General features: G+C 47.6%; 1 protein-coding gene across 2 annotated transcripts; it reads right to left on the bottom strand.

The window, feature by feature from the left end:
- Window positions 1–43,657: 43,657 nt before the first annotated feature.
- On the bottom strand, window positions 43,658–112,497 carry LOC140420913 (sodium- and chloride-dependent neutral and basic amino acid transporter B(0+)-like). Of its 2 annotated transcripts, XM_072505059.1 has the most exons (14): window positions 112,089–112,497; window positions 111,677–111,830; window positions 104,926–105,057; window positions 101,696–101,863; window positions 91,181–91,319; window positions 74,364–74,496; window positions 71,901–72,041; window positions 70,127–70,355; window positions 68,247–68,372; window positions 66,747–66,865; window positions 48,950–49,049; window positions 48,533–48,642; window positions 48,259–48,429; window positions 43,658–44,054 (listed from the first exon to the last, which is right to left on the bottom strand). In XM_072505059.1, exons 1-14 carry the CDS (start codon window positions 112,155–112,157, stop codon window positions 43,908–43,910), a joined length of 1,938 nt encoding a protein of 645 aa, XP_072361160.1. In that variant the 5' UTR covers window positions 112,158–112,497; the 3' UTR covers window positions 43,658–43,907. The 2 variants fall into 2 exon arrangements, with proteins under 2 accessions (XP_072361160.1, XP_072361161.1); XM_072505060.1 differs by lacking the exon at window positions 68,247–68,372.
- Window positions 112,498–144,179: the final 31,682 nt, after the last annotated feature.

The following is a 144,179-nucleotide window of genomic DNA, read 5'->3' as shown; positions in this document are numbered from 1 at the left end:
TACTCTGTTTGATTCTTTCAAACTCCATGTCTGTTTGACCAAATTCTTTCCTTAAATTTCTAAACCTTTGTCTGTTGGCCTCAGGCACTAGTTCATATGCACCTTCAGATGGATTTTTTCACTTCCTCATACATCTCAGATATCTCCCCCGGTAGTGATGCAAACACTTCATTAGCCCTACATATCAGCTTTGTTTGAATCAGTAATACCCACATGTCCTGTGGCCATTTCATTTGTTTAGTTACTTTCTCAAATGAAATGAAAAAGGCTTCTACCTCCTTCTCATCAAACTTTGGCAATGCTTGGACATATTTAAATAAATTCCCACCAAGCCTTCGACTTTGACGCTTTCTCACTATCCTCATCACTGTCATCCAACTGTACATTTCCCTTTATGTCTGCCAATTTTAACTGACTTTCATGCTTCATGGCCATTTTCTGAAGTTCAAACTCTCTCTCTTTATCTTTTTCCGTGATCTGTATCTCCTTTTTCTTTCTTTTTGTTCTGCTAAGGCTATTCTTTCTGTTTTCCTTTCTTCCCTCTCTTTTTCCTCTCTCTCTCTTTCTCTTTCTTTTTCCTCTCTCTCTCTTTCGTATTCAAGCTGCTTTAATTCTTTCTCATGTTCCATTTGTTTAATTTGTAACTGAAATTTTGCCATTTCCGATGAGTCAAACTGTATCTCAGGCAACTTTAAATGCTTAGCTACCGCCATAATGACCTCACCTTTTCGCATTTTGTCAGGTAATGTTGACTGCAATGATTTTTGCCAAATCTAACAGTCTGCTTTTAGTCTCTGTCCGTAAGGTACTGCGTGTGACCGTCTCCAACCACAAAACCTTCTGAGCCTCTGAAAGAGTCATTGTCCACAACATACTCCCTACTTAAACTAAATTACCACACCTGAAAAGCACCCACAATGTGCTCATCCCTCACTGTCTTTAAGTTCGCAAAGCCAGTCCAATAGATAGACTTTTATCATGGATGAGCCCCCATTTGTTATGGGACAGGGTTTAGAGAACCCCAAAGTGTATCACATGACACTTGTCTGACTGGTTCATTTTACATTTTTAATTCTATCAATTTACTGAGACTACGTGGGCTGGATTCTCCGCTGCCTGCTGCTGGTAGTGGAGTTCCTGATGCAACGGAGAATCCAACATTGGGGTAAAAAACAATGGATGGGATTTTCCAGTTGGCGACGCCGAAATTGCATTCGGCGATTGGCCGGAAAATCCCCTTTTGTGGAAAAATCCGCCCCTCAAAAATGGAGTACTCTTTGAGCATGCAGCATGCCGTCTAGACGGCCTCAGGACGTCACATGAGGCCCTCCCCTGATGCGCCGGCCCCGATAGGCTTAGTATTCAATGACAAGGAACACTTGGGGTTTTTTTTCGTGGACCACGCCACAGTCGGGGGTCGGGGGGGGGGGGAGCAATTCCGCTAGCAGAGGGCCTTCATTGGGAGCTGAGGGGACTAGTGGGGGGTGGTCCGGGGGTTGCGAGTCTGGTTACAGGGGGATAGATTTTGGCAGACTGGGTCCGCACGGCCGGCGCATGTTGCCACAGACCCAGCAATTCTCCAGCCGTATCCGCAGGTAATGTCAGGGGCTCTACGCTGCACAACTGCTAACCCCCCACCAGACAGAGGATCAGTGCAGCTTTTGCACCAATTTTTCGGGTATAAAATGCCACTGTTCCCACGCTGGTGTCAGAACTTAGTCTGAAAATCGGAGAATCCAGCACAATTCTCTGGTTGCCCTCCTGACGGCGGTAACGAGGTTCACACCCATCGGGAGGATGGCACTGGATCTCCACGTCTCCGTGATTTTCCAGTCTCTGGGCCAGGATTCAAGGGGGCATGGATTGTTGCAAGGATTTCCCAAGGTGGCCCTGAAGCAGTGGACCTTGTGGTGGGATAAGGTTGTGTGTATTTAAGGTAGGTATCGCTAAAGCCTATTGGAGAGCCTCCCTCCCCTCCCCAACAATGCAAATTCTTCCCACCCCAGACCCCTACCAGATTCCCCCCCACCAGAGACCCCCCCAAACAGAGACCCCCACCAGAGACCCTCCCCAGATACCCCAGGCTACTTGAGATCCTTTCATGTGTGAATGGAGATGAAAATATACAATGCAGACATCTGGCTTTGAGAAGCACATCAATTACTGGCTTGTAAAGCGATTTATCTTTGAAGTGAATAGAAGCCGTGCAGATCTGAGGTGGTTTGAAACCTTGTGATGTGGTTTAAGCTTTACATTAAGTTACTGCTGCTGTATTTGAGACATCTGTCTGAGGCAGCAGGTGTAAGAGACAGGTGGGTGAAAAAGCAGATTTATTTTTACTGTTTCTGCTTGGACTGCTCTTAGCTTCCAGGTAGGGATGACTGTGCGGAGGGGGGGGGTTCTCTGCTATGAGAGGTGGAGGGGAGGGTTCTCTGTTATGGGGGAATTCATTGATATGGGCAGTCTCAGCTGGGGGGTGGGGGGGGGGGAGGTTTGCTGATATAGGTCTCTGATGGGGTCTATGGTTATAGGTCTCTGATGGGGATCTCTCCCAGTGCCAGCGTAAAACAGAAGGAATTCAGCATCAGCCGTAGAACATAGTCTCTTGAACGTCAAATCTAGCCCTCTATTTCAGGTATCGTCACAGCCAATGTAAAAAAGGCAACTGTTATTAGTTCACCTGCATCGGTGGGGCTTATGATGTGTCACAGTCGCGTAATACAGAATTTTTCAAACTGTGTTTGGAATGGCCTCAGAAGCAGAGGTGCTGGTGGGTAGAGGGTGGGTGGTCATTGGGCAGTGAGGTGGATGTTCTCAATGACAGACAGCATAACAGGAACACATTGCCATTAATATTGCAGGGGGGTAAAACCAATTAATTAACCAATTGAGAAAAGCATAAAGTGTTAATACTTATGCCAATTAGACAATAAGGTTTTAGATGGCGGCACAGTGATTAGCACTGTTGCTTCATAGAACCAGGGACCCGGGTTCAATTCCCGCCTTGAGTCACTGTCTATGTGGAGTTTTTACTTCTCCCCGTGCGTGCATGGGTTTCCTCCCACAGTCCAAAGAAGTGCAAGTTAGGTGGATTGGCCATGCTAAATTACCCCTTATTATCCAACTGGTTAGGTGGGATTACTGGGTTAAGGGGATAGGTTGGGTGCGTGGATCTAGGCAGGGTGCTCTTTCAGATGGTTGGTGCAGATTTGAAGGGCCAAATGGTCTCCTTCTGCACTGTAGGGATTCTATGATTGATGATGAAACAATGTCATCAGGGTTCAGCTGACCAGGAGGCTTGAAGAGAACATGACAGAGAGAATTCTGTGCCAGAGAACAATATATTTACCATGAGGTTTTGGTTGTAACTAGTTTTCAATAAACAATTTCTAGAAAGAATAAATCCTAATTGTGGTTAGCACAATTGCTTCACAGCTCCAGGGTCCCAGGTTTGGGTCACTGTCTGTGCGGAGTCTGCACGTTCTCCTCGTGTATGCGTGGGTTTCCTCCGGGTGCTCTGGTTTCCTCCCACAGTCCAACGATGTGCAGGTTAGGTGGATTGGCCAAGCTAAATTGCCCTTAGTGTCCAAAATTTCCCTTCGTGTTGGGTGGGGTTACTGAGTTATGGGGCTAGGGTGGAGCTGTGGCCTTGGGTGGGGTGCTCTTTCCAAGAGCCGGTGCAGACTCAATGGACCGAATGGCCTCGTTCTGCCCTGTAAATTCTATGATTCTATGATTCTAATTATCTTCAAGAGTAAGTAAAACCTCAGTGAACCCAAAAACCAAATAAGTTAAGGGTAAAAAAACAAAATAATGGAGACCGCGCCAACCAAGATGGCAGCCAAATATTGAGAACAATCCTGAAGAGGGTATTTGAATTTCAGCAGCCGTGCATGGGAAGCACCGATCTTCAGAGTCACCTGGAAAAAGGAAGGAACAAAAAAGTGGAGCTCAGTGCTGGTTTCATCCAGTAGTCATTGTGGGAGTTGTTAGACGTTTTAGATGCTGTGGTATGAAGAGTCAAAAGTTCTGTTTCTTTTTCACCAACACACTTTTATTTCTTCCAACAGACACTGCACAAAACTCTAATTACACATCACCAGACACAGAGGCCACCTGAAGCCCCTTTACATATCAGTGTCAATTATTAACATAATTGGACACTTAAAATAAATGAGCAGCTAATTGCAATGTCTCTCAACCCATTACTTAACAGTCTCCCCTTTCTTGGCGAAAACAAAAAAATTTCAAGAAACTCAAAAAAACACACGTGATTTTCCCCCCTCTTTTTTTCAGTTTTTGTTTGGAAGAGAAAAAAAAACAGTCAGAGAAACAAGCGCCTTCATTAACAATATCCAAAAGTTTCTGTGAACTAGCCCCTGTTTTCGTAAAACAGTCTGACAGTTGATAGCTCCTGTCGACCCATTTAATTTTTGTTATTTCCCCTCTGTCCAACATCTGCTTCAAACTTGCGATGTCTATCCGTAACCTCTTTTCATTGACACTTTTTGTAGAGTGCACATTATCCCACAGGGAATTATTGTCAATGTGACAGTCAATAGGTATATTACCCAAATCCCCTAATTTCTGTCAATATCTGACTTATATAAAAGGCCATATCCACCGCCTCTACAAGGCGTAATGTCTCAGCAGCCAAAGTGCTTTTTACCACTCTCCTTATTTTCTTTGCTTCCCACACAAGAGGGCAACATTTACTATTGTTCCCCAAAAGGAAAATTATAAAACCTCCTGCGCTTGAAACCCCATCACATAAATTTGCATAGGACGCATCACTATAAACTATGAGTTTCAAGTGCCTACGGTTACCTAAAACCGGGAACTTCAAAACACACTGCTGCATTTTTAGTTTGGCCAACGCTTTATTTGCTCTTATTATGTCTTCCACTTTGGATCATTCATTTTTGTACTCAACTCTAAGAGAACAAAACTCACGTACGGTCTAGTCTGTCTACCTAACCAGTTCAGTTGCCCAATTAAACTTTGCAGTTGTTCTTTTTCTATCTTTGAAACCATTGCGTCTTTTTGTGAAACCCGGTCACGACTAATTGCGATTGGGCTGATGCTTTCCAAATAAGATTGCTGACGTAAAGTTGCCCCTAACTTAGTCTGTCCGATTTCAAGTTCAATATATTTAAATGCACCGGAAGCCTGACTTCCAATCCTGAATTCTTTCCTCAAACCAGAGATTACAGTAGCTTTAAAATCACTAGTCCCACCCCACAAAAGAATCATCGACATGCATCATAAAGAAGCCAGAAAGATTTCCTTTATCGTGCTAGTAAAACATTGCAGGATCTGCTTTCAACTGGCAACAGCCTCACTTTAAAAAAACTGACCTTACCGAAAAATACCAGACTCGAGATGCATCATTTAATGCATATACACATTTGTTCAACTTCCAGAGTACCCCTTCTGTGTGAGCTGCTTCTTTAGGAGGACGGAGAAAAATGTCTCTCTGGAGCTGATGCCCCTGCAAAAAGGAAGCTTTTATATCTGTAGATTTGCATTACCATGCCTTTGTGGCTAATAGAGCCAAGAAGATCTTTAAAATAACCTGTCCTGCTGTAGGTGAATCTACCCTTAAATCCTGACCTTCTAAGTTTTCTTCAAATCCCCTTGCCACAAGCCTGGCCTTTGCCTTATAAGTTCCATCCGGAAGAATCTTTTCCGTGCAAATCCATCTGTGGGATAGAGCTTTTTGTCCCCTTTCCGGTACTTCCGTGTATACCCCAAATTCACTCCAACCAAGCAATTCTTGCTGTTTAGCATCTTTGATAACTTTTTCATCTAATTTATTTGAAGCCACCAAAACCTCACATGCATGTGGGCTTCTACTCCTATTAGTATTCATAGTCTTACTCATGTTCCGAGATCTTGATAAACTACGTCCCCTCTCCCGCCTGGTATCTCGTTCTGTACTGCTACTGCTTGATCTTTCCCTTCTGTTGTGGGATGTCCTTTCAATAGATCTTGACCTTTTCCTGCGGACCTGTTCACTATCCAATGTACTATCTGAACTGGCACTGCGTTTCTGTTCCCTCCATTTTTGAACATTGTTTTCCCAATCCATTGTCTTGACTCCCTCCCCTGAATGCTGTACATTCACCAATGTTTGTACTTTCCAGTGGCCTTCCCTGCTCTACTAATAACAGTTGCATCCTTCCATTGATTAGACCCTTCAGGCAAGTATGTTACTTTTGTACCAACTTTTGGCAGTTGCCCTTTGGGAAAAATGGCCTGTTCTAATTCATCAGAAGTGTTGTGTTCCTCTACAGAAACCGTTAACTGGTCCTCATAGTTCTGTAACACGTGTGTACCAGATGACACTGTTTCCTTGTCATGTCTGTCTGCTCTGTCTAAATTTTAAAAATTGTAATCGGTACCCATTATCCTTGATGAATGTACCCTAACAGTTTGATTACCATGTATCAAAATAATTGTTTTGCCCTCTATGCCTATGATCTTCCTTGGGCCTTACCATTCATGAGAATTGTCTCTCTGATAGTATACCATGTCTTCTTGCTGAAAAACAGCATCTGATGACCGTACATTATGTCTTCAAGCTCTACAAATTCTTTCAGCGACTTCTGCTTCCAAAAAAGCATTTCTACAGCTATGTAATGCAGTTAAATGCTCAGCAAAACCAGAGCTAATTGTCGTCCCCTCCCAAGCTGGAGGTTGGTCATCCAAAATTGACTGAATTTTAGGATTTCTACCAAACACTAATTGATAAGGACTATAGCAATGGATCTGCAATGGATTCTTTGCATGTACCGCACATGCTGAAGCTGAATTTAGCCTGCAGTTTGGTCGATCTGCCAAAATTTTCCGAAGCATGTCATCGATGACAGCATGATTTCTTTCACAGACACCATTACTAAATGGGCTTTCTGCAGCCGTATTCATAACTCTGATATTCATGTTTTCACACATATCCCAAAACTCATCATTAGCAAATTCTCCCCCATTGTCCATAAGGAATTTTGTCGATCCATTTTTCCACAATTTGATCCAGAATTTCTCTCTTTTCTTTACTTCGTACAATCGTTGATTGGCTAAATCTGTTTGCCAAATCTACAAAATGCAAAATAAATATATTATTTGCTTTATCCAAGATCTTAAGGTCCATGGCCACAATGTCATTAAAATCCCTGGCCAAAGGTAGGGTTACTAACGGTCGTGCTGGTGTCCTTCTTTACTTCCTACAAACTTCACAACGTTCACTAACCTGTTCTATCAGTTCAGTACAGTCGTCATCCCTTACCTCTGCATTGTTTAATAAAATTTTCAGCCTCCGAGGAGACGGATGTGCAAATTGCTTGTGCAATTTTACTACAACAAGCTTTTTATCAGCTAAAGTCCCATTTTCAACTGCCATTAACACATCCTTAACCAGTCTACTTGAAATATTATTTGTCAATAATGGAATACAATAGTGTCCCGACTGTCTAATTTTTAAGTCTTATCCTGTTCCATATCCAGTTTCATGTGTGCTTTCTTCATCGATGGTCTGCTCAGAAGCAAAGGTATCTCACTTGATACAACATCCGTGCTAATGAAATGATTCACTCCGGCAATATTGCAAGGGATCACCACTCTTTTCAGTGACTTCAGAGTATTATCATCCCCAAACCTGCAACTTGTGGAACTTTCCTTAACCTTGTTACGATTTTCAGCATTCAAGGAGTCCAGGTAACATTTTAACCAGTCAATCCCACACACAGTAGATGTGCAGCCACTGTCCAATACAGCACAGTTGAAGGATTCTGCAACCAACACCCTCATTACCAGTGTAAAACTGCTTGTTAATAGGATAATGCCTTCTTTCTGGTCACTATCTTTTTCCTCTTCTGATTCTTCCGTGTCATGTGTCGCTTCAAACACTCTATCATAACGAGTTGGACAGTTGAAAGCATAATAGTATTGAGAGTCACATCGAAAACATCGATTTATCATGCCCCGTGCATTTCTGGGGTTCATCTTCCTATTGTAGGTTCTAACTGGGTTTCTGTCTTCATAATTCCCTTGTCTCGGTCTCCTTCTGTAGTCTTGAGCCCTGTTCGTAGCCATACGATTTCGCCATCCTGTTAGTAGTGTATCTTCCATTTTTTGCCTTATTGCAGGCTGACTTATTTGGGTCATCAGAGCCATCGGAATTAAATGTTTCCCCAGAATCTTTTGTAAAGCTTTTGTCATCTGTTCGAATAAGGTATCCCTATATGTAAACTGAACTCCTGTCAAAACCAGGAGCCTATCCATGTTGCTCACTTCAGCACAGTCAAGTAATTTAAAGGCCAACACAGACTGTGGAAATTCCAGGTTGTGTTTCTGCAGCCTTTTATATAGTCTGCCAAATTGCATTATATAGTCTTCCATGGAGAAATCCTCCCATTTTCTGGACCTTATCAAAATCCGACCATGCTTCATACACACTTAACAAGTCATCTTTCTTATAGATCTTATCCATATAATGTAATAAAGTCACCAGACCTTCTTCTGAGTCTAACTCTTCCACTTCCAACTCAGAAAGCACTTTGTTTTGGATTTTACTGCCATATGGTAGAGAAAGAGCCAATGCCATACCTTGTTTTCTCTTTCCCAAAGCAGTTACCTTAGTCCACATAACTACTGCACTACTGTACGATTCCCTTTCAAAATATAAGGGGGATAGTCATATCCAGCCATCTTTATCCTGGGTTCAGCCATATATCCCTTTTTTTTTTCTCACTCACTCCTTGGTTTGATCTGGAAAGTTGTATCTTTCAACCCTTCACATTTACACAGCAACCATCCTCTGCTACCAATTGTTAGACATTTTAGATGCTGTGGTATGAAGAGTCAAACGTTCTGTTCCTTTTTCACCAACACACTTTTATTTCTTCCAACATACTCTGCACAAAACTCTAATTACATATCATCAGACACAGAGGCCACCTGAATCCCTTTTACATATCAGTGTCAATTATTGGACACTTTACATAAATGAGACAACTAATTGCAATGTCTCTTGGGCAGCACGGTAGCATTGTGGATAGCACAATTGCACCACAGCTCCAGGGTCCCAGGTTCGATTCCGGTTTGGGTCACTGTCTGTGCAGCTTCTGCACATCCTCCCCGTGTGTGCGCAGGTTTCCTCCGGGTACTCCGGTTTCCTCCCACAGTCCAAAGATGTGCGGGTTAGGTGGATTGGCCATGATAAATTGCCCTTAGTGTCCAAAATGTCCCTTAGTGTTGGGTGGGGTTACTGGGTTATGGGGATAGAGTGACCTTGGGTAGGGTGCTCTTTCCACGAGCCGGTGCAGACTCAATGGGCCGAATGGCCTCCACCTGCACTGTAAATTCTATGAAACCCATTACTTAACAGGAGTAAGAATGGTATACCAGGCAGGGATGGAGTAGCATGGGCACTGGAAGACTAAAGTAAGAGGAAGGGAAAATATGTCAGGGCTGAGGGGTGCGCTGCCAGTGTCCCATCTGAACAGAGGCACTTGAGCACGGAAAATGGTGGGGGATTGGTGGTGGGGCTGCTTTTACAGGCTTGGTACAACACAGAAGGTGACCATTGAGTCCATTGTGGCCATGCTGGCTCTCTGCAAGAGCAATTCACTTGGTGCTACACCCCTGCATTTTCTCTACACATTTTTCCTTTGTTGATAACATCCAATTCTCTTTTGAAATAGACAAGTTGCAAAAAAGAGGTTTTGGATTGGGGGGAGAGTAATAATCCCAGAGAACCACGGATGACCGGAGATATTCAGAATACAATAAGAAGGAAAAGAGAGACTTTTAACAAGTACAAGGGGAGCAAATCAGCGGAGGCATTCGTGGAGTACAGAAAGTGCAGGATGAAGCTTAAGGAAGAAATTAGAAGAGCAAAGAGCACTGGCTGGCAAAAGTTGGGAAAATCCCAAGATTTAAATCCCAAAGCATATCAGTGGGAAGACGATAACCAGGGAAAGTGTAAGGCCCATTCAGGACCATAGGGGCAATCTGTGGGTAGAGCCTGAGGACTTTGGTAGGATATTGAACATGTACTTCACAACTATATATCTAATTCTTGATATTACCACCAATGGGAACAATTTCTCCCGACGTATTCTGTCCAAACCTCTCATGATTTTGAATACTTCAATCAAATTTCCTCTCAACCTTCTCGTCTACAAAGACAATATCGCCAGTTTCACAACTCTGTCTACAGAAGAAAAGTTCCTCATTCCTGGAACAATTCTCGTAAATCTTTCCTGCACCGTCTCTAATGTTTTCATATATTTCCGAAAGTGTACTGTCCAGAAGTAGATGCAGTACTCTAGTTGAGGACGAACCAGTATTTTATAGAGCTTCCCCATATTCTTTTTTATTCATTAACAGGATATGGGTATTGCTGGTTAGGCCAGCATTTATTGCCCACCCCTAGTTGCTTCCAGAAGGTGGTGGTGAGTTGCCTTCTTCAACCGGAGTATCTTAGGTGCAGGTACACCCAAAGTGCTATAAGGGAGGAAATTCCTGAATTTTGACCCAACGGCATTTGAAGAAAAAGCAATATATTTCCAAATCAGGATGGTGAGTGACTTGGAGGGGAACCTCCAGATAGTGATTTTCCTGAATGATGTCAAGCTTCTTGAGTGTCCTGCCCCCAGTAAGAATTTGTGCACATATATTCTTAGGTTCCTATGTTTCTGCACACCCTGTAGAATTGTTTCCTTTATTTTATGATAACTCTTCAGATAATTCTTACCAAAATGAATCACTTCACATTTCTCTGCATTAAATTTTATCTGCCACTTGTCTGTACATTCTACAAACCTGTCTCTGACCTAATTAAAATTTGCCTCATGGTGCACAATGCACGTTTCATGTCACCTGCAAATATTGAAATTGTGTCTGTACACCAAAGTCTTGGTCATTAACATACATCAAGAAGAGTAGGGTCCCAAACACTGAGCCCTGGGAAACCCCACGATAAGCCTTCCTATAGTCTAAAGTTCATCACCACTCTCTGCTTTCTCTCGCTCACAAATACTGCTTTTTTTTTGTTGCTGCTGTCCTTTTTTATTCCATGAGCTCTAACCCTGGTCATGGGCTGGATTCTCTGTTTTTGGGACTAAGTCCCTGTCGTGTTAGGTACACTTGTCTAACACTGGCTGCAACTGGATGCAGCTTAGATCAGAAAGATACTCCAGACCTTGAACTTAGTTCGATCTGGTTTACTGAACTAATAGCACAGTTAGCACAGTTCACTGTGAGTTTGACTCTCTGCTAACTAAAGTGTGGTTACTCTGTCTGACTGAACCAGACTAGCCCTTAGCCACGTGGTGGATGTGTGAGATTGTAACAACACCCTTGACTGACTCTCTAGGTGTTCATCAGTGGAAAAGAGGCGGAGTGTGAGTGTTTCGTGTCTTTTATAGTCAGGTCTCACCCCTGAGTGTCCTGCCTGGTTATTGGTCATGTCCTGTTCTCTGTGTCCATTAGCTGCTTGTCTGTATATCATTATGTATGTGTGTGCCTGCATATCATCACAGTCCCCATGCCGTCGGTAAAACTGTGCTCATTTACGCCAGGGAAACTGGCGTCAAAAGGCCACAGATTCCCCGTTTTGCTGGGGGCGAGCAGGCAGCTGCCATAAAGCTCTCAGTTCTAGCTGCCGATATGGCCCCCCCCGTACTTCCGGGTCAGACCCACGCATGCGCACGGTGGTGGCCTGCAACAGCCGCACCGTGCTCCAAGGCAGAATCAGCCTGCGGACCTGGCCGGCAAAATAGGGCCTCGCGTCAGCCACTTGCGCGCCTAGGACCGCACGCACCCCCAGCCCCGAATGAAGCTCCCCTGCCCCCAGATCGGCCTTACCCCGACTGTTCCGGCCCTGGACTGAGTCTGCAGTGCCCCGCAAGGATTCAGGATGGTGAGACCATGAGAGGTCCACGCCATCGTGAATTTGGCTGGTTGGCAATGGAGCATCGCAGTGGGGCCTCAGGCAATGGCCTTTGGCGGTGGATATTCGGCGTGGTATACCAGTGGAGTACGACGATATTTGGGGGGGGGTGGAGAAATTGAAAACCGGCGCCACTTCCGATTTCGGCGCTAAAACGGATTTTCCGCCCCATCACCGAACGCGATTTCGGCGGCGGGGAGTGGATAATCTATCCCCATATGTCTGTTGTGATGATTTTGGGAGGTCCTTGAAAGCCACGGCAATGGGATTACCCTTACATACCCTCTCTATCACCTTTTCAAAAAAATTCAAGCAACTTTGTTCAACACAATTTGCTCTGAAAAAAAAACATGCGCTGGCTTTCTTTAATTAAAACACATATGTCCAAGTGAGAAGGGGCAGGATTGTTGACACCAACGCAGACTTTGTGGACTTGCACAACAGAAAAACTGGCACCACACCTGGACCTGTTCCGCTACTGTTAAGGAGCTAGCACCGGCGCCACATGGAACACAATTGATTCCGATGAGAAACGGTGCTGGATACGCCGGTTTCGCGATTCATACTCAGGAGACTGACAAGATGCAGCGACATATACACACTTCACTCCCCACACACACCATCCCAGCCAACAAGATGGCAGCAAGGAGAGCAGCTCCACGATTTATGGTCGCCGTGCTGGAGACCCTCTTGGATGCAGTGGAGGAGCGGAGGATGACCCTGTACCCAGGCCCGGGAAGGAGGTTGCCAGCTGCCGCCATTCACCATGCCTTGGCGCAGGTGGGCAACCTGCAGGTGGCAGAGTCCGTGAGCGCCGTGGGCAACACCGTCCTGACCGGCCAGCAGTGATTGATTGATATTTATTGTCACATGTAACGAAGTACAGTGAAAATATTTTTTTACGGCCAAGGAAACGTACACAGTACGTACGTACATAGACAAAAGAATAATCGACAGAGTACATTGACAAATGGTACATCAACAAATAGTGATTGGTTACGGTGCGGAACAAGGGCCAAACAAGAGCAGCATAGGGTGTTGTGAATAGTGTTACAGGGAACAGATCAGTCCAAGGGAGAGTCATTGAGGAGTCAAGTAGCTGTGGGAAAGAAGCTGTTCCTACGTCTGAATGTGCGGGTCATCAGATTTCTGTATCTTCTGCCTGATGAAAGGTCTGGAAGAGGGCAAAGCCTGGGTGTGAGGGGTCTCTGACAATGCTGTCTGCTTTCCTGAGGTAAAATAACCTATAGACAGAATCAATGGGAGGGTGGCAAGCTTGTGTGATGGGTTGGACTGAGTTCACCACACTCTGCACTTTCTTGCGAAGTTGGGCCGAGCAGTTGCCATACCAAGCTGTAATGCAGCCGGATAGGATGCTCTCTATCGCATATCTGTCAAAGTTTGTGAGAGTTGATGCAGGCATGCCAAATTTCTTTAGCTTCCGTAGAAGTAGAGACATTGTTGGGCTTTCTTAACTGTTGCATCAACGTGAGTGGACCTCCTGGTTGGAGACTGTTGGTGATGGTGACCCCCAAGCTAACAACCATCTCTACTTTGAAGCCATTGATGTAAACAGGGGGTCGGGGGTGGGGGGGGGTCGTATTATGCTTCCTGAAGTTGATGATCAGTTCCTTGGTCTTTCCAACATTTAGTGAGAAGTTTTCGGTATACCATGCAACCAAGTGATCGATCTCCCTACTGTAATCTGATTCATCGTTGTCTGAGATACGACTCACCACATTTGCATCATCTGCAAACTTATTGAAGTGATTGAATTGGAGTTGAATCTTGCTGCACAGTTGTGTGTGTATAGGGAGTACAGTCGAGGACTGAGCACACATCCTTGCGGGGCCCCGGTGTTGAGGACTATTGTGGAGGAGGGGCTGTTATCTATTTTGACAGATTGCAGTCTGTTGTGCCAGCAGGTGGTTTGGAGCACCCGATGTGGATTGTCGGAGGGCAGGCTGATCCCAGGCACAAGCTGCCGTCCAGACAGGTCTCGAGCTTCTGGGACAAATAGTCCCATCCATAGTGGACATGCAGTCGCAGAACCAGGGACTATATGGGGGGTTGTCGTTGAGCATCCAGTACCTGCAGGTGCAGTTGAAGGACTCGAACTGCGTGCAGCAGCAGGAGGTGGTGCCAACAATGCGTGCCACCCACGTCAACACCGCATGGGTGGTCATGGTGGAGGCATTGGGGGCAATGTTTTTGGCTATGGATCAGCATCTCCAAGGCCTGGGCCAATCTGTGCAGGTGCTGGCCAAAGCCCAGGATGGGGTTGCCACCTCACAGGCGACCATGTCCCAGAGCCACCTGGAAATCGCAGTGGCACTCCTGAGTGTGGCCCAGCCACAGCAGGCCATGGCTGGGAACGTCGGCAGCATTGCTCAGGTCCTGACGAACAAATGCTTCCCATTTCAACTTGAAGTTATGCCAGTCAGCCAGTCAGTGTGCAGAGGGAGGTGGCCCAGTCCCAGAGGGAGATGGCGCCGTCACTGGCTGATGTGACACAAACCCAGAAGGAGGTGTCACAGTCGCAGCGTGACGTGGCACAGTCCAAGGCAGAGATGGTCCACTCCCTGCACTCCATGGCCTCCAGCATGCAGACCCTGGTCGAGACAAGAGCAGGCCTCAGAGGATAGCTGCCCTTGCACCTCGGGGTCCATCGGGCACTCCGAGGGAGGTTGAGGTGACGGGGCCCGTGACGGTGACATCCACAAGGGACGTGCCGAAACACCGTCACACCTTGGACTATCCCTCCACCTCCACGCCCCTCCTGTCCCTGCCGCATCTGGTGGGCAGTTGGCAGAACAGTGTGTCACCATGCCAGCTGGGCCTATCCAGGCCCGATTGCCCCAGAAGACAGGGACCTAGGTCACGGGGCAGGATTCACAGCTGGCCGCCTCCACTCCTGCTGTACCATCTGGGATCTACCTAGACGTAACGTTAGGGTCCGAAAGGCCAGAAGGTTAGACACCAGTTAATTTGGCACGGGTGCAGGGCACAGTTTAATTATAGAGGCTAGGGCACAAATCTGTATATATTCGTTCACGTTAAACACCTGCTCCCACCATTACAACCTGCCTCGGAGCTCTGTCTGAGGGGTGTGAGAGGTGGGCTGGTCTGGGCTGGCCACAGAGGAGCGTTACCGGTGGATTTTGGGGGCGGGGAAATGGGTGCCCCGACCTCCCTACCGCCTCACCAACGCCACCCCAGGGATCCGATGGGACCATATGATGGAATGGCCAGCTCACACGCACGGATCACCCAAGTGGACGGTGGTAAATGCTACCATGGGCAGGTGTCAGACGTTGTCAAACGATGCGGAGCACCAGAGCTCATCGCAAAGCGGGTTGCCATCATCCTCCATCCCATGGACAAGACCCGCTGTTACTGGCAACTCAGGGCCACAGCCGTAGTAGAGACGGTTGCAGTTGTGGGGGGGGGGGGGGGTGGCAGGAGGCAGAGGGGTGTAAATGAGGGACTGTGGTTTTGGGGTGCAGTGTCCGTGCCGCTGGCCAGTCCCCCCTTTCACCCGCCCGAGGTCGGTAAACCTGAAGGCGATCAGGGCATCCCTTGTGCGTTGACCGTGGCGCACATGTCATGTGGCCTCCCGTGCCACCTGGGCCCCTTGTCCTGCTCCCCTCCCTCGCAACCTCCTTGTCGGACGCGTCCTGCCATTCCTCCTCCTCCAACACATTGCCCCTCTGCAGTGCGATATTGTGGAGGACGCAGCAGGCCGCCACAATTCGGGTGTCTCTCTCAGCATCATACTGGAGGGTCCCTCCAGAGCAGTTCAGGCACCTGAATCATGTTCAGGAGGCTGATGCACCAGTCGATTATGTTCCTGGTTGCAGAGGGTGAAAGGCCGAGATGTTAGCGTGGTGCATACCCCATGCCTAACCAGGTCCATCGGCAAGGTGGCCCCAGTTGGCACTTCAGGCTCTGACCCCACATCTCCCCCCCCCCACCACCACCACCACCACCACCACCGCCACCACCATCCATCTCCGTCTGTGTGGCCCCTGCAAACTCTGCAGAAACAGGGCCAGGGTGGGTGATCAGTGGGGTGCGCAGCAAGATGGTTGTCTTGCAGGCCGTGATTATGGCGGTCCATACCTGGACACTGCCACAGTCCCGTGGCCTGAAACCACCCCCCCCCCCCCCACCTCCCCCCCCCACCCTGGCACTGACGGGGCTCCCATCCCACCCCCTACCACCACCCACCCCAGCCAGCACGGCCAGGGGACGGGCTGGCAGCCTGCAGTCACTTCTCTCCGGGTCTTACCTCCTCTCTTTCTCCATCATCAGCTATGAGGCAGTTTCTCAATGTTTTAAATCACAAGTGCTGTTGGGAAATCGGCCCATCGGAGGAGGAGAATTGTGGAGGCCCCGGAGAATACTGAGTCGGGCCCGCTAATGAGATGCAAACGGTGTTTACTGTTTGTGTGTTCCAGAACGCATTGGCGCCGCTATCGAGGTGCTGGAGACTTGCGAGGGTGAGGAGGTGAGGGCTGTTGGGGTGGGGGGGTTAAGTGGTGTGGGAGGTTAGGGTGGGCCCACAACCAGGCAGAGGGTCCACTTCGTGGCACGACGCCGACCTCCGCATGGCATCAGTGGCCAGGGCACACGGCCAGTGGGTGAGTGCAGCCATGTAGGTCAGGGTGGAGGTGTGACCGTCCCCCTCAGAGGGGCTGTGGGTCACATGTGTGGCTTAGTGCCAGGGGCACAGTGTTGAGGACTCACACTGGCCGCCCTGAGGAGGTCATGCAGTTTTTTCCTGCACTGGTCTGCAGTCCTGGACACCGCCCCGATAGCGTGGAAGACATCTGCCACCTCTGCCCAGGCACAGCGAATGATGGCACCTGCTGACCTCCATCCCGGCTGGGGTACAGCACCAGCCTCGTCTCCTCCACGGAGTCCAGGAGGGCCTCGAGCTCGCCCTCACGGAATCGCGGTGTTGTTCTCCGTGCGACAATCTTGCCTGCTGTGTGTGTGTGGGGGGGACAGTGATTAAGTGAAGCCACGGCGTCACATCAATGAGGAAACCGGCGAATCGGCCGCTGTTCCGTCCGGCGTTTCACGATACGCCATTGCTCGCCCCTTGGGAGCGGTTGAATCGCTCCACCTGTGGACCCGATGACACCGTTGTGAAGCTCTCGTGTTTTAACAATGGCGTCAAACTTAGCCTCAGGAAGGGAGAATTCAGCCCCATCTGTCTACTGATGTGCAATGCAGAGAACATAGAACTGTACAGCACAGTACAGGCCCTTCAGCCCACGATGTCGTGCTGAACTAATCTGAAACTAAGGTCAAATCAACCTACTCCCAATCTTCTAGTGCACTCCATATGTCTATCCAGTAACCGCTTGAAAGTTCCTAAAGTGTCCGACTCCACTACCATAGCTAGGAGTGCGTTCCACTCCCCAGCCACTCTCTGAGAACCTATCTCTGACATCCCTCCTATATCTTCCACCATGAACCTTATAGTTGTGCCCTCTTGTAACAGCTACATCCACCCGGGGAAAAAGCCACTGAGCGTCTACTCTATCAATCCCTCTCATCATCTTATACACCTCAATTAAGTCACCTCTCATCCTCCTTCGCTCCAATGAGAAAAGCCCTAGCTCCCTCAACCTTTCCTCATAAGCCCTACCCTCCAATCCAGGCAGCATCCTGGTAAATCTCCTTTGCACCCTTTCCAATGCTTCCACATCCTTCCTATAATGAGGTGACCAGAACTGCACACAATACTCCAAATGTGGTCTAACCAAGGTCTTGTACAGTTGCAGCATAACCTCACGGCTCTTAAACTCAATCCCCCTGTTAATAAATGCGAACATACTATCGGCTTTCTTCACAGCTCTATCCACTTGGGTGGCAACTTTCAGAGATAGATGGACATGAACTCCGAGATCTCTCTGCTCCTCCACATTCTTCAGAACGCTGTCGTTAACCCTGTAATCTGCATTCAAATTTGTCCGACCAAAATGAATCACCTCACACTTATCAGGGTTAAACTCCATCTGCCACTTTTCAGCACAGCTCTGCATCCTATCAATGTCTCTTTGCAGCCTACAACTGCCCCCCACATTATCCACTACTCCACCAATTTTGTTGTGCTCAGCAAATTTACTAGCCCAACCTTCAACTCCATCATCCAAGTCATTGATAAAAATCACAAATAGCAGAGGACCCAGCACTAATTCCTGTGGTACACTGCTGGTGACTGGGTTCCAGGATGAAAATTTACCATCTACCACCACCCTCTATCTTCTATGTGATAGCCAGTTACTGATCCAATCGGCCAAATTTCCCTCTATGCCATAGAACATAGAACAGTACAGCACAGAACAGGCCCTTCAGCCCTCGATGTTGTGCCGAGCTTTGTCCGAAACCAAGATCAAGCTATCCCACTCCCTGTCATTCTAGTGTGCTCCATGTGCCTATCCAATAACCGCTTGAAAGTCCGACTCCTCTATCAGAGCAGGCAGTCCAGTCCACACTCTAACCACTCTCTGAGTAAAGAACGTACCTCGGACATCCCTCCTATATCCCCCACCCCGAACCTTATAGCTATGCCCCCGTGTGACAGCTACATCCACCCGAGGAAATAGTCTCAGAACGTTCACTCTATCTATCCCCCTCATCATCTTATAAACCTCTATTAAGTCACCTCTCATCCTCCTTCACTCCAATGAGAAAGGGCCTAGCTCCCACAACCTTTACTCATAAGACCTACCCTCCAATCCAGGCAATAACCTGGTAAATCTCCTCTGCACCCTTTCCAATGCTTCCACATTCTTCCTATAATGAGGTGACCAGAACTGCAATACTCCAAATGTGGTCTCACCAGGGTCCTGCATAATTGCAGCATAACCTCACAGCTCTTAAACTGAAGCCCCCTGTTAATAAACGCTAACACACTGTAAGCCTTCTTCACGGCTCTATCCACTTGAGTGGCATCCTTCGGAGATCTGTGGACATGAACCCCAAGACCTTTCTGTTCCTCCACATTACTCAGAACCCTGCCATTGACCCTGTCAGCTGCATTCAAATTTGTCCTACCAAAATGAATCACCTCGCACTTATGAGGGTTAAACTCCATCTGCCATTTTTCGGCCCAGCTCTGCATCCTATCAATGTCTCTTTGCAGCCTACAACAGCCCACCACATTATCCACTACTCCAACAATCTTGGTGTCATCAGCAAATTTACTGACCCACCCTTCAGCCCCCTCCTCCAAGTCATTTATAAAAATCACAAATAGCAGAGGACTCAGCACTGCTCCCTGTGGTACACCACTGGTAACTGGTCTCCAGTCTGAAAATTTTCCATCCACCACCACCCTCTGTCTTCTATGTGATAGCCAGTTACTTATCCAATTGGCCAAAATTCCCTCTATCCCACACCTCCTTACTTTCTTCATGAGCCGACCATGGGGAACCTTATCAAACGCCTTACTGAAATCCATATATATGACATCAACTGCTCTACCTTCATCTATACACTTAGTTACCTCCTCAAAGAATTGAATCAAATTTGTGAGGCAAGACTTACCCTTCACAAATCCGTGTTGACTATCCCGGATTAAGCTGCATCTTTCCAAATGATCATAAATCCTATCCCTCAGGACCCTTTCTAACACATCTTCCTTCCGAATATCTACCTCCTCCAGCCTACCAGCCTGTATCGCACTATCCTCCTCAACAACATGGCCCCTCTCCTTTGTGAACACTGAAGAAAAGTATTCATTTAGGGCCTCTCCTATATCTTCAGACTCCATGCACACGTTCCCACTACTGTCCTTGACCGGCCCTAACTTCACCTTGGTCATTCTTTTATTCCTCACATAAGTGTAAAAAGCCTTGGGGTTTTCCTTGATCCTACCCGCCAAGGACTTCTCATGCCCCCTCCTGGCTCTCCTAAGCCCTTTCTTGAGCTCCCCCTCAGCTATCTTGTATCCCTCAAGTGCCCGAACTGAACCTTGTTTTTTCATCCTTACATAAGCACCCTTCTTCCTCTTGACATTCAACCTCTTTTATAAACCATGGTTCCCTCTCAACCATTTCCCTGCCTGACAGGGACATACATATCAAGGACTCGCAGTATTTGCTCCTTGAACAAGCTCCACATCTCCAACTATAGTCTCCAAGAACTAATGCTCTCCTGCTCTCCCCGCTTCCCTTCTCAGACACAGGGACAGACTCAGTGCCAAAGACCTGGTCACCGTGGCTTACCTCTGGTAGGTTCCCCCCAACAGTATCCAAAATGGTATACCTGTTATTGAGGGGAACAGCCACAGGGGATCCCTGTACTGACTGCTTCTTCCCCCTCCTTTTAAACGTCACCCAGCTATCTTCATTCTTATGAGTAACTACATCCCTGTAGCTTCTATCTATAACCGATTCTGCCTCCCGAATGATCTTCAGTTCATCCAGCTCCAGCTCCAGTTCCCTAACACAGTCTTTGAGGAGCTGGATATGGGTGTACATCCCGCAGGTGAACTCAGCAGGGTCACTGACGGTGTCCCTCTGCCCTCTCTGCCATCCCTTCCATTTATCCACTTGACAATTTCAGAGAGAGAAAAAAAGCTTACCTGATTTTCACATTCCCTGCAGGTTAGAGGTGGTGGAAGGGTGGAGAGAGGAAAAGGAAAGAAAAGCTTACCTCACCAACTCACCACACAGTCTTTTTTTTTTGGTTAGAGAAGGAGGATGGGTGGGAGACACTATCTGTGCAGTGTCTCGGGTTTAGCAACTGCCTGAAATATATTAGTTCTAGAAACTCACCCAACAGCAGCTTTCCACAATTCACTTCACTTCACAATCAGCGTCGCCGCTCTGCCGCCCTCTGCAGGATAAAATATGTCCCACTCCAGGCATCTATCTAGTGGATACCAGCATTCTGCCCACACAGACAAAACGCTACAGTGATTGGCAAGAGGTGACAGGACCATGAGATCTGGTAGTACTGATCTTTGGACTGGCACGTAGGCGCAGAGTTTGATTTAGTCATGTCTCGCTTGGAATAGGAACAGGAGAGAGTTTCAGCAGCTTTCTTCAGGATCCAGTCTGCTCATCCCACATGTGAAAATTGCTGGAAAATGTGCCCTCCAAATCATCTGTTCCATCTACAGCCTAGTTGGAAAACCACACCCAGCAGGCTCATCTACCTCCAGTCGGAAAATCAAAGTTAAACTGAATTCCGTATTCTGAAATGTACAAAGCCTCATAGATAATGAGCTAAATCCAACGATGAGCTGCTTGAATTATAACAATGGTTCCTGCAAAATCTCCAAAGTCCATTCTAATGGAATGGAGGGAAACTGGAAAGAGCTGAAGACAGCTATCATCTGTCGGCATGGTTGCACAGTGGTTAGCACTGTAGCTTCACAGCGCCAGGGTCCCAGGTTCGATGTCCAGCTTGAATCAGTTTGTGCGGAGTCTGCATGTTCTCCCTGTGTCTGTGTAGGTTTCCTCCGGGTGCTCTGTTTCCTCTCACAAGTCCCGAAAGATATGCTGTTAGATGAATTGGACATTCTGAATTCTCCCTCACTGTACCCGAACAGGTGCCAGAGTGTGGCGGCTAGGGGTTTTTCTTGGAGAAGAAGAGATCACCCATCATCTGCATCAGTTGAGGACACCAGAGTTTCGACTGCCAAAGCAAGTCTCCTTTGCCCAGCTCATGGAAGACTTCTGAACAAGAGGAGGACAAAGGAAGCGCTTCAAAGACACCCTGAAGGCTTACCTCAAGAAATGCAACATAAACGTCAACACCTCAGTGAGTCTTGCTCAGATGAAAATTTCCCTATTAATAATAATCGCTTATTAACACAAGTCGGCTTCAATGAAGTTACTGCGAAAAGCCCCTAGTCGCCACATTCCGGCGCCTGTTCGGGGAACCGGTACGGGAATTGAACCCGCGCTGCTGGCTTTGGTCTGCATTACAAGCCAGCTGTTTATCCCACTGTGCTAAACTGTCCATCTTGTCCTTGTACCACCCTTTTATTATTTATTGACCTGAAGAAGCCTTTTGGATTTTGCCCTCTGCACAACAGTTCTTGATTCACCACATGATAAGTTCAAGGCTGGTTACTGAGTGATAAGCATTATTCAATCAGCACATGGCTCATGACTTTGCCCCGAGACCTGTAGAACAAAGAACAAAGAAAAGTACAGCACAGGAACAGGCCCTTCAGCCCTCCAAGCCTGTGCCGACCATGCTCCCGCCGAAACTAAAATCTTCTACACTTCTGGGGTCCGTATCCCTCTATTCCCATCCTATTCATGTATTTGTCAAGATGCCCCTTAAACATCACTATCGTCCCTGCTTCCACTACCTCCTCCGGCAGCGAGTTCCAGGCATCAAATACCCTCTGTGTTAAAAAACTTGCCTCGTACATCTCCTCTAAACCTTGCCCCTCACACCTTAAACCTATGCCTCCTAGTAATTGACGCCTCTACCCTGGGAAAAATTCTCCGACTATCCACCCTGTCTATGCCCCTCATAATTTTGTAGACCTCTATCAGGTCGCCCCTCAACCCCTGTCGGTCCAGTGAGAACATACCGAGTTTATTCAACCTCTCATAGCTAATGCCCTCTATACCAGGCAACATCCTGGTAAATCTCTTCTGCACCCTCTCTAAAGACTCCACATCCTTCTGGTAGTGTGGCGACCAGAATTGAACATAGAACATAGAACATAGAACGATACAGCGCAGTACAGGCCCTTCGGCCCACGATGTTGCACCGAAACAAAAGCCATCTAACCTACACTATGCCATTATCATCCATATGCTTATTCAATAAACTTTTAAATGCCCTCAATGTTGGCGAGTTCACTGCTGTTGCAGGTAGGGCATTCCACGGCCTCACCACTCTTTGCGTAAAGAACCTACCTCTGACCTCTGTCCTCTATCTATTACCCCTCAGTTTAAAGCTATGTCCCCTCGTGCTAGCCATTTCCATCCGCGGGAGAAGGCTCTCACTGTCCACCCTATCTAACCCCCTGATCATTTTGTATGCCTCTATGAAGTCTCCTCTTAACCTTCTTCTCTCTAACGAAAACAACCTCAAAACTACACTCCAAGTGTGGCCTAACTAAGGGTCTATATAGCTGCAACATGACTTGCCAATTTTTATACTCAATGCCCCGGCCAATGAAGGCAAGCATGCTGTATGCCTTCTTGACGACCTTCTCCACCTAGGTCTCTGACTGTCAATACTCTTGAGGGTTCCAACATTCCCTGTATATTCCCTACCTGCATTAGACCTTCCAAAATGCATTACCTGTCATTTGTCCGGATAAAACTCCATTTGCCATATCTCCGCCCAAGTCTCCAAACGATCTAAATCCTGCTGTATCCTCTGACAGTCCTCATTGCTATCCGCAATTCCACCAACCTTTGTGTCGCCGGCAAACTTACTAATCAGACCAGTTACATTTTCCTCCAAATCATTTATATATACTACGAACAGTAAAGATCCCAGCACTGATCCCTGCAGAACACCACTAGTCACAGCCCTTCAATCAGAAAAGCACCCTTCCATTGCAGCTCTCTGCCTTCAATGACTTGGCTATTCTGTATCCATCTTGCCAGCTTACCTCTGATCCTGTGTGACTTCACCTTTTGCACCAGTCTGCCATGAGGGACCTTTTCAAAGGCCTTACTGAAGTCCATATAGACAACATCCACTGCCCTACCTTCATCAATCATCTTTGTGACTTCCTCGAAAAACTCTATCAAGTTAGTGAGACACGACCTCCCCTTCACAAAACCGTGCTGCCTCTCGCTAATACGTCCATTTGCTTCCAAATGGGAGTAGATCCTGTCTCGAAGAATTCTCGACAGTATTTTCCCTTCCACTCATGCAAGGCTCGCCAGCCTGTGGTTCCCTGGATTATACTTGCTACCCTTCTTAAACAAAGGAACAACATTGGCTATTCTCCAGTTCTCCGGGACATCGCCTGAAGACAGTGAGGATCCAAAGATTTCTGTCAAGGCCTCAGCAATTTCCTCTCTTGTCTCCTTCAGTATTCTGGGGTAGATCCCATCGGGCCCTGGGGACTTATCTACCTTAATGCTTTTCAAGACGCCCAACACCTCGTCCTTTTGGATCTCAATATGACCCAAGCTGTCTACACACCCTTCTCCAGACTCAACATCTACCAATTCCTTCTCTTTGGTGAATACTGATGCAAAGTATTCATTTAGTACCTCACCCATTTCCTCTGGCTCCACACACAGATTCCCTCCCCTGTCTTTCAGTGGGCCAACCCTCTCCCTGGCTACCCTCTTTCTTTTTATGTACGTATAAAAAGCCTTGGGATTTTCCTTAACCCTATTTGCCACTGAATTTTCGTGACCTCTTTTAGCCCCCCTGACTCCTTGCTTAGGTTCCTTCCTACTTTCCTTATATTCCACACAGGCTTCGTCTGTTCCCAGCTTTCTAGCCCAGACAAATGCCTCCTTTTTCTTTTTGACGAGGCCTGCAATATCGTTTTTTTGTGCAAGGTTCCCGTAATTTGCAGTATTTATTTTTCTTCCTCACAGGAACATGCCAGTCCTGAATTCCTTTCAACTGACATTTGAAAGCCTCCCACATGTCAGATGTTCATTTACCCTCAAACATCCGATCCAATTTGCATTCTTCAGTTCCCCCTAATATTGTTCTAATTCCCCCAATTTAGCACATTCACCCTAGGACCACTCTTATCCTTGTCCACCAGCACTTTAATACTTACTGAATTGTGGTCACTGTTCCTGAAATGTTCCCCTACTGAAATTTCTACCACTTGGTCGCACTCATTCCCCAATATCAGGTCCAGTACAGCCCCTTCCCTCGTTGGACTATCTACATATTGTTTTAAGAAGCCCTCCTGGATGCTCATTACAAACTCTGCCTCGTCCAAGCCCCAAGCACTAAGTGAGTCCCAGTCAATATTGGGGAAGTTAAAGTCTCCCATCACAACAACCCTGTTGCTTTTACTCCTTTCCAAAATCTGTCTAGTTATCTGCTCCTCTATCTCCCGCTGGCTGTTGGGAGGCCTGTAGTAAACCCCCAACATTGTGACTGCACCCTTCTTATTCCTGATCTCTACCCATATAGCCTCGCTGCCCTCTGAGGTATCCTCCCGCAGTGATATTCTCCCTAGCCAGTAGCACAACTCCTCCACCCCTTTTACATCCCCCTCTATCCCGCCTGAAACATCTAAATCCTGGAAAGTTCAGCTGCCAATCCTGTCCTTCCCTCAACCCGGTCTCTGTAAGGGCAACAATATCATAGTTCCAAGTACTAATCCAAGCTCTAAGTTCATCTGCATTACCTGTTATACTTCTTACTTTAAAACATATGCACTTCAGGCCACCAGTTCCGCTGTTTTCATTAACATCTCTCTGTCTGCTCTTCCTCAGAGCCATTGTGGCCCTCTTCCCTATTTCTCCCTCAATTGTTTAACCTTCTTAGCTAATGCTCCGGTACCCACCCCGCTGCCATACTAGTTTAAACCCTCCTGTGTGACACTAGCAAACCTCGCGGCCAGGATATTTATGCCTTTCCAGTTTAGATGCAACCTGTCCTTCTTATACAGGTCACACCTGCCTCGGAAGAGCTCCCAGTTGTCCAGATAACTGAAACCCTCCCTCCTACACCAGCTGTTTAGCCACATGTTTAGCTGCTCTATCTTCCTATTTCGAGCCTCACTGGCACGTGGCACAGGGAGTAATCCTGACAACCCTAGTGGTCCTGTCTTTTTCCTTTCTGCCTAGCTGCCTGAACCCCTGCTGCAGGACCTCATTCCCCTTCCTGCCTATGTTGTTCGTACCAATATGTACCACAACTCCTGCCTGTTTGCGATCCCCCTTCAGGATGCCCGCTACGCATTCTGAGACATCCTGGACCCTGGAACCAGGGAGGCAACATACCATCCTAGAGTCTCTTTCCCATCCACAGAAGTGCCTATCTGTGCCCCTGACTATATGTCCCCTATGACTATTGCGGTTCTGAGCTTTGCCCCTCCCTTCTGAACATGAGAGCCAGCCGTGGTGCCACTGCTCTGGCTGCTGCTGTTTTGCCCTGATAGGCTATTCCCCCTGACAGTATCCAAAGGGGTATACCTGTTCGAGAGGGGGACAACCACAGGGGATTCCTGCTCTGACTGCCTGCCCCTTCTGGTGGTCAGCCATCTCTCTATCAGCACCTTGGGTGTGACTGCATCTCTATAACTCCTACCTATGATGCTTTCCGCCACCTGCATGCTCCTATGTGCATCCAATTGCTGCTCCAACCAAACTACGTGGCCTGTGAGAAGCTGCCATTGGTTACACTTGCTGCAGATGTAGCCGATCGGAACGCTGGAAGCATCACAGATCTGCCACATCTCACAGTTGGGAGCCCTGCACCCCTTGAGTGACATTTAAGCACGAGTTAATTAATTCAAAATAAACACCTGAATTATTGTTAGATTGAGTTACAATTAACTATATGGCCCTGATGCTAGATTTTTACTGTAAAATTAAATGCTAAATACCGATCTCTGCCCTGAGGTTTAGTTACACCACTATCTAGTTAATCAATTAGATTTGTTTTGCAATATTATTATTTTTTTCAAATTTAACAGTTTCCCAACCAGCCAATCAGGTCACAGCTTTACTGTGATGTCACTTCAGTTTTTCCCCCCACACAATTTGAAAAGGTAATTAAAATCACTTACCTTCCCAGGATGCCATCTGTTCTCTCACTGCAGCTTAACAGTTACAAGCCAGAAGAGGGAAAACAAAATGGTATGGAAAAAGCACCTTCATGTGGCTCCTTCACGTGCCCAGCTTACTGGGTGTGCGCTTGATGCCTGTCTCTTATATTGAACTCAGCGAAACCAGGGTGACTGGTTAAGCTTCAAACAGAAGAATACAATGCACACCCTTGTGCTACTAAGCAGGCTTCAGATGACTGACAGATAACTGCCCTACAGCAATTAGGATGGGGGCAGCTTCAGCCAAGCAGACACTAAGTTACACACTGCACTTTTTACTGAAAAACAGCAAAAATAGATTTATCACTTACATTTCCTGATTACCTCACTACACCAAATTACCATATTCAAATTCCCACTCTGGCTGTGCCTCACTCAGGGTGTGTCTCCTTCACGTGCGCAGCTTACTGAGTGTGTGCTTGATGCCTGTCTGTTATATAGAACTCAGCTAAACCAGGGGACTCACACTACTTAAGCTTCAAACAAAAGAATACAATGTACACCCTTTTGCCACTAAGCAGGCTTCAGGTGACTGACAGATAACTGCCTCTCAGCAATTAGGGTGGAGCAGCTTCAGCCAATCAGACACTAAGCTACACACTGCACTTTTAACTGAAAAACAGCAAAATTAGATTGACCACTGACTTTCCTGATAACCTCAATGCACCAAATTACCAAGTTCCAATTCCTACTCTGGCTGTGTCTCACTCAGGATGTGTCAGTATGTAGATATGTGAACAGCACAAATATAATCAGGTGAGAAGCACAAGAAAGAGGAGGGAGAGGAGGAAGAAGATGGAAGTGCAACGTGAATTGGAGGAACAAGAAGAGAAATGATGGATACAACACAGGTTGTATTTACCCAACCGCTATTGGATGAGATAATTAATTAGGAATCTCAACCACGCCTTTCCATTTGCCAACTGTTCCACATTCCTGGGCTGGGATTCACCGATATCACGGCCACGGCGCACTGCTCCGGCGCAGAAAGCCGGCCCTACACGGCCAGCGCGGGTCCACGCATGTGTGCCAAGGCCATCTCTGCGCCGGCGCATGGGCAACCTGGCGGAGTCCGACAGGTGCCCGTTGCGGAGGAGCATAGGACCCCCCCCCCGGAATGAGCACACCCGCCAATCGATAGCCTCTAATTATGGGCCTGGCCACCGTGGAGACCCCCCCCCCCCCGCCAGAGTCGGATCCCCCTGCCCCCCCACCAGGACGGCCCCCGCAGCCAAAACACCGAGGTCCCGCCGGGTGGGACCATATGTAAACCACGCCGGTGGGACCCGCCGGAACTCGGTGGGCAATCGGCCCATCGAGCGCAGAGGATCTGCAGCGGGCGCAGTTGCTGCCAATTTTCCGGCGGCCAGAGAATCGGCGGCCCGGTGTCGGAGTGGCTTGGTGGGATTCTCGTGCCCTCCCGGCGCGGGCTCGGAGTATCCCGGCCCTTACCTTTCCTCCATTAATAACCATCACATCACCTTCTTATGTTGTGTACAACACAATAATAAAATGCACTGAAACTGTGCATTTCATACCAAATTTATAAATTCATTCATGAATTGAGGTCAGGATAGGAGGGAATGTGAGAAGTGTGTGTTTACCCCTGTGAATACTTTCCAATCAGAAGAGTTTATAGGATGAGGGAGCAAGAGGATGACAGGAGGGGGATTGAGCATGGAACCTCCTGTGGCAGCTCCAATGGCATGGGCCTGATTGGAAAAATGGTCTTTCTCTGCACTGTAAATTCTTCATATTACCTTTTCACACAAACATCCCTCTCTCTTGCAATCTGTCTCATCTCCAACCTCCTCACCTATTTATTCTCTTTTATTTTTTTAAAGATTCCTTGTCACTATGTCCTCCTTTCTGCTTCCTCACTTCACTTGTAACTTTCACCAACCCCATTACATTCAACTCACCCCAGGCACTAGTTATACTCCTCGTTACTGGGCCTGTGATTGTTTCTGATTTGTTATGCTCTAGGTGTAGCATAAGCAGCTTCCTTGTGGTGCACTTGACAAAGGAAGGTTCAGACGTGGAGATAACCTCAACACGTTTATTAAACTATTTACACTTCTATTACTCGGGTTCGACACTACTGCTGATCCTACTATAGCTACCCAGACTGAATAATCAGTTGCTGCAATCCACGTGGTGGGAGTGATATTGAATCAACCCTGTGTCTGTACTCACTGACTGTCTCCACTGGAAAGAGGCAGATCATGTGTGTGGTGTCCTTTATATATGGGTTGGTATAATGCCCTTCTGTGGTCGTGCCACCTCTGTGTCGTGAATGTCCATTGGTCGTGTCCTATCTAACTGATCTATTGGTTGAGTGTGTGTGTGTGTGTGTGTGTGTGTGATGTCTCTTGTGCTCCCTCTAGTGTCCAGCTAGCCTGCATGTATTTGCATTGATGCACATCACCACATCCCCCCTTTTTATATGTTACATATTTTCTGTACACTTTAAGAAAATTGAACAAAAAACAGGGAGATAAGTTAAGGTATATACAAGTCATGGGAACAGTGATTAAACAATAAGTCCAAATCATTTGTGTGAGTCCAAAAACCATCAATAATCATGGTCAAATGTCTCTCTTGGTGATGAATGCCATCAACGTCCCTGTGCCACAGGAACCAAGAAGTGGTCAAATCACTTTGCTGTCTGATTTGGAGTCCCTTTCTTTTTCGATGTTTGTGATGGTGCTATTGGATGGCATCTTGTAGCTGATAAGGTGTCGATGTTGAAGAGGGACCATCAACAGTATCATTCGAGGTCATGGATGTGCCATATGTTGAAGTTGGATAAGACCGTACATACAGGTTCTGGCCACATGCTGTGCAGGAAGGGTGATCCTGCTGAGAACCGTTGAAGCTTGTCAACTTGGAAACAGAATGCCCAATTCACCTAACAAGCATGTGTTTCGGACCTGTGGGAGGAAACCGGAGCACCCGGAGGAAACCCACGCAGACAAGGAGAGAACGTACAGACTCCGCACAATGTTGCAGATTGTGATGGAATAAACGTCTGCTGTTACTCACATCGAGTGCCTCATTGATGTCCAGTTTTATGCTGCCTTGTCAGTTCTCAGGCAAACTTAATTAACTCAGTACCACACAGCATGAAGGAGGATGCATGAAGGCAGAACTTTGTGCCATGAGGCCCAAGTGGTGCGAACTCCTACCAATGCTATTATTGGTAGATGCAGCTTGACAGGTAAAGTCGCCAAAGTCCCAGATGACCACAGGCTGCTTTCCCCTTTGAGGGGGGAGTTGACTGGTGGTGATTTAACCTGAGGATCACCACACCTCAGGCAAGGGGTAAGGTTGAGAAGGCAAGGAGCTTCATCAATAACCTCAACTGGTACAGGAATTAAACCTCCACGTCTGGCCTTGCTCAGCATCACAAACCATCTGTCCAGCCAAGTTAGCAAAACCTGCTCACTGCTAAACCTCCGACCCCCCCCCCCCCACTGCACCGTCCCACTTGACAGGTAGATAGGTGAGGAAAAAGTCAAGTAAAGTTTTCACTTGGCTGGTTCTCTCATCATATGCTGCAGGCCAAGTTTGGCCTGTGTTCTCCAAGGTCCAGCCAGTTCAATCAATAGAAGTGCTACTGGTCAGCCCTTGGTGAGTGACATTGAAATCCCCAACAGTGCTCATTCTGATAGATATCTTCAGTAGTAATTTCAAGCGATGTTCCAAATATAGAAGTACCAATTCATCAATTGAGGGAGTGGGGGAGTTGAGAATCAGCAGCAAGTATGTTTGACCTGAGGCCATAGCTCTTTATTGATTCCAAAGTCAATGTTGAGGACTTCCAGACCCACTTCCAGTATATTACTGTGCTGCAACTTCAGTTGGATCTGTCCTGCTGGTAGAACAGGATAAACCCTATGATGGTGATGGAGGTGCCTGGGATATTGTTTGTATGGTATCATGTGTGTGGTCATTTCAGGCTGTTGCTTGACTAGCCTGTGGGACAGTTCTGCCAAATTTTCCACAAATTCCAACATGCTGATGAGGGGGACTTTGCAGAGTCAACACGATGTGACTGTTTTATTTCGGGTTTTTTACCCATACTTTCATATTTTTATTAAAAACAGTAACCATTACATATGTACAAGGCCTAATAGTACAAAGACTAATTTTACGTTGGAGAAACTGGGTACCCTCCCCTCCGTACCAGCGTATGGGGAGGGGGAAGGGGGGGAGGGGAGAGAGTGGAAAGGAGGGTGGTGGGGAGAGAGGGGGGAGTTGGTGGAGGGGGCCCAAGAGGGCATTGCCTGACATTGTTACCCCTGAAGACTAGGCTGATACCAGGAGTCCATCCAATTTTGCTTTATTTGAGCTTTTCCTGGTTTGATGCAGCTGAATAGTCTCGCGGCAGTTAAAAATCAATCACATTGCAATTCATGTGGATGAGGAGCGCACTGGGAGTGCATCATGATTGTACTCGGAGCAGGCTGTGAGTTGAACCTGAGTGTGCTGGGAGTGCATTGAGAGTGTGCTGAAAGAGCGTACAGGAAAATACAACAGGCATTGTCAAACCCGGGGGCGCGACCCGTGGTTGGGTCGCAGGCGGGTGTCGGGAGTGTCGCGGAGTCGTCCGTCGCGGCGCTCCCGATCATGCAAATCTTCACGCAAAAGCAGCACCAGCCAGCTGTTAAAACACCGGCTGCAAACGGCCTTCAAAATGGCCACAAACATGTAAAAAAAAAATGCGGTTGCATTGCGCATGCGTGCCCGAGCATCGACGCGCATGCGCAGACTTATGCATGCGCAGTGCCGTCGCTTTTATAAAGAAACGGTCGCAACTTTTGTATTACAAGTTCCGGGGGTTGTATTCATTTTATTTTTATTTTTTTTCATTTATTTTATTCATTATATATTTTTTTACAAGTTCAGGAGGGTTTTGTTTGATAAAATTTTACCGGGAAAAAATGCAGAACTTTGGACAGATGGAGACTCTGGAAGGCTTCACCTTCATCTAACAGGTTCCATTGGCGGAGCGTGTACGAGGGCCAAAGGGACCCAAAACCATTTTCTCCATTTTTGTCAGCAGCAAACAAGGTAAGAGTAAATGGTGGGTCGCGCAGGACAGCCGGCGTGGGTCGCGAATGTCGTCCGGTGGGGGTCGTGAAGGTCGGCTGGGTTGGTTCCCGAAGGTTGGCCGGTTGGTAAAAATGGGTTCCCGGAAAAAATGTTTGAAGAACACTGGTCTACAAGATGTCAAAAAAGAATATACTAGTTGGCCACAGGAGTGTGCTGTAAGTGTAGATCCAACATTCTCATTCTGGAGAGAATTTATTGAAATTTGAATAGCTCATGTATTGTGGAATGCCTGAAAACGAATACATTGAACCAGGAATGACACTAAGCCAAAGCAAATAGGAATAACCGTATCTTTTATTGACAGACTTTAATGTGCTCAAATTAAAGTTTTGTATTGTCTTTAGAAATTCCAGTTTTACCAGAAAACAGCTATCAACAGGAGGTACAGATCTTATGACACAGGGAGTGTCATAAATACTGAACTTTGCAAGATGCTTATGTTGTGAAATGTACCTAAAAATCCAAAGTGAAATTAATTTTTAAGTAAAATTCAGGGACAAGACATGAAAGTGATTCCTGGATATGCTATGAAACTTATGGAAAGTGCTCATGTGAACCAGGGTGCGAGGAAAATGTCAGTTCACGAAAGAAAAGCGATCTCAAGTTAAAGCTGGTGTACAGCTGTAGCTGGGTGGAAATAAAGACACTCTCAAAGACGTTAGCTTGTAGCAGAAGATGCAAGCCTTTTCCAGAAAAAGGGATTTTCTATTTAGTAGAAAAGGGGATAGGGAGAAGAATTATCACTCAAAAATAGGTAGCTTTACCAGAGCCAATTAAACTGTTTATTTGGTTCATCAAAGGGGACAGATAAAGGAGGCTCTGGGAATCTGTGCTGTTCGGACTGAGGTTCCTGGAGAAAAAAAGGATGCCTTGCTGATGATCACATTTGGAAAACCTGGATGGAGTGAGACAGTTGGCAAGTTTGTTGGAACATTTGACATGGTGTATTGAGGAGTGGTGGAACTCTACTGGAAGACTGGAAGGAACGTTAGGACTTTTATTGATGCCATATGTTTATAAATTAAATTTATTGTATTGATTGAAGTATTATTTGCCTGTTAGTTGGTGTTTGAATTATGTTGACTCCAGTTTGATTGTACGGGTTTTTTGTTATTAGCAAGTACAATCTGTCCATTGGATCATTTCTGTTGGGGGCACATCCAGGATCGATATACTGAGATGGTAAAGTGGGTTCACTGGAATTTTCCAGAATTTAGGCATACAAGATGCACGCTTACTTTTGCTGCATTTAGTGGGAAATCAATATCACTATTTAGTATTGCTCAGGCCCTTTTGAAGGGAACGTTTTAAGTGTTTTAAAACAGTGCATGAAATATAATTTGTTGGCTGCAGCAGAGGGATTTAGATTTGGATTTGTTTGTTTATTGTCATATGTACCGAGGCACAGTGAAAAGTATTTTTCTGCTGGCAGCTCAACAGATCATTAAGTACATGAAAATGAAATTTAAAAAAATACATAATAGGACAACACAAGGTAACTATATAAATACCGGCATTGGTGACTCATACAGGGGTGTAGTGTTAATGAGGTCAGTCCATAAGAGGGTTCTTTAGAAGTCTGGTAACAGCAGCGATGAAGCTGTTTTTGAGTCTGTTTGTGCGCGTTCTCAGACTTTTGTATCTCCTGCCGGTGCAAGAAGTTGGAAGAGTGAGTAAGCAGGATGGGAGGGGTCTTTGATTATGCTGCCCGCTTTCCCCAGACAGTGGGAGGTGTAGATGGAGTCAATGGATGGGAGGGACTTATGTGTTCATGACTCTCTGAAGTTTCTTGCGGTCTTGGGCCGAGCAGTTGCCCTACCAGGCTGTGATGCAGCCAAATAGGTCGCTTTCTATGGTGCATCTGTAAAAGTTGGTAAGAGTTAATGTGGACATGCCGAATTTCCTTCGTTTCCTGAGGAAATATAGGTGCTGTTGTGCTTTCTTGGTTGTAGCGTCGACGTGGGTGGACCAGGACAGATTTGTGGAGATGTGTACCCCAAGCAATTTGAAGCTGCTCACCATCTCCTCCTCGGCCCCGTTGATGCTGACAGGGGTGTGTACAGTACTTTGCTTCCTGAAGTCAATGACCAGCTCTTTACTTTTGCTGCCTGTGGTACCCTCAATAACGACGCTTAGAGTGTAAACAGTAAAGAAGGCTTTAATAAACTAAGAACTAGACGAGAGCCGAGACGTGTGCTAACTGCTGCACTGCCCACAAGGCGGCCCCTTACATACGGCTCCCAGATGGGCGGGGCCAGAGGCAGAGTTCCCCAGGGTTCCAAGCCCGGTCTTAAAGGGGACATCATCTTACATGATGACAACGGTACAGTGTTACAGTAACCGTTTATCACACTGCAGTTGAGGATTAGGGGTCAATTGGGGGGAGCTTATTAAGAAATTAGAACACACTACAGTGTGTTTGGCAGCACTACTGTATGTAACATGCATTCCTCAATGCAGTTGCGGCATAGGCTTTCTGCACCTTGATGAAGAAGGCTCAAAGTCGTCCAGAGGTATTGAAGGGTTTATTGAGTCACAGAATTTAACAACTGCGTGAGTTCTTACTTTAAGATCAATACCAGTAGAAAAGTTACAACGTTTATATACAGTAGCTAAGTCTGACTACACTAGTAGCCCTGAGCTAGATCTATGCTCGTGCTCTTGTCACAGTCTAATCACCAAGAGAGGCAGAGAGCCGCTTGCGCCTGGCTTTTATACCCGCCAGTGCTGCCCCCTAGTGATCTTTCAATTTCCCATTAACCCCTTATGTACATACCCATGTAAAGATCACTACATCCCCTTTTTTCTTTTTTACATAGTATCAGTGTTGTTACTAGAATGGAAAAAACATAGTTTATATCGTGTGCAAATGCATTACAGAAATCAATCATTGCATCAGTCCAATGTTCACAGGTTCAGACGGTTGGGTGTGTATCTGATTCGAGTTGATCTCCTAAGTGGGCATCGAGACACTGAGGTTTTAATGTCCGTCTGTTCACCGGCTGATGGTATCAAGTATTGCCGAGTAAGTGAGTCCTGTAGATTTAACGTCGGAAAGACAGGTTCAGGAAGTGGAACCTTTAGCAGGTCTCGTCGATTGCGTCTGAACAGCACACCTTCATTGGACTTTACAATGTATGATCGTGGCGCTGCTTGTCGTAGCACTGTTGCCACGTTGGACCATCCTCCGCCTGGGTGTCGCAGTCGAACTATGTAATTGACCGCTAATGGTTGCAGCGATTTTGCATGCCGGTCATAGTGCTGCTTTTGTTTGTGACGTTGGTGTCGTATCTTGTCAAGCACTTGTGAGTGATCCGGACTGCTGAAGTGTAACGCTGGTAGCATTGTTCTCACATCTCGATTGAAGAGCATTTGAGCTGGTGATAGCCCTGAGCTCAACGGTCATGATCTGTATGATAATAGAACCAAGTGTAAGGTGGAATCCTAGTCAGTGGCCTTGCTTATGAGTTGTTTGATAATGTGTACACCTTTCTCTACTTTGCCGTTGGATTGGGGAAAGTGTGGACTCGATGTCACGTGTTTAAAGTTGTATTTCTTGGAGAATTCTGTCCACTCCCAGCTCGCAAAGCAAGGACCATTATCGGACATGACTGTGGAATACCATGCCTCGAGAATGTTTCCTTGCAGGCTTTGATAACTGATGCGGATGTGAGATCCGGGAGTTTCATTACTTCCAGAAAGTTGGATTAATAGTGAATGATAAGAACCCATGGAGTGAAACAAATTTATGCCAACTTTGTTCCACGGTGACGTAGCCATCTCATGCTGCTGGAGTGGCTCCTTGCATTGTGCCAGTTGATGTTTTTGACACATGTCACATGTGAGTATCATGTTTGTAATGTCCTCATTTATCCCATGCTAGTACACGGATTGCCTTGCTCTTTTGTATTTTTTGATTCCGAGCTGTCCTTCGTGAATCCTGCGGAGCATGTCTGACCTGAGCGTTAGTGGAATGACGATTCTGTAATTTCTCAATATTAATCCGTCCGCCACTGACAGTTCAGTTTTGAAATTGCGGGCACCGTCCTTTTGGCCAGCCATGCTGAAGGTTGTGCATGACCTGGAGCAAGGTCGCATCTTCTTGTGTCGCCAGATAAATTTGCTGCAGCTTCTCGTCAGATGCCGAGAGAGTCTCTCTGCACAACTGTGCTTGAGCTTCTACATCGTCAATGGACGCAGGAGGTGAGCTGTCAGTGTCAATGGCTTGGGACAGTGTGTCAGCTATGATGAGGTCCTTCGCAGGAGTGTAGACCAGTGTGAAGTCATACCTCCTCAGCTTCATCATCACGCGTTGTAGGCGCGGCGTCATATCATTGAGATTTTTTTCAGTTATGTTGACCAGCTGTCTATGATCAGTCTCAACTAGTAACGTGGGAAGGCCGTACACATAGTGATGAAATTTTGTTATACCTGTGATCAGCCCCAGGCACTCCTTCACTATCTGTGCATACCTGCACTCTGTGGCGATCATCGCTCTAGACGCGTATGCAACTGGGACCGATGGTCATCCTGTTAGAGGAATACCGCGCCAATTCCATATTGACTGGCGTCGGTGGAGATCTTTGTGGGTTTTGTTGGGTCGAAGAATGTCAGAGTTGGAGCTGCCATCAATTGGTGCTTTAGATCCACCCACTCTTCTTGGTGGAGTGGAGTCCAGTCAAACTCTGTGTTCTTCCTTATCACGTTTCGTAATGCTGATTCCCTTGTTGATAAGTTTGGTATAAACTTGCCTCGGAATTTGATGAATCCAAGAAACCTGAGCACAGCTTTCTTGTTTCTTGGCTGCTGCATGTTCTGGATTGCCGCGATCTTTTCATTATCTGGCCTCAATCCTTGTGCTGATATAGTGTCACCCAGGAAGGTCAGAGATGAGCGTCAAAAGGTGCACTTGGATTGGTTGAGTTTCAACCCAAATTGGTGAATTCTTGTCTTAATCGAGCAGTGTGGTCTTCTTCTGTCGTTGACCATATGATGATGTCATCGACATATCGTCTGACACCTTCAAGCCCTCCGTCATCTGCTCCATGATTCTGTGAAAGATTTTGGATGCGGAGATGGTCCCGAAAGGCATGCGATTATAGCAGTATCGTCCAAACGGCGTGTTGAACGTACACGAGTCTGCTGGAATCGTCGAGCTGCATCTGCCAGAAGCCTTGGGAAGCATCAAGTTTGGGGAAGATGCGAGCGTTTGCCATTTCACATGTTATCTCCTCGTGCTTGGGGATGGGGTAGTGTTCTCTGCGAATGTTTTTGTTCAGATCTTTGGGATTTAAACAGATTCTGAAGTCACTTGATGGCTTCTTGACACACACCAGCGAGCAGAGCCAGTCAGTCGGTTGTGTAACCTTTGATATTATGCCTTGAGATTGTAGGCGTAGGAGCTCTGATTTTAGCCTGTCCCGCAAGGGAGCTGGTACCCTCCTAGGTTGATGAATGACAGGTTTTGCATCATCCTTGAGCATGATTTTGTATTTGTAAGGTAACGTACCCATGCCACGAAAGACGTCAGGATACTCGCTGAGCAACAGCTGGATGTCATCATCCAGTCATGATGAGTCATTCGTGTGCATGAATATTCTCTGGACCAGCCGCAAGTCCTTGCAGCCTTGAGCACCTAACAGTGATGTCTTTTTGTTATCCATGATCTCGAATAGGAGTCCTTTCGTGACCCTCTTATTGACTACTTGTAGGTGGCATGATCCTCTTGACGTGATCTGGTTGCCATTGTAGTCTTTTAACTTGCATGCAGCAGGTATCATCTCATTTGTCCCTGGGATGGATGCGAGATCTATGCTTGTCATCAAGTTTGCGGACGCTCCCGTGTCAAGCTTGAACGTGATTGGGAAGTTGTTCACTTGCACCGTGATTCACTTTTGGAGTCAATGGCATTAACGTATTGAGGATTCGTGGTCGGCGCTTGAAGCTCCTCTGCCGAATCTATTATTCCAACAAAGTATGTGTTCTCCCAGGAGTGGAAATCTTTGTGGTCAGAAAAATTTTCTTCGGGTGTTTGGTTTTCCATTGTACCCACTGTGCGAACCTTGAAGTTTGCATGTTTCTGTGTTGGAGAGTGATATTTTGCTGCTGACTTACACTGGGAGGTGAAATGATTCAGTTTGGAGTACTTTAAACATCTTTTCCCTTGTGCGGGACATTTCCCTTTTAAGTTGGCGTTGCCACAGCGGTAGTAATTCATTCGTGATGTAGGAAGCGATTGCACATGCGCGAATTGCTCCTCTGGCTGAGTTCGGTATTTTGCGTTGTGCGCATGCGCAACTTGCGCATGCGCAGAACGGGATCTCGCCGGGTCGAGTCTCTCTTGACTGTGCGCATAAACGTGCATATTTTAATTGGAGCCGGCGGCCGGAAGAAGATGCCTGTGAGGAGAGGACACCATTTTAACTTCTTCCACCTCGTGGAGGAATTTCTCCCCGTTTTTTTTCTGAAGAAACTGAAGGTACTGCTATTTCTTTTGTTCTTGCGCTGAGCACTTTGCTTTGGTGGTTTTTAGAGTTAGATCTATTTGTTGCATTAGTGATTCCCTTAAGTGTTCACCAGAGAGTCGATAGATTAATTGATCTCTGATGATGGAATCTGTTTAAATCAGCATAGTTACAGCCTTGTGCTATTAATCTGAGATCTGTGACAAAATCAGAGATTGTCTCGCCGTTTTTTTGGAACCTGTTGCGTTGGTTAAATCTTTCCAGGATTTCATTTGACTGTTTTACAGTGTTCTTCAAATTGTGAGTATCACTTGAAATTTAGTTTTGTCTTCATTGTCAATGTAAGTGAAAGAGTTATAAATGTCTATAGCTTGCTGGCCTGCACTTGCTAGTAGCAGCGCAATCTTTCTCTCGTCGGAGGCTGTGTTTAAGTCAGTAGCTGCCATGTATATTTGGAACTGTTGTTTAAACATTTTCCAGTTACTATTTAAGTTACCGATAGTTTTCAGCTGCTGTGGAGCTTATACGTGTTCCATCGCGTCGGTTGGTTGTCTAGGATCCAAATGCTGCGAAGTCTTCCACAGTCGGGCGGTCGGTACTTTAATTTCTGTTCATTTTCTTTCTTTTCTCGCACCTAATCTAGCTAGTATTTTTTGTTTAAAGCCAGCCTGGTACCATCTTTTGTTACCTTACTGTAGTGCGTTTGGTAGCATTACTGTATGTAACATGCATTACTCAATCCAGCATAGACTTTCTGCACCTTGATGAAGAAGGCTCGAAGTCGTCCAGAGGTATTGAAAGGTTTATTGAGTAACAGAATTTAACAACTGCGTGAGTTCTTACTTTAAGATCAATACCAGTAGAAAGGTTACAACGTTTATATACAGTAGCTATGTCTGACCACACTAGTAGCCCTGAGCTAGATCTATGCTTCTGCACTCGTCACATTCTAATCACCAAGAGAGGCAGAGAGCCGCTTGCATCTGGCTGTTATACCCGCCAGTGCTGCCCCCGAGTGATCTTTCAATTTCCCATTAACCCCTTATGTACATCCCCATGTAAAGATCACTACAAGATCTTCATGTGAAACTTAAGGAGAGAAAGGAATTTCCTGGAAGTCATCAAGTGGAACCGGCAACAAATTGGAATAGAAAAAGGGAGGATCAAGTTGGAAAGAGAAGAAAGAGATAGAGACAGAGATTTTGAACGAGAAAAGGTAAAACTTGGATTCAAAAGGGAAAGGGAAAAATTAGAAAGGGAAAACCTTGAATTCCAAAGAGAAACGGTAATGAGAACATTTGAATTGAACAAAAAAGATAAGTTGACATGAACAAGGAATGATGATCAAAGTTGAGGTTGACCTTCAGTCAATTCCTTGTACTTATGACTTTGTAAAACGTATTTGCTTGGTATCTAAATTTAGCGAGGAAGGAGTGGAAATGTATGTTGTGTCATTTGAGAAAGTTGCCAAAGTGCTGAAGTGGCCTAAAGAAGGTTGGACTGTGATCCTACAGAATGCTTTCAGAGGAAAAGCTTTGCAGATGTACCCGTCTGTTTTAGAAGTGCATTCGGGTGACTATGACAGTGTAAAGGATGTTGTTCTCATTGCCTACGAGTTTGTGTCAGATGCCAATAGATAGAAATTTGAATCTAAAATAGAGACAGTTGTTTGAGGCATTTGCCAGAGAGAACTAGAAATGCTCCTGCTAGAAAGCGAAAATAAAATGTCAGATCATGGAAAAGAACTTAAAGCTAAATAATATTTTGAATTTAATCCAGATGATGTGAATTAAGGCGTTATGAAGGACAATTCCAATATTTGTTTGGTCGAAACATTTTTCATGACATAAATAGTATAAACCTGTGAACAGGGAAGATGCCCATGTTCAAGAGTTAAAACCTCTGCAGAATGGAGGGGGAGGTGCCATGAACACAAAACTTTGCAAGCGTCTTGTGTTTCAAAATGTCCTTTTAAATCCAAAAGTGAGATTAAGTTGTTCATGGGAGAAGAAATTAAAGTTGGAAATGTTGTCATTAGAGTCATGAGGATTGCTCATATGACCAGGTCAGAATGGAAATGAGAGCTAGCTAAATAAACAGCAAACAAAGAATTATTTGGTATAAAAGCAAATCACTGCAGATGCTGGAATCTGAAACAAAAGCAGAAAATACTAGACAATTTCAGCAGGTCTGACAACATCTGTAAGGAGAGAGAACAAAACAAACATTTCGAGTCTGGATGACCCTTAGTTACAAATGATGTTTTGACGAAACTGGACAGAAAAAAAAACATTCTAAACGAAATCTCTTGTAATAGGAAAAGTGAAAGTCTGTCAGTCGAGAAGAGGACAAATAAAAGAAGAAACCCTCTCTGTGGGGGGAAAAAAGAATGTGGGGACTGTTCTTGATGCTATATGTCTGCTAGTAAGTAGTACTGTAGCCATCTGGGGTGGCCACGTCCCGATTACAAAATGGACACTTTGCAAAGAATGCAGCCAGCCTGCGAGAAAGCTCGCGCAATGTCAGTATTTTTCTCGGATGCCTTGTCCCAAGTATTTGGTTTTTTAAAAAATGAGGGAGTCACAGATGGTGACCAATCATAATGGGAAATTGGCAACAAAGGACAGACAGACAGGCATACGAGATCTTAAGCAAGATAATAACAGATATTATGCTTGTGTTCACAGAACTCCGGAACCTCAAGAACCCCAGAGGAAGAAAAAGAAGAGATGAAGACAACCTTCATGTTCACCTGGATCTTAGCGGGATCCCTTCAGTTGTGCACGGACGCTACACCCATGACCCCTACCACACAAGCCATGAATGATTTCCACCCCCGCAATACACAGAACCCCGAGATAGCTAGCGCCGCGACAGCTAACAATACCCCGACCTGGTGTGATAGGTTTATCACCTGGTACTCACTATCGTATGTAGTCAAAGTCCTCTTAGTACTGGCGATACTTTGTAGTGTCGTGCAGACACTTAAGAGTAAGGAAATGGCGAAAGAGAGCCTACTGCTCTCGCACCCCGGTATACAGGTTTAGGTCCCCCATTTTCGGATTCCACCAAACCCCCAAACCCCTTGACATGAATTAAAGTATATCCGTTTCTCTTTATGTATTCTGTTAAATAAAGAAATGGAAACCTCTGTGCCTGACTGCCAGGCCAGAGAAATTTGTGTGCTGCTATTTTGTACAGTTTAAGATGTTATAGATTATTTTGGGGATTGTTTGAGCGAAGATAGTTTATTGAGGATAGTTAGAGGTTCCATTTTTAAAAATTTTTCTGGAATACATGCATTAATGTCATAGCGCCCCGTAGAGTTTTATAATAATGGATGTATTTTAAATGATTTAGGTAAAATTGTGTTTCATAGGATAGGGCAGAGTAGAGCCTGATTATGGGTGCCCCGTTTGGTCAGGGAACGAAGACGACGCAGTAATGTGATCCTTCACGATTCGCGTTGAGGATCATAAGGAGGAAGTGTAGCCATCTGGGATGGCCACGTCCCCATTAAGAAATGGACACTTTGCAAAGAATGCAGGGAAAATTGGACAATACCAAGAAAGTAAGCAGGTGCAAGGTTTGTCTGTTGATTGGAGCTATAGCTCCCAGACAAGACTGAGACTGCAGAACCATCTACATACTAATGAGCCATCTCCGGGGACAAAAGTGTAATATTTAGGGAAACAATGCTAAGACAGACACCCCGGCGCCACAGGAGACTAAATCAAAGCAGACCAATGGCCACCCAGGACTCGCCCAGCAATCAGGGAACCCACCCTCGATTGGAGGAAAATCGATAAGAACGATTGGGAAACGGCCCAATTAATTGGGGCCAAGTTCAAGGCCTGCCCAAAAGCGCGCGAAGCCCTTTCGAGTATAAAAATGACTCCCCAAGAGAGAATCGCTTTCTTGGCCTTGGCTCTCAACGAGGAGAGACCTGCCAAAGCTGCTTCAGCCCAAGTAAGTTCCAAGTCAACGCACGCTACGAGATAGACGCTCTTAGTTGCTATCCTGTAAACAGCTCAACCCAGCAGCCTCCGAACCGAGCAACGGCCATTGTTCCTCTGACTGAGTGGGCACCCGAAGCTAAGTATAGGCTTTTAGTAGTAGTGATAGTTTAGTTTGCAGAGTTTTATGCATGAGTATATTTGACTGTGTGTAAATAAATGAGCATTGATTTTGAACTTACTAACTGGTGGATCGAGTCTTTGATCAGTATTCGGTTTTGAACCTTGTGGCGGTATCGAAAGATACCTGGTGACTCTTGAGCAAACATAATTAAACAGAGCCGAATTAAGAGAGAACACAATTAGCAACAGTACTTTTGGCACCAGGTTAAATTGTATTTATTGCTTTAATTGAAATACTACTTGTGCTAGTTGATGTTTGAATAATGTTGATTTTCATGTTATTGTAACAACAAAGTTTTACAAAGTGAAATCTTATCCACTGGATTATTTCTGTTGGGGTTGTTTTAAGATTCCTATTTTTTTAAAGGCTATTTGTCTCTTTGGATATCCTAACAGAGTAATCGACTGGATTGACAAAATGTCTATTTTCTTTGTGTTGTGCAAATGTTAATGTGTAAGATATATACATAACGTAATCATCCATCAAGCAAAGTATGGTCAATGTATTGACTTAAGATTTTCAAATGGGTCAACTAAAGCAAACATTTTCCAAATGCGGAATTTTCCCCAATATCTGCAAAGGCCGATAGCGGGTGGGAAAAGCTGCATTGAAGCTTCCGGCAACTTTCTGCGCCGTATTGTTTGGAATATAGAGGACACAAAAAGGAAATGGATGGGTCTCACAACATCACACAGGTGCGGTGGACTCTGATTGAGCTCGCCTCACCTGCAACTTACATTTTGAAGATGGGGTGCCATTTTTAAAGGCCAGCTCAGTGTACAAAATCTCACTTTGAAACCCTCACCCCCCCCCCCCCACCATCACACGCACACACACACACACAGCCCCCCCCCCCCACCCATCCTGGCATTACCTGGGTTGTGCCTGGGCATGACCCTCTTCCCCCTTGAGCGATGCACTTATTGGAGCTCCTCTGGGAGGTATGCTCGCCAAGTCCATATCTTGGGAGGCCAGTCAGGTTTCACAATATTCTTCCCTCACGCTGACCCAAATGGATTTAAGCGTAGAGGCTTGATAATGAGATGCTAATGTGTGTAAATGATTTGTTTTCAATGTTGGGTAGTGTTACATCACTGGTGGCAGGAGGGGACAATCACATCATAGTCTTACATCGGCGTGGAACATGATTTGGATATCCTGAGATTTTCTGCTTCTGTTGTCAACCCGCCCGGCAAAAACGGGAATGGAAAATCCCAGCACAAGTTACTTATATGTGATTTAATCACAGTATTTCAAAAGCTCATGAAGACCCAGTAACCCAGGTCGTTGTAACAGGGAGTTGCGTTTGCTATTATTTTTCAACATGATGTAAACCTCCAGAAATGTGACTCTCAGCAGACAAATATCATAATCTTCACTTTGAACCATTATTCAAAATGAAAAATATGTACAATACAATTTCCAACCTTAAAATAATTATTTACAAATGAATTTTTAAATAGGAACATATTCCCTAGAGCTTTGGCATTTCATGAATATCAGGAAGTTGCACATTACTAATTAACTGTTTAGGGTAGATCTGGCTCTTGTATCTTTCTCCTTTGTGCCGATCCAAGTATGGACCCCAGTCTGGTGTTGATGTGCAAGTTGCCGTAATTCTCTATGAAAAGAAAAGTGAAAGGTTTAATCATTCGTGTTTGGTGTTCCTGGACTGTTAATGGGATGAATGCTGACAATCTTATATTTCGTGCTTTTGAAGGATGGGACCCAGTGTTGCCTGGTTTGGGGGAACTGAATTGGCATTATCACTTTGACTAGATTAGGTAAGTGTTAATGCCTGTGCGATTTCAAAGGGAGTGAGTGTTGTCATTCTATGATTTCTCCATTGGGCTGAAACCATGTCTACAAATATGTAAGAATCGGTGGTAGATACCTCCGTGGTCAATGCAGGAAATTGTATTCCTCCATGCTCACTTTGCAGGTATTATAGGTATGCCAAATACTTCAGTCATGCAAGTGGCATGCATGCTCTTATTCTGCACTAGAAGTGCAGTCCCCGTATTGGATTCAGCTTCTCAGTAGGCATCCAGGGTATACACCTGAAACTGCTGAAAGGTCCACTGCATGTTACATAAGTAAGAAAAGTCGTCATACTCTCAGATGACCATAGTCTGTTTCTCTTTGAGGGGGAGAGCTGACTGATGGTGATTTAACCTGAGAATCACCACACCTCAGTCGAGGGGAAAGGTTGAGAAGGCGGGCCTTCATGAATAACCTTGGTAGTATGGGAATTGAACCACGCTGTTGGTCTCACTCAGCATCCAGCTATCTAACTAACTGAGCTAAATCAGCCAATATGTTGCACTATCTATAAATAGCTGTTAGGAGCTAGGAACTACTAGCTGGGAAATAAATTATTATGTGTGTAAGTGTTCCAAGGGACTAAGTTTCACAGCCGTACTAGAGACTGGCATGGTAAAACAGGATTGGTTCAGGCCAATCCATCTTGTTTACAAGACAGCATGGCAAGTTAATGCAGGATCCTCCACTTTGTCGGCAGCGCATCATGCCCACGGGTTTACCGATGGCATGGGGTGACCACAATGGGTAACCCCATTGACCAGCTGAAGGAATGGAAAACCCCATTGCCGCCAGGGGTGCGCTGTGCCAGCAAACGGGGCTAGTGGGGTGGAGTATCACACCCCTGATCTTTCAAAGCTATTAACATATCTTGGAAACAAGAGAAAACAAGCACGCATAACAGTATGTTCAATTTGGAGCCCTTTTGCCTGTTTGAGGCACCTTTTGAGAAATTAATTGATAACTCACTACAGCATGCACCTTATAGCCTAATGAGGCTCGGGACAGGTTTACCACCATCATATTGCTGACCTCACTGCAAATGGATGGCAACCCAATAGGATTATCAGGATCAGGTAGAAAAGTGAAGTTGTGGTGAAAGATCAGCCATGATCGTATTAAATGGTAGAGCCATATGGTCTACTCCTGCTTCTATGTCTTGGGCGAGATTCCCCGACCCCCCACTGGGTTGGAGAATCGCCGGGGGGGAGGCGTGAATTCCGCTCCGCCACTCCAATGCTGACTGCCGAATTCTCCAGTGCCGTTTTTTGGGGTGGGAGCGGGCATCACTCTGCGCCAGTCGGGGGCCGTTGGCAGCGGAACCCCTGGCAATACTCCGGGCCCCGATGGGCCGAGCGGCAGCCCGTTTTCGGCCAGTCCCGCCGGCGTAAAATGGACATGGTCCATCACGGCGTGACCTGGCTGGTAGACCGTCTACCGGAGTCCTCGGGGGGGGGGGGGGGGGGGGGGGGGCCGGAGGATGCGGCCCGGGGGGACCCCACGGTGACCTGGTCCGCGATCGGGGCCCACCAATCTGCGGGCGGGCCTGTGCCGTGGGGACACTCTTTCCCTTCGCGCCAGCCTCTGTAGGGCTCCGCCATGGCCGGCGCGGAGAAGAAACCCCCTGCGCATGCACAAGAACACGCCGGCGGTTCGGCGCATGCACAAGAACACGCCGGGGGTTCTGCGCATGCACGGGACCACAGCGACCCTTTGGCACCAGTTGGCATGGCGCCAACCCCTCCGCGCCGGCCTAGCCCCCGGAAGTGTGGAGGATTCCGCAACTTCCGGGTGGCCCGACGAGGGAGTAGTTCGCGCCGTTCTTGGCACTGGCGTCGGGCCATCGCGCCAAGTGCGGGAGAATCGCGCCCCTTATGTACTCATTTTTATTATGAATGTGGTCCAATTAAATTCCAAGATTATATTTCTTTCATCTTAGGGACCTCAGTCTGTATCCACACCAAACAACTGGAATAATAGCCTCCTTTGTTTCCCAACTGAACTCCATCTGTCCAGAATTTTCTTCAAAAACATTGCTTTTAATTGGTCTTAAATTGGTAATTACACAGCAAAATGCAAGAATGAGTGATATGAAAAATATTCTTACTGCAATGCCTGATTTTGGACACTCCTCAATGATGAACATAGAACATATATAGGAGGCCAATCAGCCTATCGAGTCTGCACCGACCCACTTAAGCCCTCACTTCCACCCTATCAGCGTAACCGAATAACCCCTCCTAACCTTTTCGGATACTAAGGGCAATTTAGCATGGCTAATCCACCTAACCTGCACGTCTTTGGACTGTGGGAGGAAACTGGAGCACTTGGAGGAAACCTACGCAGACACGGGGAGAACGTGCAGACTCCGCACAGACAGTGACCCAGCGGGGAATCGAACCTGGGACCCTGGCGCTGTGTAGCCACAGTGCTAGCCACTTATGCTACCGTGCTGCCCATGAGTTCAAGGCATTTTTTAGAGCCAAAAAACAGAACATAGAACAAATGCTCTCCATCTCTCTTCAATTTATCTGAATTAAGAATACCTGGCATTGACCACTGATTTAAAATGAGGAAAATAATCTGTGTCATGGATCTGCCCAGTAACAGCAGAAAACAAATTTAACAAGGCATACTACTATGCAATCTGCCCAACAACATGTAGAAATTTGCCTAGCGTCAATACAAGCCAGCATTCAAAAGGCATGATGAGATGTGTCTTTCCCAGTATCAAAATTAACAGGCACCTCAATAGGATCAGATGTAAATTGCTCGATTCGTAGTAACAGCTTACCTAGATAACTGAGAAATCAGTGGAGCTATACACATGCAAATTTCTAGAGTCAAAGAAAATGAGAGAGGCAGACAACCAAAAACAGAATAAAGAATCAAAGGTAAAATGGTATAATTGCCAGCACCCTCAGCTGCAGGTAAGCCAGTTTATCGAAGTAAGTTTTCATCTAACAGCCTGAGAGGCCAGTTCATAACTCACAGCCAAGGGGCCAGTTTTACTCAAAGTCTTAGAGTTAAGGCCGTGCACCCTTTGTAAAGGTAGTTTCGCTAGACCAGGAAAAGACATTTCCCAGACTTGATTATCAGCCCTGTATTGTGTGGTGGCTATAAGCTGCATTTGACTTATAGGTTTATTTAATTTGAATGTTATTTGGAGAAAGGGGAAGTCTTAAGGAATTCAAGGATCTTGGATATATTTTGGTACAAGGAGTATGTTCTACAAATACTGTTTGCATGTTTGGTGATCCACATACTTAATTAGGGGCTGATTTAGCACACTGGGCTAAATCGCTGGCTTTTAAAGCAGACCAAGGCAGGCCAGCAGCACGGTTCAATTCCCGTACCAGCCTCCCCGAACAGGCGCCGGAATGTGGCGACTAGGGGCTTTTCACAGTAACTTCATTGAAGCCTACTTGTGACAATAAGCGGTTTTCATTTCATTTAATTTCAATTGTCTTTGAGTATTATAGTCCTGTTGATGTGTAGTTGTCGTTTCTTTAATAAATAGTCTTTAATAATTGATACACAATAACTGCGCTTGTTATTCTCACTATGGTTTCACATGCCTCCTCATATCATTCCAAAAACAAAACGATACATTACCATGAACCGATGTTTCAAGTTGGGAAACCCTTGCAGATACCAACACCATGGTTCATGACACTCTGCTACTCTGTACTGATATGCCCCATCTTCCAGAGTTCGAGCTTTACTAAAACCAAGTTAAATCATATCAGGTTGTTTCCTTACCTTTTAAAAAAAATTTAGTGTACCCAATTATTTTTTTCCAATTAAGGGGCAATTTAGCATGGCTAATCCATCTACCCTGCACATTTTTGGGTTGTGGGAGCGAAACCCATGTGAACACAGGGAGAATGTGCAAACTCCACACGGACAGTGACCCAGAGCCGGGATCGAACCTGGGACCTCGGCGCCGTGAGGCTGCAGGGCTAACCTCTGCACCACCGTGCGGCCCCAAGTTGTTTCTTTACCTGACACAAGGTGGAGCCCTCAGCTCGAATAATTTTCACAATGGCAACAATGGGAATCCACATAATACAGAAGATTATCATACACCAGCCAAGTACTGTTGCCCAAAAAGGATATTCAACAAGTCCATATGTTGGCGGGGCAAATGTTGCTATGGACCAGATTAAAATAACCTGAACAAAATGAAAGCAAAAAGCAAGATCAGAAAAAGAATGAGACAATCTGCAGCTTGATCATTTTCAGTTTAACTCAATAAAAGGTACGACGTCTCCTTACTGTCAGTAGACACGGAGAGATAAAAACCCAACACACTCTCCACCACAGCCAGAAGAGCCAATTCTTTTTTCCAATCATCATCTCAATGTCCTTGATGAACCTGTTTACCCCTGTGAACAACAGGAATGCAGAGACACAATTACTTGGTTTGTCCAGTCTTCAAGGCAGCTTGTTTACTGTAGAAGTTCATCTTGTTCCGGGTCTCACTAATGAACAGGTTAAATCAGAGTAAGTATTTCAAACAGGATCTGGCTGTTGCAGCTTTATGGATTAGCTTATTTGACAAGTAAAGAAAAATTGATTTTCTCAGCTATCTTTGAAATGAAGGATGGTAAAGATCAGAGGATAATTTGTACGTTTCTTTTGGAGAAATATTTAGACCATTTATGGGTTCCAATATGTTTCTGTTCTGCTTACCATAGATCCAGCTGATGCCGATGAACTCCAGACCACCAGTTATAAGGAGGCCCCAACCAGCACAGAAATTATCAATTAAATTCACCCAGTAAATCCCAGCCTGAGAAGATAATGAGAGGGAAAAAAAGACTGCTCAAAATACAGCATTTTATAATATCTAAACTGAACACTTATAGTTCATTACAAATGAATCACACCTTGTGTTCCAATGAAGTTCAACTTGCGGATCAGCATCTCACCTTTTGATCAGGCACTTTACAGCCTTCTCGAGATTCAACATTGAATTCAACAATTTTAGACTGTAACCGCTGTCACCATTTTGTTCCCCTTTTCTTTGCTGGTTTTGATTTGAACTAGTTTTTCTTCCTCAATCGACATTACAAACAATATTGGTCAAAACCCCAAGGATAACTCCCCTGTTCTTCAAAATAGTGCCACGGAATTTTTCCGGTTTTACCTGAGAGAACAGACTGGGCCTTGATTTAATATCTAATCCAAAGATGGCTTTCCAACAGCACTCCTTCAGTACCGCACTGAAGTGTCAGCCGAGATTACAGTGCTCAAGGCCTGGAGTGGGACCCAAACCAAAATAGTTTGACTCAGAGGAGAGAGTGCTACCAACTGAGCCACTGACAACACCGCCCAAAGCCAACAGATCATGGGAACATAGAAAATAGGAGCAGAAGTAGGCCATTTGACCTTACTGACAAACAAACAAAGAACAAAGAAAAGTACAGCACAGGAACAGGCCCTTCGGCCCTCCATGCCTACACCGACCATGCTGCACGTCTAAACTAAAATCTTCTACCCTTCCTGGGTCCGTATCCCTCTATTCCCATCCTATTCATGTATTTGTCAAGATGCCCCTTAAACATCACTATCGTCCCTGCTTCCACCACCTCCTCCGGCAGCGAGTTCCAGACACCCACTACCCTCTGTGTAAAAAAAACTTGCCTCGTACATCTCCTCTGAACCTTGCCCCTCGCACCTTAAACCTATGCCCCCTAGTAATTGAGCCCTGTACCCTGGGAAAAGGTCTCTGACTATCCACTCTGTCTATGCCCCTCATAATTTTATAGACCTCTATCAGGTCGCCCCTCAACCTCCTTCATTCCAGTGAGAATAAACCAAGTTTATTCAAACGCTCCTCATAACTAATGCCCTCCAAAGCAGGCAAGATCCTGGTAAATCTCTTCTGCACCCTCTCTAAAGCCTCCACATCCTTCTGGTAGTGTGGCAACCAGAACTGAACACTATACTCTCAAGTGCGGCCTAACTAAGGTTCTATACAGCTGCAACATGACTCACCAATTTTTATACTCAATAATCCGGCCAATGAAGGCGAGCATGCCGTATGCCTTCTTGACTACCTTCTCCACCTGTGTTGCCCCTTTCAGTGATCTGTGGACCTGTACACCCAGATATCTCTGACTGTCAATACTCTTGAGGGTTCTACCATTCACTGTATATTCCCTACCTGTATTAGACCTTCCAAATGCATTACCTCATATTTGTCCGGAATAAACTCCACCTGCCATCTCTCTGCCCAAGTCTCCAAATGATCTAAATCCTGCTGTGTCCTCTGACAGTCCTCATCGCTATCCGCAATTCCACCAACCTTTGTGTCGTCCGCAAACTTACCAATTAGACCAGTTACATTTTCCTCCAAATCATTTATATATACGACAAACAGCAAAGGTCCCAACATTGATCTCTGCTGAACACCACTAGTCACAGCCTTCCAGTCAGAAAAGCACCCTTCCATTGCTACTCTCTGCCTTCTGTGACCTAGCCAGTTCTGTATCCATCTTGCCAGCTCACCTCTGATCCCGTGTGACTTCACCTTTTGTACCAGTCTGCCTTGTCAAAGGCCTTACTGAAGTCCATATAGACAACGTCCACTGCCCTACCTGCATCAATCATCTTTGTGACCTCCTCGAAAAACTCTATCAAGTTAGTGAGACACGACCTCCCCTTCGCAAAACTGTGCTGCCTCTCGCGAATACGGCCCCTTGCTTCCAAATGGGAGTAGATCCTGTCTCGAAGAATTCTCTCCAGTAATTTCCCTACCACTGACGTAAGGCTCACCAGCCTGTAGTTCCCTGGATTATCCTTGCTACCCTCCTTAAACAAAGGAACAACATTGGCTATTCTCCAGTCCTCCAGGACATCACCTGAAGACAGTGAGGATCCAAAGATTTCTGTCAAGGCCTCAAACATTTCCTCTCTTGCCTCCTTCAGTATTCTGGGGTAGATCCCATCAGGCCCTGGGGACTTATCTACCTTATTATTTTTCAAGACACCCAACACCTCGTCTTTTTGGATCTCAAAGTGACCCATACTATCTACACACCCTTCTCCAGACTCAACATCTACCAATTCCTTCTCTTTGGTGAAGGAATTTAGTACCTCGCCCATTTCCTCTGGCTCCACACATAGATTCCCTCCCCAGTCCATCAGTGGGCCAACCATTTCCCTGGCTACCCTCTTGCTTTTTATGTACGTGTAAAAAGCCTTGGGATTTTCCTTAACCCTAATTGCCAATGACTTTTCGTGACCCCTTTTAGCCCTCCTGACTCCTTGCTTAAGTTCTTTCCTTATATTCCATACAGGCTTCGACCCAGCCTTCTAGCCCTGATAAATGCCTCCTTTTTCTTTTTGACAAGGCCTACAATATCCCTCGCTATCCAAGGATAGTGAAAATTGCCAAATTTATCCTTCCTTACAGGAACATGCCGGCCCTGAATTCCTTTCAACTGACATTTGAAAACCTCCCACATGTCAGATGTTAATTTACCATCAAACATCTGCCCCCAATCTATGTTCTTCAGTTCCCGCCTAATATTGTTATGATTAGCCTTCCCCCAATTTAACACTAAGTGAGTCCCAGTCAATATTGGGGGTTAAAGTCGCCCATCACAACAACCCTGTTGCTTTTACTCCTTTTCAAAATCTGTCTAGCTATCTGCTCCTCTATCTCCCGCTGGCTGTTGGGAGGCCTGTAGTAAACCCCCAACATTGTGACTGCACCCTTCTTATTCCTGATCTCTACCCATATAGCCTCGCTGCCCTCTGAGGTGTCCTCCCGCAGTACAGCTGTGATATTCTCCCTAACCAGTAGCGCAACTCCTCCACCCCTTTCACCTCCCCCTCAATCCCGCCTGAAATTTCTAAATCCTGGAATCCTGTCCTTCCTTCAACCAGGTCTCTGTAATGGCAACAACATCATAGTTCCAAGTACTAATCCACGCTCTAAGTTCAACTGCCTTCCCTGTTATACTTCTTGCATTAAAACATATGCACTTCAGGCCACCAGTCCCGCTGTTTTCAGCAACATCTACCTGTCTGCTCTTCCTCAGAGCCATAGTGGCCCTATTTCCTAGTTCTCCCTCAATTTTTTCATCTTCTGACCTATTGCTTCGGTACCCATCCCCTGCCATACTAGTTTGAACCCTCCCGTGTGACACCAGTAAACCTCACGGCCAGGCTATTTATGCCTATCCAGTTTAGATGCAACCCGTCCTTCTTACACAGGTCACACCTGCCCCGGAAGAGCTCCCAGTAGTCTAGGTAACTGAAACCCTCCCTCCAACACAAGCTGTTTAGCCATGTGTTTAGCTGCTCTACCTTCCTGTTTCTAGCCTCACTGGCACGTGGCAAAGGAAGTAATCCCGAGATTACAACCCTTGAGATCCTGTCTTTTACCTTTCTGCCTAGCTGCCTGAACTCCAGCTGCAGGACCTCATCCCCCTTCCTGCCTATGTCGTTAGTACCAATATTTACCACGACCTCTGCCTGTTTGCCCTCTCCCTTCAGGATGTCCGCTACCCGTTCTGAGACATCCTGGACCCTGGCACTAGGGAGACAACATACCATCCTGGAGTCTCTTTCACATCCACAGATGCGCCTATCTGTGCCTCTGACTATAGGGTCCCCTATGATGATTGCTCTTCTACGCTTTGACCCTCCCTGTTGAACATCAGAGCCAGCCGTGGTGCCACTGCTCTGGCTGCTGCTGTTCTCCCCTGATAGGCTAGTCCACCTGACAGTATCCAAAGGGGTATACCTGTTCGAGGAGGCCAACCACAGGGGATTCCTGTACTGACTGCCTGCCCCTTCTGGTGGTCACCCATTTCGCTGCCTGCACTTTGGGTGTGACCACATTTATATAACTGCTATCTATGGTGCTTTCCGCTACCTGCATGCTCCTAAGTGCATCCAACTACTGCTCCAACCGAACCATGCGGTCTGTGGGGAGCTCCAGTTCGGTGCACTTTCTGCAGATGTAGCCACCTGAGACGCTGGAAGCCTCCCGGACCTGCCACATCTCACGGTCAGAGCACTGCACTCCTCTAATTTAAATTGCATTCATTAATTAGTAAATTAAATTAATAAATATTTTTTTAAAAAAGTTACTGTTAACTATATGTTTCCTAGCACTAGATTTCTACTATAAATGTGAATACTAAATACAGTACTCTCCGATCTCTGGCTTAGATACCCCTCTAAATTATGATTATGTAATTAATTAATTGTGTTGAATTAGTTTAACAATGTTTAATTTTTAAAGTTAGTGCAGATTCCCTATCAGCCAATCAGGTCACAGCAATCCTGTGACGTCACTTTCAGTTCCCCCCCCCCCCCCCCCAAGTCGGATCACTCAAAATAGCAGAATATCTACCACTTAGCTGCTCCCCCCGTTCTCTCTCTCTCTCTCTCTCGCTCCTGAAAATGAAGGCCGCTGGAACCTGGGAGTAAGATTTTATGTCACCCATCTTCCCAGGGTGTTCCCTGGTTTTCTCCCTGCTTCCCGGAATTCACTCTGGACCTCTCCTTCACCTGCGCAAAACTTGCTGAGTGCACTTTCTGTCTGTCTTTTCTTCAGAACTCAACTAAACAAGATGAGTCACACTATTTAAGCTTCAAATAGAAGAATACAGTGCACCATTGTGCCACTAAACAGGCCTCAGGTGACTGACAGATAACTGCTTCCCAGCATTTAGGGTGGGGGCAGCTTCAGCCAATCAGACACTGAGCTAGACTCTGACCTTTTAACTGAAAAACTTAATCAATAACCTTCCCTCCATTAAAAGGCCAAAAGTGGAGTTCTTCACTGACAATTGTACAGTATTCAGTTCCATGAGCTACTCCTCAGATACCAGCAATCCGTGTCTATCTGCAGCCAAACAATTGACAACATTCAGGCTTGGGCTGATAAGTGGGAAGTAATATTCATGCCACACAAGTGCCAGGCAATGGCTATATCCACAGAGAGAATATAACAACCGCCTCTTGACATTCAATAGCATCCCCTCTGCCAACATTCTGGGGGTTACCATTCACCAGAAACCTAGCTGAACCACACATCTCTTTACTTTGGCTAAAAACGCAGATCAGGGTGGTACGGTGCAGCAATGGTTATCACTGCTGCCTCACGGTGCTGAGGGCTCGTTTTCGATCCTGTCCTGGGTCACTTCCCATGTGGAGTTTGCACATACTCCCCTTGTCTGCATGGGTTCACCCCCACAACCCAAAGATGTGCAGGGCAACTGGATTGACCATGCTAAATTGCCACTTAAATGGAATTTCTTTTAAAAAGCAGATCAAAAGCTGGGAATTCTGCAGACATTCACTATCTTCTCACACCGCTCCTCTCCGCCAACCCCCATGCACCCAAAGCAGTTATGCAATCTGTAAGGCACAAGTCAGGATTGTGAGGGAATACTCTCCACTTGTCTGGATGAACGCAACTCCAACAACACTCAAGAAGCTTGACACCATCCTGGACAAATCAGCTCACTTAACTGGCACCCATCCACAAACATTCACTTCCGCCATCATCAAAGTGCAGTGGCAGCCGTGTGTACCATCTATGAGATGCACTGCAGCAGTTGCTGCCCATAGAATCCTTAGATATATCCCATCAGGCCCGAGGGACTTGTCTATCCTCAAGTTTTTCAAAATGCCCAATACATCTTCCTAACAAGTATCTCCTCGAGCTTACCAGTCTGTTTCACACTGTCCTCTCCAACAATATGGCCCCTCTCATTCGTAAATACTGAAGAAAAGTACTCGTTCAAGACCTCTCCTATCTCTTCAGACTCTACACAATCTCCCGTACTGTCCTTGATCGGACCTACCCTCGCTCTAGTCATTCTCATATTTCTCACATATGTGTAAAACGCCTTGGGGTTTTCCTTGATCCTACCCGCCAAAGATTTGTCATGCCCTCTCTTAGCTCTTCTAATCCCTTTCTTCAGTTTCCTCCATGCTATCTTATGTCCCTCCAACGCCCTGTCTGAACCTTGTTTCCTCAGCCTTACATAAGTCTCTTTCTTCCTCTTCACAAGACATTCAACCTCTCTTGTCAACCATGGTTCCCTCACTCGACCATCTCTTCCCTGCCTGACAGGAACATACATATCAAGGACACATAGTATCTGTTCCTTGAACAAGTTCCACATTTCAATTGTGTCCTTCCCTGACAGCCTTTGTTCCCAACTTATGCACGTCAGTTCTTGTCTGACAGCATTGTATTTACCCTTCCCCCAATTGTAAACCTTGCCCTGTTGCACGCACATATCCCTCTCCATTACTAAAGTGAATGTCACAGAATTGTGGTCACTATCTCCAAAATGCTCCCCCACTAACACATCTATCACTTGCCCTGGTTCATTACCAAGTACCAAATCCAAAAGGGCCTCCCCTCTGGTCGGACAATCTACATGCTGATATAGAAAAGCTTCCTGGTTACGCTGCACAAACACCACCCCATCCAAATTATTTGATCTAAAGAGTTTCCACTCAATATTTGGGAAGTTGAAGTCGCCCATGACTACTACCCTGTGACTTCTGCACCTTTCCAAAATCTATTTCCCAATCTGTTCCTCCACATCTCTGCTGCTTTTGGGCGGCCTATAAAAAAACTCTCAACAAGGTGATTGCTTTCCTATTTCTGATTTCAACCCATGCTACCTCAGTAGGCAGATCCTCCTCAAACTGCCTTTCTGTTATACTATCTCTAATTAACAATGCCAACACCCCACCTCTTTTACCACCCTCCCTAATGGTACTTCAATAATGAAATGAAATGAATGAATGAAAATCGCTTATTGTCACAAGTAGGCTTCAATGAAGTTACTGTGAAAATCCCCTAGTCGCCACATTCCGGCGCCTGTTCGGGGAGGCTGTTACAGGAATTGAACCATGCTGCTGGCCTGCCTTCAAAGCCAGCGATTTAGCCCTGTGCTAAACAGCCCCAGAAGGCGGCGCACCACCATCTTCTGAAGGGAAAATAGAGATCAGCAATAAATGCTGGCCTCTCAGTGACACCTAGATTCAGGAAAAAGTTTTTAAAAATAGCTCCCTCTGTTCTGTAAAATTCCTGTATTCTATGAAGACCTGGGACGGGATTCTCTGATCCTGAGGCGGAGTGTTGATGCCGTCGTAAATGCCGTCGCATTTTACAACGGCGTCAACAGGCCCCCAGGAGCAGCGATCCTGAGCTCAATATGTCAGATGGGGAGCCCCATCAGAACAGGATGTGGCCGGAGATCCCACGAGAGGCCTCTCCCGGGATTCTCGACTGTAACAAAATCTCGTGCGATGACACAATCTGGTTCCCGCCCACAATTGGTGGGGCCCAGAGTTGCAGAGTTAAGTGAGTTTAAAAACTCAGTTAATTCCGTCGACGCCAGATTGAACCAGTGCCCGGGATCTACCGTTCTTGCCAAGGAGACCCCAGCCGGGCAACATTCAACACTGGTCCTGACAAAAGGGGACCAGGCGAAACGGCATTTGGAGAGTCTGCTAGGCGATCGGAGGCGCCTGTGATCTGGACAGGGGACCATACTGGCACTAATGATGCCACCTGGGCATCTTGGCACTGCCAGCCTGGCATCCTGGCAGAATCACCAAGGCACTCTGACAATGCAAGCCTGGTGCCAGTGCAAGGCTGGTGCCAGCCTGGCACAGCAAGTGTGCCCAGGTGCCACTGCCAGACTCACAGGGGCACTGCAAGGGTGGCAAGCTGGCAGTGCCAAGGTGTCCAGGTGGCATTTTGCCCACACCTGGAATCGGGCCTAGGAATGCCGTGCCATATGAGGTGGGGTGCGGGAGACTCGAGAACCCCCCATCAGGTGAGTTGGGGGTCCAGGGGCCGTGCCGGGAGGTTGGGTTGGCGTGCCGATCTCTTCCTTTGAGGAGCTCTGCTCGGAGTTCCTCACTGCAGGAAATGCAGCTAAATGCGCCCTCAGTAGGGGGCTCCCCATTGAGGCTCAAAACAACCCCATAGTGCTGTAGATAGCAGCCCCTCGATTCCCGCCCAGAATGGACTTGGTTAGATCATGCCCATTATAACAACTAGTCACAGAGATAGAATAATCAGAATAATAGAATCTATAAATATTTATGGCACAGAAAGAGGCCACTTAGCCCATCGTGTCTACATCGTCCGAAAGATGAGCCACGGAGCCTAACTCCCACTTTCCAACATCTAGTTCTCAGTCCTGCAGGTTACGGCACATTTGAACCATACCATAGAATCTCTACAGTGCAGAAGGAGGCCATTTATCACATCGGGTCTGCAGCGACCCTGTGAAAGAGCGCCCTACCTCGGCCATTATCCCTGCCCTACCCCACTAACCCCACCTAACCCACGCATCTATGAACACTGAGAGGCAATTGTAGCATGGCCAATCCACCTAACCTGCACACCTTTGGTTTCTGGAAGAAAACCAGAGTACCCGGAGGAACCCACGCAGACATGGGGAGAACCTGAAAACTACACACAGACCTTTATAAATGAGTTGGAGGGTTCTGCCTTTACTACTCTTTCAGGCAGTGAAATTCAGACCCCACAAACCTCTTGGATAAAATAAAATGTTCCTCCTATGTCCTCTAATCTTTCTACCAATCGCTTTAAATCTATGCGCCCCCGAGTCACTGAGCTCTCTCCTAAGGGAAATGGGCCCTTCCCATCCACCCTATTGAGGCCGTCACAATGTTTTACATCTCAAGCCAGCTCTGATCCAATGAACAGTCCATTCAATATTTCATCAAGGGTGCATTTTTCCAGTCCTGGCAAAATCCTCGTAAATCTCCTCTGAACACTCTCTGATGCAATTACATCCTTTCTGTAATGAGGTGATCAGAACTGCACACAGTACTCAATGGGCTGGATTCTTCATTGGCAGGCGTCGGTTTCCTCTGGGTGGTCTGATTTCCTCATGCGGTGCATCGGTGTGCTGAAGATGCATTTCTGATTCCTGGTCTGGTGGGGCACTCCAATATAGTCCTCAGAGGGTCTCAATCAACATGGTGTTCTGCTGCAACCCTCATAATATCGTGCAGCAGTGCGGCAACATGCTGGAGGAAGAGGAATAATGCCAGACCTCATCTGACGAGGAGGATGAGGATGGTTTCCAGAAGTACTGGGCGTCGAGCCTGAGCTCGCACAGCAAGCCACTTAAAAGTGTGATCCAGAGCCGCCGCACATGGGACAACCTCATCACCTCCCAATTTACCAACAAGGAGGCTTGGCCAGCGGCAGCTCTGCCACCATATCCCAACTCTTCCCCCTCCCCTTCATTAATCCTTCTAACCACATACAATCACCTTCACTTGAGACTCAACCATTTTCACCACCTTAGTCCATCTACCCCATCCCTCTCCCTTAGTCTATCCACTCCTTCCTGTTCCCTTAATAATTCCACCCCTTCACTCTCCCTCAGTCCATCACTCCACCTTTTCACTGGCCTTCCACCCCTTCCCACTACCACATCTCCGCCTTCCTCTCCCCGAGGGTCATACCAGCATCACAACAGGGTGTTGCCCATGGGACGGAGGATGATGACGGCTGGCTGTGAGATTAGCTCCACTGCACTTCATTATCTGACAAAGTTTGACTCCTGTCCTTCAGGTAACATACCACTGAATGGTCACATATCCATGCATGTATGCTTGCAATTCCTTCTCATGGGCTCAAATACGTTGTTGAGGAGAGTTCAGATGAGGTGGTTGGTAGGCATGGTGAACGGTTAGGGCTAACTCACTTGGGATGCTAACACACAAGGCGGGTTTACACTACTGCCCCTATGCCCTGCCACTTCTTGGTTAACGTATAACCATGTTACATAAGGTGTAACTCCACCCCCCCAGCCCACCTGGCTGCCGCACAACACCCACCCCCAGCCCACCCTTTACACCCATGAGACAGAGGTGGGAGGCAGATAGGACTGGTTTTGAATAGTGAATATTTACAATAAGTATGTTTCTTCTACACATGACAACTTTGTGCCATCAAACCTACTCCTTCATGGCCTATCACATCTTCTAGATATCACTCAAGACAGTACATCAGACATAGAGGCAACCTGCTGCGTGTTGTGTTCTGCCCTCTGTCCTGCGATGCCCTTGTCGGGCCTCCTCTGGATGTTTGACACCAGTCAATTTTCTGGTGTTACAGATGATGATGTGTTTGCATGTTCTGCCCGCTGCCCATGAGATATACCAGTGCCATGTGGGGGGATTCAGAATGGCTGCGGTTTCCAGCACCTTCACTGCTGGAGGCACCGTCAAGGGCCCCTTCACGTCCCCCTCCCTCGGCGTGCTCGCTGACCCCGGGCTACTCCATGGGATACAAGTAAGGCTGAAGTGAGCTCCGGAGGCGCCACCGTCACCTGGCACTGCCAGGACCACTCTTTTCTGAACTATGGTCTTAATGCCCTCAGCTATTGCACTCTGAGAGTGGGTCATGTTCCTCACTGCTTCAGTCATGCCCGACTGGAACGATGTTAAGACCCTCTGTGCCTGGCTAAGATCAGTCAGCACCCGACCAATGCTCTTGATGCCCTCAGCAATGACTCTTTTCAAATGGGCCAAGCAATGGTCCGCTGCAGTCATGTCTGTGTACGTCTGGAACATTTCCACCTGTGACTGGGCCACCCTGTCCTCCACTTCAACCATGGACAGCTCAGTGTACCCCAAGCCTTGGACGTCCTGGCACATGGCTCTGATGTCTTTCTCCAGGCCTTCCATCGAGGACGCCTCCCTTTCAGTGTTGACCTGGGTGCCAAGCATCGTCGGCATCATATCCTGTGCCTGAAGGCAGTTGGACTGCACCAGCAGTATTTGCAGATGCTGGAAAGTTACCAACACCGCCTCCTGGTATATTCTGGATTTTCTTCTGCACAGTGATGGGATCATACTTTACAAAAGCACAATATCTGTCTGAGTGACAGCTTCTCCCTGAAATTGGGCAGCCCTCTGACCATCCGCTTCCTCAGGAATACCTGCCTCCACCTGATGTGCTAAAACATGTGTGTGACCCTCTCCAGAGGGTGATCTAGGAGCCTGATCAAGAACATTACACACCGAGTTGATAGGGTCTGTGAAGGTAGATGGTGCAGGTGAAAGCAGTGCTGAGACATCAGTGGCTTCCCCTGAGTCATGCTCTGGGGTATTCCGAGAGTCTGCCTGGGGGCGGGTGGGGGGGGGGGGGGGGGGCAGATGCCCCAGCCTCGTCTGATGTTGATCCGACAAAACAAAACACTTGGGGGAGATCCTGGGAAGGACTGATCTGTGCGAGAGGGTTGACTCACTTGCTACAGGGATATCTGTGTTGCATTGGACTCTTAATTGTTTGACGCATCCCGAACTCTACCGCAGGCACTGCTCTTTGCTCAGCCTCTCTCAGTGAGTTGCAGGTCCCTTTCCTCAAGTAGGGGTGTGGACCTGAATATCTGAGATGACTCCTCCCACCCTTTTATCTTGCGGACACAGAAAGGACATAGTGTGACATTGGGACACGAGTTTTATGGGGCGTTTGTAGCCGGTGGCATGTGTGTGTAAGGTTCCTGGCCAAAGAGCTCAATACATATGTTGGTGGTTCATAAAAGGTGATGCAGGCAGGTGAGTTGTTGTTGGCCTCTATGGGATTGGGGGCTGATGTGAGGAGTGAGGGAAGGGAATAATGCCAGGGGCACACAGGTGGTTATTCAGCAGAGCTGCCCTAAGGCGGTTGTTCATCATCTTATGGTATTATGTGCCGGTCCTCTTGGCAAGGCTGGCAGCCCTCACAGCCTCTGCCACCTCTTCCCAGGCCTTGTTCAGGTTCACGGAACTGAGTCTCTGCCCCACCCTGGGGAAGAGGGTTTCCCTCCTCTCCTCAATGGCTTCCAGCATTCGGTCAATCTCCGACTCCAGGAACCTTATTGCTGGTCTTCGCGCATCCATCTTCTTGGCTGAAATGATAGTCCGTAGTATGTGGAGCACTCAAAAACTGCTCCAGCTTGTCAGGCCCTGAATGTGAATCCCAACATCAGCCAATCAAGTACCCATGGTGCCAGGACTCAGGTGGGCCCCATGTGGGCTGTGTACTGGCCAATTTGCTTGACATGAATTTCTCCGGGTTGGCAACTAGCAGAATGTGCAGTTCCCACGATTCTACACCGGCACCAGCACTTAGTCTCCAGAACGGAGGCTCCAGCCCAAGATGTGGCCTAATGAGTTACAGGGGTGAATTCTCCGCCGTCAGGATTCTCCATTCCCGCCGGCAGCACACCCCACCCACGGGTTTCCTGACAGCTTGGGATGGCTGCAATGGGAAATCCCATTGCCAAGCAGCGGGAACAGAGAATCCTGCCACCAGTGAATGGTGCACCGGCGAGAAACACACACCTGGTGGACTGGAGAATTTCCCCCACAGTTTCAGTAAAACACCCCACAACAATTCAGGCTATTGAGTCAATTTTCTAACCAGCTTGTTACATTCCCATAGATCCCATGGACTTTTATTTTTCTACCCTGTCTTCCATGAAGGACCTTATCAAAAGCCTTGCTAAAATCCATGTTGTCCACATCAATTGTATTTCCTTCAAATCCTCCTTGTTACTTCCACCAAACTTCAATCAAATTAGTCAGACACGACTGTCCCTTAATAAAACCTTGCTGAATATCGATGATTAATCCATGCCTTTCTAAGTGACAGTTTATCCTGTCTCTCAGAATGAATTCCAATAATTTGCCCACTACTGAGGATAGACTGACTGGCCTGTAATTATTTGGTCCATTCCGCGTTCCCTTTTTAAACAAAAATACAACATTAATAGACCTCCAATCCTTTGGCACCACACCTGTATCCAGTGAGAATTCAAAATGATGGTCAGACCTTCTGCTATTTCATCCCTATCCTCTTTTAACAGTTGGGAATATATTTCATCCAGCCATGGTGATTTATTCATGTTCAAGAATGCTAACCCACTCATACTCATCACTTCCTATGTTTATCACATTCCCTACTTCTCCTCAACTACAGTGTCTGCGTTTTCCCCCTTGATGTGAATTATTCATTCACAACCATACCAATACCTTCTGCCTCGACACATAGGTTACCTTATTTGCTATTTTATGGGTCCTTCTCTTTCCTTGAGCGGGAGTGACTCCTGGTCAGCCATGATGTGGATTGGTGCCCATTAAGCTATAAACCCCTGGTGACACGGTATCGACCTGTTCCCAGAAAAACTTAACTATAGGAACAGACGGGAGTCTGCGTTGTGCACGATTAAGTGTAGAAACAGAAAACAACAACTCTTTCCTAAACAGAAAACAACAACAACTCTTTCCTTAGTTATCCTCTCACTGAACTTAAAACAGTTTTGGGTTCATTTGATTTTGCTTGCCAATATTCTTTCATGCTCTCTTGCTGTCATTTGCATTCAGGGGAATCGACACTTGGTCATCCCAGCCCTTTTCTTTTTGGGAACGTTTTTACCCTGGATCGCTTGAATCTCTCCTTTCAGTGCCCCTCACTGCTCTGACATTGATTTACCTTCAAATTGCTGTTTTGAGTCAGTTTTTGCTAAATCATTCCTCAGCTTAGTAAAAATGACCTTGCCCCAGTTTAGAACTGCAACTCCTGTTTTATTTGTATCCTTTTCCATAAATGTGTTAAAATTGACTGTGATCACTATCATCAAAATGCTCTCACACTGTCACTCCTTCCCCCTGCCCAGCTTAATTTCCTAAAACTAAGTCCAGACCCGTACCCTCTCCAGTTGGATTTGTTATATATTGGCCAAAAATGTTGTCTTGAATGCACCTCAAGAATTCTGTTCCCTTAATTCCTTTCATGCTGAAACTATCACAGTTCACACTGAGGCAGTTATAATAGCTACCTATCATTCCCCTCCTGTTTCTACACTTCTCAGAGATTTGCATCCATATTTTCTCTTCTATCTCCCTCTGATTGTTGCAGATCTATAATACACTCCCAATAATGTGACTGACCATTTTGTTCCCGAGCTCAATCCGTATGGCATCATTTGATGACCCTCCTAACGTATCATCCCTGCTGTATCTGTAATTATTTCTTTGACTAAAATTGCCAAAGGTATCCCCTCCTCCATTTTAATTCCCCTCTCTAGTCACCTGAAACAGGAATGTTGAGCTTCCTCTTCTGTCCCTGTTTAAGCCATGTTTCTGTAATAACCATGATATCATACTGCCACATTTCTATCTGTGCCCTGGGCTTGTCCATTTTATTTGCATTGAAGCCCTTTAACACTGCCAAACTCTTTTACAAGTTATAATCTTTGTTTCTTCTGCGTTCCAGACTCATCCACTAATTTCCTGCCTTCCATTTTCAGTCATGAATTTCTCCCAACTGAGATTACCGTCCAGTCTTCATCCCTGTGCCAAACTAATTTAAACCCTCCCCAACAGCACTAGCAAAATGCCTCATAGGAACTCAGTCCCTGCTCTGTTAAGTTGCAACCCATCCTGCTGTAATAGTCCCATCTCTCCTAGAGCTGGCCATATGCCCCTAGAAACTAAAGGTGGTCCCTCCTGCACCACTTTCCAGCCACTCATTCATTTGTCTCCTCTCTCCTCCTCCAATTCCTGTCCTCACTTGTGTGTAGCACAGTGACTGATCCAGAGCTTTCTAATTTGAAGGTCCTGCTTTCCCTCACTCCCTAAAATCTCATTGTCTGATCACATCCATCTTTCGACCTAGCTCGTTGTTTTGATGTGGACCATAGATGCTGGCTCTTCAACCTCCCCCCCCCACATACTCCTACCCCCCGCCCCCCCTCCCCCCCCCGGATTCTCTGCAGCTGCTAAGTGATATCTTGATGCTGGAACCAGGGATGCAATGCACCGTCCCTGAATCATGTTGTGCCATAGAAATGTCTATCCGCTCCCCTATCAAATCTCCTGTCACCGTAGCTAGTCCAGAGATTTTGTTGGATCCCATCTTATACTTGAACCACCTGCGATGCCATTGAGTTGGCTCTAGCTATCTTCCCCTGATGAACCCTTGCTCTCATCAGTATTCAAAACTGAATACTATTAGGATAGAGGGATGCACTCTGGGTCTTCTGTACTACCTGCCTGGTCCTTTACAACTGCCTCCCTCCCTACATTCCCTCATTCACTACATATTCTTTTTTTTAAATTTAGAATACCCAATTATTATTTTTCTAAATAAGGGGCAATTTAGCTTGGCTAATCTACCTAACCTGCACATTTTTGGGTTAGAACAAAGAACAAAGAAAAGTACAGCACAGGAACAGGCCCTTCGGCCCTCCAAGCCTGTGCCGACCATGCAGCCCGTCTAAACTAAAATCTTCTACACTTCCTGGGCGTGTATCTCTCTATTCCCATCCTATTCATGTATTTGTCAAGATGCCCCTTGAATGTCACTATCGTCCCTGCTTCCACCACCTCCTCCGGCAGCGAGTTCCAGGCACACACTACCCTCTGTGTAAAAAACTTGCCTCGTATATCTCCTCTAAACCTTGCCCCTCGCACCTTAAACCTATGCCCCCCAGTAATTGACCCCTCTACCCTGGGAAAAAGCATCTGACCATCCACTCTGTCTATGCCCCTCATAATTTTGTAGACCTCTATCAGGTCGCCCCTCAACCTCCGTCGTTCCAGTGAGAACAAACCGAGTTTATTCAAACGCTCCTCATAGCTAATGCCCTCCAAACCAGGCAACATCCTGGTAAATCTCTTCTGCACCCTCTCTAAAGCCTCCACATCCTTCTGGTAGTGTGGCGACCAGAATTGAACACTATACTCCAAGTGTGGCCTAACTAAGGTTCTATACAGCTGCAACATGACTTGCCAATTCTTATACTCAATGCCCCGGCCAATGAAGGCAAGCAGCATACCGTATGCCTTCTTGACTACCTTCTCTACCTGTGTTGCCCCTTTCAGTGACCTGTGGATCTGTACACCTAGATCTCTCTGACTTTCAATACTCTTGAGGGTTCTACCATTCACTGTATATTCCCTACCTGCATTAGACCATCCAAAATGCATTACCTCACATTTGTCCGGATTAAACTCCATCTGCCATCTCTCTGCCCAAGTCTCCAAACAATCTAAATCCTGCTGTAACCTCTGACAGTCCTTATCGCTATCTGCAATTCCACCAACCTTTGTGTCGTCTCCAACTTACTAATCAGACCAGTTACATTTTCCTCAAATCATTTATATATACTACAAACAGCAAAGGTCCCAGCACTGATCCCTGCGGAACACCACTAGTCACAGCCCTCCAATGAGAAAAGCAGTCACAGCCCTCCAATCAGAAAAGCAGTCACAGCCCTCCAATCAGAAAAGCAGTCACAGCCCTCCAATCAGAAAAGCAGTCACAGTCCTCCAATCAGAAAAGAATAGGTTGTGGTGGTGAAACCCACGCAGACATGGGGAGAACTTGCAGACTCCACACGGACAGTGACCCAGGACCGGGATTCAAACCCGGGTCCTCAGCGCTGCAGACCCAGTGCTAATCACTTCGCCATATGCCACCCTCTCCCTACATATTCTTAATTGTAGGTTGGATGGCTTTTGTTTCGGTGCAACATCGTGGGCCGAAGGGCCTGTACTGCGCTGTATTGTTCTATGTTCTATGTTCATTTCCAAAGTGACCTAATCTGTAAATATGCTACCTACATGGTTCTCAGCCTCACGGATGCACTGCTGCTGTTTAAGTTCAAAATCCTTGCGTTCAAGTAGCTGCAACTGATGACACTCCCTTTGAAAATGGTTATCCAGGACGCAACCATCCTGGAGTTCCCACATTGCATAGGACAGACATTCTAACAGCCCTGCCATTTATTTTAGCAGTTGACCTTGGTACCGCTATAAAACATAATCAATATTAATGCACTTAGGAGTACTAATACACCTCACTAAATGTATTTATTTCAGTAATGAATTAGTGAATAAATTCGAAGGCTAAAGCAATAGAATAGAAACTTGCGGTTTTCTAGCTTTGGCAAGAAAAACTCACAAACTCCCAATTAATGATAGAAAAGTCACCAGAGGAGTCCCCAGACTCCTAAATGACCCTCTTATGGACTGATTTCATTAACACTACACCCTGTATGCTTCATCCGATGCCAGTACTTTTGTAGTTACATTGTATATGTTGTGTTACCCTATTATGTATTTTCTTTTATTCCCTTTTCTTCTCATGTACTTAATGATCTGTCGAGCTGCTCGCAGAAAAATACTTTTCACTGTACCTCGGTACACGTGACAATAAACAAATCCAATCCAATCCAATCCAATCCAAAGTGATAAGATGCAGCTCTTTGACCCAGTGCACCGAATTCCCATGTGAACCAAATTCCTAACTTTACACCTTGCCTACATTTCACCTCAGGCATAGTCCCCTGTCCATGTGCACCCCACTATCCATGCAGTTTGAGGGAAAGAAATCTCTTAAATAGATCCCCAGAAATCTTATGATAGAAATCTAATGATCCAATAGAGGACTTCCTACCTGTGTTACACAAACCAGGCCAAAGAGAAACATCAGGAAACAAGTGACACTGGCCAGATAATATTGTTTTGTTCGCAGAAGTCCAGGGAACGCATCCTGCAAGCTTGTTGTAACTGTTTCTGGTGAAAGATAAAATAGATTGAACTTCGATTGCACCTGACAAGTTTTTAATGGAACCAATGAAAACCCATGTTTCATTGAAGGCAGAAGGGTATTGGTTGCTCCAATCAAGCATCTGTACACCACAGAAAGAAAGTCCGTCAAAATTGTATTCATTTTTCACGACCTATAAGGGTCATTCCTGTTTGCTCCTGTTTAGTCCCTTATTTCCCCTTTCTTTTATTTTTTCGGTTACATTTTAGATCCATGGATGATTTATGGACCTCTATCTTTAAGACAACCTGTGCCTTTAATTCAAACAGAAGGCTGTGGTGATTTAAACTGGTAATTGCAGATGGACCTGCACCAATGAGAGAGATTGACCAGCATCATAGGAAAAGGAATCAATGTACAGTGCAGAAGGAGGTCTTTCGGCCCATTGAGTCTGCACCGGCCCTCGGGTTGGGGTCGCGCATAGCTGGCGCCATGCTGTGAAGCGCAACCATTGCAGGTCGTCAGCCGTGCACATGCGTGGCCCGGGACCCAACCATTCTCCGGATGTTTCCGGCAAGATCCTCAGGCGTTTCACACGCCTCCGGTGCCAGCTCTTCACCGGTAACGGAACCGGTGACGGGTTCACACCGATTTGCCGGTTGTGAAACACCACGGGCCCCATACCGGCTTCGGCACCAGCCCCTTATCTTTTGACCTTCTTCCTTATTATTTTACCTCGTTCCCTCCCCCTCTTGTTTATCTGTCGTGTGTGTGTGGGTAGAGGGTGGAAGAGTAAAAAGGGGGTAGCAGGTAGTTTGACGTTTTTTCGTTGATTTACTGCATATTTAAGCATTATTCTTGTTATAAGTAAACAGTAATTGTGTTTTAACTTTCAAACCTGGTGGCTGTAATTATTGGACAGCTAAGGTCAAAGACTTAGGGAATTTTTGTAAGAGTTATTGGTTAATTCATTTGTGTTTTGACTCCGTGGCACATGGGGCTGAAATTGACCACGTACTTGTCCAGGGTGTGCGTAACAGACCTCAGCATATCCTGAAGAGCTTCACTGCCAATGAAGTGTAAGTTCATGATTGGATAGGTAGCAGACAATGGGTGCACCACACATTTCCCATAAACAGCAATGAGATGGTGACCAATTAATTTGTGATGATGATTCAGTGATCAGTATTTATCAGGCCACAGGTAGGAACTCGCCCTTTGTGCTGTGGGATGTTTTGTTTCCATCCAAGCGGGCAAATGAGGCCTTGGTTTTATGTTTCATCAAGAAGATGGCTCAAAGGGTTGAGTTACTCCTCATCACAATGATACTGCAAAACTCAACAAATTACATGACTACTTTTATCAAAATAGAAAGAGACTGCTGAAATGAAATAATGTTGCACTTACCTATAGTTGCAAACTGGCTGTCGAGTCCCAGAGTGACCAGCATAAAGAAAAATAAAATGGACCATAAAGGTGCCACTGGCAATTGTGTGAGGGCCTCAGGGTAGGTGATGAAAGCCAAACCGAAACCTAAACAGTGGTTAGAATTTAAACTGAACAATGAAAAGGAAAGTAGGATAAACTGAGGCAATTTATTTATGTGGGATAAACAAGTCATAAAGTCATGGAGGTTTACAGCACAAAAAAGGACCTTTGACCCAGTGGGCTGCATTCTCTGATTTTGAGGCTATGTCCCCACGCCGACAGAAAAAATGGCTTAAAGTGGCCACCCATCCTCTGTTTAGCTGGGGGCTAGCATCAAGGCAGCATAGAGCACCCGATACGGTCGGGAGAATTGCCGGGTCCATGACGGCGCATGCGCACGGCGGCAGCCTGCTGCGGTGGCGCTGTCCAACATGGCGCTGGCCGCTTGTGGATCCGGCCTGGCCGGCCCATGCGCCCCGGACCAACGGTGCCCCCAGCCCATGGGAAAGCCCCCTGCCCGCGGATTGGCCCTCCACAGACTGTGGCGGCGCTGGACTAAGTCCGCAGCCACCATGCCGAGATCTCTACGGATGAGATCACATGCGACCGACGCCAACGGGAACTTGACCGGTCGGGGACGAAGCTTCGGGAGGTGGACCTCAGGCAATGTCCCGAGGCCGTCGATATGGCGCGTGCTTTGGAGGGAGCGGAGCATTGCGAAAGTAGCGCCACCCCTGATTTGGTTGTGAACATGGATTCTCCAGCCGATCGGCCAACACGATTTCGGCGTCGGCAGCCAGAGAATCCCGCACATTATTTCTGTGCCGGTCAAAAGCAACGACCTAACTATTCTAATTCCAAGTCTCTCAAATTTTATTTGTGACATTTATCATTTGAGAAGTTCCAGAATGCAGAACAAATACAAGAGTTTTAAATTCCTTGTGAAAGACTAATTGAGATGCACTCCTTTCACATTGTGAATGACAGAGAAGAGAATCTCACAGAGCCCCGCCATGGTGGGACCGGGGAATTCTGCGGTCCAGCCAAAAGTCCATTGGTATGCAATGGGACTGGATTGTCCCGACAGCGGGGGGAGTGGAAAATCTCACCTCTTGAGTTAGTTTTCCATTGTCTTCTCCTACCTGAGGCACAAGGCAGCATGACACCCAAGATCTGCAGCTCCTCGCCAGCCCACGTTTTGGGAGTTTCTGTTCTCGAAACATTAACATGGCTTGTGGGCAAACTCACCTTCCCCTTCCAAATCCCCCTCATTGTTAGGGGGCAAGCACCAGCAAGAGGAGACGGAAGTCAGCTTTATCTCGAGGCTTCTCAGACACCACTGTGGCTCTGCTTACATTGTAAGATGTCAATACTTTCACTTATTCAGAGCAGAACAGTGGCCACAATGCGGTGAATCCAGCTTTTTAAAATTATTTTATGGATGTGGGTGTTGCTGACGAGGCGAGCATGTATTGCCCATCCATTGCTGCCCTTGAGAAAGGTATGTGTCATTACTTAATGGTTCGGTCAGCATTGCGGCAATGCCCAGAAGGAGTTAACACATTCATGTGTCGACTAAACCTTATATACCCACAGCACAAAGCAGTTGGCTCAGGCATATGAGGTTGAATTGATGAACCATGTACCAACTAATTTGCAAGACCATTTATTTGTGGCGACTGAACATATCAATGCCAGTTGAATTGCATGTCACTTGGCGATCTTTACTTGTGACACGGAGATTGCAATTCCACTTTTTCCATATTGTTCCATGAAACTGCAAATATTGGCCAGGACACTCTCAAGTCTTCAATTTAGAAACATTTTAACAGAAGATGGTGAATAAAATTGGCATTTACCTGACTGCGCAACCTCTGAAACAAGCTTGTCTTGTACATGAGCCATGTGTCCCAGGATGGAGAAGATGGCAAATCCAGCAAACACACTTGTAGCACAGTTAACAACACAGACAATGATGGTGTCTGTGAAACAGTTGTTGTGGAATTTGTTGTAGGATGACAGTGTTGTTAAGCCTCCAAAAGACACTGCAATGGAATAAAAAATTTGCGTTGCAGCATCTTTCCAGACCTGATAAATAGAACGTAGAACTTGTCAACAATGGATGATTTCAGTTAAATGCATTCAATAGATAAAACTATAATAGCCATGAGGAACTAGCTTTTATATTAAACAAAACTAATTTATTTGACTACTTAATTGAATTCGACCCTTACTTCTATATAACAATTGACAATAATCATACAATCTACACTCATCTATCCAACTCATCTCACCAACCTCTACACTAATACAAGAACTATGTTCTGCTCTTACTCATACTATCCTACAGTCTGTCTTCTAGCCTTCTCCTTAACTCACTCGTCGAAGGCTTATCATCGATGCTTTATAGATTTCTACAGCTAGACCCCTCTAGTGGTTGATTCGAACGTAACATTAATCCTACAGTTCTGTACGTTTCTCATAATGCCACAGTCTCCATTCCTTTATTGAAAGCAGCAAACAGTTAAGGAAGACATATTTACCTGTGCAGTGACCCATGACATGGCTTGTAGACTAGGGATGGGATTCTGCAACCCCGCGCCGGGTCGAAGAATCAGGGGGTCACGATTCACGCGACTCCACCGGTGACCGGAGAATCGGCGCCATTGGCGCCGGCATGGTCGGCGTGGCGCTGGTCGGGGGCTGCTCTACACGGCCCCCCCCCCCAGTGATTCTCCACGCGCGATGGACTGAGTGCCCGACGAGATAGGCCGAGTCCCGCTAGCGCCGTTCACGCATGGTCCTACCTGGCGTGACATTGGCATTGATGTTGCGGGGGGGCGTTCTGGTGGTGGGGGAGGGGGGGGGAGCCGACCCCGGGAGGGGGCCTCCACAGTGCCCTGGCCCGCGATCGGGGCCAACCGATCGGTGGGCGGGCTTATCCTGGTGGGGGCCTAAGTTCCTCCATGCCGGGCCCCTGTAGCTCTCTGCCATGTTGCGTCGGGGCCGGCACGGAGAAGGCAACCCATGCGCATGCATGAATTCGCACCGGCCGTAGCACGCATGTGCGAACTCACGCCAGCCATAGCGCCGATGCGCGGACCCGCAGCGCCCGTCCTGATGGTGGTATCGGCAGCTGGAGTAGCGTGAGTCTCTCCAGTACGGTGCTGGCCCCCTGTGTGGCGTAGGATTGCTGCTCCTAGGGGCCTGTTGATGCTGGCATAAAACACTCCAGCGTTTACGACTGAGTCAACACTCAGCCCCAGGATCAGAGAATCCCACCCTAGGTTTAGTTTTCAGGCATTGAAACCAACATAATGAATTTAGGATGGTTCCTACAACTGATGGACAGTTCAATTTGTCATGCCCTACCTAGCTAGGCATCAAAGTTCAAAATCCTATAAAAAGCTTTCCAACATAAGACATAAGCCCATGCTTGGAGGGTAATAGAAACCAACTTACAGTCGGATCTCGTTCCAAAAGTTACTTTTTACATCCTGCCACCATCATGTCAAAATGACTTGACATGAATACATGTTGATAAAATATATACCTGACGGTATTGATTTACTACTAGCTTTTTAAAAAAGCAAAACAGTTTGACTGAGAAAAGTGAATGGAATTAATTATTACCTCAGCATCAGCCAGTTTGGAGATGTCCGACTGGCTTCCAATGTAGAATTCAATTCCTTTATAGGCTCCCTCCAGGGTAAGGCCTCGGATCAGGAGTATGATCAGAACCACATAAGGGAATATCGCAGTGAAATAAACTACCTGACCATGGAGAGGAGCTTGTTAGATTTTTCTGTATTGCTGGTACACCATTTACAGCATTGAATCCAATTGAATGGTAAACTGATAGGATTGTAATCAAAGCAGTAGACTATAGAAGAGTAGTAACTTCACAAAAGGTATGTTTAACATTGTGCAGTTGAATTTGAACTGTAACTGAATTTAATAACATTAATATTTACTTGCAACACACATTCAAACTAAAGAAGACCATTTGATCCGTGCCAAGGGTTTAGAAGAGCAACATGTTATGATCTTTCTCCCTGATTGGACTCTTCAAGCTCCTCTCGAATTCTCCCAAATTTTCTGTTACGATAGTCTATAATGTATCGCATAGCTGTTCACCCATATACATTCACCACCCTTTGTAAGGTAGTTGCAACTAAATCTCTGCTCTAAGGTTAAGACTTCAGGTTAACCCTCTTACTGGGGACTATGGAAGTATGTAAAACATATTAGGGGTGAAATATAAGTTTAACATGAGCAGAAAATAGACAATATTAAATCAACAGTCCATTATACACCCCAGTCTGATTTCCCTGCCCTTTAAAATGATGGAAAGTTAAGTTAGGCAGATAATAAGTTGCCTTTTTGTCACTGCCAAAGTTAAACTTCAGTCCTATTGATATTTATTTTGTGTCGACCTTTGAGGATTTTGAAATAATAAACAGAAAATGTTCAAATACTCAGAAGGTTTGGCAGCATCTGTGGTGAGAGCAAGTGAGTTAATGGGCTGGAGTTTCCTCCGAGTCATGTTGACTCAGAAGCCCTTTAAAAATAGCCAGTGGCTCCCAATTCCCAACCCCATTCCCAAACTGCCTGATTTGGCTGCGTCAACTCTTTAAAAAAAAACCTCTTGAGTCACTTCCCGAGATCGGTACTCTGTTCATCCTCTCTCCTGCCACTATACAAAGCACTGATGGTCTCAGACTTCTGGCCAACAATATTTCCAGATTCCCTCTTATACAGTGATACCATTCAGCTTTTGCTGCCATCACTTTATCATCCTTTCCCAGTCTGGTTTTCGATTTGCCTACAATGAATGAACCCAATTACCAGGTAGTACTGCATTTGATTGCCTTGTTTTGTGTTCTCTGTAGCTGTTCCTAGTTTGGTATCGTTTGAAAATCTGGAGCTTTTATTACAGTCCCAATTGTCATGGCATTTCTTCTGATTAGGCAGTCCTCCAGAATCAACAATGACTTGTTTCCATTCCTGGTCGATGGGTCCTGAGGTGGTTGCTAAGTCCAACTTGCAAGCTGCAGACTCTGCCATGCATGAGGTTTGTACACTCCCTCTGACGCCTCAACTTCACCTTTGAATGTTTCTGATGAATTCTCTCGATATGTTTAGTGTCTTCTCAAATGAACCATCGCCATTTTAGCCAGTCACAAACCAAGGGTCACAAGCCATGAGTCAGCAGATTTATTTGACCTCTTCAGGGGTTAATTGAGGACATTTCTAAAGCATTTCTGCTGTCTCTCAGGGAGTCTTCTGTTGTAAGCAGTTATCAACCATTACATGGCATTATAAACAGCCAGCCCCAATAACTAATCCAGAAATCCCACTCCATGCTGATGCTGCTTACAGTTGTTCTCTTTCCTTGTCCCGTTACCCCCTCTGTTTTGCACCATCATCCCTTTGCTATATAAATCACCTCCCCCCACACTGCTCCCAGCTCATCACAAACCTTTCACTCTCATTATTTTCCCCTCCTCTCTCCCCTACCTACTTAAAGTTTGTTGTTTCTCTGACTTTTCCCAGTTCCGACAATAGGCATTTGATTTGAAATGCCAACTCTGTTTCTGTCTCCAAAACTGCTGTCCTGTCTGCAGAGTATCGACTGTTTTTATTTCAGGTTTTCAGTATTTTGTTTTTAGTCAGTTCTTTTTTGTTGTTAGACAAAGAGACGTATACAAAAATCTGACAATCTGCAACAGCAGGCGTGATTTAAGGAGCATTTCTTCATGCAGATTAGTAGCTGGAATGATCTTCTTGGTAGGGGAATGGAAAGTCTGAAATCATTTAGGGGATAGTTAGATACTATAACTATATAGACTGATTGGCCTCAATCACTCCGACATTGTAACAGCTATGGTCAGTTTTGGAGACTGCTGCTGCTCTTATTAGCAAGATCTTCAGATATTATCCACGCTGGTGTTCCTTGTGCGCTGTGGATTCCCAATACTCCTGAACAAAAAGCTATTAACATCACTTATGTTATAAACTAACTTACTTGAAAGATATTTTAAAATTGTATAGATTTTAAAGCAAGATCCTGCACGTTATTACCAATCATTTTACCTTTCCTGAAGATTTGATTCCTTTCGATAACGCTGCCCCAACAATCAGCCAGGCCAGAAGCAGACAGAGGGCCAAATACCAGACTATCTCCCCAGTCTCATCCACTGAACTGCTGCGGTTCAAAGCCACTTTACTGAATAAAACAACAGGAAACATCTCACGTAAGGACAATATTCATTAACATTCTTACTGGTACATGAAACACATATAGACATAGTGGGCAATGTGGACCTTTGGCGATTCTGATGCTCCAGTCGTCATGTATTTGGGATAGAATTGATGGACTAACTGGTCTTTTACTGGCCATCAATTCTGTATGTGCTCATATAGCATGTATTAGTCAATAATCTGATAATTATTTGATCACTAAATGTTGTGACGCAAGTTAACAAAACCGTAAACAAAGCAAAGGAAGTACTCGTGGAATAGAATTGTAAACTCAGTACATTATGCTAAAACTGGATTGAACATTTAGTTCCATACTTAGAACACCTCATGCAGTCTGGTCACCATATCATAAAAAGGATAGATAGGGCAAGATTCCGTGGCCTCCCGTGGCGTTTTTCTAGGTGCCAAGAGGCAGCCGCCATAGGCCAGTGGTGGGATCTTTTGGTCACGTCACTGCCAATGGAATTTCCCATTTAATCCACCCATGCTGCCGGGAAACCTGTGGCGGGGCTGCGCAGTTGGCGGGACCATTAGATCCCAGCGGCGTGAACAGCCGGAAGATCCCACCCATAGGCTCTGGAGAAAGTGCAGAGTAGATTTACATTATGAGAAATGCTTGGGCATACATATCAGGAAAGGATTGACAGGCTGGGCCTCTTTTCTGGAAGGCTGAGGGGTGATCTAGAATCATAGAATCCCTTCAGTGCAGAAGGAGGCCATTCGGCACATTCAGTCTACACCAACCCTCTGAAAGAGCACCCAACCCAGGCCCAACCCCCCACCATATACCCTTAATCCCACCTAAGAGCAATTTAGCATAGTCAATCCACCTAACCTGCACATCTTTGGACTGTGGGAGAAAATGTAACACCCGGAGGAAACCCACGCAGACGCGGGAAGAATGTGCAAACTCCACACAGCCACCCGAGGTCAGAAGCGAACCTGGGTCTCTGGCGCTGTGAGGCAGCAGTGCTAACCACTGTGCCACCGTGCCACCCAAAGTTGAATTCTTTAAAATTACAGAAGATTTTGATGGAGCACATACAGAGAGACTGTTTCCTTTCAAGGGGAAGAACATAACCAGTGGTCATCAATATAAGACAGTCACTCAGGAATCCAATCGGGAATTGAAAAGAAACTTTACCCAAAGATTGGTGAGAATGTGGAACTCACTTCCTCAAGTGTGTTTTTTTTTGGATCTTATATGTGGTAGTCATGGTCTTGAACTTACAGATAATGTGCAAGATGATACTGTTAGTGAAGTCTATGTTTTATTAAAGATGGCTAACTGTTTACTATTTAAGGCAGACTTTGCACAAGGCTTTACATAGAATTATCTCTCCACGCTTTGTTGTCATGTGATCCTTTATCATTGATGATGTTAACATTAACCATTTGTACTGCATTTTCTACAAGTCTCTGATTCAATAAATACTGTTTACATTATCCTACATCCTTCCCCCACACCCTAAGGGCACGATTCTCGCAAAACATTTTAAATTAATTTGTGGCCGGTTTTTCAGGGAGTTTCCAGCCGACTGTGCCGGCGAATTCCCCACCGCTATTTAGTGACACTTGGTCACTTTTTGGGGCCCTGGGGAGTTTCTCACCAGTTTAGGCCACACTTAGAGGGCTGGATTCTCCGCAGCCTCGCATCGAAATCGCGTTTGGCGCGGGAACGGAGAATCAACATTCCCGACGGAATCGGTTCCAGCGCCGCTCCGGCGATTCTCCTGGGCCCCGAATATCCTCATGTCCGCGAATTATGCCGCATGGCTGGGGGGGGGGGGGGGGGGGGGCGGGCATTGCCAGAGGCCTGCCCAGCGATACTCCACTCCCGACCGGCTGAGTTCCCGACGGCGTGGAACTAACATGGTATAGCCGGTCGGAACTCTCGCGAGGCAGCTGCGGACTCAGTCCGCGGCCGCCCTGGTTGGGGGGGGAGTGATCGGGCACCGGGAGGGGCCTTGTGGGTGGCCGGGGCACAGATCTGGCCAGTTCGATGCAGGGGCGCGCGGCCGATCGGGGGAAGGGTGGGGGGGGGAGGGCCTAGTTTATTTGTGTAGGTTAGAGTCTGGAATGGTGCTCGGCACGGCCGCTGGAGGCCGCCGCGGTGCGCATGTGCGGAATCGGAGGTGCGGGGCCCGTATCCGCAGCCGAAGCTGTGTGAAGCACTCCGGGTCCCTGCTAGCCCCCTGGAGGCAAGTGAATCGCCTGCTATTTGTTTCTGGAAACTTGGGAGTGCTACACCTGCGTTTTATGCCGGCGTGGGGACATAGCCCCATTTTGGGAGAATCCAGCCCAGAATTTATTTAGCACTGGGAAGCTGAACTCACAGACCGGGCCGCTATTTTGAAAGGGTGCTCCGATCTCTGAGTGAGCTTTTACCCTCCACTCATGGGCAATGTCACTCCCCACACACATGGACACAACCCCGCACCTCCCAAGTGAAGACACCCGGCTGTGGGGTTCCTGGGGTCCCCCCTCTTTATGCCCCCCAAGTCCCCTTATAGCACCCTCTCCCTTCCAGGGCCCCCACCAATCACCACTCCAACTTCCCGGAGGCGCCTACTGACCTGTCCTTTACTCCCCCACCCTTCAAACCCCCCCACCCTCATTGCATGGGCATGGACCCCCTTGTCTCCTGGCCTTTGGCAATGCCACCCTGGAACTTGGGCACCCTTGCACTGCCACCCTGGCACCCAGACAATGCTCCTGCTGACTAGTCAATGCCATCCGGGCACCTTGGAAGTGCCAGGGTGTCAGTGCCAAGATGCCAGCTGGGCAGTGCCAAGGTGCCCATGTTCCAGGGAGGGCCCGGGTGCCGTACCACCTGGTCTACGTTTGTGTGGACTAGTACTGATTGGCGCCCGGCTGGAGAAGCCAGCGAATCGAAGGAGGTTGCTGGATCCTGCACAGGTAGGTGGTAAGTAGGTTCACAACCTACTTCCGCGAGTGTCATTCAGTCACGCCCATTTGCGGCGGGTTTCCGAATCCGATGTCTTGCTAGGCGTCCGAGAATCCCGGGAGGCATGGAGGATGTTGGGAGACTCGCAGGATGGCTCTCCCGAGATTCTCCGGCCGTGTTGCACTCAAACGAGAGCCCAACACGGCCGGAGATTCACATCCTAAATCTCTACTTTCACCTCTGATTCAAAGCGACAAGCTTGGTAATGGTTTCAACAATCTCCCCAATCTTGTTTGCATCTCTCTCGGAGGCTGCATATGATTCAGGTTCTCCATGTTCTTTCTTGAACTCTGCAGAGTAGTATGTGTATCTTCAGACTTTTGGTTCCCTGCTCAAGTTATCAACCGAATCATCAGATAATCATCCGAATCATTCGGTAGTTGGTACATTTAATTGATAGTCTTTGTTTCATTGATATAAGTGCACTTCAACTGCTTCTCAATATCCCATTCTCAAAAATATCAGGAGCAGGATTTACCGGCTGTTCACGCCGACGGGAAATTCCGGTCCCATGCCAGCAAACTGATTTAAAATGGCCTCTCTTCTTGGCAGGACATATTTGTGCTGATGAAACTTTTTCCCGCCAGAACAAGAACACTGGTAATGGTGGCAATCGGATTCTCTTCTCCCTTTCTCTGTCTGGAGTTGAGTACGGTGGAACATTTCCGTGCTATAAACTAAACTGAATCAGAGGCGAGATTCTCCGACCTCCCGCCGGGTTGGAGAATCGCCGGGGGCTGGCGTGAATCCCGCCCCCGCCAGTTGCCGAATTCTCCGGCACCGGATGTTCGGCGGGGGCGGGAATCGCGCCGCACCGGTTGGCGGCCCCCCCCCCAGCGATTCTCCGGCCCGGATGGGCCGAAGTCCCGCTGCTAGAATGCCTGTCCCACCGGCGTGGATTAAACCACCTCTCTTACCGGTGGGACAAGGCGGCGTGGGCGGGCTCCGGGGTCCTGGGAGGGGGCGCGGGGTGATATGGCCACGGGGGGTGCCCCTACGGTGGCCTGGCCCACGATCGGGGCCCACCGATCCGCGGGCGGGCCTGTGCCGTGGGGGCACTCTTTTCCTTCCGCCTTCGCCACGGTCTCCACCATGGTGGAGGCGGAAGAGACTCCCTCCACTGCGCATGCGCGGGGATGCCGTGAGCGGCCGCTGATGCTCCCGCGCATGCGCCGCCCGGCAATGTCATTTCCGCGCCAGCTGGCGGGGCACCAAAGGCCTTTCCCGCCAGCTGGCGGGGCGGAAATCAGTCCGGCGCGGGCCTAGCCCCTCAAGGTTAGGGCTCGGCCGATCAAGATGCGGAGGATTCCACACCTTTGGGGCGGCGCGATGCCGGACTGATTTGCGCCATTTTTGGCACCGGTCGGCGGACATCGCGCCGATTACGGAGAATTTCGCCCCGATGTTTTTCTCCAGGATATTTCTTTATTGCCTCAAATAAAAACAATGTTTTGCTTTCTCTCTTCTGCCCACCTCGCTATCTGTACTGCCTTCAACAGGATCAATAGATCTGCAAAAAAATCTAAGACTCCCAGAAAAATGCAATCCTGAATGAATTTGTCTTTCAGGGGTCTGTGTTCACAATTTTCCACTAATCGATGTAGCTCATTTCACCCGTCTTTGGGTGCATCTATTGAATTTTGCTCATTCTATAATGGTATTTTTCTGAAGACTGAAATAAGTAGCAAAGGCTGTGATAACCTCTTTGTACGATGTTATGGCTTTGTTTATGCGCTGTCTGACCATAACGTTGTCTGAACTACTGCCTGTGGTGTACAGTAAAGTACTGACCTGCTCCTTGCTAGTCTTCAATGCCATCCTTGATGCTGTGCTGCACCTGGTAAACCTGCAACACCAGTTCTGCCACTTTTCTGCTTGATCTGGACCGTCCAAATGGTCGAAGGATTCCGCATGGATAGGTTTTTCTCCATTTCTTCCTTTCATCATGTTTAACCACCAACATCATCTGTTATTGTTGGTATTTGGTCATAGATATGCAGTGGGATTCTCTGATCCTGAGGCTAAGTATTGACGCCGTCGTAAACACCATCGCGTTTCCCGACGGCGTCAACATGGCCTCAGGATCAGCAATTCTGACCCCTACAGGAGGCCAGCACGGCACTAGAGTGACCCATGCCGCTCCAGCTGTCGATCCTGGCATCAGATAGTCGCCACGGGTCCGCGCATGAGCAGTAGGACCGGCGTGATTTCCGCACATGCGCGGTGTCTCCCTTCTTCGCGCCGGCCCTGACGCAACATGGCATAGGGCTACAGGGGCTGGCGCGGAACAAAGGAGGCCCCCAGCTCGAGAGGCCAGTCCACCAATTGGTGGGCCTCGATCGCAAGCCAGGCCACAGCGGAGGCCCCCCCCAGGGTCGGACGCCCCCCCCTCCCACAGGCCGCCCCCGGATCCTTCCACGCTAAGGTCCCGCCGGGTAAGACCAGGTTAGAACGGCGTCGGTGGGACTCGGGTTTTTTGGTACGGCCGTTCGGCCCATCCTGGGCGGAGAATCACCCGGAGGGCCCAGTAGAGCGGCCCCCGACCAGCACCATATGGACCGTGCCGTACGGCTGGCGGGCAATTCACCGGTCTGTGGAGAATCGCGTCCTTACACCGGAGCGGCGTGGCGGTATTCTCGCGCTGCCCCGGCGATTCTCCGACCCGCGTGGCCTGAGAGAATCCCGCCCATGCTAGTCGCAGTCCAGAACTTACAGATAAGGCTGGAGATGAAGCTGGTAGCAAATATCTTTCACTGAACGTCATGGCATTTATAAGGTAGTCTCTGCATAAGGCTCTACATAGGACTATCTTTCTCCAAGGACTGTTAACATGCGATCCAGCATCACCGATGGTGTAGATTATGGGTGGGATTCTCCAGCTTCTCAGCCACGTGGGGCGTCATTCTCCGACCCCCCGCCGGGTTGGAGAATCGCCGGGGGCTGCCGTGAATCCCGCCCCCGCTGGTTGCCGAAGTCTCCGGTACCGGATATTTACGCGGGGGCGTAAATCTGGCCGCGCCGGTTGGCGGGGCCCCCCCGCTGGATTCTCCGGCCCGGATGGGCCGAAGTCCCGCCGATAAATTGCCTGTCCCGCCGGCGTGGATTAAACCACCTTTTGAACGGCGGGACAAGGTGGCGTGGGCGGGCTCCGGGGTCCTGGGGGGGGCGCGGGGCGATCTGACCCTGCGGGGTGACCCCACGGTGGCCTGGCCCGCGATCGGGACCCACCGATCCGCGGGCGGGCCTGTGCCGTGGGGGCACCCTTTCCCTTCCGCCTCCACCACTGTCTCCACCATGGCGGAGGCGGAAGAGACTCCCTCCACTTCCAGCGGCCGCTGACGCTCCCGCGCATGCGCCGCCCCGACATGACATTTCCGTGCCAGCTGGCGGGGCAAGAAAGGCCGTTTCCGCCAGCTGGCGGGGCGGAAATCCCTCCGGCGTCGGTCTAGCCCCTCAATGTTGGGGCTCGGCCCCCAAAGATGCGGAGCAGTCCGCACCTTTGGGGCGGCGCGATGCCCGTCTGGCGCCGTTTTGGGCGCCAGTCGGCGGACTTCGCGCCGTTTCGGGAGAATTTCGCCCGTGTTTCTTGGCAGCTGGAACATGGGTGGCACGGTAGCACAGTAGTGGCACTTTTGCTTTACAGCGTCAGGGTCCCAGGTTTGGTTCCCAGCTTGGGTCACTGTCTGTGTGGAGTATGCACGTTCCCCCTGTGACTGCATGGACTTCCTCCGGGTGCTCCGGTTTCTTCCCACAAGTCCCAAAAGATGTACTATTAGGTAATTTGGGCATTCAGAGTTCTCCCTCTGTGTACCCAAACAGGCGCCAGAATGTGGCGACTCGGGGCTTTTCACAGTAACCTCATTGCAGTGTTACTGTAAGCCTACTTGTGACAATAAAGATTATTATAAAGGAGACAATGTGCAGTCGCGGGCAGTGGATTCTCTGTTCGCACGGTGGGCGGAGGTGTGCTGCCGTGGGACCGGAGAATCCCGTCGTCAACGAACGGACGGAAAATTCTGGACTATATATTTACATATTTAACTTTAGCCCTTTGGCGTTTTTTCCACGTCCTCCATGGTGTGTTTTGCGGTAGCGGAGGCGGCCCATCATTGGCCGGCAAGGTACCGCCGTTGTCAATAGGGGTTTCTCATTGTTTGCACCCCCTGCCACTGGGGAACAAGGGGCGGAGGTTCGCCAGGGGTGGACTGGAAGATCTTGCCAGCGTGAAGGGCCAGAAAATCCCAGCCTTTATCATACCACTGAGAGTGGTTGAAACAAGCAGCATAAATGCATTTAAGGGGAAGCTGTACAAGCATATGAGGTGGAGCGGAATAGAGGGTAAATTTACACGAGGAAAGATGAGAGGAACATAAACACCAGAATGGCTGGGCCAAACGATTTGCTTATTGGCAGCCAATCATTGCAGCCCCACACATCACTGCAGGAATTCCTCAGGGTAGTATCCTAGGCCCAAACATCCTCAACTGATTGATCAATAACTTTCTTTCCATCATGAAGTCAGATGTGGAGCTGTTGGCTGATGATTGCAAACTCTGTTGCCTGTGTCTGACTCACAACCAATTCCATTCATCCATCCCCCTGGACTCTTCATCTGGGCTCGGTGTATCATTCTCTTGGAAACCCCCCCTGTGAAGCAGCTGGGAAGTTGTGCTGTGCAAAAGGGGCAATCCAAATATGAGCTGTTATTATTCCTCAGCTCCATTCGCGACTCCTCAGACAATTGAAACATTTCATGACTACAAGTAACAAGACCTTGGACTACTTCCAGGGTTGGGCTGATAAATGGCATTTAGCATTCATACCACACAAGTGCAAGTCAGTGATCATCTCAAACAAGAACCTTCCTTGACATTCAATGATATGACCATTATTAAATATCCTATCATCAACACCTTGGGGATCAACATTGACCAGTAACTAAACTTAGCCGTCCAAAATAGCCATGGCTCCAAGAGTTAGTCTGGGCTGACTGTTCTGTGACATGTAACTCACCTCCAAAGATTCTCCATTACCGAGAAAGCACAGGTTTCAATTATGTGACGGGGTGTTCTCTACTTGTCTGAATATGTGCAGCAGTAACAACACTTAAGATGCTTGATGCAATCCAGGATAAATCAGTCCACTTGATTTGTTCCCAATCCACCACATTAAACAATCACTCCCTTCCCCTGTGGGACAATGAGGCTGCTGTGTCTACTATGTACAGGATGCATTGAAGCAACCTATTAAAGCTTCTTTCGCAGAACCTTCCAAAACTGTGATCCCTCTCACCCAGTTAGACACCACCCTAACTTTGACATAAATCACCATTCCTTCATTGCCTCTGGATCAAAATCTTACTAACTCCCTGTGGTGGTAGAGGTATTACGGTACCTGGTATGCTGGAGCACCATTGGTGGAAACTGTATGCTTTCTATTGGTTAAGATGTATGGTAGCTCCGCCCTGCTAGGCGGGGTATAAGAACCCGTGCCGCCCCAGCAGCCTTCATTCTGTACCTGAGCTGCTGGGGAAAACATCTAGCTTATTAAAGCCTTCAGTTGGACTACAACCTCGCTTTAGTGGCCATTGATCGTGCATCAATTTAATAAGCTAGTTTTTCTTAAAAAAGGATGGAGCGCCGAAACAAGCCTGAGTGTCTGAAACTCAGCCCCCACACGGCGAACTCAGCGGCAATCTTCAAGCACTGGCTGGCGTGCTTTAAAGGGTATCTTGGGACGGCCGAAAATACACCCACGGGAGAACAGAAAATGCAGGTCCTGCATTCAAGGGTGAGCCCGGAGATTTACACCCTCACCGAGGAAGCGGAAGACTTCAATGCAGCAATAGAGCTGTTAAAAGGAGATTATATTCGCCCGGTAAACCAGGTCTATGCCCGGCACCTTCTAGCAACGAGGTGACAAACCCCTGGGGAATCGCTGGAAGAATTCTACCATGCACTCCTGGTGTTGGGAGAAACTGCAGCTGCCCGCAAGTTTCGGCGAGCGAACACACTGAACTCTTGGTCCGGGACACTTTCGTGGCAGGTATGCTATCCTCACAAATCCACCAGTGACTGCTAGTAAAAGACACTCTAGGTCTCAAGGAGGCATGGGCCCCTGCAGGCTTCCTGGATGTGGCCTCAAGAAACACCCGCGCTTACGTTCCTGACCGCACGGCGTGGAACCCCTCCGCAGCAGACCCCGAGACATCCCCCATTCCCCCACAAGCCTGTGCTGCAAGGCAGCCTGGCAACCCCGGGGGGCCCCGCTGCTACTTTTGAAGGCAGGCCAAGCACCCCCGCCAGCGCTGCCCGGCCCCCGCATCCACCTGCATGGGATGCGGTAAAAAGGGCCATTTCGTGGGGGGGGTGTCAGGCCCGTGCGGTTGCCGCGGTGTCCGGCGGCGAATGCGGACCGCCACCACAAACCTCTCCACAGTCCCCGTGCGGCCAGCGGTCGCCGCCATCTCCCTACTCCAGGGCCACGTGCGTCGCCCGGGCGCCGCCATCTTGTCCCGCGGACGCCACGTTAGAGGGATGGGCGCCACCGTTTTGTGCACCCCCAGCCATGTGCGACCAATGGGAACCGCCATCTTGGATGAACCCCCAGGACCCCAGCTCGGCTGACCACACACTGCCCGAAGAGAACACTCAACTGCTGCGATTAGCCTCGGTGACTCTGGATCAGTCCTGGCCTTGAACACTCTCAACTGCTACAACAACTGTAATTATCAACGGGCACGAGACGTCTTGCCTAATCGATTCTGGGAGCATGGAAACCTTCATACACCCCGACACGGTAAGGCGCTGTTCTCTCTTCGTCCACCCCGTGAATCAAAAAATCTCCCTGGCCTCCGGTTCCCACACAGTGGAGATAAAGTAGTTTTGTGTAGCAAACCTCACAGCCCAGGGAAGGGAGTTCGAAAATGTCCGTCTCTACGTCCTTCCCCACCTCTGCGCGGCCACACTCCTAGGTTTAGACTTCCAGTCACGCCTTCCCTGTTTGCGAACCTCACCCCGGATTGCAAACCCGTCGCCACCAGGAGCAGACGGTACAGTGCCCAGGACCGGATCTTTATTACGTCAGAGGTCCAAAGGCTACTGAGGGAAGGAGTCATTGAAGCCAGCAACAGTCCCTGGAGAGCTCAAGAAGTGGTGGTAAAGACCGGGGCGAAGCATAGGATGGTCATCGACTACAGCTGACCATCAATAGATTTACGCAGCTGGACGCGTATCCTTTCCCCCACATATCCGACCTGGTAAACAGGATCGCGCGTTACAAGGTCTTCTCCACGGTGGATCTTAAGTCCGCCTACCACCAGCTCCCCATCCGCACTAATGACCACAAATACACTGCCTGCGAGGCAGATGGGCGGCTCTACCACTTCTTAAAGGTTCCCTTCGGTGTCACCAACGGGGTCTCAGTCTTCCAGCGCGAGATGGACCGAATGGTTGACCGGTACGGTTTACGGGCAACATTCCCGTATCTCGATAATGTCACCATCTGCGGCCACGACCAGCAGGACCACGACACCAACCTCCGAAAATTCCTCCAGACTGCAAAAATCCTTAACCTTACATACAACAAGGATAAATGCGTGTTTAGCACCGACCGCCTAGCCATCCTCGGCTACGTAGTGCGAAATGGAGTTATAGTCCCCGACCCTGAACGCATGCGCCCCCTTATGGAGTTCCCCCTCCCTCACTGCTCCAAGGCCCTGAAGCGCTGCGTAGGGTTTTTCTCTTACTATGCCCAGTGGGTCCCCACCTATGCGGACAAGGCCCGTCTCCTGATTCAATCCACAGCTTTTCCCCTGTCGATAGAGGCCCGCCAGGCCTTCAGCCGCATCAAAGCAGACATTGCAAACGCCACGATGCATGCTATCGACGAGTCCCTCCCCTTCCAGGTCGAGAGCGACGCGTCTGACGTAGCTCTGGCGGCCACCCTCAACCAAGCGGCCAGACCCGTGGCCTTCTTCTCACATACCCTCCATGCTTCCGAAATCCGCCACTCCTCAGTCGAAAAGGAGGCCCAGGCCATAATAGAAGCTGTGCGACATTGGAGGCATTACGTGGCCGGCAGGAGATTCACTCTTCTCACTGACCAAAGGTCGGTTGCTTTCATGTTCGATAATGCACAGCGGGCCAAGATAAAAAAATGATAAGATCTTGCGGTGGAGGATCGAACTCTCCACCTACAACTACGAGATCTTGTATCGTCCCGGGAAGCTAAACGAGCCTCCTGACGCCCTGTCCCACGGCACATGTGCCACCGCAGAAGTGGACCGCCTCCAAGCCCTCCACGAGGACCTCTGCCACCCGGGGGGTCACTCGCTTTTTCCATTTTATCAAGACCCGCAACCTGCCCTACTCCATCGAGGAGGTCAGGACAGCCACCAGGGACTGCCAAATCTGTGCGGAGTGCAAACCGCCCTTCTACCGGCCAGAGAAAGCGCATCTGATAAAGGCTTCCTGTCCCTTTGAACGCCTCAGCATGGACTTCAAAGGATCCCTTCCCCTCCACCGACCGCAACACGTACTTCCTGAACGTGATTGACGAGTACTCCCGGTTCCCATTTGCCATCCCCTGCCCCGACGTGACCGCAACCACTGTCATCATAGCATCTTTGCACTGTTCGTGTTCCCCGCTTACATACATAGTGAGAGGGGGACCTCCTTTATGAGCGACGAACTGCGTCAATTCCTGCTCAGCAAGGCCATCGCCTCGAGCAGGACGACCAGTTACAACCCCCGGGGTAACGGACAGGTAGAGAGGGAGAACGGAACGGTCTGGAAGACCGCCCTACTGGCCCTACAGTCCAGGAATCTCCCAGTCTCCCGCTGGCAGGAAGTCCTCCCGGATGCCCTCCACTCCCTCCGGTCACTGCTTTGTACCACCACCAACCAGATACCTCACGAACGACTCCTTGTCTTCTCCAGGAAGTCCTCCTCTTGGACCTCGCTCCCGACCTGGCTGGCAGCACCTGGACCCATCCTGCTCCGAAAACACATGCGGGCACACAAGTCGTACCCGTTGGTCGAGAGGTTCCATCTTCTCCACGCTAACCCCCAGTACACCTACGTGGCGTACCCCGACGGCCGACAAGATACGGTCTCGCTACGAGACCTGGCGCCCGCCAGAGCCCCACACACACCCCAGCCACCAGTCCCACCCCCCCCTCTACCAGGGCACCTTACAGGGGGATCGGTCTAGGCCCCCCCCAACCCACCGACACACCCCGCAGGCACTCCCTTCCCAGGTCAACCGTTTTCCCCACCAGCGCCGTCTAGGGGTGTCGAAACTGCCATGGAGATCGAAGCCACGCTCCCGGAGTCACAGACTACTGAGCCTCCACCGGAGTCACCACCGAAGCTCAGACGATCACAGAGGACGACCAGGGCCCCCGATCGACTGATTGCTTCATTTTAAATTGTAAACTGTAAATTTAAATCATCAATTGTAAATAGTTACAAAACGCTGTACGGAGGTATTAGGGTACCTCCATAACTAATTCTATCACGTTGCCATGTTTGTAGTATTAGGCCACCACCACGCCGGACTCTTTGTTAACAAGGGGTGAATGTGGTAGTAGAGGTATTATGGTACCTGGTATGCTGGAGCACCATTGTAACCATTCTATTGGTTAAGATGTATGGTAGCGCCACCCTGCTAGGTGGGGTATACGAGCCCATGTCGCCCCAGCAGCCTTCATTCTGTACCTGAGCTGCTGGGGGAAACATCTAGCTTATTAAAGCCTTCAGTTGGACTACAACCTTGCTTTAGTGGTCATTGATCGTGCATCACTCCCTACCATCAGCAATGTGGGAGAATTCCACCACAGAGGATATGAGGAAGGCCCACCACTTTCTTAAGGCAACTTGTGATGGGAAATAAATTTTGGCTTTGCCGTCAACTCCCACATCCCAAGATTGAATTGGAAAGTACTCTCAGCTGAAGTTAGGGCACACTGTTTAAGGCCAGCATGTCTGTATTTGTGTGATATTTGCAGGTTGGTATAACATATTTATTTTCTATGAATGGAATAATAATCCACATTATGTGAATAATGATGATACAATCTGAGGGATCACATTCTGTTTAGATGATGGGCAACAGTTTCAGATCAGCCTTGCAGCCTGAACAAATAGAGGTACTGCCTCCTGAGAAAGAGAGATCTCCCTAAAATCGGATATTGCACCATTTTAGTCGTTCGAGCACATAACATGATTCCATCCCTTCTAATCCAAGTATCACATTTTACATATACTCACCATATAAGTTGTCCACTCTTTTCAGCCATGGCATGCAATTGGACATTGGTCATGAGCCTCAATTTTTCACCTCATAATCGGTATTTTTAACTGGGTGCAAGGGATCGAACAGGCAACAACAGCACAAAGGTACATGGGAGTTTAAGGCACACTCACACAGAGCAGACCCCGTGTGAAAAAAGATGTCAACCCATGTGGCCTTTCATTTTTATACTCAGCGTATGTTGCTGCTTTTGAAGGAATGTCTTGAGGCTTCACAAGTTAACTTATACACCGACATTCCCAGTAACGATGCCAGAAATGCAGATCGAAAATTTAGATTTGTTCTTAAATGGAGGGGTTAGAAGTGAACAGAGTATAAAACAGAAGGAAGAATTCAGAAAATTGACAGCGATAGAGAGACACAAGGGGCGAAATTCTCCGGAAACGGCGCAATGTCCGCCGACTGGCGCCCAGAACGGCGCCAGACGGGCATCGCGCCGCCCCAAAGGTGCGGAATGCTCTGCATCTTTGGGTGCCGAGCCCCAACATTGAGGGGCTAGGCCGACGCCGGAGGAATTTCCGCCCCACCAGCTGGCGGAAACGGCCTTTGTTGCCCCGCCAGCTGACGCGCAAATGACATCTCCGGGCGGCGCATGCGCGGGAGCCTCAGCGGCCGCTGACAGTTTCCCACACATGCGCAGTGGAGGGAGTCTCTTCTAACTCCGCCATGGTGGAGACCATGGCGGAGGCGGAAGGGAAAGAATATCCTGGGCGCCATTCTCCGACCCCCCGCCGGCACCGGATATTCGGCGGGGGCGGGAATCGCGCCGCGCCGGTTGGCGGGCCCCCCCGCTCGATTCTCCGGCCCGAATGGGCCGAAGTCCCGCCGATAAATTGCCTGTCCCGCCGGCGTGGATTAAACCACCTTTTGATCGGCGGGACAAGGCGGCGTGGGCAGGCTCCGGGGTCCTGGGGGGGGCGCCGGGCGATCTGGCCCCGGGGGGGTGCCCCCACGGTGGCCTGGCCCGTGATCAGGGCCCACCGACCCGCGGGCGGGCCTGTGCCGTGGGGGCACTCTTTCCCTTCCGCCTCCGCCACGGTCTCCACCATGGCGGAGGCGGAAGAGACTACCTCCACTGCACATGCGAGGGAAACTGTCAGCGGCCGCTGACGCTCCCGCGCATGCGCCGCCCGGGGATGTAATTTCAGCGCCAACTGGCGGGGCAACAAAGGCCGTTTCCGCCAGCTGGCGAGGCGGAAATTCCTCCGTCGCCGGCCTAGCCCCTCAATGTTGGGGCTCGGCCCCCAAAGATGCGGAGCATTCCGCAACTTTGGGCCGTCTGATTGGCGCCGTTTTGGGCGCCAGTCGGCGGACATCGCGCCGTTTCCGGAGAATTTCGCCCCTTGTGTCTCTCTATCGCTGTCAATTTTCTGAATTCTTCCTTCTGTTTTATACTCTGTTCACTTCTAACCCCTCCATTTAAGAGAGAATTTTGCCCCCGGTGCCGGAGACTTCGGCAACCGGCGGGGGCGGGATTCACGCCAGCCTCCGGCGATTCTCCGACCCGGCGGGGGGTCAGAGAATGTCGCCCAAGATCTTGCCCATTTGCTCTCCTACCACATCAGGCCTCTTTATTTGGTTTTTGACAAACATTTTGCTTCTGTTGCCCTATGTTAATTAAACAGGAACATTTTTCTTGGGATGATCGACACGTCAGGCTCAATTTTCGGGAGCCTTTCGGGGGGGGACTCGGACTTAGAAAGGCTGGCAAAGCGGTGTGGGAAGGCACCGGTTGTGGAGGGAGGGGGTGGAGTGGGCGTGTTGGGTTAATACCTTTCTGCTGCCCTGCCATTCTGCCAGCAATGGGAAAAATGGCAGAGAGTCCACCTATCCTAAGCTCAACTGAACTACTTATGTGACCAATTACAGGCCTCCTGCGACAACCACTTGCAGCAGGGAGGGGGTCCTCCTCCTGACTCCAACTATCTAGTGAGGGCATACATCCATTACAGTGCCCTCTTTTTTCAGGTGCAGCCTGAGCAGTGCCACTACAGCCACTGCTAAGGCTGCTGAGCTGCTGATTGATTGAACATAGAACATGAACATACAACAGACAGTGCAGAAGTAGGCCATTCGGCACATTGAGTCTGCACCAACCCACTTAATCCCTCACTTCCTCCCTAAACGCTCCTAAACCTTTTTGGACACTAAGGGCAATTTATCATGGCCAATCCACCTAACCTGCACGTCTTTGGACTGTGGGAGGAAACCAGAGCACCCTGAGGAAACCCACGCACACACGGGGAGAACGTGCAGACTCCGCACAGACAGTGACCCAGCGGGGAATCGAACCTGGGACCCTGGAGCTGCAAAGCAACTGTGCTAAGCACTATGCTACCGTGCTGCCCTTCAACCTCTTGGGCACTTAATTGGCTGCCACTGATAAAATATAGCCCCGACGGCACCCTTCATACCCGTGTCAATGGCCGAGGGCACCCTTCATACCCGTGTCAATGGCGGGACCGCCGTAAAATCCATGTCTGGCTTTCTGAAGTGACAACAGGACTTCTCTGCTATGTGTCAACATTTGCCATAGAATCCATACAGTGCAGAGGAGGCCATTTGGCCCATCGAGTCTTCACCGATCCACTGAAGGAGCACCCCACTCAGGCCCACACCTCGCCCTATCTCCGTAACCCCACATACCCTTTTGGACACTAAGGGCCAATTTAGCATTGCCAATCAACCTAACCTGCACATCTTTGGACTGTGGGAGGAAACCGGAGCACCCGGAGAAAACACGCACTGACACGGGGAAAAAGTGCAAACTCTACACAGACAGTCGCCCAAAGCCAGAATTGAACCCGGGTCCCTGGCACTGTGAGGCAGCAGTGCTAACCACTGTGCCACCATGCTGCCCATGTGCTCTTCACTCAATGTCACAGAAATCATAGCTATCTCTGCACAAAAGAAAGGACTACTTTAAGTTATAAATAAAAAAATTCTGATTGAAAATGTTTCTGAATGAAATTTTAATGATTTACTATAAAAGCATATTATAGAACCACCTGGTGACCATATCCTGTATTTACAGGTCACAAGTTTATGTCATGAGATCCATCATCAGTTTCTAATGGAAAATCTAACTTGCGTACCTAAAACCTAGAAAAGAATATGACACACGGAAGTAAAAAATCTTCGTAATATATTTAAAGTAAACATGTTAAAGTAAACATGTTAACTAATGAAAGGGCCGCTGTTGTAATGTTATTTTGTAACAGGTGTACGATGTAAGTAGTACCTCTATCTAAATCAAGCAGCTCTTCACTCATTAAACAGGACATTCCCCCAATGAACCTTCCCAAGTGGAAGCTACTGGTCCAGCTGTGCAGGTTATGGGTGCAGCTATCTGTGGTCATTTACTTACTCCCAGTATTGCTCACTTGGACCCTGGTGATGAACGTAGATTTCTGATCCATGTGGACAAGTTTCATTGTTTACATGCAGCCATGTTGTATTAACGATTTCAAAATATCCATCATCCAGAGTGAGATTGCAGAGTGGATCTAGAAAATGGGAATGTGCTTTAGAATTACATTTCATTGGTGGTGTTCTCAACATGCCCCTCAGAGGTTGACTTGCAAAGCAGTAGCCCATCCTCAACCTCCCGTTTCCTATCGCCAAAGTCCTTGAATATGTTTGCTCCAAAATCTATGCCTATTGTTCCTGGAGATCGAACTTTGAATCCCTCCAATTAGATCCCTCCCCACCCTGCAGCCCCGTCCAGTCCCAGGACTGAAAAAGCTCCTATGTGACTGTGACAAAGATGAACTTTCCCTCCTTATCCCATGTGTAACCTTTAACGGTTTGACCACCCACCGTCCTCCTCCAATGCCTCTCCACTGTCATCCAGCTGGATGGAACTGCTCTCACATGTTTCCATTCGTATCTATCGAGTCAGTTCCGCAGAAACACTTTAAAGGTTTTCGCTGCTTGCTCCTGCCCATGACATCTGGTGTCCCTCTATCATTGGGCCCCCTCCTATTTCTTATTGGCATGCTATTTCTCATGTACGCTGATGACATCCAGCTCTACCTCACCATCGCCACTCTCAATTCCTCAATATCAGACTGTTTACCAGGCATCCAGTACTGGACGAGCAGAAATCTCCAATTATATATTGAGGAGACTGAACCCATTGTTTTCAATCCCCACTTCAAACTCTGTTCCCTAGCCACTGACTTCATCACTCTCCCAGTCAACAGTCTATTATTGAGTCTGTCTATCTGCAACCATGGTGTCATATTTGACTCAGAGATGCACTTGTGGCATTACTAAGACCAATATTTCCACCGCATAACATTGCACTACTTCGGCGCTGCCTCAGCTCTTTTGCTGCTGAATCAATTCATTCCTTTGTTATCTCTAGACCTGACAATTCCAATGCACTCTCACATTCTACCCTCTCTAAATATATGGTTATTCAAAACTCTGCTGCCTATGTCTTAACTCGCTTTGTACCACTCAATCCTTTATAGCCCCTATCACCCCTCTGCTTGCTGACTTACATCAGTTCCTGGTCAAGCAATACCCTAATTTTAAAATTCTCATCCTCGCTTTCAAATCCTGCCAGAGCATCATCCTTCCTTTCTAACCTTTCTAATCTCCTCCAGCCCCAGAACCCTCTGCTAATTGCTGCACTATTCGTGGCTTTGCCTCCAGTTGCTTTGACGACAAGCTGTGGAATTACCTCCCTCCACATCTCCACCTCTCTACCATGCTTTCCGCACTGAAGATGTTCCTTAAATTCTGCCTCGTTGACTTGGCTTTTGGGTCATTTGACGTAATATCTCCTTATTTGTCTCAGTGTCATATTTCATTTGTTCAAGATTGAGATGGACAGATTTTTAATAAGTAAGGGAATCAATAGTTATGGGGATAAGAACATAAGAACTAGGAGCAGGAGTAGGCCATCTGGCCCCTCGAGCCTGCTCCACCATTCAATGAGATCATGGCTGATCTTTTGTGGACTCAGCTCCACTTTCCGGCCCGAACACCATAACCCTTAATCCCTTTATTCTTCGAAAAACTATCTATCTTTATCTTAAAAACATTTAATGAAGGAGCCTCGACTGCTTCACTGGGCAAGGAATTCCATAGATTCACAACCCTTTGGGTGAAGAAGTTTCTCCTAAACTCAGTCCTAAATCTACTTCCCCTTATTTTGAGGCTATGCCCCCTAGTTCTGCTTTCACCCGCCAGTGGAAACAACCTGCCCGCATCTATCCTGTCTATTCCCTTCATAATCTTATATGTTTCTATAAGATCCCCCTAAATACATGGGAAAGTGGAGTTGAAGATTATATCAGATCAGCCATGACTTCATTGAATGGTGAAGCAGACTCGATGGACCAAGTGGTCTACTTCTGCTCCTATGTCTTATGGTCTTATGGTTTTTTAATGCTCCTCTGAAAAACATTAAGACATTTAATTATATCAAAGGCACAATATAAATGCACGTGATTGTTGTTGTTTTCCAATGCCGGGCTGTAAATCAGTGAATTTATCTGCAACATAAGTTAACAACTGCTTTCACTCAGCAGGAAAAACAGTAAAACAGGGAAATAAGAATATTGGTATGACTGTTTTTCCCCTTCCAGAGCCTCAAGAAGAGAAACTCCTCAGCTTGTTTATTACAACATGAATGTTGGCTGAGTGTAAAATGCAAAATTTGCTTTGTTACACTCCCCTTAGCTTTGTTACAAATGTTGATTGCTTTCAGAAAACAACAGATTTGAGTAAATGTTAACTTTAGACCTATGGGGCGGGATTCTCCGAGCCCGCGCCGGGTCGGAGAATCGCCAGGGACGCGGGAAATTCCCGCTACGCCGCTCCTTCGCAGTGGCGCCAGTCGGGAGCCGCTGAAAGAGGCCTCTGCGGCGATTCTCCGCAGGTGACCGGTCGAACTCCCGCCAAGTTCCACCGAGTCCCGCCGGCGTGCTTCCAACCTGGTGCCATCCGGTGGGAGCTCGGACCCGCGGCCGCGGTGGCCATCCTGGTGGGGAGGGGGGTGGGAGGATCTGACTCCGGGGGCCCTCCACGGGGTACAGCCCTCGATCTGGAGGGAGCCTACCAGGAGGCCCATTGATGCCGGCATACACCACTCTGGTGTTTACGCTGGCGTCAATACTTGGCCGGGATTTCGGAGAATCCCTGCCATGGTTCCCAAAGTTCTCCACCTCTCGGGCTTTCCTCACCACGTGTTTGGCTCTGTTGTGGACTGACTAACAGAGGTCGAACAAACACGCTCCCATCGTTGTAACATGCATCAAACTGGATATGATTAAGTAATCATGGGTACAAGATAGAGACAGGACTTGGGCGGTATGGTGGCACAGTGGTTAGCACTGCTGCCTCACAGCTCCAGGGTCCCAGGTTCAATTCCGGCCTCGGGTGACGGAGACGTAGGGTGGTGATCCAAGGGTCGGTACAAACCCAATGGGCCGAATAGCCTCCTTCTGCACCGTAAATTCTATGTGCCCACCAGGACAATAGAATGTAAATTATCATGCAAGAACATTTTCAGCTAAATTGCTGGAATGCAGAGAGCTGCTATTTCAGCTTCCAATACTTAATGCCGCATATATCTCACAGCTGAGTGTGTTTGAGATCAACTGTTAAGCAATCTGTGCTGGATGATCTATTAGGTGTGTAGCATTTTGTACCACCCACACTCTCTCACGCTGTACGAGAAATGTGGAATTGCAGTCTAATGAGCTAAAACTGAACCACACAGCCAGGAGATGGATGTGCTGAGTGACAACGTTGCTATGTGAGAAAATGACTAAGAACTTTACTGTATGGGGGCACCAGACCATTGCATTTTTGTGGGCCGGTGTAGCAAACAATTTATGAGTCATTAAATGTTCACACTGTTGTAATTGAAGAAATTATTTATGTGGCCAGCCCTAATTCACACTTATTACCCAATCCCCCTCCCATTAGCTTTATTACATAATATTTACTTTCTCATATGTGAACATTTTTCTTTTTAAAAAAACTAACATTATAGAACTGTAAGTTGGCTCTGGATTGGCTAGGTAGAAACTGAGGGTGCGATCTAATGGCCGCATCGCACCAGGCACGAATCCGAGCGAGCCGGGAGAGGCCAAAATCGGGAACCGCACTGGGCGCCGATCGGTTTCCGATCGAACTGTTTCCCGACATCCAGAACCTGCCGCGATGCGGCAAGAGACCAATACTCATCAATTACAACCAATATCCATCCCATTAACGGGAAGGAAGCCTTATCCAATGGCATCCTGCGGTCTAACCAGCTCCCCAACGAATGGTCACACAGGCGCCCTTTAGCACATCTATTTAAAAACATGAAGTAGAGATGCCGGCGTTGGACTGGGGTGAGCACAGTAAGAAGTCTTACAACACCAGGTTAAAGTCCAACAGGTTTGTTTCAAACACTAGCTTTCGGAGCACTGCTCCTTCCTCAGGTGAATGACTGGTGTTGTAAGACTTCTTACTAAAAACATGAAGCGAGTGCAATGGCTGCTGTGGGGATCGGAGGAGGTGAGTAGTCATCTTGGAAATTGGGCAATTGGGGGCACCGGGGAGCGAGGGCTCCGCACCCGCAGGTCCGGCATGCCACATCCCGGATCGTGTATACCCATAACAGAGGCACGTTCAGCTGCCACCTGCACAGGACAGATCCCCGTCCATGGTAATATGGTGCAGGTCACTAGTCCCATGACCATAGCGGCCTCTGGCCAGACAGCTGAAGGCTGTCGCTAATACAGAATTGGTAATGTTAGTAATGTGAGCACTTCACAGATCCCAAGTGGATTCCCGTGAGTCGACGTGCCAGGTCGCAGGTGAGTGTTACTGCCTGGCATCCCAATCAGACCATGAGGCCTGGACACTTTGCCTAAAAACTGGAGGCATCAATATCACAGAGGCAGCAGCCAACAATAAAACACCCAAGAGCTGGTCTGTGTGGTGGCATGGCTGCATACCGTCTGGGGGCTGCTCTGCGGGATCGGTTTAAGTGCTGCTTCCCCTCATTAGAGGGGAGGTGCTGGGTGTAGTCCAGGTGAATCAGCTGGCGGGACAGTCATTTCTGACATGAAGCCCGTGGGTCACCATTGCTGGCCCAATCCGCATTAGATACCAGTGGGGGTCTCGCAGGGTCGGATATTGGGAAGCACCCGACAATTCCCGCTCATTACCACACTTAGAATTCTTTCAGTTAGATCGCATCCAGAAATTTTACAGCACAGAAGGAGGCCATTCAGCCCATCCTATCAATACCAGCTGAAAAGGGAGCAATATAGTCTAATTCCATTTTCTAATTCTTGCTTTGTAGTTTTGAATAAGTTCCTAATTTTGCTACTTGATTACCAGAATTTTATATCCCTCTGGATGGGGATGGCAGGTGGTGTGGGGATGTAAAATTAGGTGGCATGGTGGGGTGGGGTGGGGGGCAGTTAGTTAGTGAGTCCATTGGTGGCCAGTCTCCACTGAAATTTTACAGGGTAATGGTAGGTGTTGGGGATGTTTGCGGATGACTGCACAATGTTCAGCACCATTCGTGACTCCTCAGATAATGAAGCATTCCAAGAAATTCAGCAAGACCTGGACAATGTCCAGGCTTGGGCTGACAAGTGGCAAGTTACATTTGTGCCACACAAGTGCCAGGCAATGATTATCTCCTGCAAGAGAGGATATAACCACCGCCCCTTGACATTCAATGGCATTACCATCACTGAATCTCCCACAATCAACATCCTGGGGGTTAGCATTGATCAGAAACTGAACTGGACTAGCCACATTAACACTGTGGCGACCAGGGCAGATCAAAGGCTAGAAATCCTACAGCGAGTTTGCGTGGGGTTTTCCCCCACAACCCAAAGATGTGCAGGGTAGGTGAATTGGCCATGCTAAATTACCCCTTAATTGGAAAAAATTAATTGGGTATTCTAAATTTATTTTTGAAAAAGGAATCCTACAGCGAGTAACTCACCTCCTGACCCCCCCAAAGCCTGTCCATCATCTACAAGGCACAAGTCAGGAGTGTAATGGAATACTCTCCACTTGTCTGGGTGAGTGAAGCTCCAACAACTCTGAAGAAGCTCGACACCATCCAGGACAAAGAACAAAGAACAACAAAGAACAAAGAAATGTACAGCACAGGAACAGGCCCTTCGGCCCTCCAAGCCCGTGCCGACCATACTGCCCGACTAAACTACAATCTTCTACACTAAGCAGCTCGCTTGATTCCTCCCCCTTCCGCAAACATTCAAACCCTCCACCACCGACGAACAGTGGCAGCCATGTGTACCATCTATAGGATGCACTACAGTAACTCACCAAGGTTCCTTAGACAACACCTTCCAAAGCTATAACCTCAATTATCTGGTAGGACAAGAGCAGCAGATGCCTGGGGACCCCACCACTTGGAGGTTCCCCTCCAAATCACTCACCACCCAGACTTGGAAAGATATCGCCGCTCCTTCACTGTCACTGGGGCAACATCTGGAACTCTCTCCCTAACAGCATAATGGATGCACCTACACCTCAAGGACTGAAAGAAGGCAACTCACCACTACCCCAAGGGCAATTGGGGATTGTCAATAATTGCTGGCCTAACCAGCAATGCCCACATCCCGTAAATGAATAAAAATAATATATCCTTTAGCCAATTGATGCCTATAAACAACCAATTAATGGCGAGGTGACTCCACATGCTCTTCCCAGGGCCTGTCTGATTGCCCTGACAAGGCCACCCTGGTTCACCTTGGTTTCAGACTTTGATTGTTGATCCACGAAGGCAACTGCAGCGATCATATAACAGGGGTGGTACCAGGGGATTGGAGAGTGGCGAATGTCGTGCCCCTGTTCAAAAAGGGACTCGGGATAACCCTGGGAATTACAGGCCAGTTAGTCTTACTTCGGTGGTAGGCAAAGTCATGGAAAGGGTACTGAAGGATAGGATTTCTGAGCATCTGGAAAGACACTGCTTGATTAGGGATAGTCAGCACGGATTTGTGAGGGGTAATTCTTGCCTTACAAGTCTTATTGAATACTTTGAAGAGGTGACCAAGCATGTGGATGAAGGTAAAACAGTGGATGTAGTGTACATGGATCTTAGTAAGGCATTTGATAAGGTTCCCCATGGTAGGCTTCTGCAGAAAGTAAAGAGGCATGGGATAGTGGGAAATTTGGCCAGTTGGATAACGAACTGGCTAACCGATATAAGTCAGAGAGTGGTGGTGGATGGCAAATATTCAGCCTGGATCCCAGTTACCAGTGGCGTACCGCAGGGATCAGTTCTGGGTCCTCTGCTGTTTGTGATTTTCATTAATGACTTGGATGAGGGAGTTGAAGGGTGGGTCAGTAAATTTGCAGACGATACGAAGATTGGTGGAGTTGTGGATAGTAAGGAGGGCTGTTGTCGGCTGCAAAGAGACATAGATAGGATGCAGAGCTGGGCTGAAAAGTGGCAGATGGAGTTTAACCCTGAAAAGTGTGAGGTTGTCCATTTTGGAAGGACAAATATGAATGCGGAATACAGGGTTAACAGTAGAGTTCTTGGCAATGTGGAGGAGCAGAGAGATCTTGGGGTCTACGTTCATACATCTTTGAAAGTTGCCACCCAAGTGGATAGAGCTGTGAAGGCCTACGGTGTGCTAGCGTTCATTAGCAGAGGGATTGAATTTAAGAGCCGTGAGGTGATGATGCAGCTGTACAAAACTTTTGTAAGGCCACATTTGGAGTACTGTATACAGTTCTGGTTGCCTCATTTTAGGAAGGATGTGGAAGCTTTGGAAAAGGTGCAAAGGAGATTTACCAGGATGTTGCCTGGAATGGAGAGTAGGTCTTACGAGGACAGGTTGAGGGTGCTAGGCCTTTTCTCATTAGAAAGGAGAAGGATGAGGGGCGACTTGATAGAGGTTTATAAGATGATCAGGGGAATAGATAGAGTAGACAGTCAGAGACTTTTTCCCCGGGTGGAACAAACCATTTCAAGGGGACATAAATTTAAGGTGAATGGTGGAAGATATAGGGGGGATGTCAGAGGTAGGTTCTTTACCCAGAGAGTAGTGGGGGCATGGAATGCACTGCCTGTGGAAGTAGTTGAGTCGGAAACATTAGGGACCTTCAAGCAGCTATTGGATAGGTACATGGATTACGGTAAAATGATATAGTGTAGATTTATTTGTTCTTAAGGGCAGCACGGTAGCATTGTGGATAGCACAATTGCTTCACAGCTCCAGGGTCCTAGGTTCGATTCCGGCTTGGGTTACTGTCTGTGCGGAGTCTGCGCATCCTCCCCGTGTCTGCGTGGGTTTCCTCCGGGTGCTCCGTTTTCCTCCCACAGTCCAAAGATGTGCAGGTTGGGTGGATTGGCCATGATAAATTGCCCTTAGTGTCCAAAATTGCCCTTAGTGTTGGGGAGAGGTGTTGACTTTGAGTGGGGTGCTCTTTCCGAGAGCCGGTGCAGACTCAATGGGCCGAATGGCCTCCTTCTGCACTGTAAATTCAATGATAATCTATGATTAATCTAGGACAAAGGTTCGGCACAACATCGTGGGCTGAAGGGCCTGTTCTGTGCTGTATTTTTCTAAGTCCTATGATCCAACAATAACCACGACTCCCAGTGGCTCTGGGGTCATCTTCCAGATGGGGACGGAGGCCTTGATGTGAGCCAATTAACAATATGACCAACTTAAATATGATTGTGGCTTCCCAGTCCTGTGGAGGTGTGCTTGCCTCTGATTTTTAATGCAGGGTTAGGGGACACCCTCACTAAAAAATCCAGCCTGACCCTCTATTTATAAAGCACAAGATCCCATTTATTTTTTTGAAATAGCTATATCAAATTTTGCTGCCACCTTGTGTAGGTGAATCCTAGAACTCCCTTCAAAATTGTGGTGATGGTGTGTTTCAGTTCACTCAGGGAGTTCATGTTGCTACGGTAACATGCACACTGTATTGTGGGGCTTTGGATAGTGATGGTAAAGGCTCCATCCTTTCATGGATGACCAGGGATCTCTCCCACTCTTATCGCCTGCCGTTAGAATATGTCAAAAGAATTTGCAAGTTCATACTCAACCTGTTTGACCACACTAAGAATAGACTTTCTGTCGTGTTTGGTGCTCTGCTACACAGACAAACCAACACGGTTGCAGATTGTACAACTCTGTTTTATTACTATCAATAACAACATCTATAAACTTGTTACTGTGGTTCGTTCATTACCCTTTAACCTGTGGACCCATTCCTAACACTATCTTGGAGAGGCACTCAGCACATGGTGAATGTCTGAGTGGCTTGCTGTGAGCTCTGTGCCCTGAGCTGTCTCCTGCTGGAATGAACGGGAACTGTGGTGTTCCCTGTTTTATAGTGCGTGTGCCCTTGCTTGTGATTGGCTGTGATGTTGCGTGTGTGTTGATTGGTCCGTTGATCTGTCCATCAGTGTGTATGTGTGTTTGCACCATGATGTTTATCTGAATATCACAACACTTTCCTTGGCAATCAAGTCATGGATTGTGCCTTAAACCCAGAGCTTCTGATTCACAGCCATAGATCATTACACTGGGCCACAAGACTTCCCTTCAAAATTGTATCAAGTAGTTTTACATTGTCTTTCCTTGCGCTTCTCTCCAAAAATGGAGGCATTGGTGTAGTGTTATTGTCACTAGACTAGTAATCCAAAGACCCAGGGTAATGCTGTGAAGACCAGGGTTTGAATCCCACCAGGACAGATATTGAAGTTTGAATTCAATACAAATCTAGGATTAAAGGTCTTATGATGACCATTGTCAAAGAAAACCCATGTGGTTCACTAATGCCCTTTAGGGAAGCAAATCTGCCATCCTTACCTGGTCTGGGCTGCATTGTGAGTCCAGACCCACAGCAATGTGATTGACTCTGAAATGGCTGTTAGAGGCAATTAGGGATGGGCAATAAACATTTGGCCCAGCTAGTGAATTTTAGAAAATGCATCACATGCATTCTCTTGAAGTTAGTTACCATGGGCGGGATTCTCCCCTACCCGGCGGGGGGGGAGGGTTCCGGCGGAATGGAGTGGCGGGAACCACTCCGGCGTCGGGCCGCCCCAAAGGTGCAGAGGTCTCCGCACCTTTAGGGGCCAAGCCCTCACCTTGAGGGGCTAGGCCCGCGCCGGAGTGGTTGGCGCTCCGCCGGCTGGCGGGAAAGGCCTTTGGCGCCACGCCAGCCGGGGCCGAAAGGTCCCGACGAAAGGCCGGGCAACGCATGTGCGGGAGCGTCAGCAGCTGCTGATGTCATCCCCACGTATGCGCAGGGGAGGGGGTCTCTTCCGCCTCTGCCATAGTGAAGACCATGGCGAAGGCGGAAGAAAAAGAGTGCCCCCACGGCACAGGCCCGCCCACGGATCGGTGGGCCCCGATCCCGGGCCAGGCCACCATGGGGGCACCCCCCAAGGCCAGATCGCCCGCGCCCCCCCCCCAGGACCCCGGAGCCTGCCCGCGCCACCTTGTCCCGCCGTTCAAAAGGTGGTTTAATCCACGTTGGCGGGACAGGCATTCCAGCAGCGGGACTTCGGCCCATCGCGGGCCGGAGCATCGGCGGGGGTAGGCCCGCCGACCGGTGCGGCATGATTCCCGCCCCTGCCGACCGGCGCGGCGCGATTCCCGCCCCCGCCGAATTTCTGGTGGCGGAGACTTCGGGACACGGCGGGGGCGGGATTCACGCCAGCCCCCGGCAATTCTCCGACCCGGCGTGGGGGTCAGATAATCCCGCCCCTTATAATATTTAGATTAAAAAGAGGAGTGGCCTTCATTCTGATTAATGGGAAACATCACTGTCTATTTCCCTCCAATCTGATAAAGATGCTCCTTATCTCATAGCCAGAAAATAAAAGTTCACAAAACAAAAGGCACGCTACCTTTGGGAGTCCTGCTGCATGTTTCATCTGCACCCCACCAACTGAAGCAGTCTGCCCACGGCAGGGGGGATTGGAAGGAGGCAAACAAGTAGTACAGGCTGTAGGCAATGATGCAGTTGTAGTAAATGGCCACAAGTGTTGATACAAGGACCATGGTGATTCCCACACCTTTAAATGGATTGAGAGAGAGAAAAACCTGGGTTAGAATAACCTAACCAATGCCACAGGGGTTAATTCCCATCCCTCACTTTTCTTAAATCAGAGCTTCCCAAACATTGACCAGCTTACTAGCATGGTGAATGCTAGAAGGCTGATCAAACAGGAGGCAGACACTCCTGTTGCAGCAGGGATGGGGGTTTGGAGTTTTGTGATCACATGTTCAGAAGGTTGGCTCAAATGAAGATAACCCATTGGCTGTCATTGTTCTAACCGCTACCATCTTACCAAAATCCTGCTTCTCCTGGCGACACAATTAAAAAGCTCAAAGTATCTCCCGCACCACCTTTTGCTCAAGTTGTCTACTTTGATTGATGATTATGCCACCCTACACCTGAAGGGTATGTGGGCAATGCTCTGCTCATTTCTTAGATTTTGCAGTTATTTCCTATAATTTGATTTGCACATTTAACCAGCCTAATGCCCAACTGGCTGCTGCTTCAGGTAAGTAGTGACCAGCAAAAGTACTGATTGGGCCCTCGAACTTTCAATTGCTGTCTACCTGCTTTGCAGGTTCAAAATGGGTGGGTGAGGCTTGATTTTCTCCTTCATATAATTGATTAATTGCTTTTTGGAGCAATGCAATTATGAAACCAATGTCAGTGTTAATAATGTAAAGACCGACTTGGATTTCTCTCAATATTGGGTCAAATATCTGGTCACATTTGAACTGAGAGAGGAAAGGTTTTCCCTGCGTACCTGTCTCTTCACTGCCTGTACCTGTATTTGTAAAATGTACAATAGATCAGATTGCAAATATAGTATAAAGGGTTAACCGCTGGGGTATACGGATGTGTGACATAGAGGATGATGTATCACTGACATCAGTCAGTCATCTGTTAGACTCTATGGGCTGGATTCTTCCGCTGCGCACGCCACAAGGACGCCACGGGCGGGACAGGCACCATGGGTGGGAATTTCCGGTTGCTGGGCAGGCGCGGCTGGAGAATCCCGCCTTCTGTCGCCCGTTAATCTGATGGAGCTGGACTTCGACACTGGGCTTTGGGGACCAGCTGTACTACCTGGATTTCACAAAACCTGAGTCGGAAGGCCAGAGAGAGAGGCTCGGATGAAAATTGACGCAAGTAATTTGGCAAGGAGTGGTAATCCAATGCTAATTGCCACTCCAAAGAAGTTACAGCCCATAGGTTCATGTTATTAACGTGTAGGACAGTATACTTTGGGGAGGTGTAGTGTAAATAGTTAACATATGGGATAGGTATGACGTAGATGATGATAAACCACTGACATCAGTCAGTTATGTGTTAAATCCAAGAGCAGGAAAATTAAATAATGCCCAAAGAAATACAACTCAAAGTTCCAAATCAAACAGAAGCAAAGCAGAAAGGTTGGAATGATGCCTACTCTGTCACCTATTTAGATGTGATACTAATAAACAAGTGTTAAGCAGATACCAGGATCTGCCTGCAGTCTGTCTAAGAGCTAAGTCACATGCCTTGAGTCCAAGATAGGACACATCTCAGAATAGTAAATGGCAGATTAGCAAGTCTAGCTGCACCCTCTGCCTGATAAGGAAAATATAATCAGCACATGAATGACCCAGGACTTGCTGGAGTGGGGCATCTCCAGGCAGACATTGTTTGCCTTCAGCTTCAAAGCTTTTTCACTGTATAGCGACGGAAGTATATGTTGATGATGTGACGTGGGCAACAGGACATTTGCGACCTCGGTGAATTCCGGGTCCAACAATATTCCTCTTTACTTAATGAGATTCAAGGACTGAGAATGAAACAAATTGATGGAAAATAGGGTGAACTGAAGCCAAATTACATAAAGAAAGAGAAATAAAGTGAGGGAATAAAAGACTGGATGGAGGGAGAAAGTAAACAAAGACAGAAAGGAAAAGGAAGAAGAGGCAAAAATGTTAAATTTAAATATAAAGACCTGGAACAAATTAATAGCTGCAGGAATGAGACTGCAAAATCAAGTGTTAACTATCTGGGTTGGAGAGGTTCTCCGATCTTGCTCATGACTGGGATTCCCCAATCCCACTGAAACAGAATGGAGTTTTGGTTGGAATGTCAAATTCTCCATTCTCACTTTGTAGTGGGGTGGCAGAGGGCGAGATCAGAGAATTCCACAAGTTAAGTGGCATTGCAGGACATAAATATCCTCTTTAAGGTGGTAATTAACTTTCATTGAAGGGCATCACAGTGGTGCAGTGGTTAGCACTTCTGCCTCATGGCACCGAGGTCCCAGGTTCAATTCTGACTGTGGTTCACTCTCCATGTGGAGTTTGCACATTCTCCCCGTGTTTGCGTGGGTTTCACCCTCACAACCGAAAGAGGTGCAGGGTAGGTGGATTGGCCATGCTAAATTGCCCTTTAACTGGAAAAAATGAATTGGGTTCTCTAAATTATATTAAAAAAAAGAAAAAAATCTTTCATAGAATCCCGACAGTGCAGAAGGAGACCATTCGGCCCATTGAGTCTGCACCGACCCTCCAAAAAAACACCCTACTAGATCCAATCCTCCACCTATCCCCATAACCCCACCTAAACTTTGGACACCTAGGAGCAATTTAGCGTGGCCAGTCCACCTAACCTGCATATCTATGGACTGGGAAGAAACCGGAGCACCCAGAGGAAACTTATGCAAACATGAGGAGAACGTGCAAACTCCACACAGTCACCCGAGGTTGGAATTAAATTCTAATCCCTGACGCTGTGAGGCAGCAGTGCCACTATGCCGCCCTTTTCAGGGACCATCTTTCAGTGGCCATTTTAATGGATACTTAATTTGCAAACGCAGGAATTTCTCAAAAATTACAGTATGGCTGAGAGACTAAGCCGTTGGCTCCTGCAACTTAAGGCGATTTGTAGCACAGAGGGTTTCTTTTCCTCACTGAAAACTGCTGAATGCTTTCCACGTAAATAACTCTGCTGCGCATTAAACCTGTTGTTATTTTGCCAGCAAGCTCTGGGTCAATTTGGCTTTAGCACTGTGACTCATTTAAACTGTTACCGAGCTTGTGTTGCTGAGTAAGCATTAACCTTGCAGGATAGGCACAGCTTTCCACACTGCAACAGGTCCACGGCTGGCAAACTGCCCGAAAGAGCATTCGAGGAAAAACAGAGGCATCCCTGCAAATATCAACATGACGATGTAGGGAATGAGAAATGCACCTGGAAGATACAACAAAAGGAAATTGAATGAAAATATTTCAATTTTGGACTGACCAGATTTATGTGTGGAAACTCAGAAATCCATCTTAACAGTAGAATATTTCTTGCTCTGCTTCTTTTCCCTCCCCTCCACTGCCCCTGCCATAATATAGACATGGTCACGATTCTTGATTCGGAACAGGGTCTAATCCTATTGTATTCATCTCACTGGCAGGTCTGGAATACATAAAGCACAATCACTGTCGCCAAGTGACTTTAAAATAATTCTCCAGAAAGAAAAAAACAATAAAACTTGGAAAGGGTTTGTACTGGTCCTGTATATGTCAAAACCAGTACCAGTGTTTTTCAAGTTCTACTGTTTTCAACTTCTTGGTAATTATATAATTTATTCGAAGCTGAATAGAGTGACAGCTTTCCAGCAGGAGTTTTTCAAGTGTGACAGAATTTTTTGGCCCTTCCTGCCAGTGGGATTTTCCAGCCCCGCTGAAGTCAATGGCCTTTAGAAAGGCTTGCCATATTTTACAGCCCCACCCCCCCGCCGCGATAGGCTGTAAGTTTCTGTCCATAGATTTACACTGGGCACAGCAGAGAAGGTCATTCTCGCGGCTTTATCTCACTTCAAAAAGGCACCAACCAACGCAAATTAAAAAGAAAACAATTCCAAACGTAGAACATCCTTAACGACAAAAGAAAAGACAATTTAAAACGATAGCAATACAGGCTCCCAAACATGAACTGAAAATTAAAAACATTGCTATATCTGGACTTAATTGAAATGAAGATTGATATCTACAGGTACTGATATCTGAGTTTAAGTTGCATTCACCTTGACAAAGCCTCTATTATTTGGAATTACTTGGAATTGCTCCAGTTGGGAATTGATACAATGTCCACAGGGGACAAAACAGCAGAAAGAAACTTTCAGTTACACTCATAATAAAATGAGCTGGTGGATAATCAGATTTTTTGTTGTATAATTTGAAATGTTATTTTCCAATGTCATTATGCTGACTTGTCAGAATCACCAACTAAAAGATCCCATCACAGCACAAAGTTTTCTATAACTTTTAACATTTCCTTTTTTAAAATAAATATAGAATACCCAATTATTTTTTTCCAATTAACGGGCAATTTAGCATTGCCAATCCACTTGCCCTGCACACCTTTGGGTTGTGGGGATGAAACACACACAGACATGGGATGTGTAAACTCCACACAGACAGTGACCTGGGGCCGGGATCAAACCCGGGTCCTCAGCGCTTTAGGCTGCAGTGCTAACCACCATGCCCCCTTTTAATTTTACTGAAAGATGGGCTGGATTCTCTGGACCCCAGCCGTGAGTTTCTCGGTTACACGCCGTTCGCTGGTGGCGGAATTCTTTACTCCCGCCGCTTGTCAATGGGATTTCCCATTGAAGCCACCCCACGCTGCCGGGAAACCTGCAGATGTGCTGCCGGTGGGAACAGAGAATCCCAACAGAGAATTCTCTGGCCCATATCTTTAAGAAATGGAACAAAACAAAGCAACAGAGGACCATTATCGCACTGCTCCAAGAATTGTAATATGCTGACTCCTTACTATGTACTCCCTATTATCTCTCCTCTGTCACACTCCCACTAACTCCACGATAAAATGTCTGCAAGTGACCCATAACTTAGATAAAAAAAGAAAATGCAGGACTCATTTTTGTAGAAGGATCATTTGGATCAGAAACATTAATCTTGTTTCTCTCCACAGATGTTGCCAGAACTGACATTATCAAGCATTTCCTGTTTTTATTTCGATCACCAGCATCCGCAGTGTGGTAGTGAGCCCCTTTAAGGGGGCACGTTCCCGGAGGGTCTTGTGACCCGATTGGCAAATTGCACCGAGTGCATGACCCCTGGGGTCTGTATATAGTTATTAACTTTAATAAGCGGCTATCATAGAATCCCTATAGTGCAGAAGGAAGCCACTTAGCCCATCAAGTCTGCAACGACCCTCTGAAAGAGCACCCCACCTAAGCCCACTCCCCCTAAACCTGTAACTCCACTTAACCTTTGAGCACTAAGGGACAATTTTGCCATGGCCAATCCAGTTTACCTGCACATCTTTAGATTGTGGGAGGAAACTGGAGCACCCAGAGGAAACCCACGCAGACATGGGGAGAAAGAACAAATTCCACACAGACAGTGAATCAGGACCAGGATCAAACCCCGGTCCTCAGCGCATTGAGGCCGCAGTGTTAACCACTGCACCACCGTGCTGCCCCTGCTATTTTTTAAAGAAATCAAGGCGGGGGGGGGGGGGGGGGGGGGGGGCGGGAATACAAAACCAACATGTAATTAATGGTCTGCGGGGCTCCCATCTACAATTTGATTAGGAGTCTGACTTCTCCAGATGCCCCCGACTCCAAAACTTTCAAGGTGTTTGTAGAATTAGTCAAGGACCGCTATCACCCAAAGCCCGCGATAATAATGCAATGATACAAACTCAATGCAATGACAAGGGCCCCAGGGAAGCTGTTTGGGGCATTTGTGGCTTGCCTAAAACAAATGACTCAACAATGCGAGTTTGGATCTTCACTCAATGACATGTTAAGAGGCAGGCCGGTCTGTGGTGTAGGCAACACGTCCATACAAAATAAATTGTTAGAGAGGCAGAGATTACCTTAAAGAAGGCATTAGAAGTCACCCAGGCTATGAAAAGTACCGAAAACAAAGCGATGAAATTGCAGAACGTGCAAGCAGATAAGGTCCACCAGGTTTGGCAGGAAGCTGCTGGCAGTCATGGTAGCAGAGTTGAAGGTTATAAAACTAATGGGCAGAGAGGCTTGGAGCAAAAGAGAGTGCAGAGATGCAGAGAATTTGGTCCGCAGAAAGGGGCTATGAAGAATGCTGCAGCTATGGGAGAGATCAGCCCCCACATTCAGGGTAGTTACATGTCATGCCTGCAATCGAAAGGGACACATTAGAAGGAAATGCAAGACGAGACAGAGCCCACAGAGGACCATCAAAAACAAACTTCAGCTCCAGTATACAGTGTTGAGAATACCTCTGAAAACAGATCTGAAGTTTACAGTTTGAAGAACATAGAAGCCAGAAAGTTGCCACCAATAACTATTGTTTTCATGGTAAAAGGTCAGCCACTTAGACTGGAGGTGGACATTGGGACCATCGCTGCAGTTGGAGATGAACAAACATTTCATTGTTTGCAAGGTGAAACTAAAGCATGCCGACCAGGCTAATCACGTCTACTGGGAAAGCCGTAGAATCCTAGAACAACCACAATGCTTGTAAGCTACTAGCACCAGTCAGCACCACTGCCCCTTTAAGTATTGGGGGACCAAGGGGCAAGTCTGATGAACTGGGATCGGCTTTGCCAAAATAGATTAAATTAGCTAGAAATCTTCCAAATTAACGCAGGAGTTTTTTGTGTCATCTCAAAAAACAATCAGGAGGATTTCCAAGTGAGTTAGGTGGATTGGCCACATTAAACTGCCCTTAGTGTCCAAAAGGTTAGGTGGGGTTACTGGGTTATAGAAATAGTGTGGAGGCATGGGATTAATGAGGTGCTCTTTCCAAGGGCTGGTGCAGACTCAATGGGCTGAATGGCCTCCTGCTGCACTGCCATTCTATGATTCTAAGATACAGGACTTAAAAGCAAAGATTTAAGTGGATCCTGAGGCCACGCCCAAGCTTTTCAGAGCTCGACCCAACCCCTATGCCAGGAGTGAGAAGGTTGAGTCTGAACTCCAGTGACTAGAAGAATTAGGTATCATCAAACCGATACAGTTTTCGGAGTGGGCAGCTCCTAACATGCCAGTGGTGAAGCCAAACTAAAACATCAGAATGTGCGGGGACTACAAACTAACCATGAATCAAGTAGCCAAATTTTACCGATAACCAATACCAAGAATTAAAGTTTTATGTACTAAATTAGCAGGAGGCTAAACTTGATATGAGTCATGTGTACCAACAATTAGTGTTAGATAAAACATACAGGGAATTTGTCCTATAAACACCAACAAAGGCCGATACTGGCTACCCTTCAGAGTCTCATTTGCATGTGCAATTTTCCAAACGCATAATAGAAAGTTTACTACAGACCTATCGAAGGTGATTGCCTATCTAGATGATGTACTGATAACAGTGTCCGAAGAAGAGCACCTAGCAAATCTTGAAGAAGTTTAAAAAGATTTAAGTAGACCAGAGTGAGGCTGAAAAAAGAAAAATATACATTCCAAGCTCATGAAGTGGCGTACTTTAGGGATTCAGGGTAGACACCAACGGACTCCATCCTAAGGAGCAGCAGATCAAAGTAATTAAGGAAGAACCAACCCCCAAAAATACATTGGAATTGAAATCCTTTTTAGGAATTGTGAACAATTGCAGCAGATTTATTCCTAATGTTTCCACAACGTTTGCACCCTTACATTCACTACATAAAAAGCGCGAGAGGTGGTATTGGAAAGAGCATCAGAAATAATGAATGACTGAAAATTCAAGTTTGCCATAGATATCTTCTCAGATTCAGTGATGTCTCTCTTTTACAGAGTCTGAACATTTTATGCTGCAGGCACTGACTCACACTAACCAATATTTACATTTATGATTTTAATGTGCAACAACATTGTCTTTGTGTGATTTAAATGGTATACTCGCATCCTTCGATACAAACTCTTATTTTGCTTTGGTGCCTATTAAGCGAGCATATTGAGCAATAGCCAATGATCAGATTCACTGAGATCAATATCTTTGCATCATGCTTAAAAAATTACACACCATACTCCTCCAAATTGGTGTGTAATCTTATTTGATTTAATTTTGCCTCTGGTATTTCTGGCTTAAACTCTATTTAATGCCTTGATTGCCATGAATCTTATCCATTTGAAAAAGTCATTTTTTAAAATCTTAAATCAGTGCAATGGATTTCCCAACTCAATTCTTCCATAATCAAGACAGGTTAATGATTGGTTTATATTTTATTCTCTGAAAGAAACATTCAGCGCATGTAACCACTTTTTAAAAAAACTGATGAGAACATAGTTTGCCTGAGGTAATAATTTGCTGACACTTCACCGACCATTTTGGCATTTGGCAACTGATGCTGCATTTCCTGCTCAATTAAGGAATGAACAGACTGCAACCTACATGAAATGTCATTTTCTTTTTGTCATCAATGGAACACTTTAAACTCTTCCAAAGCTCATTCGCAGTTCAGTAACAATGATTAATAAAAAATAATTTTTAATGAAGTATGATTTTATCTCAAGTTCAATATTAACCAATACTCAACTGCACAAGAAGCTGAATACTGTGGCTGACGAAGTCCGTTCTTGCAAAGGGTATGTGTGTGTTTTGTGTGAAGGACAATAAAAAATTCCGGTAAAAAGTGCCGCCAGATTTACACTTTACATAATCTGGCCTGACATTTCAGTGCAGTACAAATGGAGAGCTGTACCATTGGACGAGATGTTAAAATGAACCCTAGTCTGCCCTACGACACAGAAGCCTCCGTGGCACTCTGAAGAAGAGTAGTGAAGCACTGCTGGATTCCTTGTCAGTATTTTCCCTTCGACTGCCATCACAAAATGAGGTGGTTTTGGAGGCTATTGCGGCAGATGGGATGTGGAGTTGAGGCCACAGTGAGATCAGCCATGGTCTTATTGAAATGGTGGAAGAGGTGTGAGGGGCCGAATGGCCTACTCCTGCTCCTAATTCATGGGTTTGTGTGGATCATATACTTTTTTATATCCCATTGCTTTTTTTGGGTACTTTGCTGCGCGCAGATTAGTTTCTGCCTTTCCCTGCAACAGTAACTGATCAACTCTGAAATGTTTTGAGATATGCTGAGGTTGTTCAAGATGGCAAGTCCATGAAACGTAGATGTTTTTATGCCAAGAAGTCAAAAATTGCTTTTGCAACAACAACTCCCATTTATATTGGCGAGATCTTCTGGCTGTTCATGCAGGCGGAATCTTTTTTTCCCGCCGCCAGCAGGGTTTCCCTGGGACGTGGGGTGGATTCAGTGGGAAATCAAATTGACTGCGGCAGGGGCGAGACCAGAAGACCCCGCCGTCAACAGAACATTCCAAGATATTAATTTCAATCCCTGTTGGGGTCAGTTTTTATCTTGATTTACTCTCCAAGGCTACCGTTGATATTTGGAATGCAAACAACCCTGGGTACAACCACAAATATTTTCAGATTTCGATCAAGATTGTGCCACCGATGCTCCCACTTTGGGTAATTGATATGATGCCTTTTCCTATTTAACTGAACTTATTGTTCAATTAAGTTGGTCAAGGTCACTACTTCAAACGATCAAAGACAGTAAGAAGTAATAAATTAACAAGTGTCAATTTAAAGGAAGTGTAATAATTTATTTAAATTAGTGAGTTTTCCTTTGTCTCCCAGCTAAATTTCCCTCACCCACTCACTGTTAAAGTCAGCAATAAAATCCATGATCACTGAGCATATTACTGCTGCACCATTAATCACCCCTGACGTGAACATTTTTCACGAACGTACATTTACCCAATATATCCCCTTATACTCTGGTCCTGCTATGTTCATCAGTCAAGTATTCTTTTTATTTCTACTTTTTCTGCCCTATAGTTTGGATTTTCCGACAGTACCTCCTCCATTTCTGTAAGCCAGGTAAGGGAATCTCCAGACATTTCCCAGACCCACAGCATAACCGACCATTGAGAGCAAGTAGTCAGTCTTCGAGGACCAGTTGCCTCGCTCCACATTCTTGTCGCTTTGACTCACACCTTCATTAGTGACAGCCTGGGGAGAAAGAGAGGAAATGGCCAGCTCAGAAATTAGACTTTCTCAGACTGGAACTCATGCAAAAAAGTACAGTTTTCACCCACTATAGAAACACTGTGCTGCTCTCTATTTAACAGGAACCGGTTGGTAGTTTGGAAATACTTTAAATTCCACAGAGAGAGACTCTGCAATTCACAACAACCAAAATCCCCAAATCGTCAGCACCTCTCAGAATTTTACATGCATTTACTGTGACATTTTGATAAAATTACTCACCATGTCCTCTGGAGGGTGTGTTTGATGGTCATTCTGTGAGAACACCAAAGCTAATTTTCTCTTGTCCATCTTTAAACAGCTATGAATAATTCTTTTACTTTTTGTCCGATAATCTTCAAACTTTTGCCCTGCCACAGAACACTGCTTCAGGATAATTCAGCTTATCACCAGCGACTGGCACCTCCACACTCAGAATTCAAGTTCTTTATGCAATTTTCAAGGGAGTGTAACTCTGTTTCGTCAGGTCATAATGACATCCAAGCTCCCAGAACTTTTACTGCCAGTAGATAAATCTGATATACTAACGGGTGTTATTGTAGACTACATGTAGTACTTCCAATCATTAATGTTATTGTGATTATTATGTACAGCTACAGGTTTGACAATGGGGACAAGTTACAGTGCTATAATATCAAACCTCTGCACCTGCCCACTCCGAAGGAACAGTAAGTTCTTGTCAACAATTGAAACTTGCAGGCAGCTGATTACCATAACTGAGCTCTTGTTGAAATGTAATCCATCTCAGAAACAGCCCAATCAATGGTGTTTTGAGGCCAGATACAGTTAGGCTGATGGTCTTTCTCCTCCGAATACTCTCATGCTAAGTCATAAAGGTCAACTGATGCTAGTTCAGCTGCACTTACATTGCACAATGAAAATGTAATTTTTACTGTTTGGGCTTAAGTACTGGAGTATGATAATTAAGCTCCAGTATCAACCTCCTTTCTCCACAGTAAAGAAACACTAAATTGTGTAAAGTGAACAGCGTCCTTTAAAATAGTCGAGAAATTAATTTGATTGAAATTGAGAGGAGATCAAACTGCGCTCTACAAAATGATAAACAAATTTTATAGGGTGAATAAAGAAAAATTCAATTTTTCTATCGTATCTTCACACCCACACTTTTTTCCACTTGGGGAAACATGGTGGAAGGATTCAGTTGAACCATTGCTGCATTATGAATGCTCCTTCTGTAGCCAACAAGTCCTGCTGTTTGACCTGAACTTGGAGCTTCTGGTCCAGAGGGAGCAGTGCTACCACCATGATGCAAAACCTCCCCCATCTCCTCCAATGACGACACAAGGATATTAATATGACAATTGGAGACAGTCCATTTATCGGTGAAATCAGGATGTAAAGGGCAGCACGATGGTGCAGTGGTTAGCACTGCAGTCTCACGGCACCGAGGTCCCAGGTTCGATCCCGGCTCTGGGTCACTGTCCGTGTGGAGTTTGCACATTCGCCCCGTGTTTGCATGGGTTTTGCCCCCACAACACAAAGATGTGCAGGTTAGGTGGATTTACCACGCTAAATTGACACTTAATTGGAAAACAAAATGAATTGGGTACTCTGAATTTATTTTTTTAAAAGGATGTACGGGTAGGGTTTTCCAGTCCTGCCAGTGGTTGCATCATCGTTGGCATACCAGAAAATTCAAAGTGCTGTCAAAAGTCAGATTCCCACCGGCGTAAGAATTGATTGAAATTTCAGGCTCCCGACTTTCATGGAGGGTCAGGTAGCCCAGCGTTTTTCAAACTTTTTTTCCAGGGACCCACTTTTATCAATCGGCGGACCTTCGGGACCCATGCTGGCCAATGTTTGCGACCCAAGCCAGCCGACCTTAGTGACCCACGCCAGTCGATCTTCGTGACACACTGGTTTGTTCCCGATTTCAGTTTCTTCTTCATTGTTGTTCACAGAGGCCCTGGAGCCCGATACAGCTCAAACTAGCACTGCTTTGTCCTGCCGCGGACTCTCCTGCTAAGCTCTCACCAACACATTCAATTGTGAGATCCTGACCTGTTTGTGTCTCTGGCCCTCTCTTGCTTATTACAAAATAATCCATCTTCAGTTCTTCACACAGTCCTGTTGCTTGCTTGCTGGCAGCTACAAAATGGAGGATGCTCTCCTCTGTGATTTCATGGTCAAAGCACAGGGCGTGTGGCATAAGTGTACATGCTGGGTGGGTGACCTTCTCTCTGCCGCTGCCTCTGGTGGAAAGACTCGATTGTTCATATTCCTTTTTTACTTTAAAATTTTATTTCCACTGCCTGATTTTTCGAAGCTTATGACTTTTTACTACTGAAAATTAAAACAATTTCAGTTGAACATGCGCATCCTTACATTTACACTCAAACTATGTTTTAAATATATTCCCATTTTTTTCGGAAATTTGAAAAAGTAAAGAAAAAAGTGCAATCTTTTTTTACTTTACGAACTATGGCTTTAGACGAGATGACGCAACATGTCAAACACAAACAATGTCACAATATTTCTTACTGTTTCCACTGCATTGTACTGTCTAAACATCCAAGTAATCCTCTTCTCCATCCTCACCAAAAGAACTTACTTCCTGGTTTCCAGTGATTGGCGACACAAAGTGATGGCTGTAGGTTTCTTCCAATGTTGTCATGTGTCAGCCCTTTTGACTGGCCTTGTTAGTATTCCACACCGACAAACCTGGCCTGGCTTCCCTCTCACTGTCCAGTAGCTGCATCCACCCTAGTCACAGACCACTTCCCCACCAGTACTTCACGTCGTGGGAGTGCAAGCGGACGTTGTACCGGCTGTTGAACAGCTTGACCACGGAGTTGCAGGTCGCATATTGCCGATCGGTGGCAGGGGTGAGACGAGCAGCACACAGAACATAAGCACCAGAACGGAGCACCAAGCTGGGGCCACAACTGTTAGCATTGCCTGTCCACGTGGACACGCTTCAGCCCCTCCCATGCATGCGCGGTGACCAACACAGCCCAGCCTCGCGCTGCCCGTCCCCTCAAAAGCTGCAACCAATCGGTGACTGCCCACGGCCGCCATTCTTAAAAGTCGGTCGCGACCGTTGGGGACTTCTTCCTGTGATCCGGAATGCCACAACCGATTGCTCTGCGACCCTCCTGACACCTGCCTGCAACCCACGCACAGGTCGTGACCGTGAGTTTGAAAAACGCTGGGGTATCCCACAGTGCCACGTCGGGATCCATATTTGCATTTGAATATCATGAATATCATTAAATATCCAGCTCAACAGAATCATCTCACCACCCGCTCTCCCCAGCAATTCAGATGACATGGCCATACCAGCAGCTAATTAGATTGTCACAATTCATGGCTTCATATAAAGGATGTGTACCTGGCAAACTGCACATCACTGCTCTCGAGTATGTCTGCAAAGTTCTTGATTACCTTTCACTGTTGTGGCTGCCGCTGCTCTGATTCAGTGTCAGGGCTGCTCAGGCAAGACCAGTGAAATGTTCGGGGTGGGGTTGGGGTTACAAGGCACAGGCTTGACTGGGGAGGTGGGAAAGTGGGAGGGATGTGGCGATGGGGCTCAGGGAAGAGAGCACAGAGAGATGACAGTATGTGGGGGGCAGGCAAATGGCTATTAATCAGATCCAGTGTTATGGGCCAGGCTTTAGAGAACCCCAAAGTATTTTAATGGAGTTCACCTGAGCCACAACTTTTAATAGATTGTGGTTATGGGGAGCACACAGGCCTACTCTGCAGGTGTGATACAATGGAGATCTACAGCACTTTTAAATTAAAACAGTGTTTATTTATGAAACCAGTTCACACTTTGCAAACCCACAGTAAACATCTTAACAACTATCAACACCAATAAATCCACAAAGAATACAGTACTCTATAAGTAACTCTTAATCTTTCCTTGCAACATCCATAAGACAAAAAAACTTTCCTGCTGTGACTGCAGCTATCCAGCTCTCAAAATGAAACTAAAAACACACCCTGTAGCAGATAGCCCAAGGCGAAAGTTAAAGCAGACAGACAGCCCAACTCCATCCACACTTTGACATCACTGATAAGCACCCATTTCTTAAAGGTACATCCACTACAGCTATTTTATAAACACCCATTTGTTAAAGGTACTCTCACATGACACCAGAATGCATAGACACTCCAGGGTAATAGCACAGGTAGTCAAGCAGAACTCATAGTCCGTCATGGAGATTTCAATCATAATTTATGTGCTGTGCTTGGCCACCTGTTCTGGTAACAGTCCAGGAGGGGTAGTGTCTGTCAGTCATGTCAGTTGTGCCCAGCATGCTGTTCAGGGCATGGTCAGTCCTGCACACACATTGGTACTGGGAATTGATGGCTTGATACCGGACCGCAGATGGCACAGTCAAGGCAAGCACCTGCGACCTGTCGATTCCACAATATGTAGGGGGGCTCTGATAGCCTTATGGCAGGTAGGAGGTGTCAATATTTGGCAATGCAATGGGCCTCAAGATGAGAAGGGGCAGGTCAATATGGGGCTTCAGGACATTGTTAGAAATCCATATCTGCAAGAACTCTGTTTTTTTAAAAATAAAATTGGATGGGCATTGAACTATTGGGCACTCTGCTGAGGCATTTTTTTCATAGGTGACCTTGGTCTGTGAGCAAGCTGCTTTTTCTGAGAAATCACACAACGTCAGCTAAATGACCAGCCAGACACCTGGAGGAATTCAATATTTTGTTCGCTTGTGTTAAAATGAAATTAAAACTACTGTTGCCAGGCTGTGTACTCTTGCTGATTGCTTAAAAATATGCAGCCTGGGAGAAGTTCTGGCTGAACATGTTTTTTTTAAACTCAGTATTTGCTTTGGGTGTTTCACCCTGCCAGAAGAAAGGGCTAAAAAATCATACCCAGTGTTTCACAACAAATTCCTTTGAAAGGAGTTCAAAACTACCATGACCAGCACTCTATCTTCACGCGCAGGAACACCAAATTGGCAGCATCAAGACCTTTTAGAACATAGTAAGAAGTCTTACAACACCAGGTTAAAGTCCAACAGGTTTGTTTCGATGTCACTGGCTTTCGGAGCACTGCTCCTTCCTCAGGTGAATGAAGGGGTATGGACATAATCCTTTTTCATGAAATGATCTCAACAACCTTGTGTGTGTGTTGGGATTTTAAAAGAGGCAAATAATTGCACTTCTGGATTACAAATTGTATGTTAACCAATTTTACAATGTGTTTTAAAAAAGAGCTTTTGTTACAAAATTAATCAAATATTCTGAGTTTATTCAAAGGAGCCTGGTTAAAGTATATTTTACTCTGGATCTAGCAGTAGCAAAGGTAAACAATTGGCCATCTTAGTGAGTGAATTAAACATTTACACTTGTGGAGTAGTGGGGCTCGATAAACTGCGCACTCCTCACATCCTATCAACATCAAATAGTTCATAGAGGGGGACAGGGATATCAACAGCAATGATCAAGGATGGGAGGAAGAGGAAAGAGAGTGGTTAGTGGGAGGGAAATATGCACATGATGCTCTCCCAGTACGATGATAAGGTCTTCGACAATCACTGGTGTGGTGATTTTTGTGAGGGGTTTCCAGGATGGAAGGTGCAGTGATCACAAAGACACGCAAAGCTCTTTTGAAGAACTAAACTAATTTTTGAACACTACTAAATTTGAGTTTGACACTTATTCTAAATAACAAACATTCAGGTATGAATGAAGCTACACTCACTAACACTATCTATATCTACTAACTGTAACTATTATATCTCAACTAGCTCTGCAATACACTTTGAATCTTGTCTTCTTGAGCTCCAATCTACCCCCCCCCCCCCCCCCCCCCCCCCGCCAACCAAGCACAAGAGCAATTTGTAGTACTGTCCCTCAGCTTACCTCCCTTAGTCTTAACATGACATTAATTCTTCACATGCTGGACAGTTGTATAATGTCAGAACTGGGGTGGGGGGGCAGAGGCACTGGAAGTTGGTCATGTAACAAAATCTCAGCACCACCATTTCCAAACTGATCCAATGATGCTGTTGAAAATTACCACCAGGGAAAGGTTCTCAAGGATTATGGGAGGAGTTGACGATTGCACCTTTGGGTCAATTGAGGGGCTTCACCAAATGGAGTGGAAGGCATTGCTGAGAAATGTTCTGTACCATCAAATGCCAACGAAGGGACACACTGTGCATGTCTTAGGACATCGCGAGGATAAAAAGGATCTAACTGTAAAAGAGCAACAGCCTCAACACCTCTAAACCTCGCACCTGTCAGGTTTAGGCTTTGTATGCACACCTCCCCTCCTCCTGCTCTCCAAATACTGTCAACATTAATGTTGGAGCTGCTGTGTGATCCAAAGGATTCAGTTTGATTGCCCCCTGACTGAGGTAGCTGACGCCTGGAGAAACTCAATCAGATCCAAGCCTCTGTGTGACAGCCTTGTCATGCCAGTGGCATGTGTGGGTGGGGCAGAAGGCAGGGCTGTACATGGGTTGCATCCTAGAACATTGAAGGAAGTATCTACAGTGATAATGGACTAACTGGGTAGTAATCCTCTAAGAATGCTAAATTCTGGAAAAGCCTCAGAGGATTATAAAACTGCCAATGCAACACCTTTTTTCAAAAAAGAGGGTGTCTAAAAACAAGTAACTAGTGTCATTGGAAAATGTTAGAGTCCATTAAAAAGGAACAATAACATAACATATAGAAATGTATAATATAAGCAAGCAGAGTCAACATGACTTCATGAAGAGGAAATCATGCCTGACAAATTTATTAGAATTCTTTGAGGTGGTAATGAGTAGGATAGAAGATGGGAAACCAGTCGGTGTAATACACTTGAATTTCCAAAAAGTATTCGATAAGGTACCACAAAAAATACTTAATAGGTCAAGATCCCATGGTGTTGGAGGTAATATAGTAGCATGGATAGCAGAACGAGAGTTGGGATAAGAGGGGCATTTTCAGGATGGCAACCTGTAACCAGTGGAATGCCATAGGGATCTGTGCTGGGGCCACAGTTATTTACAATATATATTAATTACTTGCGCAAGGGAAGTGAAAGCACTATTGCCAAGTTTGCAAATGACACAAAAATAGATGGGAATCCAAGTGGTGAGGATGACACAGGGGCCGGGATTCTCCCTTCTGGGGACTAAGTCCCCACACTGGTGGGAAAACCGGCGCCAACGACTCCGGCATCAAAGCCCCCCAAGGTGAGGAATTCTCACCTGTCTACGGGGCTACGTGGACGCCGGAGGGGTTGGCGCCACTCCAACCAGCGCCGAAGGGACACCGCGGGTTCGCGCATGCGTGAAACTGCCTGCGTGATCTTGCGCATATGCGGAACCGCCGCCGTGATTCCGCGCATGTACAGAGCGGCGTGCGTATCTTCGCGCATGCGGAGTTCTCTTCTCCGTGCCGGCCCCCGGGCAATATGGCAGAGCCCTACAGGGGCCCGGCGCGGAAGGAAGAATTGCCCCCATGGAACAAGTCCGTCCGCAGATCGGTGGGCCCTGATCGCGGTTGGGCAGTTAAGGGCCAAATAGTTTTTATAAGAATTATTGGTTAATTCACTTGTGTTGTAACTGCATGATGATGGGGGCTGGAATTGACCATGCATTTGCCCAGGGCGTAGTAACAAAGGGCTGTGGAAATCTTGAACTTGTGTGACAAAGGCTGGAGCAATTGATATTTTTAAGACGAGATAAAAATAGATTTTTGTTCTAAAAGTGTATCATGGGCAGCAGGCGTGGGCAGGGAAATGTAACTGAACTACAGATCTAACTAAATGATAAAACGGTCTCAAGGGGCTGAATGGGCTACACCTCATCACATAGTATGTTGACTATTTGTAAAATAATCTTGCTTGCAATAACTTTCAGGCTTCTGTTCTAAAAGGTTAGTATTTAACAAGTATGTCACACATACACTCACGCAAACTGATGATTTGTGAGCACGTTCCCCTCTAATGATTTCTCAGTTTAACCAATGCCTGTTTGTACTGACTCTTTTTACCCGCTCCGGTTATCTCCTCTACCTTTTTGTAACGCTGAGTTTAAAGTTTTGAACAATCTGTGATATAGAATTCAGTCTCCTCGAGCACACGCTCATGTTTGAAAGATTCCCACTGGATCACTCAAAGCAAAGGGTCCAAACGTCTTTGATGTTGTGAAATTTTTAACAGGCGGGTTGCCAGTTTTTTTCTTTAGTGAATGCACCCTGTGGGTATTAAGCTGCTGTTCATGAGCCTCCCTTTGTGGAATCGGATTACACAGGGATTTCATGGTAGCAAATATTAACAACTCTCAAATGGTTTTGATAATGTTCGAAGAATTTCCTTGTCAGATTCTTTCTGTGAATTGTTTGTTTAGGTGGCACGGGACTAATTTGTAACTCATTGTCTAAGTTAATTGCACTGATTGTGTTATCACATGACTAGATGTGTGTTAATATTGCCATAGTCTCACCAAAAGCACTGATAACATTACAGTCAATTTACACAATGGTCCCATTCTCGAGCCATTGTCAAAGGGATGAGGGGTTGGAGCATTAGCTTAACTTTATTACTTTCATTGATTAATGATATTGTGATTATAATGTACAGCTACAGGCTTGACAATGGGGACATGCCGCAGTGTTATAATAGCAAAGCTCTGTACCTGCCCACTGCAAAGAAACACTCAGTTCTTATTCTTCGTTGAAACTTGCAGGTAACTGATTAACATGATTGAGCTTTGTTTGAACTTAATTCATTTCAGAAACAGCTCAGTCAATGGGGTTTGAGGCCAGGTACAGTTAAGCTGATCATCTTTCTCTCATGCTAAGTACTAAAGAGCAGCTGATGCTAGTTCAGCTGCTCTTGAATGATCGTGTACAGGAGTTGTAGCTCAGAGGATAGCCTCTGAGCCAGAATACTCTGAGTTCAAGTTCCACTCTAGGACTTGATGACCATGGAGGAATCAGCTTGAAAATCCTTTCAATGTCTAGTCCTCAAAGGGAAAATAATGTTTGAAACAAAAATCAGCCTAGTGAACTCTTTGGGAGTGCTGGATGGGTCAATATATTTAAGTGTTTTCTTATGCCTCCCCTCTCATCTTTTAACACTCTCCTTGAAGTCCACTTCTGTCTTTCGCCAATAGCAGCAGAGATATGGAGGAACAGATTGGGCGGCAGATCTTGGAAAAGTGCAAAAGTAACAGAGTTGTTGTCATGGGTGACTTCAGCTTCCCTAATATTAACTGGAACCTCCTTAGTGCAAATGGTTTGGATGGAGCAGGTTTTGTACAGGTGTGTACAGGAAGGATTTCTGACTCAATATGTAGATAGGCCGACTAGGGGGGAGGCCATATTGGACTTGGTGCTCGGCAACGAACCAGGCCAGGTGTCAGATGTCTCGGTGGGAGAGCATTTCGGTGACAGTGACCACAACTCCTTGACCTTTACCATAGTCATGGAGAGGGATAGGAACACACAGTGTGCGAAGGTATTTAACTGGGGGAGGGACAATTATACTGCTATTAGACAGGAGGCGGGGAGCATAAAGTGGGAACAATTGTTCTTGGGGAAATGCACAACAGTAATGTGGGGATTGTTCAAGGAGCACTTGCTTCGAGTGTGTGGTAGTAGAGGTATTATGGTACCTGGTAATGCCGGAACACCATTGGTAGAAACTATGCTTCAAGATGTATGGTAGCTCCCTCATCGAGGAAGCGGAAGACTTTGATGCAGCAATAGAGCTGATAAAAGGATATTATATTCACCCGGTAAACCAGGTCTACACCCGACAAATCCCTGGGGAATTGCTGGAAAATTTTACCATGCACTCCTGGTGTTGGGGAGAAACTGCAGCTGCCTGCAAGTTTCGGCGAGTGAACACGCTGAACTCTTGGTCCTGGACGCTTTCGTGGCAGGTATGCTATCCTCCCAAATCCGCCAGCGATTGTTAGAAAATGACACTCCAGGTCTCAAGGAGGCATGGGCACTTGCAGGCTCCCTGGATGTGACCTCCAGAAAAGCACGCGCTTACGTTCCCGACCGCGCGGCAGCCCCCTGGGCAGCGTGGAACCCCTCCGCAGCCGACCCCGAGACATCCCCCCACTAGCTTGTGCTGCAAGGCGGCCTGGCAACCCCGGGGGGCCCGCTGCAACTTTTGTGGGCAGGCCAAGCACTCCCGCCAGTGCTGCCCGGCCCGCGCATCCACCTGCAAGGGATGCGGTAAAAAGCGCCATTTCGTGGTGGTATGCCAGGCCCGTGCGGTTGCCGTCGTCTCTGGCGGCGAATGCGGACCGCCACCACAAACCTCTCCACGGTCCCCGTGCAGCCAGCGGGCGCCGTCATCTTCCTACTCCAGGGCCACGTGCGGTCTCTGGGCGCCGCCATCTTGTCCCGCGGATGCCGCGTTAGAGGGATGGGTGCCGCCATTTTGTGAACCCCCAGCCATGTGCGACAAATGGGAGCCGCCATCTTGGATGAACCCTCAGGACCCCAGCTCGGCTGACCACACACTGCCCGAAGAGAACAGTCAACTGCTGCGATTAGCCTCGGTGACTCTGGATCAGTCCCGGCCTTGAACACTCTCAACTGCTACAACAACTATATTTATCAACGGGCACGAGACGTCCTGCCTAATCGATTCTGGGAGCACGGAAACCTTCATACACCCCGACACGGTAAGGCGCAGTTCTCTCCTCATCCACCCCGTTAATCAAAAAATCACCCCGGTCCCCGGTTCCCACTCAGTAGTGGTAAAGGGGTTTTGTGTAGCAAACCTCACAGTCCAGGGAAGGGAGTTCAGAAATTACCGGCTCTACGTTCTTCTCTACCTCTGCGCGGCCAGACTCCTAGGTTTAGACTTCCAGTGTAACCTCCAAAGGCTAACCTTCAAATTCGGCGGCCCTGTACCCCCCTCAATGTCTGCGGCCTCGCGACCCTTAAGGTCGACCCGCCTTCCCTGTTTGCGAACCTCGCACCGTTTTGCAAACCCGTCGCCACCAGGAGCAGACGCTACAGTGCCCAGGACCGGATCTTTATTATGTCAGAGGTCCAAAGGCATTGAGGGAAGGAGTCATTCAAGCTAGCAACAGTCCCTGGAGAGCTCAAGTAGTGGTGGTGAAGACCGGGGAGAAACATAGGATGGTCATCGACTACAGTCAGACCATCAACAGGTTTACGCAGCTGGACGCGTACCCTCTCCCCCGCATATCCGACCTGGTTAACAGGATCGCGCATTACAAGGTCTTCTCCACGGCGGACCTTAAGTCCGCCTACCACCAGCTCCCCATCCGCACTAGTGACCCCAAATACACTGCCTTCGAGGCAGATGGACGGCTCTATCACTTCTTAAGGGTTCCCTTCGGTGTCACCAACGGGGTCTCGGTCTTCCAGCGCGAGGTGGACCGAATGGTTGACCGGTACGGTTTACGGGCAACATTCCCGTATCTCGATAATGTCACCATCTGTGGCCACGACCAGCAGGACCAGGACACCAACCTCCAAAAATTCCTCCAGACCTGCGTGTTTAGCACCGACCGCCTCGCCATCCTCGGCTATGTAGTGCGAAATGGAGCTATAGGCCCCAACCCTGAACGCATGCGCCCCCTTATGGAGTTCCCCCTCCCTCACTGCCCCAACCCTGAAGCGCTGCCTGGGGTTTTTCAGTTACTACGCCCAGTGGGTCCCCAACTGTGCGGACAAGGCCCGTCCCCTGATACAATCCACAACTTTTCTCCTGTCGATAGAGGCCCGCCAGGCTTTCAGCCGCATCAAAGCAGACATTGCAAAGGCCACGATCCACGCCATCGACGAGTCCCTCCCCTTCCAGGTTGAGAGCGACGCATCTGACGTAGCTCTGGTGGCCACCCTCAACCAAGCGGGCAGGCCCGTGGCCTTGTTCCCACATACCCTCCATGCTTCCGAAATCCGCCACTCCTCAGTCGAAAAGGAGGCCCAGGCCACAGTAGAAGCTGTGCGACATTGGAGGCATTACCTGGCCGGCAGGAGATTCACTCTCCTCACTGACCAACGGTCGGTTGCTTTCATGTTCGATAATGCACAGCGGGGCAAGAAAAAAACCGATAAGATCTTGCGGTGGAGGATCGAACTCTCCACCTACAACTACAAGATCTTATATCGTCCCGGGAAGCTAAACAAGCCTCCTGACACCATGTCCTGCGGCACATGTGCCACCGCACAAGTAGACTGCCTCAGAGCCCTCCGCGAGGACCTCTGCCACCCTGGGGTCACTCACTTTATCAAGACCCTCAACCTGCCATACTCCATCGTGGAGGTCAGGACAGCCACCAGGGACTGCCAAATCTGCGCGGAGTGCAAATCGCACTTCTACAGGCCAGAGAAAGCGCACCTGAGAAAGGCTTCCCTTCCCTTTGAACGCCTCAGCATGGACTTTAAAGGATCCCTTCCTGAACGTGATTGACGAGTACTCCCGGTCCCCATTCGCCATCCCCTGCCCCGACATGGCCGCAACCACTGTCATCAAGGCCCTCCATAGCATCTTTGCACTGTTCGGTTTCCCCGCTTACATACATAGTGATAGGGGGTCCTCCTTTATGAGCGACGAACTGCGTCAATTCCTACTCAGCAGGGGCATCGCCTCAAGCAGGACGACCAGTTACAACCCCCGGGGTAACGGACAGGTAGAGAGGGAGAACGGAACGGTCTGGAAGACCGTCTTACTGGCCCTACGGTCCAGGAATCTCCCAGTCTCCCGCTGTCAGGAAGTCATCCCGGATGCCCTCCACTCCATCCGGTCACTGCTTTGTACCACAAGCAACCAGACACCTCACGAACGTCTCCTTGTCTTCCCCAGGAAGTCCTCCTCGGGGACCTCGCTCCCGACCTGGCTGGCAGCTCCCGGACCCATCCTGCTCCGAAAACACGTGCTGGCGCACAAGTCGGACCCGTTGGTCGAGAGGGTCCATCTTCGCCACGCTAACCCCCAGTACCCCGACGGCCGACAAGATACGGTCTCGCTACGAGACCTGCCGCCCGCCGGAGCCCCAAGCACACCCCAGCCACCAGTCCCACCCTCCCCTCCTCTAGGGCACCTTACAGGAGGATCGGTCCTTCCGCAGGTCCCGTCTAGGCCCCCCCACCCACCGACGCACCCCGCAGGCGCTTCCTTCCCAGGTCAACCGTTTTCCCCACCAGCGCCATCTCGGGGTGTCAAAGCTGCCACGGAGATCAAAGCCACGCTCCCAGAGTCACAGACGCCCGAGCCTCCACGGGAGTCACCACCGAAGCTCCGACGATCACAGAGGATGACCAGGGCCCCCGATTTACTGATTGCTTCATTTTAAATTGTAAATTTAAATCATAAATTGTAAATAGTTATTAGAATTGTAAATAGTTACAAAACGCTGTACGAGGTATTACGGTACCTCCATAACTAATTCTACCACGTTGCCATGTTTGTAGTATCAGGCCACCACCCCCGCCGGACTCTTTGTTATCAGGGGGTCAATGTGGTAGTAGAGGTATTACGGTACCTGGTAATGCTGGAACACCATTGGTAGAAACTATGCTTCCTATTGGTCAAGATGTATGGTAGCTCCGCCCTCCTAGGCGGGCTTTTCAGAGCCCGTGCTGCCCCAGCAGCCTTCATTTTGTACCTGAGGTGCTGGGGGAAACATCTAGCTTATTAAAGCCTTCAGTTGGACTACAACCTCGCTTTAGTGGTCATTGATCGTGCATCAGAGTGCTGAATAGTTTTGTCCCACTGAGACGAGGAAGGAATGGTAAGGTGAAGGAGCCTTGGATGACAAGAGAAATGGGGCTTCTAGTCAAGAAGAAGAAAGAAGCTTACGTAAGGTTGAGGAAGCAAGGATCTGACTCGGCTCTAGAGGGTTACAAGGTAGCCATGAAGAAACTCAAAAATGGACTGAGGAGACCTAGAAGGGGGTATGAAAAAGCCCTGGCGGGTAGGATTAGGGAAAACTCCAAGGCGTTTTACACCTATGTGAGAAATAAGAGGATGATCAGAGTGAGAGGCGGGCCGATCAGGGATAGTGGAGGGAACTGTGCCTAGAGTCTGAGGAGATGGGGGAGGCCCTAAATGAATAATTTGCTTCAGTATTCACCTTGTTGCCCATGAGAACAGTGTGAACCAGGTTAATCGACTCGAACAGGTTGATATTATGAAGGAGGATGTGCTGGAAATTTTGAAAAGCATCAGGATAGATAAGTCCCCTGGGCCTGATGGGATATACGCAAGGCTACTACGGGAAGCGAGGGAGGAGATTGCTGCGCCGTTGGCTATGATCTTTGCGTCCTCACTCTCCACTGGAGAAGTACTGGATGATTGGAGGGAGGCGAATGTTGTTCTCCTGTTCAAGAAAGGGAAATCCCTGGGAATTACAGACCCATCAGTCTTACGTCTGTGGTGAGCAAAATATTGGAAAGGATTCTGAGAAACAGGGGGCCGGGTGGGAGAATCGCCCGGGCGCCACGCTAGTCCCGCCACGCCGCCCCGACGCCCGCACGCGATTCTCCCACCCCCTCCAAACCGGCACGGTGAGAATCACGGCTGGCCGCTGGGAGAATCGCGCTTGCCTTTGGTGAAGGGCGAGCGGCGATTCTCCAGCCCGGATGGGCCGAGCGGCCTGCCCAACATGACAGGTTCCCAACGGCACCGTCCACAGCTGGTCGCTGCCGGCGGGAACAGCGCGGGAATGCTGGGGGGGGGCCGCCTGTAGGGCTGGGAGCGGGCACCGACGCCGGAGTGAAACACTCCGGTCTTCACTCCGGCGTTGGGACTTAGTCTCCCGATGGGAGAATTGCGCCCAGGGTTTATGATTATTTAGAAAAACATAGTTTGATTAAAGATAGTCAGCATGGCTTTGTGAGGGGCAGGTCATGCCTCACAAGCCTCATTGAATTCTTTGAGGATATGACGAGACACATTGATAAAGGTCGGGCAGTGAATGTGGTGTATAAGGATTTCAGTAAAGCATTTGATAAGGTTCCCCATGGTAGGCTCATTCAGAAAGTTAGGGGGCATGGGATACAGATGGAAATGTGGCTGTCTGGGTACAGAATTGGCTGGCTGAAAGAAGAAAGCGAGTGGTAGTGGATGGAAAGTATTCCGCCTGGAGGTCGGTCACCAGTGGTGTCCGCCGACTGGCGCCCAGAACGGCGCCAATCAGACGGGCATCGCGCCGCCCCAAAGGGGCGCCCGCATCGCTCCGCATCTTTGGGGGCCGAGCCCCAACATTGAGGGGCTAGGCCGATGCCGGAGGAATTTCCGCCCCACCAGCTGGCGGAAACGGCCTTTGTTGCCCCGCCAGCTGGCGCGGAAATGACATCTCGGGGCGGCGCATGCGCGGGAACGTCAGCGGCCGCTGACAGTTTCCCACGCATGCGCAGTGGAGGAAGTCTCTTCCGCCTCCGCCATGGTGGAGGCCGTGGCGGAGGCGGAAGGGAAAGAGTGCCCCCACGGCACAGGCCCGCCCGCGGATCGGTGGGCCCCGATCGCGGGCCAGGCCTCCGTGGGGGCACCCCCTGGGGCCAGATCGCCCCGCGCTCCCCCCAGGACCCTGGAGCCCACACACGCTATCCACAATGCTACCGTGCTGCCCAACAGGACATTGACAGGATGCAGAGCTGGGCTGAGAAGTGGCAGATGGAGTTCAAATTTGATAAATGTGAAGTGATTCATTTTGGAAGATCGAATTTGACTGCAGAATACAGGGTTAACGGCAGGATTCTTGGAAGTGTGGCGGAACAGAGTGATCTTGGGGTCCACGTACATAGAACCCTCAAAGTTGCCACCCAGGTTGATAGGGTTGTTAAGAAGGTGTGTTGGCTTTTATTCACAGGGGGATTGAGTTTAAGAGCCGCGAGGTTTTGCTGCAGCTTTATAAAACTCTAGTTAGACCACACTTTGGAATGCAGAGATGGTGGAGTCAGAGTCATTAGGGACATTTAAGCAACTCTTAGACAGGCACATGGACAGCAGTAAATTGAAGGGGTGTAGGTTAAGTTGATCTTCGATTAGGATAAATGGTCGGCACAACATTGTGGGCTGAAGGGCCTGTACTGTGCTCTATGGTTCTATGGTTCCTCTGACTGAGCACCAAAGGTGAAAGGCCGAGCACAGGTCCCTGGATGCAAGACTGGAAGAGGCCTCAGTTCAAGAGGTATACAGGGGGAGAGAGGCCACATTCCTATGGGATTCCAGGAGGACTTCAAGAAGCTTCCAGAAATGAAATTGGAAGGGAGGGGTGTCAATGTTTAGGTTGTCCAAGGACTTGGCGACAGTGCCACAACATGTTCAATATCCTCATGTGGGTGAGCAAGGTCAGTGAATGTATCTTTGAATGAATTTCCTACCCACCTCACCATCAATCTCTCATGTTACTTAATGTATCACCCACACACACATCACACCCATCAGCAGCCCCTAGCAATCAGTTTGCGGATGATACGACTGCGGTGACAATCTATAAGTTTGCAGATGATATGACTGTGGTGGGTCGTATCTCAAACAATGATGAATCAGACTACAGAAGGGAGAGAGATCAGTTGGTTGCATGGTGTGCCGAAAACAACCTCTCTCTAAATGTTGGAAACACCAAGAAACTGATCATCGACTTCATGAAGCGTAGTACGACCCCCCCCCCCCCCCCCCTCCCCAACCCCCCTCCCCCACCACCACCCCCGTCTACATCAGTGGTTCCGAAGTGGAGATGGTTGATAGCTTTAAGTTCCTGGGGGTCACCATCACCAACAGTCTGTCCTGGTCCACTCACATTGATGCAACAGTCAAGAAAGCCCAACAACATCTCTACTTCCTACGGAAGCTAAAGAAATTCAGCATTTCTGCATCGACTCTCACAAACTTCTACAGAGAGCAACTTATCCGGCTGCATTACAGCTTGGTATTGCCCAAGATCGTAAGAACCTGCAGAGTGTGGTGAACTCAGCCCAATGCATCACACAAGCTTGCCACCCTTGATCCTGTATACACCTCGCGCTGCCTCAGAAAGGCAGACAGCATTATCAGAGACCCCTCCCACCCAGACATTGCCTTCTTCCAGACCCTTCCATCAGGCAGAAGGTACAGAAGTCTGAAGACCCACACATCTGGACATAGGAACAGCTTCTTCCGAACAGCTGCTAGACTCCTTAACGACTCTCCCTCGGACTGATCTGTTCCCTGTAAGGACACTATTCACGACGCCCTATGCTGCTCTTGCTGATGTATTTGCTTTGTTTGGCCCCTTGTTCCGAACTGTAACCAATCACTGTTTGTCGATGTACTATTTGGCAATGTACTCTGTTGATTATTCTTTTTTTTGTCTCCCATGTACGTACTGTGTACGTTTCCTTGGCTGCAGAAAAATACTTTCCACTGTACTTTGGTACATGTGACAACAAATCAAATCAATCATTCAAAAATCAATCAAATCAGGCTTTATTTTCAGATGACCCACTTAACCCTCCCACAGTCATCGATGATGCTAACCTAACACCTAACTCTGAATCCTCCGCAGACGTTCAGCTAATTAGCTACAATAAGCACATCACTCAAATATATTGCGACGCACTCACTGACATCCGGTCTTCTCACTTGCAGGGTAGATTTGGCCATAACTGCAGGGAGCAGACCAGAACTGGCTGAGAGTGTGGTCAGGTCCAGGATTAACTGGACTTGTGCTGTCTAAGTTTGCAAAACGTGTGTTAAATCTGCCTGCCGGTCATCTGCCCGGTGAAAGCACACCTCTGCCAGCGACCTTCCAAACATTCAATGATGGAAGTGACCAGAAGTGATGTACCTGCCATTTTAAGGACCTTTAGTTTCCGTCGTGCTTGCTCCAGCTACACTATGGAGCCAAAGAAGAAGATTTATCATTTTGGAACGATTACTACGAGAAACACATTTATCACATTAAATCCAATTTAGTCAGTCAGCCCACAAAAAACATCAACACGAAGCCATAAGTTGAAAGACGCTGCCTAAACCAAAAGGTAAATTTCTGTTTGATCGAAAGGACATAGTGAAAAAATGGAATAAAATATTATTGTGCTTTGACATCAATCACACTATACTAACCACATAATTAGCATGGAAACAGAACTAAAACATCTGTGGACAGAATAATTCCATATGATGGAGTAGCTCGAGCAAGAATGTCAGATAATAAAGACAAAAATGGAAATAAAATTTAAAAAAAGAGCCCCTGGGAACAATGCAGCAAACTGATTATTACCTCTATAACTGCAAAAGCAACATACACACAGTCCCAGAATCAAAATAGGGGAAGAAAGGGAGCTTCAATACTGTATCCCATTTATGAACTGAGATTCAAGGAATCCATTCCAAGAAACACTGATTTAAAAAGTCAGATCCTGTGGGATAAAATTTCCCATTCTTCCCCAAAATTGATGAAGGGCTCGATTTAATGGACGCATCGCGCTTAAGTGAAATCTCAACAAGGCCGTTAGTTCGTAGGAGAGGCCAAAAACAAGAACCGTGCCGGGAGCCGATTGGTTTGCGATCCAACTGGCCTTCTCCCGTTGGCGAAAAACTAATAATCACCACTTAAGGCCAATCTCCATGCAATTAACGGGGACGACCCACTGTCTAATGGCCTCCCGTGATCTAACAGCCTCCCCAACAAGTGGTCAGGCAGGCAGGGATTAGCATCCCTTTTTAAAAATGTTAAACTGCAGAAGAGCTGCTGCGGGCACCCGAGGAGGTGAGTAGCCATCTTCGCTCCCGGGCAATGAGCCTGGGGCACTGGGGTTCCTGCTGCAGTGCTCAGATGGGAGGTGGGGGAGCCCCCGGAGGGGAGGGGGGAGCTGTCTCACCCGGGGGGGGGATGTGGAGCCTGGGGGTGGGGTGGGCGGGGCTGCCCATGGCCTGTGTGTGGGGAGGAGGAGATGGGTGACTCAGCGCTCGCAGGTCTGCAATGTCGCCCTCCTGGATCGAGTGTTCCCATTCCGCGGGCAACCCCAGATAATGCCTGTCTGCCCTGCCGAGCACCCTTAACCCCCATTGGCTGCGGAGGCCTCTGACCGTGCGGCTGAAGGCATTTGCTGAATGGAAATTGGCAGTCATGGTTACGGGAGCACTTCACACCTTCCAAGTGGATTCCCGTGGGTAGGTGTGCCATATATCACGTGGGAGCTACTGCTTAGCAACCCAATCAGTCCGTGAGGCCTGGACACTCTGCCTGAACACTGCAGGAGGCAACACCATGGATGCAGTGGTCAACATATGAATACCAGGGGCTTGGCCCCAGCACAAGGGAGATATTGGGGATCAGAGGGTGGGTGTGTGCACTGGAGATGGGACTAGCACTCAGTCCAGGTAATGTTACATGCGCATGTCTAGGGTATGTGGTGTAGGGTCCGGTGAGCAGGGGTCCTCGCTACGCCCAGGGCGCTTGGGCAGGGTGGGTTAGATGGCAGGGGAAATGGGGGCTGAGGAAGCAATGGGGAAAATGGAGGGTCCTGGGATGGAAGACACCACTGGTTGTTAGTCTCAAGCCCACTCTAATTCCTTACAGATGTTACACAGGGTGAATGATATGTTGAACGCCGTGGAACCTGCCCTCGTGGTGCTGCTGGCAGGCCAGGTTGCCAGGCGACGGAGATCGAGGCAACAGCACCAACAGAGGCTCATGTGCAGGGCCTCGCCCCTCACCCTGAGGACCCGGCTGCCCATCAAGCTGGAGGGACCCAAGGTGTGCAGGTGTTGCTGGTCTTTCGAACAGTTGATGGACAGTGTGTGCCACAGGAGGCCCCGCCTCAACAAGGGGACAGTGCAGCACGGGTGCCATGTCCTCGCGGGCTTGTGGCATTTCACAAGCTACAGCCCACATGTGCATCCGTGAGGTCACGGATGCCCTGTTTGCACGGGCAGCGAACTTTGATGTGGACCAGGCCCAAACGGATGACCAGGCAGCAGGATTCTCTGCCATCGCCGGAATGTCCCAGGTCCAGGGATAGTAGATGGCATGCATGTTGCCTTGCCCTCAACCGGCTGCGTGGGAGTGCCCTACATCAACAGAAAGGGGTTCCACTCCCTGAGCGTCCAGTTCGTGAGAGATCACCACATGAAGATCCTGCGCATGTGTGCACACTTCCCAGGGAGCTACATCCTGGGCAGTCGGACATCCCTGGGCTCTTCGAGGACCACCCCAGGATGGCCAGTTGGCTCTTGGAGGATAAGGGGTACCCGCTGAGGACATTGCTAATGACTCCAGTATGGAGGCTGATGACCGATGCGGAGATCCACTACAATGAGGCCCATGTGGCCATCCGGTCTGTCATTGAATCCTCAAAATGCGGTTCAGATGCCTCGAACACTCTGGTGGTGCGCTGCAATATACTCCGGAGGATCGTCCGCTTTGTGATGGTCAGCTGTGCCCTTCACAACCTGCCACAGCAGCGGGACGACATGCTGGAGGTGAAGGGGGTTGAACATGCTGCCACCTCCAAGGAAGAGGTGGACGAGGAAGCGATGGACCAGGAGGGGCTTGAGGATTAGCCCGGGGAGGGCCCACAGGACCCGACCCGAGAGGATGGAGGACAAACGGCAGCCAGGGAGGCCCTCATCCTCGCCTGCTTCACAAAGGATGTGGCCTCATCCAACATTATCCCCTTCCCCCTGTTTTCCCACTCTCCCCTCCCCAACACCCTCCCCCATCCCTCAGTCTTTCCCTCCCTCCCACCCTTCCCTCTTCCCCCCCTGCCTTCGCCCACATTTATCTCCCCCTTCCCACTTCCATCCCGCCAACCCTGTTCCACTCTCCCAGGGTCTGTGTAACATCACTCTATGGTGATTGGACTATGCTCGCACTCTCAGCGGGTCACTTTCAAGGACAGGGGAATGATGATAATCCGCTGAGTGCTGGTGCTCCTCAATCTATTTTCTAAAATTCATTTACGGGATGTGGGAGTCGCTCATTGGGCCTGCATTTATTGTGCATCCCTTGTTGCCCTTCACAAGGTGGTGGTGAGTTGCCTTCTTGAACCACTACATCCTTGATGTTAAGTAATGGGTTAAGAGACATTGCAATTAGTTGTATCATTTATGTTAAGTATCCATTAATTGTCATTGATATGTAAAGGGGCTTCAGGTGGCCTCTGTCAGGTGGTGTGTTAAAAGTTTCCTGCAGAGGCTGTGGAAGTGAAATAAATGGTGTTTGGTGAAAAGGAACAAGAACTTTAGACTCTTCATTTCACAGCAACTAAAACGTCTAACAATGGTAGCAGAGGATGGTTGCTGTGCAAATGTGAAGGTTTGAAAGATACAACTTATCCTGGTCAAACCAAGGAGTGAGTGAGAAGAAAAAAAAAAGATACATGGCTGAACCCAGGATAAAGATGGCTGGATATGACTATCCTCCCTTATTTTCTGAAAGGGAATCGTACGACCAATGGAGAAGTGCAGTAGTTATGTGGACTAAAGTAACTGCTTTGGGAAAGAGAAAACAAGGAATGGCATTGGCTCTTTCTCTACCATATGGCAGTAAAATCCGAAACAAAGTGCTTTCTGAGCTGGAATTGGAAGAGTTAGACTCAGAAGAAGGTCTGGAGACTTTATTACATTATATGGAGAAGATTTATATGAAAGATGACTTGTTAAGTGCGTATGAAGCATGGTCGGATTTTGATAAGTTCCGGAAAATGGAGGATATCTCCATGGAAGACTATATAATGGAAATTGGCAGACTATATAAAAGGCTGCAGAAACACAATCTGGAATTTCCACAGTCTGTGTTGGCCTTTAAATTACTTGACTGTGCTAGAGTGAGCAACATGGATAGGCTCATGGTTTTGACAGGAGTTCCGTTTACTGATAAGGATACCTTATTCGAACAGATGACAAAAGCTTTACAAACGTTTCTGGGGAAACATTCGATTCCGATGGCTCTGATGACCCAAATAGGTCAGCCTGCAATAAGGCAGAATAATGAAGATACACTAGTAACAGGATGGCGAAATCGTATGGCTACGAACAGGGCTCAAAACTATAGACGGAGACCGAGACAAGGAAATTATGAAGACAGAAACCCAGTTAGAACCTACAATAGGAAGATGAACCCCAGAAATGCACGGGGCATGATAAATCGATGTTTTGATGTGACTCTCAATACCATTATGCTTTCAACTGTCCAACTCGTTATGATAGAGTGTTTGAAGCGACACATGACATGGAAGAGTCAGAAGAGGAAAAAGATAGTGACCTGAAAGAAGGCATTGTCCTATTGACAAGCAGTTTTACGCCGGTAATGAGGGTGTTGGTTGCAGAATCCTTCAACTGTGCTGTACTGGACAGTGGCTGCACATCTACTGTGTGTGGAATTGACTGGTTAAAATGTTACCTGGACTCTTTGAATGCTGAAAATCGTAACAAAGTTAAGGAATTTGAAAGTTCCACAAGTTTCAGGTTTGGGGATGATAATACTCTGAAATTGCTGAAAAAAGTGGTGATCCCTTGCAATATTGCCGGAGTGAATTATTTCATAAGCACGGCTGTTGTATCAAGTGAGATACCTTTGCTTCTGAGCAGACCATGGATGAAGAAAGCACACATGAAACTGGATATGGAACAGGATAAGGCAACAGTTTTTGGAAAGACGGTGGACTTACAATTTACACAGTTGGGACACTATTGTATTCCATTACTGACAAATAATTTTTCAAGTAGAGTGGTTAAGGATGGGTTAATGGCAGTTGAAAAGACTTTAGCTGATAAAAAGCTTGTGGTATTAAAACTGCATAGGCAACTTGCACATCCGTCTCCTCGGAGGCTGAAAAATGTATTAAAGGATGCAGGGGTAAGGGTTGACGACTATACTAAACTGATAGAACAGGTTAGTGACCGCTGTGAAGTTTGTAAGAAATACAGAAGGACACCAGCACGACCGATAGTAACCCTACCTTTGGCCAGGGATTTTAACGACATTGTGGACCTTAAGACCTGGGATAAAGCAAATAATATATTTATTTCGCATTTTGTAGATTTAGCAACCAGATTTAGTCAATCAACGATTGTACGAAATAAAGAAAAGAGAGTAATTCTGGATCAAATCATGGAAAAATGGATAGGGACAGGAATGGGTCCACTGGCAAAATTCCTTACGGACAATGGGGAGAATTTGCTAATTATGAGTTTAGGGATATGTGTGAAAACATGAACATCAGAGTTATGAATACAGCTGCAGAAAGCCCATTTAGTAATGGTGTCTGTGAAAGAAATCATGCTGTCATCGATGACATGCTTCGGAAAATTTTGGCAGATCGACCAAATTGCAGGCTAAATTCATCTTTAGCATGGGCAGTACATGCAAAGAATTCATTGCAGATGGTTGGGGGCTATAGTCCTTATCAATTAGTGTTTGGTAGAAATCCTAAAATTCCGTCCATTTTGGATGACCAGCCTCCAGCTTGGGAGGGGACTACAATTAGCTCTGGTTTTGCTGAACATTTAAATGCATTACATAGCAGTAGAAAAGCTTTTTTGGAAGCAGAAGTCTCTGAAAGAATTCGCAGAGCTTTAAGACATAACATAAGGCCATCATTTGCCGTTTTTCAGCAAGTAGGCATGGTATACTATAAGAGAGACAATTCTAATGAAAGGAAAGGCCCATGGAAGATCATAGGCATAGATGGCAAAACAATTATTTTGCAACATGGTAATCAAACTGTTAGGGTCCATTCATCAAGGATAATGGATGCAGATTACAAATTTTCAAATATAGACCCAGCAGACAGACACGACGAGGAACCAGAGTCATCTGGTACGCATGTGTTACAGAACTATGAGGACCAATTAACTGATATAGACAGGGTTTCTGTGGAGGAACACAACAGTTCTGGTGAATTAAAACAGGCCATTTTTCCGAAAGGGCAACTGCCAAAAGTTGGTACAAAAGTGACATACTTGCCTGAAGGTTCTAGTCAATGGAAGGATGTTATTAGTAGAGCAGGGAAGGCCCCTGGAAAGTATAAACATTGGTTGAATGTACAGCATTCAGGGGAAGGAGTCATGACAATGGATTGGGAAAACAATGTTCAAAAATGGAGGGCACAGAAACGCAGTGTTAGTTCAGATAGTACATCGGATAGTGAACAGGTCCGCAGGAAAAGGTCGAGAACTATTGAAAGGACATCCCACAGCAGAAGGGAAAGATCAAGCAGTAGCAGTACGGAACGAGATACCAGGCGGGAGAGGGGACGTAGTTTGTCAAGATCTCGGAACATGAGTAAGACTACGAATACTAATAACAGTAGAAGCCCACACGCACATGAGATTTTGGTGGCTTCAAATAAATTAGATGGAAAAGTTATTAAAGAAGCTAAACAGCAAGAATTGCAAAGTTGGAGTGAATTTGGGGTAACCATGGAAGTACCGGATAGGGGACAAAGACCTCCATCCCACAGATGGATTTGCACAGAAAAGGTTCTTCCTGATGGAAGTTATAAGGCAAAGGCCAGGCTTGTGGCAAGGGGATTTGAAGAAAACTTAGAAGATCAGGATTTAAGGGTACATTCACCTACAGCAGGAAAGGTTATTTTAAAGATCTTTGTGGCTCTATTGGCCACAAAGGCATGGATCTATAGATATAAAGCAAATCTCTAGATATAAAAGCTGCCTTTTTGCAGGGGCATCAGCTCCAGAGAGACATTTTTCTCCGTCCCCCTAAAGAAGCAGCTAACACAGAAGGGGTACTCTGCAAGTTGAACAAACGTGTATATGGATTAAATGATTCATCTAGAGCCTGGTATTTTTCAGTAAGGTCAGTTTTGTTAAAGTTAGGCTGTTGCCAGTTGAAAGCAGATCCTGCAATGTTCCACTGGCACTATAAAGGAAATCTTTCTGGCATTTTTATGATGCATGTCGATGATTTTTTGTGGGGTGGAACTAGTGATTTTGAAGCTATTGTAATCTCTGGTTTGAGGAAAGAATTCAGGGTTGGAAGTCAGGCTTCTGGTGCATTTAAATATACTGTCACATTGACAATAAATCCCTGTGGGAAAATGTGCACTCTACAAAAAGTGTAAATGAAAAGAGGTTACGGATAGACATTGCAAGTTTGAAGCAGATGTTGGACAGAGGGGAAATAACAAAAATTAAATGGGTCGATAGGAGCTATCAACTGTCAGACTGGTTTACGAAAAGAGGGGCGAGTTCAAAGAAACTTTTGGATATTGTTAATGAAGGTGACTGTTTCTGAGACTGTTTTTTTTCTTTCTCGTCCAACAAAAAAAAAAGGGGGGACATCATGTGTGTGTTTTTGAGTTTCTTGAAATTTTGTTTTCACCTAATTATTTTTTTTCTCCAAGGAAGGGGAGAATGTTAAGTAATGGGTTAAGAGACATTGCAATTAGTTGTCTCATTTATGTTAAGTATCCATTAATTGACACATATGTAAAGGGGCTTCAGGTGGCCTCCATCAGGTGGTGTGTTGTTAAGAGTTTTGTGCAGAGGCTGTGGAAGTGAAATAAATGGTGTTTGGTGAAAAGGAACAAGAACTTTTGACTCTTCGTTTCACAGCAACTAAAACGTCTAACACTTGAGAAGTAGGTACACTCATTGTGCTGTTAGGGAGTGAGTTCCAGGAGTGAAAGAGCAACAATATATTTCCATGTCAGGGTGATGAGTAATTTGGAGGGGAACCTTAAAGTGGTGGGGTTCCCAGGTATCTGCTGCTCTTATCCTTCTAGATGGGTTTACAAGGTGTTGTCTAAGGAACCTTGGTGAGTTCCTGCAGAGCATCTTCTAGATGGTACAGAAGGCTGGCATTGTTCATCGGTGGTGGAGGGTTTGAATGTTTGTGGAAGGGGGAGCAATAAAGCAGGCTGCATTGTCCTGGATGGTGTTGAGCTTCTTGAGTGTTGTTGGCACTGCACTCATCCAGGCAAGTGGAGAGTATTCCATTGCACTCCTGAGTTATGCCTTGTAGATGGTGGATAGGCTCTGGGAGATCGCCGTAGGATTCCTCGGGCTGGATTCTCCGCCCCATCGCACTACATTTCTATTTCACCCCGCCGGCGGGATGTTCCTTTTCACCAACTGGTCAATGGCGTTTCCCATTGTGAGGCAGCCCCACGCCGTCGGGAAACCCCTGCCGGCAAAACGGAGGATCCCACCGGCGGACAGTCCAGCCCTTAGTCTTTGACCTGTCTTGGTAGCCACAGTAATATGTGGCTAGTCTAGTTCAGTTTCTGATCAATGATAAGCCCCAAGATGTTGATTGTGGGGGATTCAGCGATGGTAATGTAATTGAATGTCAAGGGGAGGTGATTAGATCCTCTCTTGTAGGAGATGGTCATGGCCTGGCACTTGTGTTGCGTGAATGTAACTTGCCACTTGTCAGCCCAAGCCTGGATACTGTGCAGGTCTTGTTGCATTTAAACTGCTTCATTATCTGAGGAGTTACGAATGGTGCTAAACATTGTGCAGTCATCCGCAAACATCTCCACTTCTGACCTTATGATGGAAGATGGGTCATTGATGAAGCAGTTGAAGATGGTTGGGCCTAGGACACTACCCTGAGGAACTCCTACAGTGATGTCCTGGAGTTGAGATGATTGACCTCCAACAAGTACAACCATCTTCCTTTGCTCCAGGTATGACTCCAACCAGCGGAGAGTTTTCCCCCTGATTCCCATTGACTCCAGTTTAGCTCGGGTTGCTTGATGCCTTACTCAATCAAATGCTCCCTTGATGTCAAGGGCAGTCACTCTCACCTCACCTCTGGCATTCAGCTCTTTTGTCCAAGGCTGTAATGAGATCTGGAGCTGAGTGACCCTGGCGGAACCCAAACTGAGCATCCATGAGCAAGTTATTGCAGTCACTCTCACCTCACCTCTGGCATTCAGCTCTTTTGTCCAAGGCTGTAATGAGATCTGGAGCTGAGTGACCCTGGCGGAACCCAAACTGAGCATCCATGAGCAAGTTATTGCTGAGTAAGTGCCCCTTGATAGCACTGTTGATGACTCCTTCCACCACTTTGCTGATGAAAGTGGGTAGACTTCCAGTGAGTAGACTGGTAGGGTGGTAATTGGCTGGATTGGATTTGTCCTGTTTTTTGTGCACAGGACACACCTGGGCAACTTTCCACATTGCTGGGTAGATGCTAGTACTGAAACAGCTTGGTTAGGGGTGCGGTACGTTTTGGAAAACAAGTCTTCAGTACTATTGCCTGGACATTGTCAGGACCCATAGCCTTTTCAGTATCCAGTGCCTTCAGCCATTTTGATATTACGTGGAGTGAATCGTATTGGCTGAAGACTAACATCTGAGATGCTGGGGACCTCCGGAGAAGACCGAGATGGATCATCGACTCGGCACTTCTGGCTGAAGATTGTTGCGAATGCCACAGCCTTATCTTTTGCACATATGTGATGGGCTCCTCCATCTTTGAAGATGGGATATTTGTGGAGCGTCCTTCTCCAGTGAGTTGTTTAATTGTCCACCACCATTCATGGCTGGGTGTGGCTGGACTACAGAGCTTCGATCTGATACGTTCATTGTGGAATCACTTAGCTCCATCTATTACTTGCTGCTTATGCTGTTTGGCACATAAGAAGTCCTGAGTTGTAGCTTCACCAGGTTGACAACTCATTTTTCAAGTATGCCTGGTGTTGCTCCCGGCATGCTCTCCTGCACTCTTCATTGGACCAGGTTTGATCCCCTGGCTTGGTGGTAATGCTAGAGTGGGGGATATGCCTGGCCATGATGTTGCAGATTGTGGTTGAATATGATTCTGCTGCTGCTGATGGCCCACAGCGCCTGATGGATGCCCATAGTCTGACACCTGCATGCCCACTGAGTGCTCACACACACCCATCACTTGTACGTGATGTGCCAGGGGTATCGGGAGGTAGGTGCAGAGGGTGAAGAGGCATCCAGGACTTTCAGGTCCAGGGGCTGGGGCAGTGGATTGGTGCTCGACCCACATTGCGGAAGAAAGTGCCAGAGATGTCATATTTCTTGAGTGCAAAGTTTTTAATGCTAGTCATCTGTGTTCCCAACTGCCCCAAGTGGACAGCACGGTAGCATTGTGATACCATAATTGTTTCACAGCTCCAGGGTTCCAGGTTCTATTCCAGCTTGGGTCATTGTCTGTGCGGAGTCTGCACATCCTCCCCATGTGTCCGTGGGTTTCCTCCAGGTGCCCCGGTTTCCTCCCACAGTCCAAAGATGTGCAGGTTAGGTGGATTGGCCATGATAAATTGCCCTTAGTGTCCAAAATTGCCCTTAGTGTTGGGTGGGGTTACTGGGTTATGGGGATAGGGTGGAGGTGTTGACCTTGGGTAGGGTGCTCTTTCCAAGAGCTGGTGCAGACTCGATGGGCCGAATGGCCTCCTTCTGCACTGTAAATCCTATGATTACAATCCCCCAATTCTGCCACCCCTTCCAAATCCTCCTGCAAACCTCCCCCCACTCATCGTCCCTGTCCCACCCTTGCTCCCTGCGCCCCATCCCCCCTTGTGCCCTCTCAGTGATCCTCAACCTGCTTAGTCTTCCCTGCTGTGCCTAGATGTGTCCCCAGGATGCATATCAGAGGTGGAGGCAGCCTGCTGGCTGGCATCCTCTGGGCCCTGGCGGGCATCTTCTAGGGGACTTGGGCTGGAGGCCCTAGCTCACTTGCCGGTGGCACATGCTGTGGCACCCTGTTCTGGGTGCTGACTCCGAGATGCGGGTGGGTCTAGGGGGAGACCTGTGCTCACTGTTGCCACTCCGTAGAGTGGCTCTGGGTTGGCACCCAGCGCCTCCTCCTCCCGGCCGGTGCCCATAGACCCCGGGGTTTCACCTTGGGATGGAGCGGCAGCTGAATCAAGCCCCGGATGCCCCTCTGGATCTGGCAGCCCTGGCAGCTCCCCAGTGTCTGCACCATAGTGTCTATTCCCTCAGCGATGCTCCTCTGTGATTGGAAGATGCTCTAGTGCACCCCAACAATGCCCACCTGTGACTGGGACATGCTCCACAGCGCCTGGGCTATGCCCATGTGAAACTGAGACACCTCCCCCAGCGACTGGGACATGCTGTCAAGGTGCTCAGTCTTGGCCATCACCAACTGAGCCACGCCTTCCACACCTCCACCAATGCTGCTAATGTTGTGCATCAGGCTCTCCACTGCGGTCGCCACCCTAGCAGTGTTGGCCTTGGTGTCATGCATTACCAGCACCATCTCCTGCGCCCATAGCCTCTTGGCCTCCTCCAGTCAGTTATGGACCCACTAGAGTGTCACTGACATCCCCCTCTGAATCTCACAGCTGCACACTAGCATCTGCATCAACTCCAGGTAAACCCCGATCCAGAGGTTCAGCATCTAACTAGGACCCTATTATCTAACTAGGACCCAGCTGGGCCCTGAGATCCAGCAGACCTCTGACTGCTGTCTCGCTTGGACATCCCTGCTTCCACCTGATGTGCATCGGCAACTGTGTGGTGCGCAGCAGATTGTGCCCCATGAGCCTGTCCACTACTGTTGCCCACCCAGGTGTGTGTCTCTGCACTGGTGGAGGGTGGGGATGACAACTGTGCCGCGAATACAGTGGCCTCCTCAGAGCCCACCTCCGAGGTGTTCTCATGGGAAGTGGAGTGGGAGGGGGATGTGGCTGGTGTTGTGTTCTGTGATCTTGTCTGGCAATTAATCTACAGAACTGCTGGTGACTGAGCCAGAACTAGGATTTATTAATGTACATGTGGTAAGGTAACAACCAGATACAAAGCAGGTTATCATGGAGTTACTTTAGACCCTCCTGGAACTACCCTTATGCATGGCTGTCCTCATGTATGTCTTACAACCTTCTACCCATAGCCAAATGTGGCCTGACTTTCATCTGACGCCTCCTGCTGGTGGGAGGTCACGCTGCTGAGTGCATGTAATATTATCTACTGACTATCACCACATGGGGTACCACCCCGGACTGGCCGTCACTGTCGGATGAGGAACCTGCGGGAGAATGGAGATGTGGTCAGTGTGTGGTATGGGTCATTCAATCTGGCATGAACAACTACTTGCGACAGGTCATCTGGGTGGGGGTGGGCAGATCTTCAACTCAGCGTCATACGCCAACCTCTATGCCGGTGACAAATCTATCCTCAGCCACCGCCACGACCTCCAGAGCCATTCCTCGTAGAGGGTGAGGACTCTGATGTCTGGCATCCCACCACCCGCCTGGGCCCTCTCCCCTCTGTTGTGGGCCAATGTCTCCTGCGGGGACACAGAGGGGGCACGCGTCATTTATCGTGGGGGTGGGGTGAGCAGAGACGGGGCGTATGAGGTGGTTGGAGAGCATGGGGGAGATGGGTAGTTTGGGCAGTTGGGCAAAATGGGGGGATGGCACGAGTGACACTTTAGGACATGTGTGGGAACCGTGCTGGGCGATGGCGGTGCCAGGCGCATGCTTGTTGGGGGGGGGCTGTCTGGGGGCCGGTACCATCTCACCCACGTGGCCCGGTGGAGTTTGTTACCCTTCTTGTGGCACTAGTTGCCAATCCTCCCCGAGCTGATGACCACTGCCACTTCCTCACAGGTGGCACTGGCTGCCCTGTGGCTGACCCTCCAAAACCCTCGGGGGGACAGGGCATCCCGTCTGACTTCTACCGCGTCCAACAGTCTGGCCATGTCAGCAATCCCAAATAGTGGGGCTGGTCTCCTCTGAGGTATGGCTGCGAGCTGTGTGGGGGTTGGCTGTGCAGATGCGGCTTAAGTGCTGCCCTCCCTTGTTCGCAGAGGCCAGCGAGTGCAGTCCTGGCAAATCAGCCAGTAGGACAGTCATATGTGTGAGGCCTCGTTAATTGGCCCAATTAATGTTTTATTGCGGTGACGGCCTCACCGGGCCAAGCGAAGGGAAGCTCGCGACAGGTCCCGCTCGCTACCACACTTAAAACCCAAAGTGTAATTTCCAACACGAAAATCAGTGTGATTCCTGCCAACAATGGCAGTGCAGTCACAATCTTTAAGCAATTTGAAAATGATCTGTTTACCCATGGGAAAAACGCGTGCCTGAGGCGCAAAGCGTCTGATTTGCCCATCACGGGGTTACGTGAGTACTTCAATGAATGGGGTGCTGCTTTTAAAGTACTTCCCGCTACTCATTCTCATTCAAGCCAGGAGGATGGCAGCTAGAAGACCAGCTCACAGGTTCTCGGATGGGGCCCTCACTCGATTACTGGATGCAGTGGAGGAGAGGCGGGCCACGATCTATCCGCGTGTTGTCAGGAGGCTCTCTAATACAGTCACCAATCCCGTCTGGGACAAGATGGAACCACTGGTCAGTGCCAGCAGCTTGATCAAGATGATAGTGATTTAATGCAAAAAAAGATGAATGGCCTCCTACAATGCACCCGATCTCCTCTCGGCATTCAACACAATCATCACCTCCGAAATGTCACCTTGAACCCATACGCATCGCCTCACAGGTTCCAAGCTCTCGACCGCACTGCATCATCCTCAAAGTCCCAAGCACTCCTCATCAGAATTCTTCCTGGTTAGGTGCAGTGTCCACACTTGTCAGTTTCCTTGACGTCAGGCGTTTGGCACACAACATCCTCTTTTGTGTCCCTGCAGGAGAAGATAATGCATGAGGCTGGTTTAGCACAGGGCTAAATCGCTGGCTTTTAAAGCAGACCACGGCAGGCCAGCAGCCCGGTTCAATTCCCGTTCCAGCCTCCCCGAACAGGCGCCGGTATGTGGCGACTAGGGGCTTTTCACAGTAACTTCATTTGAAGCCTACTTGTGACAATAAGCGATTTTCATTTTTTCATTTAATAACCACTAAGAGAGGGGGAAACGGGCGGTGGGATGCCCAGTGTAAGGATCCTGTCACATTTCGAGGAGAGGGCCATGGAGTTTCCAGGGTAGGACCCGGAGTGGGCCTGCACAGAGTGTGAGGTTGGCCTGTGACAGAGAAGTGAGGAGCCACTGCATCTTCATCCAGATGACCAATCTCAAGTGAAATATTTAAAACCCTAGACCATGCCATTTGCTAAAACCATGTCTGCTGCCTTGCAAGAACATCGACTGAGCCTCGTCCATCCACGGGCAGAGACCTCCATCGTCCACCCTCAATAGCACCTCCGAGGAGAATGATACATCTCAGCTATCACCCGCACCATCCATAGAATCCCATCCACAGTGCAGACTGTGGCCATTCGGCCCATTGAGTGTACACCGACCCTCTGAAAGAGCATCATACCCAGGCCTACTCCCATGCCCTATCACCATTGTTATATTTTAAATAATGATTTATCCAAAATATATATATTGCTCTTGAATCCACCAGGATGATAAAATGACCAATAGTCTTCTTGTTGAAAGATGAACTATTTAATGAGTAATAAAATAATAA

The sequence above is a fragment of the Scyliorhinus torazame genome, chromosome 5, assembly GCF_047496885.1.
Source record: "Scyliorhinus torazame isolate Kashiwa2021f chromosome 5, sScyTor2.1, whole genome shotgun sequence".
NCBI lineage: Eukaryota > Metazoa > Chordata > Chondrichthyes > Carcharhiniformes > Scyliorhinidae > Scyliorhinus > Scyliorhinus torazame.
The sequence above is the reverse complement of the archived record's forward strand: the minus strand, read 5'-3'. Positions and strand labels throughout refer to the sequence as shown.

Coding starts and splice junctions, on each gene's coding strand:
- LOC140420913 (XM_072505059.1), bottom strand. CDS start 112,157: ATGGACAAGAGAAAATTAGCTTTGGTGTTCTCACAGAATGACCATCAA. Junction 91,320..101,695: donor ATGCAGCAGGACTCCCAAAG/GTAGCGTGCCTT, acceptor CCCATTTTCTAG/ATCCACTCTGCAATCTCACT. Junction 44,055..48,258: donor AGGGCTCCACCTTGTGTCAG/GTAAAGAAACAA, acceptor TTCTTTTCATAG/AGAATTACGGCAACTTGCAC.